This window comes from Onychostoma macrolepis, chromosome 03 (assembly GCF_012432095.1).
Source record: "Onychostoma macrolepis isolate SWU-2019 chromosome 03, ASM1243209v1, whole genome shotgun sequence".
NCBI lineage: Eukaryota > Metazoa > Chordata > Actinopteri > Cypriniformes > Cyprinidae > Onychostoma > Onychostoma macrolepis.
The window spans coordinates 39,110,401-39,219,887 of NC_081157.1; the positions used below are offsets into that span (position 1 = coordinate 39,110,401).

Here is a 109,487-nt window from a genome sequence, read left to right on the forward strand (position 1 = left end):
AGGTAAAATGAGTGTTTTCTTACAATACTAATGAGAATTTTTAATTAAAGTATATTACAAACTTTCAATTTAGACCCTAAAGAATCATATTAGCTTGTACAAAAATGGCATTATATGACCCCTTTAAGATTTTCTCCTAAATCGTAAAGTAGGCTTTTCTAAGAGTAGGAGACTTTTATAAAGAAGCTAAAAGCAACTTTCAGTAAAGTCTAAGACTGATTCTTAAGTTTTGACTGTGATACTAAGTGTTGTGAACTAAGAACTACAATGAATGACGTCAACACAAAATGGCTGACCTCAACCTCTGAATCAGCCAATAGTGAGCCTGCTCATGTAAAGACACAGCAGCACAACACCAATAATTTAATTAAGACACTGACATATTTTTACATTAAAATGTATTTTTTTTTTAATGCTTTGCATTGTGCAAAATTATCACAAATTATCACTGATGCTTTGTTTTCTATTGGTATGTCTCCTTGTTTACAGTTGGAGCAATGATGTGAACATGAGTTCCATCAGTGGCTCCAACAACTCCCAGAAAGCCCACAATCCTCATAAAAGTGGCTTGTTTTTGCAATATGGTTTGGCGGTAAGTTGGAAAGTCAATAAACTGCCATATAGTAGTGGCCAAGGTAATGTCATCCTAGACATTCCTAGATGTCTAGGAAATTTGAAATCTTCACCCTTAATAAAAAAATAAAATAATAATGTGCAAGATTTTGAAAGCATATTGCATAGTTGCTTAGAGTCAGTTGTTTTATTTGTGACATTAATGCAATGAAATATGCCAAATTGTGCGGTCATAATTTTTGGCCATGCTATCATAAGAAATCAAAAGAAACACATGCAAAAACAAGAGGACCAATGAAATATAAATAACTTTTGTAGTCAGTGTGCCAATGTTGCCAATTTAGTGATTTGTCACTAGATTTAGTGACTTCTTCATCCCTTTAGAGACTTTTTTTCAAAAGCCTAGCAACAAAATCAGTTTCTTGGACAAACCTTATCTACATTCCGAGACTCTCCCATGCCATGATGTCATAAAGGCGACTGATCTACAGTATATAAATATAAATATAGATTATTGAACTCCCCTTTATGAGGTCATCTAGTACATCTACTTTTGACCACTGTTGTGTTTGGTGGGGTTAGTGCCACAATATGTAACACCCTGCTTACAGTGTCATTGCTGCATTTTTCCAATTTTCCAGACAAAAAAAAATTTATTAATTAATTACTACTTTCATTTCTGCAGTTAGAGCATTAACTTATTGAGTGGAAGAGATTATTAAATTTCTTACTTTGTCAGTTACAAAAAAAAAAAAAGATGATCTTTTTGATCTTAACAATCAAGTTTGTATCGTTTTATCAACTCCATATTAACATATCAGTCCAATATGTCATATTTATGCTAGAAAGTGTTTGTCCCCTCCTCTTTGCGGCCATCTTGTTACTCCTAACTAGGTTAGGAGACCTCTTCAGCTCTCTTAAATAATTTAGGAGCTGAGACCTAGTCTTAACACTTAGGAACCTTTATTAATCACTCTTATTCTTAAGTCTAGGAATAAGAGTAAAATTACATCATTCTTAGAATTTTGACACATTTAGGACTAAAATTTTACTCTTGAGCGGTGTAGCATTTGGATCAATCAGACACACAATTTTTCATTTGATTTAACAAATCAATTAGTTATTAGATTAACAAATAATCACAGATCCCTCACCCAGTATGTCTGTGAATGACTCCAGGCCCCCGGTTCCATGGCAACCGATCTGATAACACTAGTTTTATTGCTCAAAGGAATGCGGGCAGAGCAACACATTATGCCATAAAAATGGACTCTTCTCTAATTAATTCATTGAAAAACCTTTCTTTGAATGAAAACACATATCTTCAGGTCATTGTGTATATTATTACTGTTCTTGCATATGTTCTGTGTATTGTATACTGTTTTATGCATGCTTATTTATGATAGATCACTAGTTAATATCACCTCACTTAAACCATGTCTGGTCTCTATGAATTCGTCTTCAGATGATCTAATTGAGAGTGTATATTACATGTTGATACCTATGCAACATTCGTGTCCTAAGAATCTTTAGTAGATTGTGCATTAACCCCAGGCGAATTACCTATGCAAATTACCATGTTCAGAGACAAAGAGTTGTAAACTTTCCCTCCAAAAGTTCAAGACACCATTGGCTCTTTGACACCCCAGAGGTGTGACCAGGGCCGCATTAAGACCTCACTGGGCCCCGGGGCTATGACTTACTGCAAGGCCCCCCTTCACAAAAATTATATATATAGCTTTAAATAGGATTTTTATCCTATCAACATTTTTGATGCACTGCAATTTCAGAATTCTTGTTACTAATTACAATATCACAAAAAAATAATACTAGCCTAAGTAAAACCAAGCTTACTTAAGACAAGTAAACAGTCATGAATGACAAGAGAACAAAGATACATAAATCGACCTACTTGAAAAACTTAAAACACTGAATAAAAAACATTGTATTAAGTAAATATACAAATAGACTGAATAGTCTTTTAATCACTGTATAAATTCAATATAGATTAATTCTTATTTTACAAAAGTGATTCAGTCAAGGACATGGAGTGATTTTCTTTCTGATGTTTGATTCACATTATTGACACAAATGGCAACAGCAGCTATATCAGGCTGCTTTTGAATAGTTCACCCAAAAATGAAAATTCTGTTGTTTTTCTTAACCTGTATGAGTTTCCTTCTGCTGTTGAACGCAAAAGAATATATTGGGAACAATGCTGGTAACCAAACAGCTGCTGCATGACTTTCATAGTATGAAAAAAATAAAAAAATAAATAAAAATGCACTATTGGAGTCAATGGGGCCCAGAAACCTTCTTGTTATGAACATTCTTCAAAATATTTTCATTTATGTTGAGGTGAACAAAGAAATTCATACAGGTTCAGAATAACTCGAGGCTGAGTAAATGATGACAGTATTTAAATTTTTGGGTGATCTATCCCTTTAAAATCTCATCATACAATGCCAGGAACTCATAGAGCCTACTACACTTCACATGCATGCTTTATCTTTAACTATAATGTTCATGTAAGACACAAATGACTGTTTACGAGGATACTCGCAAGGACGGGCATTTTGACACATAACTATATGTATTTGAACGTTTAAGCTCAAGGCGCGAAAAATAACTCAAGTTTATGCAGTGCTTTACGCGCAGGTGCGCGCTGTTTTTAGGCTGTAACGCTGCATTTGCCAAAATAAATTCTGCCCCGCTTCTTAATGTCCCTAAACAGTTACATTTGTTTTTACACCACAATGTTTAAAATGAGTTTAAATGATAAGCGCAAAACGATTGACATTTCTACCTGATTATTTCTCAACCCAAAAGCGAATATAGTAATTTCATACACATTAAGGATTATTTGCGTCAGTTTAATAAATTTAATGTGATTGCTGTGTCAGAGTGTCACGAATCTGGTCTGCACTTCCGTTCATTCACCACCAGAGGTCACTCGCTCACCACATTGACTTTCACACCACACATCACAATGGACTGCGTTTCCCGTCAGCCATCTCACCAATCACACGCTCACCTGATCACACGCACACAGCTGTAACCAATCACACTCTCTATTTAAGCCATGGACTTTCTCTCCCACACTGCCGAGTATTGTATGCATTATCGCTGCACTACCTTGCCTTGCCTTGCCTTGCCTTGCCTTGCCCTTGCCTTTGTCAGATTGTGTTTCCCCCTGCCTGGACTACCGCTCACATTGTTGGATTATCTCTCCTGTCTCGCCCCTTTGGATTCTATTCGCCGATCGTCGACCCACGCTTGTCTTTGTTTACTCTTTGTCTCGCCCATGTTATACCTGTTTGCCACTGTTTGACCCTGCCTGTTACGACCACGTCTCTGCTAAATAAAAGTCTGAAAATGGATCCACACGTCTCATGTCTCGTCAGCCCCGTAACACAGAGACTTGGCTTGATAATGAGAAAATACATAAAGTTGAATTGGAAGGGTATAATTTGTTTACGGTAAACAGAGTTAATAAGAAAGGAGGAGGAGTTGCTTTGTATGCTGACACAGCGTTAAGATGTAAGGTGATTAAAAGTATGTCAGTGACTATAGAAAATCTTTTGGAATGTGTAACCATAGAAATCGATATTGAAAGAGCTAAAAATATAATTATCAGTTGTGTGTATAGATCACCAGGAACTTGTACGGATACCTTTATGAATAAATTATTTGGTATGCTCGATAAATGGAATGAGAACAAGGTACAATTTATATGTGGAGATTTCAATATTAATTTGTTGAATCTAAATGGTAATAAGAGAATTATAGATTTTACTGACACATTATATAGTAAAGGTCTATTTCTTGTGATTACAAAACCTAGTAGAGTAACTAAAAATACTGCTACATTAATAGATAATATATACACAAATGAAATTGGAGGAAAAATAGTATGAGGATTACTTATAAATGATATGACTGATCATTTTCCAGTTTTTGCAATCCTTCAAAGATTATTTGACAAAACAATAGGTAGTAGGATGAATAGTTTTAAATTAATTCGATATAGAACACCAAAAATTATTGCTGCTCTCAGTGAGGACTTAAAGAATCAAAATTGGAGTGAGGTTTATGCAAGTAAAGATCCAAATAGTGCTTATGATGCTTTTTTGTCCATATTAATTGAAAAATATGAAAAATATTGTTTAAGACTGTAAAGAAGAAAAAAAATGAGGATAAACAATGGATTACTAAGGGAACAGAGAAAGCATGCAAAAAGAAAAATGCATTATACAGGAAATTTATAGCGACTAGAACTATACAACATCCACATTGGACTCACACCAGTTTGCCTACCGTAGCAATAGGAGCACAGAGGATGCAGTTTCCATGGCACTGCACTCTGTGCTCACTCACCTGGACAATAAGAACACTTATGCACGTATGCTGTTTGTTGACTTCAGCTCAGCATTCAACACTGTCATCCCAACCAAGTTAATAGCCAAACTTGGAGACCTGGGCATCAATACCTCAATGTGCAACTGGATTTTGGACTTCCTGACCAACAGACCCCAGAATGTTCGATCAGGATTCACCTGCTCCACATCCATCACACTTAACACTGGTGTACCACAGGGCTGTGTGCTAAGCCCGTTTCTCTACTCCCTCTTCACCTCCGACTGCAAGCCTGTGTATGGATCTAATTCCATCGTCAAGTTTGCAGACGACACCACGGTGATTGGCCTGGTATGGGAGCTGCTGCTCTGTTGCGGAGCGCAAGGCACTGCAGCGGGTGGTGAAAACTGCCCAGCGCATCACAGGGACTCCACTACCTGCCATCGAACACATCCAGAGGAAACGCTGTCTGCATCGAGCTCGCAGCATCCTTAAGGACCTCTCACCCAGCCCACAGACTGTTTTCTCTCCTGCCTCCGGCAGGCGTTTCAGGTGCCTCCGGACCAGGACCAGCAGATTAAAGAACAGTTTCTTCCCCAGAGCTGTCTCTTTACTGAACTCTAACCCCCGTTGATCCACTTCCTCATATATTGTTAACTCTTCTCTCCTACCTCACATCGGCCTTATTTGCACTACTGAATGTAAATTTCTATTACAGTAACAACTGTTTACTTTTGTATCTTGCACTACCATACCTAAATTGGATTATGCTCATTTGCACTGCCGACTGTTGTTTACATTATCAATGTTTACATTAGCATTTTGCACCGTACGTCTAATTGTAATATGCAATCACTTCCACTGCACTTTTACACCTTGTTTATAGTAATAGCCATCTGTATATATATATTATATTGATAGTACATATCACCTGTAAATTCTGTTTATAGTAATAGACATCTGTATATTTATTCACTATACATATTCACCTGTAAATTCTGTTTATAGTAATAACCATCTTTCTATATATATTTATACATATATTCAGTACATATCCTTGTCCTGCACTTATTCAACCATTGTATATCCTGCACTTGCTGCTATTGCACTTCTGGTTAGACCTAAACTGCATTTCGTTGCCCTGTACCTGTACTTGTGTAATGACAATAAAGTTGAATCTAATCTAATCTAATCTAATCTACAAGCGGAAAATAAAGATAAATAAAGATATATAAAAATAAATTAATAAGTCTAATAAGATTTAGTAAAAAGGACTATTATAAGTTATTGGACAAGCATAAGAATAATATACAAACAACATGGAAAGTACTTAATAGTATAATTAAAAAGAATACTGGAAAAGTTGATTATCCAAATTATTTTGTTAATGATGAAAAATTAAGTATAAATAAAATGAATGACAATGTCAATGAATTTAATGAGTATTTTGTAAATATTGGGAGCAATTTAGCAAAAGTGATCGCGGAGCAAAGAACTGGGGATAGGATAGAGGAAATGAATATCTCCAGTAATGATTTTTCAATGTTTATAAGGGGAGTTGATGAAAAGGAAATACTAGACATTGTTAATAATTGTAAGAAAAAATATTCCACCGATTGTAATGATATTGACATGTTGTTAATAAAAAATATTATAGAACATATAGTAAAACGATTTACACACATTTGTAATCAGTCCTTTTTAACAGGAATATTTCCAAGTAATATGAAAACTTGGAAATTATTCCTATTTTTAAAAAGTTATTCCTATTTTTAAAAATGGAGATCGTCAATGTTTTTCTAACTACAGACCAATTTCTCTTCTTTCCCAGTTCTCGAAGATTTTAGAGAAAATATTTGTGTGCAGGCTAGATGATTTTATAGATAAACACAAATTATTGAGTGATCAACAGTATGGTTTTAGAACAAACAGGTCGACCTCAATGGCTGTGATGGAACTGGTAGAAGAGATTTCCTCTTCAATGGATAATAATGAATATACTGTGGGGGTGTTCTTAGACTTAAAAAAAGCTTTTGACACTATTGATTATGGATTATTAATTATGAAATTGGAGAGATATGGTATAAGAGGAAAAGCTTTTGCTTGGATAAAAAGTTACCTCAATGACAGATATCAATTTGTACAAATTAATAATGTTAAATCAGATTTATTGAAAGTTACTTGTGGTGTTCCGCAAGGTTCGGTCTTAGGCCCTAAGTTGTTTATACTGTACATAAATGATATTTGTAAAGTGTCTAAAGTATTAAAAATGGTTTTGTTTGCTGATGATACTAATTTATATTGTTCTGGGAAAATTTTGGAACAGCTTCTGAATACAGTGGAAATCAAATTGAGGGTTTAAAAAAAATGGTTTGATGATAACAGACTCTCACTGAATTTAAGTAAAACAAAGTTTATAATATTCAGTAATCGACAAAGTAACAACAAAGTGAAATTAATGATTGATAACGAGGAAATAGAAAGAGTGTATGAAAATTGTTTTTGGGGTGTTATAATCGATCATAAATTATGTTGGAAATCACACATTAATTATGTAAAAACAAAGATGTCCAAATCTATTGCAATATTAAATAGAACAAAACATATTTTGAATGAAAAAACTTTATATATATTGTATTGTGCGCTCATAGTTCCATACATTATTTACTGTGTGGAGGTGTGGGGTCACACTTATAAATCCAATTTAAAATCAATACACATGTTGCAAAAGAAAGCTATTAGAATTGTTAAAAGGGTTGATTATTACGAACCAACAAATAAATTGTTTATTGATTTACATGCATTAAAATTTGTCGATTTAGTTCAATTATATACTTTACAGTTAATATATAAAGTTTATAATAATTTACTTCCAAATTGTATTCAGAGGCTGTTCAAAATCAGAGAAAGTCAGTATAATTTAAGAGGACTGTATATGTTTAAGAAAGTAAGGGCAAGAACTAATGCAAAAAATAGGTGCTTATCTGTTATAGGGGTAAATTTATGGAATAAATATGATAAGGAACTAAAAGTATGTAAGTCACTTTGTCAATTTAAGAAAATGTATAAAAATAAGGTGATAAATAATTATATGACTCAGTATTAACAAACTGTGGTTGTACTGTTAAAGAATCGAAGTAATAGTTGGATTGTGTATTTATGTTAGGTTTGTTGTGAATTATGTTTGTACATTTTGGGAAATGTTTTTGTAATATTGTTTACTTTGTATTATTTAACTTAGTGAAAAGTGTCGCCCATTCAGTTAACTATGTATAAAGGGTAGGCATAATAAGCAAGGCTTCTGCCTACACCTTTTTCGGTAACTATGTATTTTTATTTACTTTGTGAAAAGCTGTCTGTGAGGACCAGAATAAATTATTATTGATTGATTGATGTGAGCTAGAACTCTTCTGGACTGATAAGTTTTTGTGCCAGGCCTTCCGGCCTTGACTTTCCATTCAACCAAGGATCCTCGGATCTCAGCAGATCTCTTTCTTAGCTCTTTTTCACTTTCTACCTGGGAAGAAACTCCCAATCACCACCGAGCCAGAATAACGTCTTTTGGAGTTCATCACCCTTCAAACCCGGAAAAATTGGAAGAACTCCAACACCACCAAACCTTCAAACCATCAGAACTTTCATCCTGCATCCGGACACTTGTCAATGACCAAGGCAATGCAAGTATCGTACACTTAACTAAACGAAACGGAGGCTTAGTATAAGCTATAGACCCCGTTATAAATGGCGCTGATGGTTTTACTCAGGTGGTTAACTGACTCATTTCATAACTGCATTCTCTGTTTTCTCTAATGGCTTCATTCACCCACTTTAACTCCCCTTTGTATGTACGCGTGAGTATATGTTTATTTGTTTGTTTGTTTAGATTAGTTATGTGTGTTAGCGTTTAGTTAATAAAAGTTGTGTGCACAAATTACATGAGTCTCTGGTTCTGCCTTGCAAATTAATGTCCCTTTACGATTTTGACCCTCGCTACATGCTCTAATGCATTAATAGGAAAGTATTTTCTGTGGCAACGGAAATATCCTTTCTTAGAGTTGATATGAACTTACACTGAACAGATCAGTTGATGGCAATTTAATTCTGCTACAGTTATTACTGGCAGCTGATATAAATAATTGTAATTAATCATAATTAATTGTAATTATTTATATACATTTCCCTTTTGAGCTGATTTGCTACAGCGGCTTTATACATACGGCCCCTGATCTTAAGATGTGCTCCCTACACAGAGAGTGCGTGATCGCCAAAGTGAAAGTGAACAGCGAGTGCTCATTCATAAGAGATTTAAATACTCAGCATATTGTTAGTGGCTCACTGATGCACAAAAAATGATATGCAATATTAGAATGTTTGTGTGAGCAGGCGGTAATGGTCAGAAATTTAGCAGGAGGGGGATTAATAAAACAGTCCTGCGCAGGACTTTAATACAAAAATGCACACAATGAATGGCAAAAAGCAAAAGCCAAATCCCGGACATTTTGGGTGATTTAAAAAACATTTTTATTCATTTTATAGCATATGAATAATTGAACCCTTCTCTGTGGACACACTTGTAAGAATTACAGAACCTCAGACATTTTGAACTTCTGAGATGGACAACACAAACACGGTGTATTAACATACAGACATCTATTTCGACATCCCACTGAGAGAAAATGTGGGAAAACGCCTCTCTCACATATGCATCAGTGTTCACACACTTCATACTATGAGGGTTTGAGACTGTGGGGTACATGTACATTCATAATGAACGAGTAATAAAGTAAAGAGTTAACTAGAATAATCAATTGTCAGAAGAAGAAGAATTAGAAACAGACGAACCAATTTGCATTTCGACCTAAATTCGAGGTCATAATAAAATGGAGTCAGATTAGAATTTAACCTAAATTTAATAACTTTGCGTGCTGAAAGGGGATATAAGGGATAATCGTGTTAAATACATTCTATTATTAATCCCCATAACATTTACAATGGAAAACATTTTTATTATTAGTTACCGGACATGTTTTACCTATGCAAATTACCATGTTCAGAGACAAAGAGTTATAAACTTTCCCTCCAAAAGTTCAAGACACCATTGGCTCTTTGAAGAATTACTTAATTGTTAGTTACTCTTTTCTATCCCTTTGTTAATAAAACCCCATTTATTACACTTGTGTCTTCCTTGCGTTGATAATACAGTAAGACAGCTCTACAAATTAACAATATCTCACAAATCCTTCAGACTGGTCAGAGTACAACTTCTTATCATTTATTTTTATTATTATTTATTCAACAATCTTTCGTGATTGTTCTTTACTGTCAAGGTGAAATTCCTGGCAGGTGTCCCATAAAATAGTATGGCCAAAACTAAATATTAATATTGATGTTAACATTGAAGCCCAAAGCCTTTACACTAGTTGTGCTACTTAAATCTAAAATCACTATATTAAGTAGTGTCCCATGTGAGGCTATCCAACGCTGATTTCAATACAAGTACATTACATTTTACTTGATGAACACATGCCAAACGATTCACTGAACTGAAATCTTTCATAAAAATGGGATAAAGGTTTTTCAAAACCATAAGAAACTAACAGAATTATAAATTGAACATTTCTAAGAAACCAACATGCGTTTAATTTAAACTAGATGTTGGTTGCTGACCTTTATCTTTTTGGCAAACAATTGTGATTTCACAGTCAGTTGTTGTGGTAGAAGTCAGATGTTACACACGAAGGCACCGGATATTTGAAAGTCAAAAATGACACCATGGCAACACAAAGTGAAAGTAATCATTTATTAAATATATATTGAGTGGATAAACGAACCTCAGTCAAATATATCATTCTCAGACGTTCACAAATATGCGGTTCCTAAGTGAGACTTTTAGAAAAAACCCAGAACACTGATTCAGACACCCTGTTTGTCTCATGACGTATTGCTCATTTAAATGGTATTAAAGGGAACGAAAACATGCCGAGGCCGACCGCGTATAAGGGTTCCGCCTACAGAGTAATAACAAGCCCTTGCAGGGCTGACACAGAATCCTGCATGAGTGCTGAACGCCAAACTAAAAATAAATAGGCTAATGTAATATTTATATCCACAGTAGTGGTTAGTGCCTTAATTTGATATCTGAAGAGACACTGGCTGGCTGGCTCTCCCATGGAAAACCACACGGTCCATTTGGCTTATCTGTTCCAGGTAAATATTCCATGTGGCACGATGGCTTGCTTGCTTGCAGGTCAGTCCTCTGAGCCTGGACGGCCTGTGGAGACACGACACTTAATGCGCATATATTCTTTGAGTATGAATCATCATTTAAGAACTGACTACTTACTTATTCATGAAAGTCACTTTTGTATAAGGTGACCTTTGCAGCATCTTTTTATGTCTGCAGAGATCATATGTAGTCCCCTTTGACAATGGTTCTCCAGTAACCAAATGAATCAGCCAAAAGACACCTTCCCCGCGAAAGCTTCGGCTGAAAGTGTCAATCATGGTTTGTTTATTCCAGATATCCCTCAAAAACATCCAGCTCCGTGTCTGTGTCGTATGGAATTGAGGCTGGGTCAGAAAGTACACCCAAATCCACCAGTGCCTGGTCCATATCCTCTGGCAGGAATACTATCCCTACATTTAGGACTATGTATTCCATTAAAAAGGCATAGTAGAGTATTAAGACATTGACAAAAAACAGGCCGAGATAAAACATATATGGAAGCTCGTTGATTAGCGATTCCACTGAATCTAAGCGATAGTAAACGGAGTGGGTCATAGACTCCAAAACATATGTTTCAGTCTCATTGAGCAGACTGGGCGAATTAAAAGCATTTAACCACACTTTAAATGAGACAGGTTAGTTTGGAAGCGTCAATCCATCCATTTCACGCAAACACGCGGTGAAGAAACTCCCTTCTCAGCAGTATTTCCCCTGCAATCCGTTCAACGTAACGTATGTTTCCACTATACAGCAAACAAGTTAATGAAGAAAAGCATGTCTGAATGTTCCAAGGCCAAGCGCTGCTATTTGACATTAGGACTATCCCGTGTCCCTCTTAAAAGACCGGCGATGGAAAAAAAGGCATAAATAAAAATCATCCAAAGGGTCGGCGGAGCTTTATAACGCGTGAAAAACAAAAACAAACGGCGCTTTCTCATGACCTCACCAAAACCGTTGCAATCGCACGGAACTCTGGGAAATTGAGTCCGTAAAGGTCGGGTGACTTGGTTCGAAAGCACTGTAATGACTTCCACAATAAACTACAAATCCCATAATGGCTTAGAGCTGAGGTTTGGGCTGTCATGAGCGATAGGACTACAGGTATGTTTTCATGTGAGGATTCTGGGCCTTCACTGCGGCGGATATGGATCCATTCGCCTAGCAAATTGTGTTAAAAATATACATATTGCGAAACAGAACAACCGAAAAATGTTCGGCCGTTCAAGGAGCTGGGTCGGAGGGCAGGGGAAGTCCAAAAACATTCATTCTTTGGACCATTTGAAGTAAGCTTTTATAGACCTTTTGCGGCTAATTCGCTAGCCAGCTCAGCTCGTGCAGTTCAAGCTTTTTAAACTCAGTCAGTGTTTGTCATTAATGTGGAAAGTCACCAATAGTCAGTTTAGAAATGTTAACGTTTATATTACTCACGGCGGGATTTATTTGCGATGTAAAACTGAAAACATAGGAGCTAAACTGTATGTGAAGCATTAGGCTGGGTGTCAAAACCTAGTGAGCTGCCTACCAAGACAGCATTTTTGTGGACACATACATGATACATTCGGACATATGATGCCCAAAAATGGTGCCTAGGTAGTCAGTTCACTATGTTTTTAGCCACGTTAACATACAGTTGTATGAAATGCTGGGTTAGTATCTTAAAAGCAGCTACAGTGTCTTATTAAATATGTCACTTACATTATTTTCTAATAAGCAGTAAGCGTTTATTGTCGTTACGATCGCAAATAGGATCGCGTAGCATTTCTTTTATTATCACTACTATTATTTTGTTTAGGTACATGTACCACGTCCTAACAAAAAACACAACAGTGACTGATCACAACAGAAATCTGCTGGTGGAAACTATCCGTTCCATTACTGAGATTCTCATCTGGGGTGATCAGAATGACAGCTCTGTCTTTGAGTGAGTTTCACCTTCAGTTTTGACAGTGTTTCCGCATGTAAAATTTGCAATAAAATATGCAAAACCAAAATATTGCTCTCTTTTTGTAGCTTCTTTTTGGAAAAGAACATGTTTGCATTTTTCCTCAACATACTACGGCAGAAATCCGGACGGTATGTGTGTGTCCAACTTCTGCAAACGCTCAACATCCTTTTTGAAAACATCAGTCATGAGACTTCTCTTTGTGAGTACACCCCTGGACAAAGTTTAAATTTTATGCTTTTTTTAATTTTATGTTTATGTCCTGAACATGTAATATGTTGTCTTTCCTTTTCTAGATTATTTGCTCTCCAATAATCATGTTAATTCCATCATTGTGCATAAATTTGACTTCTCTGATGAAGAAATTATGGCCTACTATATCTCCTTTTTGAAAACTTTGTCTCTGAAACTCAACAACCATACAGTGCACTTCTTCTACAACGAGGTAAGGTGCATTAACTAGGGCAACTGTCATTTTTCAAATGACAGTTTATAGACTGAAAGCAGAAGGGGGCTTTTATTTGTGGGCTCGCATGCATTCTGTGTGTAACAGACCGTAGTGCACTTCCAGGAAGAGCTAACAGCTCACTGTGACTTTGTAAAACCATGTTTCCTGTGTGTTCATGCAACCTGAGCAGTTATTTTCTTTCATTTTGGACAAATGCAGTCCAGCTGTAAGTTTACAACTGTTTTACGTGAATTGGACGTTGACTGAAATGTTTGGGGGCTCCTTTGTATAGGGGGAAGTTATTGGTGTACTGTAAATGGTTGTATTTAACCGTCATGTGTTCTTTATTCTGTGGCACCTTTGATACCAGTAATCATTGGTGTCAGGAATAGAGAGGGCCTGCATGGAAGGATTTGCTCTATGAGAGATCTGATGCTGCACTGATTGACTTTCACTTAATGTAAAATGTAAACCAGTGCATATTAAGATGAGCCTTTTACAGAAACATACTAAAACTGCTTTTTAATCTGTTAAAGACTTATGAAGCTTATGAAATCAGCTTTTGCATTTACAATATAAACCAAGGTCAGTGTAATATAACTGAATGAGATAAATTAGTTTTATAGACACATTAACAAAGTGAAGTTTTGGGAGTGACAACCGCATTGCTTAAGTAGTCATATGAGTCTCATATGAACTTATTATAATTGTTATACCATAGCAACATTTTGTCATTTCTGACCAAACTAATATTAGCAAATGTAGACATAGACTTAGTAAATGAATGATCTAAATCTTATATCACAGCATAAAAAATGAAGGGGCGAAATGCATTTCAGGCATCATTATTAAAATAGCTACATATTATGTAAAACTTGGGTTAAACATTATAAAATAATATTTAAATATTATAAAAAATATTTCCAACTCTAAATTATTATTGGATGAGCCACATTGAAAATTGTTCTGCAAACACAGACAAAAGAAATGTAATACCATTTAATAGTTATTTTGTATTTTGTCTGTATTTTCATGTTGCTCCATATTTCTTCTTCTTCTTTATTCTTATGTTTAACATAAGGAGCCCTGCCACTGATAGCTATGAATATATTTTTACTACAGCATAATAACAAAATGTATACACTGCCGCTCAAAAGTTTGGGATCAGTAAAATAAATACATTTTCAAAAATAAAAATAAATGTTAAAAAAAACTGTAATATTGCAAAATGTTATTACAATGTAAAATAATGGTTTTTATTTTAATATACTTTAAAATATAATTTATTCCTGTGATGCAAAGCTGAATTTTCCACAGCTGTTACTCCAATCTTAAGTGTCACATGATCCTTCAGAATTCTTTCTAATATGCTGATTTATTATTAGAATTATCAATGTTGGAAACAGTTGTGCTGCCAAATATTTTTTTGGAACCTTGAATAACAAGTTAAAAAGAACAGCATTTATTCAAAATATAAATCATTTATAACAATGTAAATCTATGCTATCACTTTTTATTAATTTATCACACCCTTTGTGAATAAAAGTATTAATTTCTTTCAAAAAAAAGAAATAATAAAAATTTACTGACCCCAAACTTTTGAACAGTAGTGTATATTCTTAGAAAACCTTTCTATTTTTAATAAATGCTGTTCTTTTTAACCTTTTATTGAACAAAGAATCCTGAAAAAAAAAGTATCACAACTGTTTTCAACATTGATAATAAATCAGATTTCTGAAGGATCATGTGACACTGGAGTAATGATTCTGAAAATTTAGCTTCACTTCCTTCTAGCAAAGAATTACAATTTTAAAAATATATTAAAGTAAATGATAGATATTTTAAATTGTAATATATTTCAAGATATAGATATTATATATAGATATTTCACAATATTACTGTTTGTGTTTTTGATCAAATACAGCCAATTTAATACCCAGTAGCATTGCATTCAGCACACTTTTCAGTGTCAGTGATGTTATGTGCCTATTTCTTCTGCTCTGTAGACATACTGGGTTCACATAAGAGAATAAAAGTGCAGGGATTATTTTGCATCACCAGTTGCAGTTCTCCTCTCTCTGAGCTAATCCTCCTCGCTGACGGCCTCACTCTCTGTCTCCCATGCTTCTAGCACACTAATGATTTTGCCCTGTACACGGAGGCCATTAAGTTTTTCAACCACCCAGAGAGCATGGTCAGGATCGCGGTCAGGACTATCACACTCAATGTGTACAAAGGTGAGTAGAGCCCTGACTCAGCTGCTGCTGCCGCCCGATCCTCCTCTCTTCTGTCAATTGCTCTGTCATGCCTCTGATGCATGGGCATGCTGACGCTGCTCTCTGCCATCTGTGAGTAACACACACTTACATTCAGTGATCGCTGCTGACTCCACACGCATGCACGGGCACACTGGGGTTTCACTTGGGTATGGTCACGTGCTGAAGACTGAAGGGCTTTCACTGATCTGTTTCTCTGGCTTGAGCTTGTGTGTAAATCCTTCTTCCCTTCTTGAATAACTGACTTAACCTTTCTTACTATCTGCTTGGCACATGCCCTTGAATTGCGGTCCGTCTTATTGCTAATCAGTCGTTCCCTACGGAGATCGTTAATCGTTGAAGTCAAACTGCCATCGGTGCATGTTTTGGACGTTAATGTGCATTCGGTGTCCCTAAATAATATTTGGAGATGCAAACAACACTTAAAAGTTTTTAAATGTCATTGCATTGAATAAACAAACTTTTACAAGTCTTTTTTTTTAATACAAGCCAGTTGGTGTAATATTTTATAGGGATGCTCCTACATGGATAATATGTCTACGTATAAAAATTCAATTAATAATATTTTCAATAACCGATATGATTAGATATCAATCTACATTTTGTCAGACTGATTACAAAAAAAGTAGTCATGTTAAAAGTTCAGATCTCTATGTTCTTCAGATGACACCAAAAACCATGTGCAGTGGGACACTTCATCATTTAACTAATACAGGCTTGTTATGGATCATTAGAACATTAGATTATTACAACAATACAGTACAAATTTTATTTCTGTAGCACATTTAAAGTGCTTTCCAGCATAAAGGCAATAGACAGTTACATACATTCACCCAAACGCAAAAAAAAAAAAAAAACATTGTTTACTTTTGTCAATTTTAAAAGGAAAATATAACTTCTAAAATAATGATAAAAATAAGAAAGTGTCTTAATCTTGAAGTAACATCCAAACTATCTATTTTATTTTATATTATTTTGAATAATATGTAGGCCAAATAGAAATAATGTGGTCACCCATGATCACTTTATTGTCTTAAATGTCAGCCTGATTTTTATTTATTGGATCAATAACCATAACATGAAAAACTCATGTCTGAGTCCGCTGAAACCTTCATGACTGCAGTGCACCATGTGTCTTCAAGATTTTATGTGATGCAATAACATTCATACATTTTTAAGTGTTGCTTAAATGTACTATCTGTGGCTTTCTTGATATACGCACTACCAGCACAAACGGGAACTTAACTGTCAATTTCGTTACCGCCCCTTTTTGGGGGAAAACAAACAAGACTTCCCATAGGCTTCAATACAAAATAGCGGCAAAAAGCAAAGTCCATACACAGTCGACAGACGTGAATAACTTAAGTAAGCACTAGGATTAATCATGTCAAGTAATTATATGTCCACCCTGCCTGCCATAGAGCGTGAAAGATACATCCATAAACTTAATTTGGTCAATTTAAAAACTCATTATCCCAGCGTCAAATTGGTGTAACAACCCCACCCAGTGGCCAGAGGTGTCTTGCCGGACATTTACTCATACCTAATCTAATCACCAGGTAAACCAGTGAATGATTTTACTTCATTTGAAAGTAAACATCTTTAAATGTATATATTATGTCCTTATATTTAGAGTACTGAGTGCACTTTCTGTCCAGCTATACAACTAGCCTGGCTTCGCTTTCGATAGCATCATCCGTAATACATAATATTTCCATAACAGCAAGATATGGATGATGGTGGCAGGTAGCCTGGGCTAAATTTGGGTTTTTACAAACATTATTGGTGCACCCAACCACACAACAACTCTTTGGCATGTTGTAAGGTTAGTCCACTTCCTCGATCCGATGCTGTATGGCGGTTTGTTTTCCCCCAAAAGTGGGCGTGAACCTGTTCAGAGACATTCTATGACGTTGCGCCGGTTGTGAGTATGGCAGATCACATGGCTAATTCCAATATAAATGCACTGAATTAACTGCAAAAATGCAGTTAAAATCCCTGATTATCAGAAAAAGTAGTTGGGTGGTATGCTTTGCTTTTTAGCATGTCCTGGCAGCTTCATGGATCTGGTCGATATGTCTGGTGTTTTTAGGCTGTTCTTGGTTCCAGATGCTCTTTTGTGCAGGTTAGGTACCAGCCACTAGGTGGTGTGATGGTTTCATCTTTTAGCTTCTAGGGCCCAGAGCTCCACTAGCTCAGTCCCTTCATCCTGTTTAACCCTTTGTCTGTTCTTCCCCTCTCCCTCTATGGTGACTCCTGTGTGCCTTATTCCAGTGTCATGTAAGTTGGTTAAATTCAGAAATTTCTTCTGCCACTTGTATTGCATGTTCTCTTGAACTGTTTTTTGTTGCTTCTTTTTTGTTTGTGTGTACACAGATTTACAATTCACACACTGATAGTAGTTAAAAATACACTTGTTTGCACTGTCACACATTGGTGCCTTTATTTAAACCCTGTTTTTTGGCTTTGATGGTGATTTTTGGCAATATCAGTTGTGTTTGTGTGTTTTAATTTCTAATTGAAAAAGATGCTGGAGGTTCATTGAGCATTGATTATTATAATATCTACAATACTAGATACAGATCAACCTACATTATAATCCATCCGTCTACTCCAAAATTATTCCTTACCTGACAAGACAAACATAAACAGGCCCATTTTTTTCCATATTCAGTTTATTAGTGGCACTTGCAAAGGTTAGACCCCTATTTATTTGTTACTATTTATTACATAGTGAAGTTTAGATACATTTCACAACATCTAATTCTCTCATGCTAAGTAAGGGACTTGTTTATTGCTTAGTTAGGATCAAATATAGTGCAGCTTAGCTTCGTTTAGCGACTCTGCTTAGGGAATGTCATTTAACATAACCCTCCAACATCTGACCAATCACATTGCACATTGCTCTGTAATTAACCCCTATTGCTTTTTAAAGACCACTTGCTGTCAGTAAGTCTGGCACTGTTATGTTATTAGTTACACTAAGCCTAACAGTTCTTTTCCCACATCACTGTGGCTGTTTCCTGTTTCTCTGCCTGTTCGTGAGTAATCGTGTTTCCTTTTGGTCCTGCTCCGCAGTGGACAACCAGCACATGCTACACTACATCCGGGACAAAACAGCCGTGCCATATTTCTCCAATTTGGTCTGGTTCATAGGCAGCCATGTCATCGAGCTGGACAAGTGTGTGCAGACTGATGAAGAGTAAGGTTTTCGTAACACCTTTTTATGTGCGATTCACCTCCACACCACTAGGTGTCACTACAGACCACATTTGATCACTGAAAATCTGAATTCACAACAAAGCCTGCTCATTAATTTTTGTGATTAAAATATTGCACTTTTTCCTATCTTTACCCATTCTCATCAGACATAAAAACAGAGGAAAACTCAGCGATCTGGTAGCTGAGCACCTGGACCATCTTCACTATCTGAACGACATCCTCATCATCAACTGTGAATTTCTCAATGACGTGCTGACCGACCACCTGCTCAACCGCCTCTTCCTTCCCCTATACGTGTACTCTCTGGTCAGTCAAGAGCAGGTGAGGACACAACTGCACATGTCTGAAAAACAACTAGCATACATCTAGTAGGCTAGTGTTTATTCCAGGCTAACTTTGCATAACCATTGGAGGTGAGGGAATAAAGTCTATACGCTACATTATTGCAAAACCCTTTCAATATAAATTCACTGTTTTGACTTGAGTTATTCTTTTACTTACTCCTGTTCTGCATTTATGACTCTTTTTATACCAACATGGTATATAAGTAATGGCTTCCAAAGTATGTTGAGTAGAAAAATAAACTTAACGCATTCTTCAGTGTCACATGATCCTTCAGAAATCATTCTAATATGCTGATTTGCTTCTCAAGAAAAAATTCTCATTATTATCAATGTTTAAAACAGTTTTTGTGGAAACCATGAAACGATTAAAAGAAAGTTCAAAGTAACAGCATTTATTTGAAATAGAAGTTTTGGTAAAAATGTAATTCTTTACTGTGACTTCCGATCAGTTTGACGCACCTTTGCTGAATAACATACTAATTTCTTAATATTTTATTTCTTAAAAAAAAGAAATCATATATATATATTTTACTGACCCCAAACTTTTGAATGGTAGTGTATGCATATACAGTGGGTACGGAAAGTATTCAGACCCCCTTAAATGTTTCACTCTTTGTTATATTGCAGCCATTTGCTAAAATCATTTAAGTTAATTTTTTTCCCTCATTAATGTACACACAGCACCCCATATTGACAGAAAAACATAGAATTGTTGACATTTATGCAGATTTATTAAAAAAGAAAAACTGAAATATCACATGGTCCTAAGTATTCAGACCCTTTGCTCAGTATTTAGTAGAAGCACCCTTTTGATCTAATACAGCCATGAGTCTTTTTGGGAAAGATGCAACAAGTTTTTCACACCTGGATTTGGGGATCCTCTGCCATTCCTCCTTGCAGATCCTCTCCAGTTCTGTCAGTTCTGTCAGGTTGGATGGTAAACATTGGTGGACAGCCATTTTTAGGTCTCTCCAGAGATGCTCAATTAGGTTTAAGTCAGGGCTCTGGCTGGGCCATTCAAGAACAGTCACAGAGTTTTTGTGAAGCCACTCCTTTGTTATTTTAGCTGTGTGCTTAGGGTCATTGTCTTGTTGGAAGGTAAACCTTCGGCCCAGTCTGAGGTCCTGAGCACTCTGGAGAAGGTTTTCGTCCAGAATATCCCTGTACTTGGCCGCATTCATCTTTCCCTCGATTGCAACCAGTCGTCCTGTCCCTGCAGCTGAAAAACACCCCACAGCATGATGCTGCCACCACCATGCTTCACTGTTGGGACTGTATTGGACAGGTGATGAGCAGTGCCTGGTTTTCTCCACACATACCGCTTAGAATTAAGGCCAAAAAGTTCTATCTTGGTCTCATCAGACCAGAGAGTCCTTCAGGTGTTTTTTAGCAAACTCCATGCGGGCTTTCATGTGTCTTGCACTGAGGAGAGGCTTCCGTCGGGCCACTCTGCCATAAAGCCCCGACTGGTGGAGGGCTGCAGTGATGGTTGACTTTCTACAACTTTCTCCCATCTCCCGACTGCATCTCTGGAGCTCAGCCACAGTGATCTTTGGGTTCTTCTTTACTTCTCTCACCAAGGCTCTTCTCCCCCGATAGCTCAGTTTGGCCGGACGGCCAGCTCTAGGAAGGGTTCTGGTCGTCCCAAACGTCTTCCATTTAAGGATTATGGAGGCCACTGTGCTCTTAGGAACCTTAAGTGCAGCAGAATTTTTTTTGTAACCTTGGCCAGATCTGTGCCTTGCCACAATTCTGTCTCTGAGCTCTTCAGGCAGTTCCTTTGACCTCATGATTCTCATTTGCTCTGACATGCACTGTGAGCTGTAAGGTCTTATATAGACAGGTGTGTGGCTTTCCTAATCAAGTCCAATCAGTATAATCAAACACAGCTGGACTCAAATGAAGGTGTAGAACCATCTCAAGGATGATCAGAAGAAATGGACAGCACCTGAGTTAAATATATGAGTGTCACAGCAAAGGGTCTGAATACTTAGGACCATGTGATATTTCAGTTTTTCTTTTTTAATAAATCTGCAAAAATGTCAACAATTCTGTGTTTTTCTGTCAATATGGGGTGCTGTGTGTACATTAATGAAAAAAAAAATAATGATTTTAGCAAATGGCTACAATATAACAAAGAGTGAAAAATTTAAGGGGGTCTGAATACTTTCCGTACCCACTGTAATAGTGATCCAAGCATGTAACTATCTAGTTTTCATGCCACGTGATGATTTTTTTTTTCCAGTCTGAAGAGCGCAAGATCAACCCTCAGGTGTCTCTCTACCTGCTGTCACAGGTACAGTGCTTCAGTTTTGTTAAAACTTGAAACTAGAATAGCCACCATACTCATGACGTGAGCTGTGGTCAGGTGACAACATATGATGTCCCGCTGTCTCTAGGTGTTCCTAATCATCCACTACCAGCCGCTTGTCCACTCCCTGGCTGATGTTGTTCTGAACGGAGACCTGTCAGTGTTCACCCTGCAGCCTGAACAGAGCGCTCACAAGAGTTCAGTGAGTACATTCACCAGTTGACCTCTTCATTTGGATGTGCATGCAATAGGTAACCAGAAGGATGCTGTATTGATCCCCACTAGGAGCCATGAACCATTTCTTAGGTTTTATGGGAACAAGTGGCTCCTAGTCGATAAAAATGTTGTTCTAAATGCCCTTTCACATGACCTTGACACTGTGTGGTGACGTCATGCTTAAAGTTATATCAAACTAAAGTAATATCACTGTGTTTGCAGTTGCTATTTTTACCAATAATTTTGCACACTTTCTGTTTTCTTGTGTACTAGCAACCTTGTTTGCTATCACGTAAAAAAAGTGTGGTTAAGTCCTTATGTGAAAGGTTATTTAGTTTAAAGGGCATTTATTTCTGTCCCACAGTTACAGATACTTGGTAGATTTCTCTCTCTCTTTCATAAGCAGTTTGAGGTTTATTGGCCTCTATCTGATATTTACTTGATGTCAAAGGAGTTGTCATGGCTACATCAAACTGACCAAACTTTCCCCTACCTCAAGGAAAAATCTATCAATGGGTCAGTTTTACAGTGAAGCATGTGTCCAATTAGCTTGCTAAATGTTATCACTTCTGTTGATCACTTAAAAGATGTCATTCGAGCGCTACAGTCTCACCGTGCCCTTTTTTTAAAATATAAGATGCATATCGGCCACAAATAAATTTCTCAGAAAAGAGGTAGTTACGAAACGCCACTGCTCCAGTCTGTGGATGAGATGGTTGAAGAGGAGAATACTTCTTTGTGGTTCGCCTATGCCCTTGTTATTTTCATGAGGGTATTTACACTGAGGTAAGGGAGACAGATAAGAGCGCTGCGATATCACTGGTGTTAATAGGCTGCTTTGATGTTTTCTCAACAGCAGACAGCACTGCAGCGTGTAGGTGGATGTGAGACTGATTGTGTAGAGCAGCAATGTAGCGCATAACTTGTTTTTGCTTTTTTTTATTGTCTGGATATCAGAATCCGGGCCAGGCCGTGCATATGCACATATGCAAATATTTTGCAATGAAAGCGTCCCGAATGTTTGGCTGGTTGAGTTGTTAGCTTGCACCTGGCAAAAACAAAATCACTTAAATGTCAGATTTGTTTCTGTGAGAGGAGAATGTCATGCATGCTTGAACTAGGTTTCCACTCTTTTGAGACTGTTATCATGTGAGAAGCATCTCAGTTAGTAGTGTTTATGTTTATGCAATGATATTAAGTTGCAACATGAATTAGGCAATGCCAGCAGATAGTTGGCAGATTCATTTTTGCCATTGCTCATACTTTAATGTGTAATACTCTAAAAACCTATCAACACATGCACTCTGAACATCTTAGCAACAACCTGGCAACAATCTATGACGTCATTTCCTAAGTAAAATAATTAGAATATATTTGTTTTGGACTTATCACCAGTGATCCTTGGTTATTTGAAATTATACTGTTTTGGCTGATTCAAAACAACACAGTTTGAAATGAAATCAACAACAGTCGACATGAAAATCCGTTTCACTATAATTTACATCACAATATAGAAGAAAAGATGTTGCTACTTCCACTTCATTGTGACTTTAATGTACATTTACATTTATGTGTTTGGCAGACACTTTTATCTATTGATGGCATGTATTGTACCAGTTCATGGCTTGGTGTTGCTTGCGTTATGCATATATATTAGGGATGCTCCGATCAGGATTTTTGCAGCCGATACCGAGTACCGATTTCTTGTCATGGTGATCGGCCAATACCGACGCCGATTCTGATGCTTCAAGCTTTATATAACATGTAATAATGTTATATAAATATTCACAAAAAATATTCCTTATACAGTGAACATTTTAATATTCCTTTAAAATGGTGTTTATGCATAACATATTATGTATATCAGGATACTTAATATAAGACAAAAATAAATGCAAACAAAATGTGTCTGATGCAAAAGTCCTAGTTAGTGACTAGGACTCGAGTCGCATTTTTATAGCCTTCAGACTTGACTTGACTTGAAATGACTCCAGACTTTACTCGACTCGAGGAAAAGGACTTGTGAATATTTTAAAAGAAATTCAAGGCTCAGGGTCGTTTATGGTAAATGTCTCTCAGCGCCATATCCTCGTATTTTTTTCTAAACGGGCGCTGTTGATTATCCATGCACGGGTCGGGTAATAAAAAAAAAATGCATTTTGATTATTTGCGGGTGGGTCGTGGGTGGATAAAATAAATCATAAATGATGCAATATTAAAATTTTTTAAATACATTTTTTCATTAGGCAGACGATTTCATTTGTGTGTGTGTGTGTGTTTGTTCGCTTGATTGGGAAGTTGCAATGACAGAAACGCTGACATTCCAGATAAAGTTTAAAAGGAGTAAAGCCTCTGTTAATGCTATTGAGTAGGCTAATATGGCCAAAGAAGATAATTTGTTTTATAAATAAATGTTTGTAGAGCAGTCGCGATCAGCTGCTGTGCCCGTGGACCCGTAAAGCCTGCGCAGCTGCAGACGTGTGCAGTGATGCGCAGATCAGCTCTAATGTCACTGAATCTGCTGTTAAAAATGAACCATCCATTCATCATATTATCATGCAAAACATACACAACATATAGCGAATAGGGATGTACCGATACCACTTTTTCCAGTACTCGCCCGATACCGATACTTTTATTTTTGGTACTTGTCGATACCGAGTACAGATACCGATATTTTCATTGCATTTGTACATTTTTTAAATATTGGGTACAGAAACCAACAGAGTATGTATAATGTTAGTTGGTTAACTTAATTTACCAAATAGATACAGTCAAACCAAAATTTATTCAGACACCTTCAACATTTCTCACATTATCACAGTTTATTCGCTATAGTTTATGGTAGTAAAATATGACAAGAACTCAGAGTTAAACTGTGTCAGAACAAATTCAGCTCGATAATATCAGATAACTTTGATAGAAAGGTATGTGATGCATTACAATCAACCAAAATTATTCAGACAGCTGTTAGTATGACAATATTTACACAACTATCAATACTTTGTCAGGCAACCCTTAGCCTTAATGACAGCCTGTAGTCTCCTGGGCATGCTGTCGACCAGGTTCATGCAAACCTGAACTTCAGTTTTTTTCCCAGACTCGGTCTGAATAATTTTTGGTCCCAAATTTGTATCAATTTTATTGGTAGTCCACTGTATGAAGAATTTTTGGATATAATATGTCACAGTTTACTTTATTTTGCTATCCTCACTTACATAAATGAACTATAGTGTCCTGCACCCACTAGTAAAAAATATCAAAAATTATATTTGGTCTCTGAATAATTTTTGGTTTGACTGTATATCCTTCGGTTATTTTCACACTTAATTATGCACATTAAAATGTATTTTACAAGTTTTTGTTACTCTCACTGTTCATTTTTTTTTTTTTGCTCTATGCAGGGTTCCCACGGGTCCTTGAAATCCTTGAAAGTTTGTGAATCTGATTAAAAATTTTCAAAGCCCTGGAAAGTTTTTGAAAATAAACAAACATGGATACAGGTCCTTGAAAATTCCATATGGTTCCCTCCGGTCCGCTAATGTGTTATTTCGCCAACACTTTGTGCATACTAGCTTGCTTGATTTACGTTGCACATTAATGCGTTACGTTGTTTCCCACGTGAGGTACTTTGTGTTGTTCGTTGCCATGACGTTCACACGCACACAAAACTACTAAGATGGTACCTCAACGTTTCACAGACACACCGTGAAACATTGCAAAAATAGGCTGAAACTGCTGAAATGTGATGCCTGGAAAATGCAAGTTTCAAGATATTTGGCTCACCAAAGAAGATTACAAAGAATGGCTTGCCAGAGATCCAAAGGATGTAATGTTGAATTGCTTTGCTTGTTAAGATAATGTAAAGCCATGAGGCAAGAAAAACTTAGAAGCATATTCATATATCTTAAAACTTCTGATTACATGAGCCTAAGCTCTTTTCAATAAAATCCATGCAAAAGTTAATATCAGATCATTTTAGAATACGGTATAGTATGTACCAAATATTATTCAATTTTACTGAAAAAGAGAAATACGACAAATATCAGATTTCTGTCATATGGCCAAAAATAAATGCAAAAAAAAAAAAAAATTGCTTTTTTGCATAGTTGTGTTTGACACATGAAAACTGTAACAATGTATCTTACAAGGTGACACGGTGTAACCTTTGCTCTCACTTGAAATGTGTCCCCACATTAATTCCTTGAATTTGAGGGTATTGGACCTGGAAAGTCCTTGAAAGGTACTTGAATTTGAAGTTAACCAAGGTGTGGGAACCCTGTCTATGGTACATCATCTTTAATTCAGTTGCATTAGAGCTGCTAAAATCACGTGTTTTGCTGTAATAATGCAGGGAACCACTCGTTATAAATCTCCTAACTGTGATATTTTCAGAAATAGAAGTCGCCTTTTTCTTTGCTTTTCTTTCTAATGCAGAAACACTCATGAAGCAAGCAAAACATGCACAACGTGCGCACGTATTTGTACTGGTGCAGAATGAGAGGGACAGTACAGCCTAGCGCATTTCACACAGGCTGCTAGTTTCACTTTCGCCAGAAAGTCGTGTTTGCTTAAGGTTGAAAATAAATTATTTATTTTATAGTGAATGCCCCTATAAATTGTCTTATATTTACGATTCAGTTTTAATCCAAGTGATGCATGCTATGTGAGCGAACATCAACAAAGATCAAAGAAGTGCACGCGCGCTCTCTCTCCCTCCCTCCCTACCATTAAGTAACTTGTGCATTGTTTTGCTTACTTGTTTTTGACATATCCGACCGAACTACAAACGTTCCAGTGACGTCTGTGAGAAAAGTATATTCACTCGACAAGCTCGCGCATCTGCGCCGCCGCGCGCTCAATCTACTCAGCGCTTTGCTTTTCAGTTCGCGCACATCAGCTATAAAGGCATTAATACTGAATGTTTAACATTATTCATTGCATACATCTGCTTCGTAGACGTCCTTAATCTCTAATAACTCCATTCTGCTGCATGTTGTCCTGTTTCTTTGTCGGAATATGACACTTATCACATGCTGTGAGGTATCGGCGCTTGGTATCGGGGCATTTTAACGAGTACGAGTACATGAGCTCAGTATCGGTATCGGTGCATCCCTAATAGCGAATTGGACATTGTTTCTCGAAACGTCATAGCATTTCCACACCAGCGATGACTTGCAGCTAGTGCTGTCAGTCGATTAAAAAATTTAATCGCATTAATCACAGTCATGGATGGATAATCATGTTTAATCACAAATTTAAAATACTAGGATTTACCTGTAAATGTGTTGAAATAAAGAAATGCATGACAAACTAGTTTAAGGAAACAGAACCTTTCACACTTCCGCCAGGTATGAGACAATCCTTATTCTTTTGTTTTTATTCAGCCATTATCAGCCTTTATACTGGCAATAAAACGTTTACCAAGTCACATTGCTTCAATCCCAGTATACATTTACCCAACTATTATCAAAAGTATTTTTAAATAAATACAACAAAACATTTTCTTGCGACCTTACGTGAAGTGTTATGACAAAATGCATTATGAAGAAGAATTGGACCTGTTCTGCAGCTGCATTAGAGCTAATATTAGCATTATGCTTCATAAGACAATTTATGAGATTAATAGTAGTCTTTTACTCAGAACTCACTTCAAACCACCATCGAGTGTTTGTAATAACTTCCTTTTGCGATCACATGTGGAATTTGGTCATTTACTGTTGTTAAAATATGCTATTTATATCCTTTTATATCGCTGCACAAATGAGCATTTCAGATGTACACATTCTTCTCAAGAAAATCACATACAAATATCCTATCGTAATCGCGTGTTTATTATCTTATATAATCTATAGTGGCTGTTGTCATGTTTATTTCTGCTGTGTAAAAGCCTGAACATGTATGCTCTGCTGAAACTCACATTGTTTGTGATGTTATAACCGCCTCTCCGTTCTTAAGTTGCCAGGGATACATTCCAAGTATAATACACATTAGTAAAAGGAACTATTTTATCGCAACTGTATTTTCAAAATAGCCCACTTAGCACTTCACTGTCTTCACTGATTCTCACATCTTTATATAGCCTAGTGTTGAGTGCAGTATATCAGCAAAGAGTGAACAAAATTAAGTGAGGATCCGTTTGCAGTGCAGTCCGTGAGCAGTGCAGAAGCAGCACGGGCTCATTGTGCTTTCACACAAGATGCATTTGAGTGCGCTATGATTCGCGGCTGTTTGAAATGGGACATGTACGCGTGCGTCGGACAGCTGGAGTTGTCGCAGAAACGACTTTTCCCCATACTTTTATCCTATGTGAAGGTTACTTTAGAAATAAATAACTGTCATCGTAAATTTAGTTTGTAACATGCTTCTGTGACAGCTTTGTAGTTTAATCGATGTTGTTTTGCGATGTTAAGTTTAATGCAATAAAATTTGGTTTTCCATGGTTAACCTAGGCTATTTGTGTTCAATCATTAACCTTAAATAATTAAAAACTCACATAATAAACAAGAATAAACAAATCAATAATTTTGCATTCGTATGCATTTACTCATTTACTAACTGCTTGTTTTCTAAAAAAAAAAAAAAAAAAAAAAACACTAACTAGCTTTATGTATTCTGTCTTGTTTTCTTTTTATTTATTATACAACTAACAAAAGCAAAAAAAGGCCTCTAACACTAGCTTGCTCTATTCTTTTTCTATTCTACGCTGTTAGACATTTCAAAGGGTTTTTACAGTAACTTACTGGCAACACTGTTAAAACAGACACAATAATTAAAAAATATCAAATTCTTTATTTAAAACATTGCATGGAACACTTCCAATGCTGGAACAGTGCATCTTTACCATTTCTCCTGTCTTAGGACGTTTTGCAGTGCATTATGTTGTGTTCTCTGGATTCATCCTCACAAAGAATCTTTAGGCAACAGAAACATAATGAGGAAAAAAGACAAACAGCCAAAGACAAACATCTGCAATACCCAGGTGCTGCTCCAAAACGTGGCCACCACCGTTGCTCACCATCCACTTTGTTAGTGACAGAAATGTCTTCTCTGAAAAACAAGAAGTAGAAATGGCACACTTTTAAAAGGCAAACTCCATATAGAATACACAAATCTCTCAAAACCATAGTTGTTCTCTTACCATGAATTATCAGTCTCAGGGTGGCTGGCCTGCTCGTGTCTTTCTTGATGCTTCATTGCAGTTGCCTTTAAAACACAAATACAAAAAAAAAATCTTAAATTCCATTAAAAACTATAACAAACTAATTCTAAAACTATAAAAGGCAGCTAGCCATAAAACTTGTTTAACCAAGCTAAAATACGATTTTATTTTCTCAGGCTACTGGCCAACATTAACTACTAACACCTGAACTAAATTTCACATTAGTTAAGCTAATGTTAATATAAGATAAGCGTTGCTTGTTAAAAATAATTTTAATTCGGTAACTTAATTCAATAAGCTGACAAAAGTCGTTTGAAACGACAGCGCAGTTTACCATAGTTTACCAAGTTTGTTACCGCCATGTTGACGGGGTAAATGTTACTAACGTTAGGTAAACTAGTGTGCAAAAATATGACACAAACACACAGACAAATGTACATATATTTTTACCTTGCTTGCTGGTCTTATTTTCTCGTAAGGTGCATCGACACACAGCGCAGATGTTCTCCGGAGCTCTTCCACTCATCCCTGGGCAAAACCCACGGTGCTGCCCCTCAGACTCGAAAAGACAATATAGAACCCATTATACTATCTACAGTGGATGCGGACAGTAACGTGATGCCCCGGTATATTTCTGCCATACAGATGTACTCCAAGCTCTCATGCTGTTTCTGACAGGAAGTACGAACGGATTTTCCAATCATTAAAGTGATGTAACACGTCCAGTGTAGTCAGTCCCAAGCTGTTGCAGCGTTGTAGACACGATGCAGAGCAAATCATGTTAATCCAAATGTAAGAAATGAGGAAAATAAAACAACCTCAATGGCGCCAAAGAAGCCGTTACAGCAAATACAGTAGTGTACACCAATTAAAAAAAATACAGTAAGTCTTTGTATGTGGGGTCTGACGTCACAGAAAATTCCCATGATGCAAAGGGTATTACAGTTATTTACTGGAAAGGGAATTTGAAGTATTATACTGGGTGATATACAGTAAATAACTGCAGAAATTACAGAAATGTAATTGTGTAACAGTAACAGTGTGTAACAGTGTATCTGTTTTCTTTTTATTTATTATATAAGCTAATTAAAAAACTGTGTTACGCTAACTGAGGCTTGTTATAGCACTTGCATATCATTGCTCTTTTGTTGATTTTGATTGCTTCCATTGTCCTCATTTGTAAGTCACTTTGGATAAAAGCGTCTGCTAAATGACTAAATGTAAATGTATTTTTAATATCAATGCTGTTTAAGACAATAGCACCATCCCCTGCCCATTATAATGTGACAAATTCATAGCTAATTTAAAGGTAATGTCACCTCCAAATTAGAGTAATTTGGACAGTCACGCTAAATGGAGTCGAGGAGTTGATTCCATCGACTCCTATGGTGGGAGTTGGAGTCGACTTCGATATTAAATAAAGATAATGTTCCATGAAGATATTTTGTACATTTCCTACTGTAAATATATCAAAACTTACTTTTTGATTAGTAATATGCATTGCTAAGGACTTAACTTGGACAACTGTAAAGGCGATTTTCTCAATATTTTGATTTTTTTTGCACCCTTTTTGCATTTTTTTTTGTTTGCTTTAAAAACAATACAGATAATTAAAATTTGAAAAGTTGATGATGTTATCACAAATATATTCTTAGAATAGTTATTAATTAGTGCTCTGGTAATAGTAGACCAGCTTCAGTACACCATCCTGTACTATTCTGGTAAATGTTTGTTTATCATCAGCAAAAAAAAAAATAATAATAATGATACAAGCAGCCTTTTCAGGGAAATGGTCTGTGTTCTCATATGTGTCAGTATTATCAAAAGCCATTTCCTCTTTCCCATTCTCTGGCTCTTTCTGTGGTCTGTTTCTGTGTCTCACCTCTCAGGCTTAACCACAGCTTGCTCTACTAGACCCTTTTTTACAAGCTGACAGTAATCTGTCAAACCCAGCTTCCCTAAACCAGTGCGACTTGTGTGACTGCAATTTCAGATCAGTTTAAGAAAAGGGGATATTTAAACAAAAATGCTTTGTTCAAGACAACAACACAAATTGCAGATCTTTAAGTCCAAAATGAAGATGTAAACACGTACTGTAGATCATATAAACTGCACTGTGTTGAAAGTAAATAGACCATAACAGCAACATTAAGTTTGTATTCAGTGCTGTGATATGAAGTCATTTTGCTGACTGCTACATTTTTGGTTTGCACGAAACTGTTGACTGCATGCATATCCTTGCAGCCATATACTGTAAACAAAACTCTGTCTGCCTCTGCAAAACTCAACACATCATTATGCTGTAAGGTCCTAGTTTGTATTGAATTTCATGGGAGAAAATGTTGTTTATAGCATATGATGACTGTAATGAGAAATATGTGTGTATCTATGGATATGCATAAGCGTGTGGATTAAATAGTTAGCTTCAAATGGTTAAATGTAGGGTTATGCAACATCATGATCATTTTTCAGATTTCAGTACAAATACCCCAAAAAATACCCAAGCGACAATAAAGACGCTATTCAAAATTAATTGGCTAATTGTTTAAAGGGGTCATGAACTGCCTTTTTATTATTATTTTGTACTGTTCTCTGAGGTCCCCTTATAATGTTATCAAGATTTTACATCAAAAAACATAAAAATTTTGAAGTTATAGCCTATTTCCTGTCCTGTTTTGACCCTGTTTTCAGAATGTTCTGTTTGAATTGGCATAGCGGATTGTAGACTTGTAAGTTGGCATGTCCAATGTCAATGATCGGGATCGAGGCCGATCAAGCATTTTTTTTAACTGATTGTATCGGCTCTGCTAAGCCCAATCCTTATTTTATTAGAGATGTTCCGATACCCTTTTTCCCTTCCCGATACCGATTCCGATACCTAGGCTCAGGGTATCGGCTGATACCGAGTACTGATCCGATACCCGGGTGTGTATCTGGTTATACAGTTGTATGTACTACTAGCCCTGTATGAATTAATACAATTATTTTAGGGTGTGCTTCACCATATATAGATAGATAGATAGTCTGGCGAGTAATTTTAACTGAATTTAGGACCGGTGGTGGTGCTTTTTTGGTCATTCAGTGTTTCTGTAAAAATGGGGAAAAACTATCAATAATACTGATAAGATAATCATACTATGAATTATACTAAGAACAATATAAAACGCACTAATGATTAACGAGCTGCTGGATTCATGAATATTAATCACGTTGTCTGCATTGGCTCGAACGGATTTGCTGAAATCAAAACAGGGACGATAATAGGTGAGCGCCAGCCAATGAGATTGTTGTTTGCGCATTAGCTCCGCCTACGACCGGAGAACCCGGCAGTTAAGCTGAAGAATTCCAAAGGAACTCCGTTATTTTGACAGAAAAATACAACAAAGAATAACGTTTACATACCATGCAGAATTGACGCGCTACATGTAAGACTCCCTCGCTCGCTCTCCCTCTCCCTCTCCCTCTCTCTCTCTGCGTGTGAGGAAAAAAGCAAAGCGAGTCGTGCGCTTCACACTAGAGCTTACGTACGTCAAATACAGCTGCGCTGCGCATTCATTCAGATGAACTGAAAAATAGATCGCTTGATGGAGAGAGAAACTCTGAAGCGCTCAGAGTGTTCAGCGAGTGACAATATGTCTGTGCTAAACTTATACATAGCCTCCCAGTAAAATCTGATCATTTATTAGCCAGTGGCTAATATTAGACATCATTTAGTTGCCCAGGGTGAAGATTTAGTCGCATATGCGAGTGATTTAACTTTTGGCAATGTGCTATCACGTTTGTATTTCTTCTTCGCTGCTCTAAATAGTGGTTGCTTGTGTGGCAACACAGCACAACTTCCTGTGTTTGCATTCTGAGCAGCGAAGAAGAACTGATTTCCGATTTGCAGCGTTAAGCAAAGCTAGCGCGCATAACTATAGGTCTTGTTTAAAAATGGTATCGGATCGGTACATGGGTTCAAGTACTCGCCGATACCGATGCCAGAATTTTTTGTGGTATCGGTGGAATTTCCGATACTAGTATCGGAATCGGAACAACCCTATATTTTATGTCAGCTGTCATGCTGTCAGTGGCAGTATTCACCTTCCAGTAGATTTGCTAACCGCCATTAAATGAAAACAAGACGCTCAAATGTGAATGTGCGTGTTCAGCTGCGATTAAAAACAACAACATAAGAAATGTGCGTGCGTGATGCACGAGAACCAGCGAGGTCTGTTCTAGCGCTTCACACACGTTTGAGCTTCCGCGTTCAGTGCACACTTTTGTAATGATCGTTCAGTCATTTATCGGTTACTTTTATCTGCCGTCAGACTATCTTGGGACGTCATTGCCATAACGCACTGCTATGGGTTGCATTCTTGCTTCAGATTTGACTGACAGACTGGCATTCTGACACTGTGAGCTTCATGCTTTCTAATAGGGATGCACGTTATTGGATTTTTGCCAATTCAAGTTTATTTGTATAGCTTTTTACGATACAAATTGTTGCAAAGCAGCTTTACAGAAAATGAAGTTTCTACAATATATTTATATATTGTAGAAACTTAAAATATTTAACTTATGACAGAATTACCAAATTTTGCCATATGTTGTCTGAGGGTTGGCATCCTCTGAGGGGTTGGCATCATCCCTTCTCAGGTGTTTGGTCATCTCAGATCATTTAAGGGTTGGATCCAGACCCGAAGCTTCTGTAATTCCTAGTTACCAGAAACAGAGAAACAAATAGAGACATAATTAGCGTAGCTGTTGTTCCATCCAAGCAAAAATGATTTGTTCAACCCAAGCTAAATAATAATGTGCGTTTGATCAGATATAACTGCAGTACAAGATTATATGATGCATTATGTGAATGCCTGGCTAAAGAGATGTGTTTTTAATCTAGATTTAAACTGAGAGAGTGTGTCTGAACCCTGAACGTTATCAGGAAGGCTATTCCAGAGTTTGGGAGCCAAATGTAAAAAAACGTTTTGCGACCTTAGGGAGCGAGTTGGATTGTAGCGTGGTAGAAGGTGCGCAGGAGCTAAACCATTTAGGGCCTTATAGGCAAGTAATAATATTTTGTATCTGATACGGAACTTAAAGGGATAATTTCAAGAGGTCTTACAGTTGGGGATGGAAAGACAAGAACCGCGATACAGCTGGTTTAAACTTCAAAAGGCAATGATGTCATTGAATAAATATGAGTTTGGTGTAGGGAATATCAACAAGTCTTAGTGCTCCTAGTGCTTTACACTGACAAATAACAGTTTGAAAATGTGTTGTTCACTTTTTATTTTAAGTTGGACCAACTTAAATTTATTAAATTGCAATTACTTAAAAGTTCTTATGGTCCATGATATTAGTACAGATTCTGTGTAATAAACAAAATGTAAAAAACAAATAAATAAAACACGTTTATTCTGTGGCACCTAAAAAAATAATTTGGCGCCTAAGTTTTTTCTTATAGGAGCCAGTGGCTCCTTGCTCGATTTTTTTGTCTGGAGCCCTGATATATAAAATTACTTAATTTGCAAGTGTCATGTTTGTGATTTTATTATTATTATTTATTTTTATTTATTTTTTCATTAAACAGGGCTTGCAAAATTTCAAAATTCCTGGTAGCCCTTCGGGCAGGTAGTCTTCAGATTTTGGTAGCCCGAAAATTAATTGAACTAGCCCAAATTAAAAATATAGAAAATCAGATAGGAGTATAAAATGTCAATCAAAAATATTTTCAATACACAAATATCAACAAATATGAAGGAAGGAATCTTATTTCACTATTTACAGGGTATCTGCAGAATTTTTAAAAATAAATTTAAGGCAATTTATGACCCATTTTAAGAGCTTTTAATTTTTTAATTTTTAATTACTTTTAATTTAATTAGAAGTAGGCCAGCAGCACCCCCTCCAGATTAAATCTCCTTACCGAACGGGCGTTAGGACCGGGGGAGGCTGCCACTGCACGTGCTATTACTGTTTATACACAGAATGTGTCGTTCTGTAAGTGCTTTCACAGATTAAGTGCAGCAATCTAAATCAGTGAATCTAATCGTCATTCAGACAAAACTTTGCTTTAAAAATGAGCCACACTGCTGACATGATCTAATCACTAGCACACCCTGAGCACGTTAGTTAATGTATTCCTCTTATCGGCAAGACATATCAGCAGAATTTCTCATATCAGGCCGATGCCAATATTTACATTTAAAATCATTATCGACTGATTCCGATATCAGTCCGATAATATCGTGCATCTCTACTTTCTAACTATATCTCCACTTTTTTACCTTTATGTTGCAATTATTTTCCTAATTTTATTTTTAAAATACAAGAAGTGTACGTAGTCGGCACTGCATCATCTTTTAGTTTCAATCTTTCTGAAAATCCTGCGTCGAATTGTGCTTTGTTTGTAAACAAATTCTCGGTAAAATTAAGTGAACAAAGGACCAAGTTCTTACTGACAAGGTCTGGAACTTCATTAAAAATAAAGTTCATTCACTCTTTCCTAACATTGGGATCAGAGGGAAGGCAATGCAAAGACTTTTCACAGCCTGGCACTGCACAGCGTCTTGTTGTCTTTGGAGCCAACTTTTATCATTTGGTTTCTGCGTAGACCTGCATTTGCCTCTCTCATTATTTACACAACATGTATGAATCGGTGGGCGGGGCTAAACAGGCAGCGATGCAGAAGCAGGCGTTGATCTTCTTCTGCAGAGGCGGAGTTTAGCCACACTATTACATCATAAATTAGAACATTCCATAAGCTGTCGTTTTGGCTTTAATATAAACTGTTTTTAGACTAATGAGAGAGTTTTGAGTTCTGAAACTTACAGGATGTTTTTATAGTACAATGATCACTTATATGCCAAAAGATCAAAGGACTTTTGTTTTCTCAGTTCATGACCCCTTTAAATATGTTGTTAAATACATTACATTTGCTAGTGTTACTGATTCATTCTGTAATTTATCAATAAATCAAATCCAGATAGGTAGTGTTTAGCAAAAGTAAAGTCATTTACACTATTTGAATTGCAGAAGTCTGTTATTAAAGCTCAATAAATACAAAAAAAGCGGCAAACACATCTAACAAAAGCTCTCCCACTGCAAAGACTGCACTGTTTAAGAAACACTGATATGCAATATCAAGATTTCAAATTGAAGCTCTTTACTGACTTTGTACTGGTATGACAAGTTTTTTTGCACACATTTCACTATGCAAGCCTTTTTTCCCCCCGATGAACTGAATGCATCAGCTACAAAATATTTATGAGATTAATCACAAATTATTAATATTAAATTATTGAAACTGCACGAGTTTCATGTTTATCTTTCCAATTCTTGCAAAAGTTCTGAATTTATGCCAAAGCTGAGGTTAGCCAAAGTTTGGTTATTGAACAAACCATCAACATTTCAATTTATAGTAAGCACGCAGTCTGTTGTAGGACTGTGTTGTTTTGTGAAGAGCTCGGTTGAGGAAGCCAGTGGAAATCCTTATGTAAATGCAAAGTTCTGGTCTATCTTTTGTTGTGGCTCTCATTGCTCTGATGTTCAGCGATTTGCCTTACACCATCACCGCACTGCCTCTAACCTACTTTCCCTTTCCCGTAAAGCCTGTGAAATAGATGCTAGTACCTGTGTTACCAGCAAGCCTCTCACCCAAACACACACATACACGCACATCACATGACCTTCCTTCACCACAAGCCACAGGTAGAGGATGAGCACAGAAGGGACCAGGCAGAGACGGCGGGTGCGTAGATCAGGATTTCAAACAGGTCCTTGCGCAGATGACAGGAAGTATGAAGTTTATGTAGTGCAGAGATGAAGGGTGAAACCGCCACCGTATTAGAAGCTTCCCCTGTTTTCTCATTATACATTTACATAGTGCAGAACGAGCAGGGTGCATGTGTTAACAGACGCACACCTGCTACGCAGTTTGCTGGAAATGCACCTGTAGCCTGGTGGCACGCTTTAACGACCCCGTTTCAGGAGATTAAACGAGCACAATGCAGTGTTTCGGCGAATGCAACTTGGTCATTTGGGTGGGCTGAGGTGACTGAGACTCTCAGATCAGTGCAACATACATCAGCCTGATATCACAAATCTGTTGTTTTGATTCATGAATTGATGTCACACATGTATGAGGGGATGCAATGCATTTCAGACAACCACACTTTAGCCTTTAGTAAACCTCTAGATTTTGTTTTTAATATATATATATATATATATATATATATATTAAAAAAAATCTAGAGGTTTACAAGATAAGCTAAATATATATATATATATATATATATATATTAAAAAAAATCTAGAGGTTTACAAGATAAGCCAAATATATATATATATATATATATTTGGCTTATCTTGACAGCAGAGGCAGTGAGTGAGGTCATCACAAAGGCTGATCAGCTGCCTTTTATCTCTTTGGTTCTTTCTCGTAAATAGCTCAGTCTTGACGATATACTTTGCACTTTGAATAGAATTCACTCATTAAGCCTGTGACCACAAGCAAGACCACAGATAGCTGTTTTTTTGCAAGTTTGGCGTCCTACTGAGTGCTCCACTTTTCAGCTGCGAGTGCATGTTCTTCACACCGTGTCACTGTGACCTGTTGTGGTCCTGTTTTTTGTTGAGAGCGGTTTTTAACTCTTGTGCTACCTTAGGTTCCTTAAAGCTGTTTTCTGAACTTAAAGAGAAACTGTAGATGGAGAACATCATTTCACGTATCGAAACAGTAGAGGTGGGTTCTTTGAATCCTTGCAGGCGTTCTTTGAAAAGCAGACCGAGTGGTTCAGAGTGCAATAGTGCAACTGTGAGACCACGAGCAGGTGATTGTTCACAGTGTTTTCCTGCTGTTCTAAGAATGAACATCTTATCTGTTGTGCGGTTGTCGTAAATGAGGCTAAGGGTCCTTTAGTGTTATGCCCAAAAGCACTACCTAGTGCTTGTCACGTCGTGTGAGTTATTGGAGCTCCTTGCAAACATCACCTCTGTCCGTGCTGCACTTACCATGTGTGTCCTTGACTGTTTGGCAGCTGTTTCCTGTCTTAGTGGGTTCTTGTTTCTGAGAAGCCAGAGACTGTTTTCCTTTCACTGCTTTTTTAAGTTCTGCAGACGCTGTTAAAGCTGCTATTGCTGTTATCCAAGATGGTTTATGTGTGAATATGTTGCGCCAAGACCAAGCAGCAATAGGTTTATTATATTTATTTGTTTTATAGGGAGATGTTTGAAAACATTTATAGAATTTTTTAAATAGAAAAAGTTTTTAAATAGAAAATAGATTGTTTTATTCATATTTAAATATATATTAAAGCTTATGTTTGAAAGACAGTAAGTTTCTGTTGTTCTCCAAATTGTGCATTTGCATTTGATGTACTTTCTCCAGTTGGTCTTGAAAAAGGAAAAATATAAACAATTCTGTATAAAATAATACAAATTAAAAAAAAAAAAAAAACGTTCTAAAAAAATAATCATAATTAATAATATAATTGTAATGTAATAATGTTAAAGTGCCCCTATTATGGGTAATGAAAGGTTCATATTTTGGTTTTGGGAGTCCCCAACAACAGGTTGACATGCATGCAAGGTCAAAAAACACTTTCATTGTCTTATAATATGCATTTATTTTTACCTTACTTGCTCAGCGACTTAATTTTTCCAAACCCGTCCTTTGCGTGACGCTAATCTGCGGTGATTGGTCCGGTTGGTCTCATTTTTATCTCATCATGCCTGTAATGCCTGATAAAGAAGCGTTTGTGAGCGCAGTGCTGCTTTGTGTACAGCGTTACCGGGGAAACAGCTATTTTTTCCGCTCCAAAAGCAGCACCTAGTGGCAAAGAATGAATCTGCATTTTCAATGCCAAAGACCAACAAGGAAGCAGGCAATATGCTAATGTTTCATGTTGACATCAACATGAAACGTCTTGGGATTCGTTTTAAAAACGACTCCTTTCAATGATTCAGAGTCAAGTGAAGGTCGACTGAGGTGCCCTTGAGCAAGGCCCGAACCCCCAATTGCTCCCCGGGCAGCATAAATGGCTGCCCACTGCTCCGGGTGTGTGTTCACGGTGTGTGTGTTCACTGCTGTGTGTGTGCACTTTGGATGGGTTTAAATGCAGAGCACAAATTCCGAGTATGGGTCACCATACTTGGCCGTATGTCACGTCACTTTCACTTTTTGTCACTTTCATCGTACGAATGATCGCACGTTGATAAATGTGGCGGCAGAAAACAGTCGTCATTTTAAGATCACGCCCCTAAAAACACCCCGGTTTAGAAGCCTCGCCCCTAGAGTTTACGACACGGAGAAATGAAACCCGGCCAAAAAGAGGAAGTAATCTCATGAAAGAGAAATTGATCTTACTCCAAAAACACCTGTTAACCTTGTAATTGCAAACAATTAGGCTACATTAATTTATGTAATTTATATGTATATTAAAATACTGGTAACGTTAGGCTAAATATAAACATTATAGCCTATTTAGTTCCCCTCACTCTACAACAAATATTTTCAATTTAATGGTATTCAGAACAGAACAAGAATTAAAAATAAGTATAAAATTATATATTAAACTATAAAATAAAACACAAATTAGGCTATATTGGCATTCATTATCAACAGCATACAAATGTCAAGCAAAACTGAAATGGCATTGGGCTCACAAGCCTGTTTCATACTACAAGAATCCAAATGTTTCCATTTTTGCCATATTTGTAACATTTGGCTGCTTAACTATTATTCGTTATGTAGCCTAAACAAGGCTGTATGGGTACTTCACTCATATTCTAATATCTGTGTAAAATCCTTCACATGCACAAAAAATGTTTGTTTGGGTGCTGCACGCCCGATCTTTTAAAATAAACAGTGTAACTTTGTTTGGTTGACTGCATTTTAGTTTGATGATGAATGGCTGAAATGTCAGGCAACGCTAGAACTAATGATCTGCGATCAGATAGATTAAATTAGGGGTGTGCGATATGACGATTTTTGATCGTGGACGATAAAAATGTCTCCACGATCTGCTTTTGAAGAAATACGGTAGTATCGTGCTACAGAGCACATTCTATCAGCTGCAGTTCTTATTCCTCCGTCTCAATATACTGTACATTATTCGGATCTGCTTTAAAGCCTTGCCGGTTAAATGTTTTATTCACGCGTCGGTCTGACGCGCGTCCTAAAGCCTGTCAAAAAGCGCCTGATTACTGAACTAAGTTATCTTGTGCACTAATACTGTCAAACCACACAAGGTTTATGTATAGACTCCGTTGCTTATGTCTAAAATGAGTAAGTAAACAGCTGAGAGAAAACGGATGCGTGCCTCTGTATATTAGATGTGTGCATGTCTTAAAGGGGCAGTACTGAACATGCTGCCGACTGTCATTAAAGGGATAGTTCACCTTAAAATTTAATTTCTGTCATTATTTACTAACTCGCATGTTGTCCCAAACCTGTATTACCGTATTGTCCCGAATATAAGACGATGTTTTTTTCTTGGAAATACAACTGAAAAAACGCGGTCGTCTTATATTCGGGGTCTAGACTTTGACATGTCAGTAATACACCCACAACAATAGGTGGCGCCAAAAACGCATATAACGAGTGAGCCATGAAATATGTAATGTAATGTGTGTTGTAAAGTCGTGACTGTCATGTTAGCCTGATGGACCAAACTTCCTCTGTAAGTGATTTTAAAACATAAGACTATACCCACATTTGAAGACTACAATAAGATTTCACTTCTACTGATAATACAATTTTGGTTGGCTACTATGAGTTGGATAGCCTAAATGTTATATAATTCAGATGGGCTACCTGTCATTTCAATGATATATCAAAAAGTGTATATTTTTCAATGTCATTGTTGGTACATTTTACCAGTATTTACCATACTTTCAAAACAAAAATTAAAATAGGAAAAATATGCAATTTGAAAATAATTTAAGAAAAAAATGTGTTTTACAGAGGGAAAAACAAACAAACAAAAATACAAGATTTGGTTTTCAAAAAGCCTTTTTCCAAAAGGTACATCTGGAAAAAGGGGGGTCGTCTTATAATCAGGGTCGTCTTATATTCGGGACAATACGGTAATTTCTTTCTTGTGCTGAACACAAAAGAAGATATTTTGAAGAATGTGGGTAACCAAATAGTATCTGGTCCACATTGACTTTTGATAGAAGGAAAAAAAAAACATACTATGGAATAAGTCACTGGGGACCAGCAACTGTTTGGTTTTCCACGTTCCTCAAAATAGCATTTATGTTTAGCAGAAGAAACTCATTCAGGTTTAAAGAAACTTTTGAGTGAGTAAATGATGGTATAAATATAAAACACTTTTTATTTTGGGGTTAATTATTCCTTCAATGTTAATAAAACACCAAAACACAGAGAAAAATCACTCACTACTCTTGACTGAAAAACGTTAATACAGTTGATTTAATAGGAATCAATCTATATAGTGTTTTATTTTTATAGTTGTTGATTCAATTTATTGAATGCTCCTGCTAAATACACCTATTGTACCTGAAAATAAAACACTGTTTTATTTGTATAGTATGTGTATTTGTAATGTGTATCTTTGTTCTCATTTTTTAATAACAAAGATAAAATAATGACATTTATTTTATAAAATAATAAGATTTTTATCTTTGCTCACTTTGGCTTATATATCCACCATTCTTTTTTTAATATTTTTGTTATCTTGAAAGGTTTTGTCTTTATAATAGGGAAATTAGTTTGGCTGTAATGCTCAGACAACTTGCAAAATAGTAAAACCAACATGCCAAAGAATCGTGATAAAATCGTGAATCGTGATTTTTCTTAAAAATATTGTGATATTATATTTTTGCCATATCGCCCACCCCTAGATTAAATCAAATAAAGATATAAAGAAACGAAAAGAAATCAAATGCATTAAGAGTGTCACAAATAAAATGCATTGTCATTGTCAAAGAGTGTCACAAAAACGAGCATAGCCTATACTTGTTGCACAGTTTTTTTTCCCTTTTTTTTAATCTACTAATTATATTATAGCCTATTATATATTTTGTGTTGTCCTATTTATTTTATTCCTTTTATAGACTTAATTTCTGTTTTTCTCCGTTCACAGAAGCGCTACAGGTGTGTGATGCGAGGTTCTTTGAATCGTGGTCTGTTGTTTACGCTGCTATTCGCGCATATAAAGCTAAAGCCCTGTATAAAACAAAAAACAACAAAAAAAGACATTCTAATCTTACTGGTTAACGATCGACTAATGAACAACTACTTAATCAGCTGAACAACTGCTTAAACTCAAATGGATACCTGGACAATTTTCAATCTGGTTTCCGGGCACATCATAGCACAGAGACCACGCTTATTAAGATAATAAATGAAATTCGCTTCAATTCTGATTCAGGCAAAATATCAGTTCTGGTACTACTAGATCTTAGTGCTGCGTTTGACACTGTTGATCATAACATACATCTAGAGAGACTGGAAAACTGGGTCGGGCTTCCTGGGATGGTACTCAAATGGTTCAGGTCATACTTAGAAGGGAGAGGTCATTATGTGAGTAGAGTTAGAGTTATACTTTATTGTCCTTTACAGGAAATTTGTCTTGGACTCAAAGCTGCAGCAATACACACAACAACCACACAAAAACAACAACAACACTTGTTAATTAACACAGTGACTACAATTTACCATTTAAAATCCTAATGGATACCGGTATAAAAGAATTCTTATAGCGATTACTTCTACATAATGGAACTCTATAACGCCTCCCTGATGGCAGTAATTGATATGTTGAAAATAAAACCTGGCTTGAATCACTTACTATTGCTTGCGCGTTCTTAAAAACCAACGACTCATAAATGGACTGAAGTGATGTATACTCTCTTACACCTATGACTTTCATGGCAACTTTAACAAGACGTACAAGCTGCGATTTTGATTGAACTGTAAGGTTGCCGTACCAAGCCGGCATTCCATAGTTTAATAAACTTCCCAAAACTGCTTGATAAAACAGCAACATGATTTCTTTACTTACTCCGACCAACCTAAGTCTTCTTAAAAAATATAGTCTTTGCTGGAATCTTGAGCAGAGATAATCAATGTGGGCATTCCAAGTCAATGAACGGTCAATGACCACCCCAAGATACTTGAATGTATCCACTTGTTCAATAGCGTTACCTTGAATAATTACTGGACTGTAATCACCCAAACTTTTTGGGTCCACTATCATTTCCTTAGTTTTTCCAACATTGACAATAAGATGATTTACATTACACCACTGCACAAAGTTCCTAATTTCAGACTGATATTCTATTGTATCCTGATTCTTTCCTAAAAGACTTAGTATTACAGTGTCATCAGAGTACTTTATAAAATAGTTGTTCTTATTTCTACTAAAACAATCATTTGTATATAAAGTGAACAGAATGGGGGAGCATACGCAACCTTGAGGAGCACCTATACTAATTGATTTAACATCAGATAATGTATCGTTTACTTTAACACATTGAGTACGATTTGTTAAGAAGGAAAAAAGCCACTTAATAATAAAAGAATTAACGTTAATTTTTACAAGCTTGTCCAAGAGTATCTCTGGCTGAAGCGTTTTAAAAGCTGAACTGAAGTCCACAAAAAGTAACCGTGCATAAGCATTAACGTTCTCTAAATGTTGTAAAGTCAAGTGAACAACAGTATTGACAGCATCAACAGTCCCTCTTCTCTCATAAGCAAACTGGAAAGGATCCAACAATAAATTTACATTGCTTTTCAGTCTGGACACAACATATTTCTCCAAGCATTTCATAACTACAGATGTTATAGCAACTGGTCTAAAATCATTATTATCGGAAGCACCAGATTTTTTGGGAACAGGTGTTACAATAGACTTTTTCCATAACAGTGGAACCATATGATTATCAAGTGATTGCTGAAAAATCGGACACCATGCCAGGGTTAACGATTTTTTCAGCAATCACTTGATAATCATATGGTTCCACTGTTATGGAAAAAGTCTATTGTAACACCTGTTCCCAAAAAAAAAATCTGGTGCTTCCGATAATAATGATTTTATAGGAGTATAGGAGATCATAAGTCTAAGTGGACATCCATGACATGCGGAGTCCCACAAGTCTCAATTCTTGCACCACTCTTGTTTAGCCTTTATATGCTCCCACTAAGTCAAATAATTAGAAAGAACCAAATTGCCTATCACAGCTATGCTGATGATACCCAGATTTACCTAGCCTTATCTCCAAATGACTACAGCCCCACTGACTTCCTCTGCCAATGCATTGATGAAATAAACTGTTGGATGTGCCAGAACTTTCTTCAGTTAAACGAGGAGAAAACTGAAGTCATTGCATTTGGAAACAAAGATGAAGTTCTCAAGGTGAATGCATACCTTGACTCTAGGGGTCAATCAACTAAAAACCAAGTCAAAAATCTTGGTGTGTTTCTGGAGACAGACCTTAGTTTTAGTAGTCATGTCAAAGCAGTAACTAAATCAGCATACTATCATCTCAAAAACATTGCAAGAATTAGATGTTTTGTTTCCAGTCAACACTTGGAGAAACTTGTTCATGCCTTTATCACCAGCAGGGTGGTTATTGTCCATTGGATTATTGGATGTAAGGTCCAAGATGGCGGCGCGCTCAGACGCAGCGGCTTCTCCGGGTCCCAAAGACGGTGTTTTTATGTCTTTTAATGTCGTCTGTTCGTCTCCAAACAATGTCAGTTTACCGCTAATTCATCAGGAGATCACTCCGGGATACATCTATGATCGCCAAAGCCTTTTGGATATCGACAACATATACAAACACAAACTCTCGCCGGCGGCTTCTGAGAAGCTACGAGGCCTTTGTTTACTGCTGGAGTCGGACCTCGAGACCGCGGCCTCGCCTACTGACGCTACCCGCAGAAGGCGGCGTCGCAAGCGGTGTGAGAGAAGACGTAAGCGCGGAGGTATACGAGCCAGGCTAAGGGCTAACCCCACAAGACCGGCTCTTCCAACACTCATGCTCTCAAACGTTCGCTCTCTGGAAAACAAACTGGACTTAATTCAACTCAGTCAGTCTACACAGCATGAGGCAAGGGATTGTTGTGTGTCTGTTTTCACTGAAACATGGCTAAACGACAACATCCCGGACTCCGCCATTCAGCTGCACGGGCTAACCTGCTACCGAGCGGACAGAGATTCATCACTGTCTGGTAAGACTCACGGGGGTGGCTTGTGTGTGTACGTCAACAAAAAATGGTGTAACAATGCTGTGGAAGTGACAAAACACTGTTCATCACTGGTGGAGTTTATGTTTGTGAAGTGTCGACCGTTCTATCTGCCGCGGGAGTTCACGGCCACTGTTATTGTCGCGGTTTACATCCCCCCCGTGTGCAAATGCTAAGGACACGCTTCGTGAACTGTACAGCACCATCAGCGAACAACAAACAAATAACCCTGATGGTTAAACTTTTTCATCATAGCCGGTGACTTCAACCACGCAAATTTAAAGACAGTTTTGCCAAAGTTCTACCAACATGTGAACTTTGCAACAAGGGGAAATAACACACTGGACTTTGTTTACACTAACAACCTGTCCCTCAATGTGAGTAAGACAAAGGAGGTTGTGATGGACTTCAGAAGAAACTCCGGTGATCACCCCCCACTGACCATCGACAGCTCGCCTGTGGAGAGAGTCAGCAGCACTAAATTCCTGGGGGTGCACATCACAGAGGATCTCACCTGGTCCACCAACACCATGTCACTCTCCAAGAAGGCACAACAGCGCCTACACTTCCTCTGCCAGCTGAAAAGAGCAAGTCTCCCTCCACCCATCCTCACCACTTTCTACAGGGGCACCATTGAGAGTGTGCTGACCAGCTGCATCACTGTCTGGTACGGGAACTGTATCGCAGCAGACCGCAAGACCCTCCAGCGGACAGTGAACACAGCTGCAAAGATCATCGGTGCCCCTCTTCCCTCCATCCTGGACATTTTCCTCACACGATGCTCCTGCAAAGCCAACTGTATCATGAAGGACTCCACACACCCCTCCCACAGTCTCTTCCAGCTTCTACCATCAGGAAGACGGTACCGGAGCATCAGAGCCCGCTCTGCCAGACTGCTCAACAGCTTTTTCCCCCAGGCTGTGAGAGCCCTGAACTCAAATCACCCCGCCCCTCTCTGAAACTCCATACAAACCCCCTACCTCCTGAAACATGGACCATCTGAAACTTATGGAACTGTTTTTTTTTTTTGTGCAATCGAAGTGTGCTACACGCAGGTGAGTGGGCCTGTACAAACCACCTGTAGTAGCACACTCTCCTCCTCTATGCGCACTAGTCACTTTTCACACACACTGCTGTGTGTATACAAATCCCACAAAAAGACTCAGTAATATATGTATGTTTACATGCTCATGCACTACAAATCATCCTGCACTGTTCCCCAGCCAGCTGCTGACTCACAATGTTTCTCTTCGCACATGTACAGTATTTATCTGAAGCACTCGTATAGGTTGTATAGTTTGTATTTTTTAGTTTATGTATAGGTAAAAAAAATTTTTTTATATATAGTATATTTATAGTCAAAATCTATCAGTAGGATAGTTGTGTATAGGTTTATATTGTTTTACTTCATTGCTGTATGCCTGTATTTATGTAGCACCGTGGTCCTGTGAGGCACGACATTTCGTTCCACTGTATGCCCCCGCATGTAGCGGAATTACAATAAAGCTCAACTTGACTTGACTTATTGTAATGGTCTCCTCACCGGCCTTCCAAAGAAGACCATTAGACAGCTGCAGCTCATCCAGAACGCTGCTGCCAGGATTCTGACTAGAACCAGAAAATTTGAGCATATCACACCAGTCCTCAGGTCCTTACACTGGCTTCCAGTTACGTTTAGGATTGATTTTAAAGTACTTTTACTTGTTTATAAATCTCTAAATGGCCTAGGACCTAAATACATTGGAGATATGCTCACTGAATATAAGCCTAACAGACCACTCATATCATTAGGATCGAGTCAGTTAGAAATACCAAGGGTTCACACAAAACAAGGGGAGTCTGCTTTTAGCTATTATGCCGCCCGCAGTTGGACCCAGCTTCCAGAAGAGATCAGATGTGCTAAAACATTAGCCACATTTAAATCCAGACTCAAAACTCATCTGTTTAGCTGTGCATTTGTTTAATGAGCACTGTGCTACGTCCGAACTGATTGCACTATGTATAATCACTTTCTATTCTTAAATGTTTTAAATTCTTTTTAAATAATTTTTTTTTGTTTTTATTGTTGTGATTATTATGTTTAATTTCTTGCTATTATTATTATTATTTTTAATGACTATTTCACTTCCTTTTATGTAAAGCACTTTGAATTACCACTGTGTATGAAATGTGCTTTATAAATAAACTTGTCTTGCCTTGCCTAATGAGCTTCATTTGACAGTCAGGAAAATAACCTAAAAGAAACAAAATGATGTCATTCTACAATTCTCCACGATATTTATATGCTGCGCGCAAGTTCAGGTAACTCAAAAACGTGCGTACACGAGCTGAGACCAGATGTGAGATTTAGTCGTAGCCACCGCTCACGGCCATATTGATAAATTCCAAGTTTTGCGTTGAAACGACCGTATGCCCAATTTTCTGTCGTACGTTCGTTTCGTAAATGAGGCCCAATAACTTTATACACGGTGCACTTTTAGATTTAAAACTTTGCAGGATGTTTTCATTCACTTAGAGCTGTGTTACACACTGCATGAAAGGTAATTTTCAAAAACCCATAATAGGGGCACTTTAACAAATAAGATTAAAAATCATGATAATAATAGTAATGTTATTATTGGTGGTGGTGTTGTTGGTGTTGTTGTTGTTGTTATTGTTATTATTATTACCAAGAAGATACCTTTTTATGAGCCTCAAAAAGTGTCAATGCCCCTCATCCATTGATCATTTCATTTCAGAGCAATGCTGGTGTTCGTCGCTTCACCAAGCCTCTAGAAAGTCTGGAACGCTCCCTGGAGATGAGTCGTCACCGTGGGAGGAAGAGAACCCAGAAAAGACCCAACTATAAGAACGTGGGCGAGGAAGAGGAGGAAGAGCGGGGATCAGAGGAAGGCCCGGAAGAAGAGAAGGAAAAGGCTAAAGGTACAGAGGCTAGTTCAAAGGCCAGCAGGACAAGTGGGGACAAGGAAGGTGAGTAGCACTAGATGAATGTCCCAGCATGACTGACTGACTGACCCTCCATTCTTTGGATCACACCACACTTCGGCTGTGGCTCTGCTCTCAAAACTGACCGAACAGCTGCGCCCATTTGAGTTTGTAGAAAGTCTCGCATTAGCGCTCTGTACAAATCTATGATGAGGTTTACAGGGAAATTTCACCTGAAAATGAGAACCGTCTCATCATGTGCTGGCCCTCATGTTGTTTCAAACCCATATGGTGGATGAGGAGATACCCCCTGACAATGTAGAGCGCATTGAGTGCTTAGAAAAGCAGAAAAGCGCTATATAAATGTGATGAATTATTATTATTACATGACTGACTTCTTTCCGTGGAATACAAATGAATACATTTTATTGTGATTTACCCAAGTAGGATATATGGATTGGAGCAATAATCCCATCAACCAATCAGATTTTATGTTTAGACTGGGGTTAATGATTTGAACAATGTTCTAATAATTTTAGGGATGGGTTTGGTCTTTTGATTGTTTCTTAGCATTGTTGTTCTAGGACCAATAATGATGACAGAGTTGACCTAGCAATATGTCCTACTTGGCTAAATCATGTTTTGCCAGTTGCGAGAGCACTCCACCTTCTCACGTCATTTCTGTGTTTTGACACGGTCACTTTGGTCCACATTCATTCTGTGCTCCCCACCTCTCCAATTGGGCAAAACCTCACCCCCACCCTCTCCCTCTCCTACCTTGGGAGACATTTTTGTGTCTCCTTAATCTTGCTGGGAGTTGTCAGACTTGAGAGGGAAAGTGAGCTAAGCCCTGTCTCCTGTCGTGTTCACTCCTCTGTGTGATTCATTCTTTCAGTCGTCTTTCCCCACGTCTGACACACAGACAGTTATATGATGTTCATCTAAGTAACTTTTAAACTTTTGCAGGTTTGCAAGTTCATAAGGCGTTCAGGCATTAGAATAGTTTCATTTTTTACAATTATTTTTTTTCCACCTTGTGGTCTCTCAACCTACCAACCAGTTGTGTAAACAGCTGTATAAATATTTATTTACTTAATCTATATATAATCTGTTCTGCAGAACTGTCCGCTTACAATCACTGCCAAATACGTTTTTAAAAGATTCAATCCAGCGGTCACTACAATAAAATTCTAGAAAACATTCCCTTGTCGCTTGGGTAGTTGGGTTCAATTCTGAAAGTTATTAAATGCAACCAAGTGGTTTCCCTTTTTGAAATAAATGTCCACTGGCATATAATCATTTCAAGGGAAATCCATTAGTGTAACTTTAGACAGCTTAGATCAGTTTGATGCAGGGATCTTCCACGGCTGACACCTAACATAGACACTGCCAAAATCCAGCTTTGCTGTTATACTCTTGGTGTTGTGTTTGTGTTTTGCAGAAATTGAGATGGTGGTGATGGAAAAATGTAGGATCTCTGAAGTGTCCTCGTTGACGGAACAGAACATTACAGATGAGGAGAAGAGCGCGGCTGCGGCACGATCTGAAGGACAGAAGAGCAGGTACACAAGCAACCACAACCTTAACCACAGACCTAGAAGAAAACATGTAGCTCTTTTTAGGCTTAGAAAACACATTTACAAACAATTTTGCAATTTCAAGAATCTCCACAAATCATTTTTGTCAGATTAAAGCTAACCTCCTGTGTAGCGATGGGCGATAAGAACGAAATCTTATATTTTGATATGAGGAATTTTATTTCAAGGTAACAATATATATCACAATATAGTTATTTTTGCTTTAAATAAGGTGTTTACGATATCAACATTTATAAATAAAGTAGAAATTTTATTACTCTTGTCACCAGTGTCAATTTCACAAAAAACTAATACTAGCCTAAATAAAAAAATTTAAAAAAACCTCAAGCTCACTGAAGACAAGTGAACAGTCTGAGATTAAATAATAATAAGAAACTAATTACAAGCAATAGGACAAAAAACTACAGTAAAACAAATTAATTAGAAATACTGCATGCATTGTACAAAGTAGTCAAATGTATTAAACATTGCATATTCTTTACTGTGTGTGTGTGTGTGTGTGTGTTGTCAAACGATTAATTGCATCCAAAATAAGTTTTTGTTTACATAACATGTGTGTACTGTGTATATTATTATAATGAATATATAAATACACACACATACAGTATATATTTTGAAAATATTTACATGTGTATATAATTATATTTATGTTATTTATATTACAGATATATATATTTAATATATAAACATAACATTTTTCTTAAATATATACATGCATTTGTGTATTCATATAGACATAAAAATATACACAGTACACACATATATTATGTGAACAAAACTTTTATTTTGGATGCGATTAATCGTTTGACAGCATTAATGTGTGTGTGTATATATATATATATATATATATATATATATATATATATATGTGTGTGTATATAAATGTGTGTGTGTGTATATATATATATATATATATATATATATATATATATATATATATATATATTAGTAGGGCTGGGCGATAATGATAATTATCGCGATATAATTTTCCTCAATAAAACGTTATGAAGAGTTCGATATGCCAAAAGCAGAACAAAACAGCGCAACTCATTCGAATCGCGCCACACAGACTGTTTATCCACTCAGATCAAAGTATAAACTGCCACACGGCGTGAGCTCGGAGCTCACTAGAGCAGATGCATTTAATCAGTCACGTGAGCACAAAGCAGCGCAGTGAGATCCAGTGTGAATCGCTTGAATTCAGCGAAGAACACAAATGGCTCTGTTTAAAGTCAAACAGGAGAAACACTGTGTGCAACGAGACAATCAGAAGGCTTTTCAATCTACACATCGCCATTATTTGCCATGGATTTACTGTAGAAACACTCACGGCACCATGGTATTGTGGCAGAAATGTGGGATATTCACATTGAATTTTATTACAGGAGTAATGGTATATATAATTATAGTATGTATGTGTGGTTAAGCTATAGCATATGTGCATTTAAACTGAATGTTTTTAGGCTACTGTTTTTCATACAAATAGGCTACCTAAAAACCATATAGTTATATTTTTACCATGGTATTGATGGTTTGAATTAAAATGATTTAAAATGTTTGCTACCATGGGAGACCAATGTTTAATTAAAAACTTGGGTCAGAATAAAATTTACCATATAAAACTGAGGTTGCTACAATGTTTACAGATTTTACTGATTTTGATAATTAACAAAAGTTTACCTCTGCATCCTAACTCAATCTACTATCAAATGTGTATTTCTAAGAGACAAAAAAGTGATATTATTATTATTATTAATATTATCCGGCAACCCAAACCTGTTTCTTGATTTGAAACAATATCACTCATCAGAACATGCAGAAACTAAGAAATACATTTTTCTATTTAGATATTTATTTTGTTAAGGAAAGTTAATGGTCTGGTTTCTACAACTTTCACTTTGGAGCAAAAATCTGGCTTTAAACTTGAAAGAAATAAAGATTTGACATTTATCGTGATAATTATCGATATCGATTGATATGGAAAAGATTATTGTGATAATTTCTATATATATATATATATATATATATATATATATATATATATATATATAATTTACACTGTAAAGAATAGACAGCAGGAATATTAGACTGCTATCACTTTAAGAGCTTTCCAGATCCAATATACTGTTACACATGTTTTCTTTCTCAGCTGTTTGCTTTAACTTAAGGCCTCAATTACTGGGTTTATGAGGATTCTTGCAAAGACGGCCATTTTTACACATTACAAGTGTGTGTATTTAACCATTCAAGGCCTATAATTCTGCAAAAAATAACTTGGTTTCATACTCCCGCGCTCTATGAGCAGCGTCTTCAGACTCTGCTCTCAGACAAGTGCACACATATAGTGAATTGAGTTCTCTTCCTTTGATGATTGCGTTTCAGTGGCTTAAAATCACTTGTTATAAACTGCAGTGCTTAAAAATGTGTGCAAACAATATGTTTTCATGACCACATAGCACAGCAATGTCACTTGAGTGTGTAACTGCGATAGAGATGAAACTCTAAAATCTTTACCAGTTGACAAATTTCTAAAGGTTAATTGCGTCGACCAGTGAATCAACCACCCCTACTCCTGTGACATTTTCATTAAGGGTCAGATGCATCTATATGGCTCCACCTTTTAGTTTAGAATCAACAGTTCAGTACATCCATTAAAACTGTATTGTAGTCCAAAATTATGCCTTATGAGCCATTGTATTGTCAGCATTGTTAAAGGATGTTAACGTTGAACCGATGACCATGCAATTGGCTTGTTTTGCTCCGTTCATTGAAGTGTAAAACTCCCCTATTTAGATTGGCTTGCTCCAGGGAAAAAGGGCCCAGGACGTGTTCAGACTGTTCCCCAAGCCTTTCAAAAGTAATATTTATGTGTTTTCGTTATCCCAAGAAGTACATGACATGCCTGTGAAAAAGCAGTGTTCTTAGGAATACTCTGCATGGACATGATTTGATACTTTGATACTAAGAAGAGTTTACATCTGTGGAGAATATTTTTAGTTTGAGAGGGAGGGAGGTAACTAGCATATGAGTGCTTCTCGAAGCCATTCTAAGTTCGGCATGATTTATAGACAATAACTCACGTAGTAAATGCCTTTCACATGTGCAACACAAACAATGCAGTATGTCCTCACAAACTGCACAATGCGTATTGCACACATTGTTCTGTTGTTCATGTTTTTGCATGATTTCCAGAGAGTAGAATAAAAGAATAGCTGTTATCTTCTTGTTTGTTGTTCTAGGCCCTTCCTGGACATGTTGTATAACGCAATGGACTGTGACACAGAGGATTACCAGGCTCTGTTTGTGCTTTGTCTCCTGTATGCCGTGTCTCACAGTAAAGGTATCTGCACTGTCTCTTCAGGAATAACAGTCTCGAACAAAGCATTTCAAATAAATGGATAATTATGGTAATAGGTGTGAAAGGGTTTCTATATCAAATATTTAAAATAATATTAAATAAATTGTAAATAAATATTACAAAAGAAACTTAATGTAGACACTAACAAGACTGACAATAATCAGAAATGTTTCTTGAGCACCAAATTATCATATTAGAATGATTTCCGAAGGATCATGTGACACTGAAGACTGAAATTATGATGCTGAAAATTCAGCTTTGCCATCAAATTTATCTAAAAAGAGAGCAGAAATTTTATAATTTTTACTATATTTTAAAAACATGATGTCCAACCATTCAAAATGCTTACATATAACATGTTTGCTTACTTGATAAGGTAATACAGTACTTAATACTGTATTAAGTACGTAATACAATAGTTATATGGTTACATGATTTAAAAAATTTCAACATCATGCTCCAGCATTCTGTTTCTTTATCCCTTGTTGATTTATGTGTGCGTGTTCATGTGCAGGTATAAACCCGGAGCTCTTAGAGAGGATCCAGCTACCTGTGCCAAATCAAGAAAGGAGCTCTTACAGTCAGGTGTTGGTGGAAAGAGTAATCCGAATCATGAGCCAGGCTGCTCAGCCAGGTACACACACACACACACACTGCACGTTCTCACTGTACTGTATTTTACAGACAGATTCCAAATATAATCCTTCACCTGCTTAGACATGCTCATTAAATATTACATGCTGCAAATTCCGTTGGTGTGCCTGAACTTGACCTTATAGACCAAAGCACTCACTGTTTATTCAGGGTAGTCATTTACTCGTATTTTAATACAGTGATTGTGCAACATATTTATGTGCACACACACTTTCTTTTTTGATGTCCTTAATAAATATATCTGATTTCAATGTGTGTGATTCATCAGTGCAAAGTATTCTAGACAGTTTCTTTTCATAATCAAATAATAACTTTCTCTGACTCTGAACCAGTGTAATTTTAGTATTATTTGGTGTTATTTAGTTTTTTGTTTTTTTTTAATGAGGTTTTGTTTAGATTTTTCATGTTTCATTTTAACTTTAGTTTGCTTTGTGCTTTTGGTAACACTTTAGAATAGGGAATATTTCCTGAAAAAAACCTCCTAATTTGCTGCTTATTAATGGTTAATAAGGTAGCTGTTAAAGTCCTCATGAAATCAAAGTTGACTTCATTTACTATGTTAGCGCTTAATGCTAGTCTTGAGGTGAACAGTTAACCCGTGCACATTAATCCCCTGAAAAATATTCTTTGTCGGAATCTGAACATTTACTTCTCTGGAATGGCATTCCTTCTCTGATGAGGTCAGTTTGACGGCTTGGACAGAAATGCTTAACCACGTCCCTCCAACCATGCGTGAGAGATGGAGAGGAGGAGTGCTAAGATAAAACTCCCCCCTCTATTCAATATTCTGTTTCAGTTGGAAATATGTCACCATACTGAAATGCAGTCGGCAGCAACTTCCGGTTCACGTGGACTTTAAGTTTAGGTATAGGGTAGGATTAAGGGATCTAAAATATGATCATGCAGAATAAGGCATTAATATGTGCTTTATAAATACTAACAAACAGCCAATATGTTAGTAATGTGCATGCTAATAAGCAGCTAGTTAATAGTGAGAATAGGTCCTTAAAATAAAGTTTTGCCATGCTTTTTTGTTTTAATTTTCTTAGTAATTTGAGTTATTTTATCTCAGTTATTTGCCAATGTAAAATTTTAATTTTTCCTTATAAAATATTTATATATTTTGTTGGTGCTGTCAAACGATTGCTCGCGATTAATCGCATCCAAAATAAAAGTTTTTGTTTACATAATATGTGTGTGTGTACTGTGTATATTTATTATGTATATATAAATACACGCACATACAGTATAGTTTTGAAAATATTTACATGTATATATTTATATACATATAATTTATTTATATATATATATATATATATATATATATATATATATATATATATATATATATATATATATATATATATATATATATATATATATATATATATATATATATATATATATATATATATATATTCCTTCAATATATACATGCATGTGTGTGTATTTATATGTACATAATTAATATACACAGTACTCACACATATATTATGTAAACAAAAACTTTTATTTTGGATGCGATTAATCGTTTGACAGCACTAATTTTATTTCATTTCAGCTTTTGATTAAAGTTAAAATTAAAAAAATAATTACTTTTAATTGTTTTAAATTTAACAATAACGGCGCTTCTCTTAAATGACTTTTCTTTCTGCTGAAAATAATATTAACTAATCATTTCAAGAAAAATGCAACATTTTTTTTTCCAGCTCATGTCAGAATAACATCCCTTGAATTTTTACCACTTTTTTTGAGCACATTTTACTAAAAATCTTGCTGTTCATAGAAATCTCCAGTTTTTTTTCTAAGGGATGTTTTGACAGGCTTTAGCAACAGTTATTGTGAGTAACCAAGGGGGCTAAAGCGCAGTGAAGTGTCACTTGTTATTGATGCAGCTTTAGCTCTGTACCCTTTACCACAGCCTTGAGTAACACAAATTGCAACCAATTTCCTCTGACCGTTGATTTCTTTCACCTTTGTTTAGAGGAATTGTAGCAGATTTCTTCTTTCGGGGCTGCTGTAATTGTTGTGACATTTGAATGCTGGCTTGCTTCACATACTCTCTATACTTAGGATTAAAATGTAGAACTGATTGAGTCCACAATATACACGAGCTGTTATCCTCATGTTTTATGATTCATTCTCCATTGTGACACTAGCATGACAAAAAGCGAAACTCCTCTTTCCCTAAGATCCACAGATTTTCCTCTTCATCTGTGACATTTTTGTTTGCTAACATAGTTGTTTGGCTGCTGCCGTGATTACACATGTCACATCTGAGCTATTCTAATGTCACACACTTCCCTTTGTAGGTCATGTTTGCATTTTTCTCGTCTTGAGAGTCCGAAATTAATTGCGTAATATGAACTGTCACGTGTTTGGTCTACTTTAATGTAATACCACTTTGATTCAGTTTTAAAATTAGAACAATTGCACCTAATGTGTTTGATCTACTACATCATCACAACTTAGTGTGTGTGTTTCAGATGGAAAGGTGCGTCTTGCCACCTTGGAGTTAAGCTGTCTGCTTCTGAAACAGTCTGTGCTGTCGGGCTCTCAATGCATTATAAAGGACATTCATTTAGCTTGTTTGGAGGTAAGAGTCTTAACACAGTACATCTCCTACTTCCAAAGCACTTCACTTTACTATTACTAGGGTTGGGTACCGAACTCGGTACTTGTACAAATTTCGGTACCTGATAACGCATTTGGGCGCATACGAGAGAGAGACCCTGTGACTTGTCACCCCTGCAACTCTTTAAAACACAACACACAGTGCAAATCGAAATGAAGTGCGCTTACATTTGTAGGGTCATGTGGTTTCCACGAAAATGCAGACAGGATGGCAGAGTCCATTCATATATATATATATATATATATATATATATATATATATATATATATATATATATATATATATATATATATATATATATATATATATATATATATATATATATATATATATATATATACATATATACAGTCATGGCCAAAAATATCGGCACCCTTGGTAAATATGATCAAAGAAGGCTGTGAAAATTAATCTGCATTGTTAATCCTTTTGATCTTTTATTAAAAAAATTCACAAAAATCTAACCTTTCATTGGATAATAAGAATTTAAAATGGGGGCAAATATCATTATGAAATAAATGTTTTTTCTCAAATACACGTTGGACACAATTATTGGCACCCCTTGAAATTCTTATGAGTAAAATATCTCTGAAGTATATTCCCATTCATATTCACAATTTTAAGCACTCCAGGGTGATTATGAACATGAAATTATCCAGCCATGGCTTCCTGTTTCACAGAAATATAAATAGGAGGGAAAACAAAGCCCAAATTCCCTTAGAATATATTTCTGATGTGCAGCAAAAGATAACTGAGCTTCACAAAATAGTGAAGTGGCTTTAAGAAAAGAGCTAGAGCAGTGAAAATTCCCATTTCCACCGTCAGGGTAATAATTAATAATTTCCAATCAACAGAAAATGTTACAAAACTGCCTGGAAGAGGACGTGTGTCTATATCGTCCTAATGCTCGGTGAGAAGGAGAGTTTGAGTGGCTAAAGACTCTCCAAGGACCACAGCTGGAGAATTACAGAAAATAGTTGAGTCTCGGGGTCAGAAAACCTTAAAAAAAATTGTCAAACAGCACATAAATCACTACATGTTGTTTGGGAGAGTTTCAAGAAAAATTCTCCTAGCTCATCCTAAAACAAACTCCAGCGTATTCAGTTATCAGACACAACTGGAACTTCAAATGGGACTGGCTTCTATGGTCAGATGAAACTAAAAAATGAACTTTTTAGCAGCAAACACTCAAGATGGTTTTGGTGAACACAGGGATAAAAAGTACCCCATGTGTACAATGAAATATACTGCTGTATTTTTGATGTTGTGGGCCTATATTTCTGCTGGAGGTCCTGGACATCTTGTTTAGACACACGGCATCATGGATTCTATCAAATACCAACAGATAGAAAAAACAAGAAGTGACTGACTCTGTTAGAAATCTTATAATGGGCCATGTTTGGATCTTCCAACCGTACAATAATCCAAACACAAACCTCAAAAACAACACAAAAATGGGTCACTGAGCACAAAACCAAGCTTCTGCTGGCCATTCCAGTCCTCTGACCTGAACCCTATAGAAAATGAGTGGTGAACTGAAGAGAAGAAGCACCAACATGGAGCTGGGAATCTAAAGGGTCTGGAGTGATTCTGGATGAAGGAATGGTCTCTGATCTCTTGTCAGGTGTTCTCTAACCTCATCAGGCATTATAGGAGAACATTTAGAGCTGTTAAACTGGCAAATGGAGGTTTCAAAAAGTATTGTATAAAAGGGTACCGTTAATTGTGTCCAATGCGTATTTGAGAAAAACATTTATTTCATAATGATATTTCCCCCCATTGTAAATTCTTATTATCCAATGAAAGGTTAGATTTTTGTGCATTTTTTAAATAAAAGATCAAAAGGATTAACAATGCAGATTAATTTTCACAGCCTTCTTTGATCACATTTACCAAGGGTTCTGATATTTTTGGCCATGACTGTATAATGTTAGGAAAAAAATTGAAGAGAAAAATGAAGAGAACAGGAATAAGGTGATACAATTATTTACATAAATTATGATCAAAGACATTTATTGACATCAAAGAATATAAATCATTTATTTGTGTAAATGAAAATATTAATCAAATTTACTTCCATAAATATGAATATTAAATTATGATAGACGATGTTTGCGAACTTATGAGACATTAAGTCATTCAGAATCTCGTTGGTTTTATTGCCAAATCCATGGTAGCATTCTATTGTGGTGACTGTTTTAGCAATGGATATACATATTGCTTATGGCCTGCTTAGTCACTGAAGATAAAGGCTTGGAAATTTGGCATTTATTATTTTTCACAATAATCGACAAGGATGGCTTTTGACACCAAGTTAAAAAACATGATTCATGCTGATTTGCTTATCAACCATTGCATATTAGATTATTTAAGAACGGTTGCAACATATTTCTAATTAATCAGTTCTTTCTTAACACATGCAATATGCACATTTCGGTTTTTCCCAGTATTTTTTCTTACATTGGGAAACAGTACCTTTCATTCTTATTTTGAAACTAGACAGATTTACAAGAAGTAGGATATTTTACTTGTTTATATGGTTCAACGATGATATTTTCTTTTTATAGGGTGCCCGAGAAGAGAGTCTTCACCTTCTGAGGCGGTTTTATAAGGTAAGATGGTCTTTTATTTTATTTCGGTTCAAATAAAAGTCACCAGTTGTTTCAGGTACTTACTGGAACCCAGAGTTCAAGGCAGCAGACCTTCGTACTAATAATTCTCATAATTATCACCTAGTCAACCCACTTGTATTTGATTTCCTTTAAAGTCTGAGGAAGAATTAAGCTCAGACAGCTCATCCTAAAGACTTTGTTGTTTTGATATTTGGGAAAATCCCAACAGCTTCCTGTTGAAACTTGTTAGCACTCTTGGTAGCTCATTCGCATTGAAACATTTCAGCAAACTACAATTAAACAAAATAGAGTACTCATATTCCAGCAAGATAACAAAGTACAGCAGTGAGTTCAACTTTTGTTTTGACCACTCTGCCATTTGTCTCAACATTGAAAGACATGTTTTCCAGCTTTTACTGCAGCCTGCAGCACTTTTTTTTTTTTCTTTGTTTGTTTTCCCTGAAGTCATTTCACTCATGGAATTTGAGTGCTCTGGCGTGATTCTGTTTAACGTACGTGAGAACAACAGCCAGTTTTGCTTTCACAATTCAAAGAAAGATCTCTTTCGGAATGCATTATGCAGGCCAAACATGATCCAAAACCTCTGTTTCTGTGAGTGAGGACTGTATGTAAATAATTACTGAATGTACTGAATGTTCTATCCTGGGATTATGGAGGGCCCTGGCAGGACCCATGATTTGGTATCTCATCTGCATTTCTTGTGTGCATAATTGATCAGTGTGTCCCAGCTCTTCCAAGAAACTGGGCAGACATGTACAGCAGCAGTCACGGGTTTAGACGCACCTACTGTTTCTTTATCGTTTCTGTTGTCTACACTATAGCATAATAGTGAAGTCAAAACTATGAAATAACAGAAGTGAAAGCTTGGGAATTATGCAGTGACCAAAAATGACTTGTACTGTATGTGAAAGAGTCAGACTGTTCTGAATAATTTAACTCTTACTAATTTTCTCTTTTATTCTGTATATTACCACCTTTTCTCATAATGTCCCTCCCTTCATCCTTCCCATGGGGATTTTCATGGAGTGTTTACAATGATTCATGTTAACAGTTGATCTTTCTACTGTACCGGCATCAGATGATAACACAAGTCGAATAACTTATTAATGATAATTCATTTTTAAGAATGTGATGTCGTTATTTAAATAGTTTTTTAGCTTTTCCTGAGGGACAGTGGGATTAAGTTTTGACTGTCTTTTTTTCCTTTTATTTTAATATACACTAACGTTCAATTTTTAAATGTTCATGAAATAAGTCACTTGTGCTTACCAAGGCTGCATTTATTTAGTCAAAAATCCAGTAAAAACAGTAATATTGTGAAATGTTAGTATGATTTAAAATGTTTTCTATTTCAGTACATTTTTCAAATGTAATTTGTTCTTGTGATGAAGTTGAATTTTCAGCAGCCATTACTTCAGTCTTCAGTGTCACATGATCCTTCAGAAATCATGCTAATATGCTGATTTGCTGCTTAAGAAAAATGTCTTCATATCATTGATGTTGAAAACAGTTGTACTGCTTAATATTTTAGTTTGAATTTGTTTCAGAATTCTTTGATGAATAGACAATTCTAAATTTAAATAAACAGCATTTATTTGAAATTCTTAATCTTTTGTAACATTGTAAATGTCTTTGTGGTCACTTTTGATAAATTTAATATGTCCTTACATACTTAATTAAAAGTATTAATTTCTTTTAAGCCAATTTTTACCTTTTATTCCAAATCTTACTGGCCCCAATCTTTTGAAGAGCAGTGTATCATGTATCTTTTTTTTTTTTTAATGGTATTTTTTTTCCTTGTAATGTTCCTCTTCCTGCAGGGGGAGGAGATTTTCCTGGACATGTTTGAGGATGAATATAGGAGCATGATGGTAAGCTGCCTTACTAAACATACAAATGTTGTCTTTTTTGCAACCTCACTGTTATTGTCTGTTATAACCTGATGATACAGCAACACATCCTGCTTCTCAGTGAGAGGAAATCTCTCTTATCTATCAGACGTTTACTGGATAAGGAGTGGCTAATGCACCCTACGTTTATACTACTTCCTCTTACAAAACATTGTTTCCTGGGAGTATTGCTTTTCTTAAAGTATTAAGAATTAGAAAATAGAATGAAAATATTGCCATTTACTCATGCTCATTTCATCCTTCCATGGAACACAGGAATAATAAAAAAAAATGTAAAAAAAAAATGCAGTTGCTCACTCATTTTCCTGCTTATATTGAAAAGAGTGGCCAGGATATTCTTTAAAAGTGAACCTTTCAGTGTTTTTACAGAAAAAAAGATAGTCGTTTGAGTTTGGAATGACATGAGAATGATTAAATGAATCATGGCTGTTGGATTTAAAATGTTGTGAAACTTAACTGTCATGTTCCCACTGAACCAACAACAAACGCCAAGATGGTGTTTGTCCAGCAAAATAAATGTTTGTGTTTGAACCAGGATCAACAGACTCATAGAGTGATTAATGTTTTTGCATTTTTTCTTTGTTTATGTGCACTGTGTGTATAGAATAAGCCCCTAAACGTGGAATATCTTATGATGGATGCATCCATTTTACTTCCTCCCACTGGAACCCCCCTTACCGGCATTGATTTTGTGAAGCGATTGCCCTGTGGAGATGTCGAGAGGACACGCAGGGTCAGTGATCAAGCGCATACACTCATGCTGAAAGAGCTCAGATTATATTATATGTGAGGATCTTTTGGCCTCTTTTTGTCCAACGTTCTCCCCGAACCTTTTCTAGAAAGCATTTGTTTCTTGACCAGTGTGTGCACTGTTTGTCTTCTGGGAAACCATCCAGAGCTTTTTAGAAATGGATTTCATGTGTTTCAGAAACATAACAATGCCAGGCTTTCTACCATATTGATAATATAGATTATCAACTTAATTTGGTCTGAATGATTCTGAATAGACAAATGCTTATTTGGTGATGCAGAGCCAATTCTCAGTAAAACTATAATCTGTGTCTGGTGCTGTAGCCTCATGCTTAGTTCATTGGCATTCACAGCATAACTGCCCTCAGGGTGACCCGAGTTCAATTCCCATCTCGAGGTCCTTTGCCAATCCCGCTCCCCTCTCTTTCCAGTGCTTTCCTGTCGTCTCTCTACTGTCCTATCTCAATAAAAGGCATAAAAAGCCCATAAAAATAACTTTAAACTATATGTCAATCATTCAGTGAAGACTGTTGCGGCGCTTCAAGTAGTGTTATTTTATCTTTGATATGTACATAGAAAACCTAAAGCACTGTTTACTTAAGTGAGCAGTTGTTTTGCTATTTTATTTTTCATTAATATTTAACTTTCTACATAAAGGATTGTTTAATATTGTATTAGTTTTGAAAGTGGTGCCAAGAGTTGTAAAATTTCACAGGTGTCAGTACTGAAACTATGATATCATGACAACTCTGGGTTGTCACTCAAAATACTCAAATTACATTGATAATTTTTTGAATATTTGAGATACATTGAAAATATTTTAAAGAATATTTAAAACACTCATGTACTCATGTAGGACATAAATTCCAGGAAGATTCATTGATGCTGCATGTTCATGATTCATTATTTGATATAGCAGCTTTAATTGTGTGTGTGTGTCCCTGCAGGCTATCCGTGTGTTCTTCATGCTGCGCTCGCTGTCCCTACAGCTGCAGGGAGAACCAGAAACTCAACTTCCTCTCACCCGACCAGAAGATCTCATCAAGACCGATGATGTGCTTGACCTCAGTAAGACCTTTACAGTCTCACAAACCTGATGCTGAATGAGTTGGTTTTGCAGTTCAAACATTTTCCAGTTTTCAGATCTCAATTGTAAGGATTTTTTTTCTGCTTGTCCAGTTTTTTATTTGCTTTGCCAACGTTTTTTTTTTTTCTCACCATCAAGTTGTTTCAATCCTGTATAAATTTCTTTCTTCTGATCAACACAAAAGAAGATATTTTGAAGAATGTTGGTGACCAAACAGTTTCTGGTCCCCACTGACTTCCGTAGTATTTTTCTTTCCATTCTATGGAAGTCGGTGGTTACCAACAACTGTTGGTTACCAACATTCTTCAAAATATTTTGTTCAACATCAGAAAGAAGGATTTGGAACAATTTGAGGGAGAGGAAATGACAACAGTTTTTTTCATTTTTGAGTGAACTCACAACAAAAAATGATACATTTAAAGTTCACCCAAAAATGAAAATTCTATCATTATTTATTAGGGGTGCCCTGATCCGATATTCATTATCGGTATCGCTCCAATACTGGCATTTTCTGCCGGATCGGGTATCGCTCAGACGAGACTGATCCAAATCCGATATTGTGCTTATACTATTGTGTTATTGTTAAGCCCCACAAAAGCCACAAACACATTATAAAACACCATAAAGTTTTCGTGCATTATATTTCAAGTGTTCTGAAGCTGTTCCATAGTTTAATGTGAGGTACAGATGAATATTTAAGTCAAGTTGACGTAAACTCTTCTCTCCGCGGTGGCTGTCATCCTCCATTCAGCATTTAAACTGCGTGCTGCATTCAGTTACTAGAGTCAAGACAATGAAACTCTCTGTAAGATTATTAATTGTTTCTAATATTACACTTGATCTGTAAATAAGAAAAATGGTTTTGCATAAAAGGACTTTATCTTCGTGCTGTTTTCCAAATCGTGTTGGTGTCTGTTAGATCACAACACTGTTCTTAACGAGCACAGTAACTGAAATTTAAAACCTTTAAAAGAAAAGGCTCAATAAACTATCGCACAGATTTAATACACTACACATTAATATCTCTTCACTTTGTGCTTTGAACCTTCCTATGCGGAGCGCTGTGCGCTGAGACTCAATCATTCTGTGCACGGGATGCGCATAAGCGCTTTGTGCTGCTCTGTATTTGGAGCCTTTTGTATCATAATACTTTTGCACAATGAAAGATTATTAATAGCCTTTCTTGTTCGTTTTATCTATCATATGTTTCTGCCTCATTACTGAGCTATACATTTAAAAGAAATTAACTTTTAATTTATATATTTATAAATAAATATTACTTGTTTTTCATGAATGTATTTTGCATCAATACAAAGAGCAATGTATATCATTTTACATAATCATTTTATATTTAGTCCTACACTTATTCACTTTTATTTGTTCCCCACTAAAAAAGTTTTTTTCCCCCCGCTAATTTTAGATTTTATAAAATTGTGCACTCATGATTTTTCTAGAGTAACCTTTGCTACTGAATTATCCACTAACCTAGTTTATAATAGTATTTTTGTCATATTTTGTCTATATTTAGTAGATTGTGTGTAACAAAAAAAGTCATGATCAGGTCAACGTACATTGAGCTATAAAAATTCAACACTGATTAAAAAAAAAAACTGCCCAGGTATCGGATCAATATCGGTATCGGCAGATACTCAGAATTTTTGTTATTGGATTGGGATCGGTTCTGAAAAAGTGTATTGAGCCACCCCTATTATTTACCATGTCTTTCAAACCAATAAGACCTTCGTTCATCTTTGGAACACAAATTAAGATATTTTTGATGAATTCTGAAAGCTCTCTGACCCTCCATAGACAGCAAGGATACTACCACGGTCAAGGTCCAGAAACATAGCAAGGACATCGTTAAAATAGTCAATGTGACATCAGTGGTTCAACCGTAATTTTACGAAGCTACGAGAATACTTTTTGTGTGCAAAGAAAACAAAATAACGACTTTATTCAACAATTCGTCTCCTTGACACCCTGGCGCCATTTTTGAGATTATCCACTGAATGTAAACAGCGTATGCTGCGCCACACGGAAATGTTGTTTTCGTTCAGATCAAAGCGTAAGCAACGAAGAAAACTTATTCGCGTGACACAGCTGACACAGAACAGCATACGTTATTTACGTTCAGTGGATAATCTCAAAAATAAAAGAGATGGCAAATGATTTTCCAATGATTTTTACGACAACAATGTTCAATTTAGCACAGAAAACCAAATGTTTAGGCCTACAAGGATTAAAAGGGTCCTATTATATCCTTTTACAAAGTCTTGATTTAGTTTTTAGGGTGTACTAGAGTTCCTTTTCGTCCTTGAACGTATTATTTTTCACATATTTTACATTGATGCAACACCTCAGTTCCCAGTCTTCTCAAATGCACTGTTAGTTCCTGTTTCAATGAAACCCCTCCTTCCGAAATACGAAAAGTGCTCTGATTGGTTAGATGGCCAGTGCTTTGTGATTGGAGAACCGCTGAGAGCGTGTTCTTGAAAAGTCATGCCCCTTACCATAACTGTGAGTTTCCATCTGCTCAGCTGTAAATATGAATGATGGTGTTGTTTTTTTCCAACTTTGCCATACCAATTCAATTTTTTTTTTTGAGTCTATGGTCTAGCGAACCAGCCAACCAGGCGTCACCTCCTTTTTTGCATATTCCGTGGGCAGGAGTTATTTAAAAGTTATGAAAAGTGTTTTCTGTAAAGAGAATACCTCCCTTTGGACCTTGCAGGTCTTTTTTTATATTTAAACAGCAATATTACACTTTAACTAAAGCTGAAAAAGTAAAATAGGACCACTTTATAAACATTTACATGTCCAATAAATCTAAGATTCAGTGACCTCACATCCCCCAACATGACCCGATGACGTTGTTGTTGATTCGTGGTTTTCTTGGCATTTATGCTCTCTTAAATCCCCTTTACAAAAATTGGTTTTTGTTACTTTTTATGATTTTATAGCTGAAATCTTATCAATCCTACCTTGCTCATAACATCCTGCCTTATCATCACAAGGATTACTACTCAGTTTCATGTGAATCTTTGCGATAACTTGATACAGACATCTACAGCTGAATTGTGTGCTAGCTCTTGTTTCTGTGGTATCAGATAAAGTGCAGTTAGATAAAGATGAAACTGCTGCCCTTCGGTTGAGTTTTAAAAGAAAAAGAACGTAGAATCGATATATTTCTCATGAACTGCGACCATCACCTTGGTTTTGAGTTCCATGTTAAGACCTTCCTCGTATCTCACACTCAGTCGCAAAGTGTTTACCACACATGATGAAATCGCACTCTTGTCGCCTATGCAGCTCTTTCATGCAATCTGTGGGTTTGCACTGTTAACCGATTCTCACTTTACCCCTGATGTGTTGCATGGAGGCCCTTGGTCTCAGTACCTCCAGCTCAGTTCTTGTGTCCAGGTGTCCTGGTTAACTCGGGTCATCTCACTTTGACAGGTAAGAGAGGGGGTGTGTGCAAAGGCAACTGACTCAGACCTTCCACTGTCACCGAGGCCTTTGCTAAAGCTGGTGCAGCTGTTGTGGGCAGCAGCCTTGAGCTCTTCCAGTATATCTCATGTCTAACAGTAAGGCTGCTTGAGAAGCACCTACAGATTGGGTCAGAGAGTGGGCAGAACGAGCCCTGGAAGTGTGAGCAGGTGGGAGGAAGCTCCGATTTTTGCTGCCAAAATCAACGCTGCAGCTTCCTGTCTCACAGCCGTTTGTGCATAAAAGGGTTAATGCACAAGGCATGACATCGGCTGACTGTTTTCGCTCTGGGTTTGAACCGGTTTCATTTGTGAAGAGCAATATTAGGTCAAGTAGATGAAGATTTAAGTCTGTTTGTCTGGCATTAAACTTGGTTTTACAAGATTACATTATAAGTACAGTAGGGTCCAAATGTTTAAGAATCGAATTTATATGTAAAATGGAAAAAGTTCTTTGTTTTGATAATGTCGAAATCCTAAAAATTAATCATGAATTGTCCAGACAAATTTGTGAGACATTTATTCATTTAGATTATTTCAAAAACCTTAAAATGAATAATTGTGAACCATTTCTGTGTTTTGAAAATTTCTAAATCCAAAAAAATTAACCATTTTGGTTCTGAACAAATCCAATGAATCATTCAGATAAATTTGTGAACCATTTCTTTGTCTTGAAATTTTCAAAATCCTAAAAATGTTATGACATAAGATTAATTCTTGCTGGGTAACATGCTCATCAGATTTTATACAATTTGTGGAGTTCATGGAGCTCAGATCCTACCGTAAATAAAGCAAAATGGGGAGAAACCAAATATAAAAATTCATTATTTTCTTAAGTTAACTTTTCACCCAAATTATTGTGCTGATAATATAATTTACAATGAAAAAGTGTATTAATAAAAAATGCTAATGATTTTCTCTAGTGGTTTCAGACTTTTGGACCCCACTATATGTCTGCAAAGCATTTTAACACACAAAATCATCTCCAATTGCCATATCTGGAAAATCTTTTGTACATCCCCCAGCTTCACAGTAACTACAGCTGGTTCATCTTGTACCATCATGATTTGTGATAACATTTGCCTTTTATGTTCTTCTTTATTGTGCATCCTGGAATGGCTCATCAGTGAGTTGATGGAACAAGCACCTCGCTATCAAATGACGAGAGAGACAGTCAGACAGATAGACAGACAGACAGACAGACCTGAGAACCTGACGTGCCACTGATCTGTGTTATTTTTAGATGTGCAGGAAATGATGCATGCGCACAACAGAGTAGACGCATCACAGTGCATTGAGTGAACATGAATTCTTGCAGAATATTTTCCACTCTTTGCTGTCATTTTTTTTTTCAGAACACATTAACTGAAATATTGAACTGAGTTGCAGCTACAGTACATGTTCAAATGTGTTTTGTGCCCTTCTTGTTTCCTTTTTTGCATGCATATACATAATTGTTGCACATGACGTGAACACTTTCTGAGGAAGTTCTCAGAAAAAGTTTCTCACCTTAAACACTTAGTCACATGGTACTTTTGCATGTAACACCCCACCCCCTCTTTGGTTGAGAGCTTAAATCTCTTCTATTAATTGGGGTTTGTTAAAATAGACATGCACATTACATTTTCTCATGAAATTACACAGGATGTAACTGTATATTGATTTAGCTGGTGGTGTCTGGAAGGTTTGATTCAGTTGCTCATCCAGGGTTAGAGTGAGCGATTTGTCCTGCAGTAAACTACATTTATTGTGTGCCGAAGGTTATTTTCACGTTTTCTAAGTTATTGCATGAAGACTGATTTTGTATAGGCTTTATGGACAGATAAGTTGAGAGTGACTCTTGAAGGACCAGCATCACATCCTCTGGGCCACAGTTTGAAAAATGTATCTTCCAGAATCTGGCAGTAAGTTTTAGGAGCTCATTGTTAATCAATCCTGCAAGACAGACTTTTCAGGATAGGAGATGAACTAAAATGAGCTCCCAAAACATACTGCCAGATTCTGGAAGATAAATTCTTCAAACAGTGGTACAAGAGGATGTGATGCTGGTCCTTCAAGAGTCACTCACAACTTATCTGTCCATAAATCCTATACAAAATCAGTCTTCATGTATTTCACAACACTTCAGCATGTTATTCTTATTAAGTGAGGGCCATTTTAAAGAATTTTTTACCCAAGCAAAGTCTCTGAGAACCTGACACCTTGTAATTCTGGAGACTCCAGGAAGGTTTCAGTTCTGGAAAATGATGGTGCTGGAGACTAAATGGTTACTGATGGTTTCTCACCTAATTCTTCACCTTAATTCCTAATTCTTTTGCAGTTAACGTGTCTTTTCTTCTCCACCTGTTTTTTCTGACCGTGCTGACCCAACGAGCATTTCGCTGCCCAATGGTCATGCCTTAACTTTGCTAATTCTATTATTGCATTAGTATTGCATCCTTCTCATGGGCATTTAATAAATTTTTTTACTTTTATTCTTGAGTTCAATCTCTTTTTTGGCTCATTTTATCTGTAAAGGAAAACCTGCCTAATAATTCTGCACACCTGAAATAAGATGTTTCTGACTATCAGCCTTCATGGACAATTATATATCACTTATAAATTATTAAATACAAAATCAATAGTAGTTATTAAGATTGATGTGGTTTGGAATTGGTAAAATGTTCTTGGAAATAAAATATGACCAGAATATCAACTTGCCTAATAATTCTGCACACAGTGTATATATTATTTAGATTTAGATTTTCCCCCACTTTCACTTTCATTACATTTTTAAATGAAAGATCAAATGGATAAACAATGCAGACTTATTTTCACAGCCTTCTTTGATCATATTTACCAAGGGTATGAATAATTTTGAGCGCAACTGTATGTTCACAAAAACTTGAAAGATGTTTGCGCCGGTCCATATGTGAACAGTGATGTGAACAGTGATCCGCACAGCAAGTGTTGTTGCAGAAACTGCTCTCTCATGCGCGCTGTACGTGTTGTTACATATTAAATATTGTTACGGTTATGTTTACGAGGTAAACTGACAGCGCAGAAGCTCTTTAATGAGATTTAAATTCTCCACTGTAACATAACCTCATGCATAATACTGCGCAGTGATTGGATCATAAGAGTTCATTCTCATGAATAATACTGAGAAAAGCTCAGAAAACTGATGGCATAGGTGCGTACTCTCCAGCCCAGCCAATCGCCACTCCAAATGAACGCATATACGTCACTTTTCGTCACTTTGCTTTTTGAACCAGAAGACCGACATGGCTCCAAAAAATGAAATGAATTACCACTTTTTCCTTAAAAATAGACATAACGATAATGTTAATTAAAAAAATAATAATGTGTTTTAGGGTTTCATGACCCTTTAACTATTGCTTAGTGATGCTGATTACTAAAGATCCCTTTTCCTGAAGTGATCAAAATGGTTCACAAGTATGAATGATTCATTATATTCTTTCGAATGAAGTCACCCAGCTTCCACATAAACCCATTGCCATTTATAGACACTGAAGTGAAGGCTCTTTGTTCTGTTTCCTTTTTTTGAGTACAACTTCATCATGAATCAACCAGCATAACCACATGCTACCACCCTGAAGTGTATCCTGATTGCCCTTAGGATACGAGATTCCACAGAGCTGGTGTGCATCATGGTATTTGTGGCTTTAAAAATGGAGAACTACTGTGCCTCAGCTGTTAACTAGTCAGACAGTGTGTATTCTATGGTATAAGAGCAGATCATTTTCCCCAGAGGCAACACAATTCTCTGTCATCACTGTTGGTTGCGAGTTAAAAGGAAGAGCAGCGCTTACTCTTTCAGTTCTGAATTAATTCCTCAACCCATCAGTGTGACTTCTTTGGAAGTTCAGAGAGAAACTGGTACAAAGTCATAGTACACTCAGTTGTGACGATGCTGTTTCAGTTATTAGTTTAGTAGGTCTACCTGAAACCAACTTCAAACGTTCATGACCTACCTCTCTTATTTACCCCTCCCCTTCTTCCCCCACCCCCCTCTCCACCCACCACGGAGTAGCTGCGATGCACTGTGTAGCTCATGACTCACTGGAGTGTTTTTGAAAACTCCCGCATGTCTGAGTACAATCTGATTTCATGCTAGTTTAACACTTACTCAGTTACTGAGTCTTTAATGTGATTGAATTCACGCTGCACTGACATTTTCTCAACACTTTATAATAGGAAGTGCATGGCTATATTTAGTTGTGCAAGGCCTACTGTTTCTTTGGAAATAGATTAGGTGGTTGAATTGAAATTATTTTTGCTTAATTTCCTAACGCATGTTATTAGAGGCTGCTAATGCAATGGGCAGATCTGGACTTGCATATTTGTACAAATTTTTCATTGGGTTTGTTTTGAATGCATGAAGTTGTTACACAGTGTTCCCATCCACAGTCTGAACTTTGACCTTTATGGCTTGTTTTTTACTGATTTATGTAAGTTTGTTGAAGGACCCTTGGAATTAACTGATAATCACTGATTCTACTTATTCTTCCCTTGTAGATAACAGTGATCTTATTGCTTGCATGGTGGTGAGTAAAGACGGGGTTCAAGCTCAGCGCTTCCTGGCTGTGGATGTGTACCAGATGAGTCTTGTGGAACCGGATTCAAAACGTCTCGGCTGGGGTGTTGTCAAGTTTGCTGGCCTTTTACAGGTCTGCTTCATTCCCACTCCTACACTGCAAACATGACACTCAAACAAAAAAAAAAGTACCTTTTGGCCACATTCTTGTCAGGACTGTGATCTTCAGCTGAAAATCTGGTTTTGGTTGTTTTTGGGTGTTGCAGTTTTGCGTTAATATTGTTTCTAACAAAGTGTCTCAGTTTAAAAAAAGAGATCAGTTAAATCCTGTACCTTGCTTTGCAGTGCAAACAAATGAATAAACTTGTGTAAATATGGATATGATGTGTGACTTGTATGCAAGTTGCTGCATTTTTTAATTTTTTTTTACTTTTCATCCAATTATGTTACACAACGCAAAATTAAGGTTTAATGCATACTGTAAATATTTGGTAACTATGTTCCCTCTAATTTTTTTTCTTGCGGAGCAAAACATTCTTTTTACCAGACCTGTACAGTGCACAGAAAAAAGTGTGTAACTTTTAACTTTAATGTGCTCTTTACAGTATATTTGATTTGATCCTTGATATAACAAAATGATGCACATTTTAGGTTACCTGAGAAAACATTTTTACAGTGCTTTGTTGCCAAGAAAGTCTATTAAAAAATCATTTAAAAAAATCTCACGCAGAACAGTTCACTTCTTTATTATAATATAATATAGCTGATATGAAAAAAATGAAGCCGTTGTTGCACATGAATTCCCTGAGGTCAATTATGCATTAGGCTTATAATATAATATTAAAAATATATATTTTCAATAAACATTTAAAAAAAAAAAGTCAACATGGGAATTCTTTTACAGTTATCTAAACATCCCTATGTAGTAGAGTTTGCACACTACTACACCTGTCTTGGCTCTCGTGTTGAGCTGTTTCGTCCCCAGCAGGCTAAGTTTTCTATTTCTACAGCGACTCATTTGGCGCACATCATTCTCTTTCTATGAGATCTGTACACCGCAATCACCGGTTCTAACTCTAGAGTGACACCAACTCTATAGCAGTTTGCCCGAGCATTGCAATTATTTCGCGTTTACTAGAATTTCAATCAAATGTCGTTCCAAACTCATTTTTGCGTGTGTCCTGTTTGTGGCATATTATTTCTTCTTCACGCCTGCGTACGCGCGCAGCTTAGAGGTAACATTGTTTGGTAATGTGTTGCTTCGAAACCCTCTGTGAGCATCCTGGCAACTTACGATTCATGAGCAAAACCTAATAGTGTATTTAAATTACCACATGGAAATGTGTTTGGTTACATATTACACAAAATTAATCATAGTTAGGCATTTTACAAATCATTCTCTTTAGCTAAACTTGTTCTTAAGTGATTCCTTTCAGCTTCTTGTCAGCACAGCAATTAAGTCATTAGGTGCAGCTATTTGATAACAGGAGTAATTATTATTATTATTATTATTATGGGGATTGATTTTTCAGAAGACATCTCCCCAAAGGCACTGGAAGTGTTATAGCAAAGCCCCCCCCCAAAAAAATAATAATAATAATACAAAATTAATTCTTAAAAAATTAATTCTGAAAACAAACAGACCAAAAAATGAATAAACTAATTATTTTCAAAAAATTGTTGTCTGAAAAACCAGCATTCAAATTTCCAGATTTTAATCTAATGCTTATGTTCACAGGACATGCAGGTTTCAGGTGTAGAAGATGACAGCAGGGCTCTGAACATCATCATACACAAGCCCACGTCTAACCCTCATGCCAAGCCTGTGCCCATCCTGCAGGCTAATTTCATTTTTGCAGACCATATTCGCTGCATCATCGCCAAACAGCGACTAGCCAAGGGCCGCATCCAGGCCAGACGCATGAAAATGCAGCGGATAGCAGGTCAGGTCTTGGCGGCTTACCAGTTGTAAATTGCCTTGAAGCCAAAGCCATAAACTGTGTTTTTACAGCAGCTTGTTTCTTGTGTTTATAAATTATACTTTCTCAAACCTTCCAGCTATTGTGCAACATGGGGGGGTTGAATGGGGTCATTTGAGTTGGACTTTAGTTATACTTTAACTGCCCAGAATAACATTCTGAATTAATGGATGCCAAGTGCAATAAGTTTAATTGTACTGATTCCCAGAGACATGGAATTTCCCTTTAGCTTGGATTTTTATCCCTTTACGGTTTAGTTTTAATGTGTAGCTAGAAAAATGAATTCATATTTCTGTCACGGTTTTTTTTTTTTTTTTGCTCATGTTATCTTTTTCCCTTCTTTTCATAAATACTCATCTTGCAGCTCTATTGGACCTTCCTGTTCAGCCTTCCACAGAGGTGCTGGGCTTCAGCCAACCATCTGTTGCTTCATCTCTGCCTTTTCGCTTCTATGACCAGTCTAGACGCGGCCCAGCCTTCGCCTCTGTAGATAAAGTTCCAGGTAAATGTGTGAACGATTGAGGAGAAAATCACAGAAGGTTAAGGAGCCAGGTGTTTTTTTAAATGCTTCTTGCTTTTTTAATTTTAAGCTTTTCAAGGTTGCATTAAATTAATTAAAAATAGCATTAAATTATAGTAAAAATTTAATTGTTACAAAAAGATTTCGGTCAAATAAATTCTGTTCTTTTGAACTGTCTGTTCATCAGAAAATTGTGGAAAAAAATTGTTGCGTTTTCCATAAAAATTATCAGAATATTATTAATGATTTCTGAAGGATCATGTGACACTGAAGACTAGAGTAATGGCTGATGAAAATCAGATTTGCATCACAGGAATAAATTGCATTTTAAAATATATTAAACCCTAACTTTTTAACAGTGGTTTAGTTTATAATTTCACACTTTTATTAATCAAAATTGAGAACAAAAATGAATGTCTAGTCTGTCTTCAGTTGCCGTTTTTTGAGCAAGCTGCTGCATACATTCTTATGGATGATTTGGTGGTAGATGAGTTCTGTGGCACAGTCTTAATGTAAGATTTCTATTTTATAGAAAAGTGCTCACAACATTAGAGGTTCCTGTTTCTGTTGCAGTATAAGATATATTTAATATGTTGTGAAACATTTACCTCTTTTGCATTTTTTTTATTTCTGAAAGGGACTTGCTCATGCACTCACTCTCTGTGGAGAGAAGCACAGAAATTAGACTAATACTCAACTATTGCACATCCTAATTTTGTTTTCCCCAGAATTTCTCTAGTGCTCTTCTAAGTTACAGTTCTGTTTTGTCTGAAAAAGGTTTCTAGGTAATGCTTCCTCTCTACCAGCTGTGCATTCTGCTCATTCTGAGCAGTCATGGTATACAACCCTTATTTAGACTTTTGGTTCCAGACCAGTGGATCATTTACAAAGTAACGTGGTTTAATGTGCATTTAAGTGATGACTGTATACAGTCATGGCCAAAAATATTGGTAATATATGGTAAAATATATGGTAAATATGATCAAAGAAGGCTGTGAAAATTAATCTACATTGTTAATCCTTTTGATCTTTTATTTAAAAAAATCACAAAAATGTAACCTTTCATTGGATAATAAGAATTTAAAATGGGGGGAAATGTTTTTCTCTAATACACATTAGCCACAATTAACCGGCACCCTTTTATTCAATACTTTTTGAAACCTCCATTTGCCAGTTTAACAGCTGTAAATGAATGAATGAATGAATGAATGAATGAATGAATGAATGAATGAATGAATGAATGAATGAAATGTTCTCCTATAATGCCTGATGAGGTTAGAGACCACCTGACAAGAGATCAGAGACCATTCCTTCATCCAGAATCACTCCAGACCCTTTAGATTCCCAGCTCCATGTTGGTGCTTCTTCTCTTCAGTTCACCACTCATTTTCTACAGGGTTCAGGTCAGAGGACTGGAATGGCCAGCAGAAGCTTGGTTTTGTGCTCAGTGACCCATTTTTGTGTTGTTTTTGAGGTTTGTGTTTGGATTATTGTACGGTTGGAAGATCCAAACATGGCCCATTATAAGATTTCTAATAGAGTCAGTCACTTCTTGATTTTTTTATCTGTTGGTATTTGATAGAATCCATGATGCCATGTGTCTAAACAAGATGTCCAAGACCTCCAGCAGAAATATAGGCCCACAACATCAAAAATACAGCAGTATATTTCATTGTACACATGGGGTACTTTATATCCCTGTGTTCACCAAAACCATCTTGAGTGTTTGCTGCTAAAAAGTTCATTTTTTAGTTTCATCTGACCATAGAAGCCAGTCCCATTTGAAGTTCCAGTCGTGTCTGATAACTGAATACGCTGGAGTTTGTTTTTGGATGAGCTAGGAGAATTTTTCTTGAAACCCTCCCAAACAACATGTGGTGATGAAGGTGCTGTTTGACTATTTTATTTTCTTTAAGGTTTTGTGACCCTTACTTTTTCTGCAATTCTCCAGCTGTGGTCTTTGGAGAGTCTTTGGCCACTCAAACTCTTCTCACCGTACATTAGGATGATATAGACAAACGTCCTCTTCCAGACAGTTTCGTAACATTTTATGTTGATTGGAAATTCTTAATTATTGCCCTGATGGTGGAAATGGGAATTTTCACTGCTCTAGCTCTTTTCTTAAAGCCACTTCACTAATTTGTGAATCTCAATTATCTTTTGCTGCACATCAGAAATATATTCTAAGGGAATTTGGGCTTTGTTTTCCCTCCTATTTATATTTCTGTGAAACAGGAAGCCATGGCTGGATAATTTCATGTTCATTATCACCCTGGAGTGCTCAAAATTGTGAATATGAATAGGAATATACTTCAGAGATATTTTACTCATAAGAATTTCTAGGGGTGCCAATAATTGTCCAACGTGCATTTGAGAAAAACATTTATTTCATAATGATATTTCCCCACATTTTAAATTCTTATTATCCAATGAAAGGTTAGATTTTTGTGAATTTTTTAAATAAAAGATCAAAAGGATTAACAATGCAGATTAATTTTCACAGCCTCCATTGGTCATATTTACCAAGGGTGCTGATATTTTTGGCCATGACTTTGTGTGTGTGTGTATATATATATATATATATATATATATATATATATATGTATATATGTGTATGTATGTGTGTGTGTGTGTGTACATATATGTATATCAAACCACCTAAACCACTGCTCAGCCAAATACAGCAAAATCTAACAAGCCCCCTCATCACAAAAAAAAAAATTCTGCCAAATCTCTCAATATTTACAAAATGTATCAAGACTTTCAGATTTGGGTAGGATTGCGGTGGTTTTTAATTTCGCAAAAGTGAGTTCTCTGTATAGGGAAATGGATGACTAATAGCTGTCTCTCAGTCCCTTTTGATGACGTGGTGTTGGTTCAGGTAAAAGAGATTGTGGTTCCCAGAACTCTTGGTTTGATGCCAAGTCTGTTCATTGCCTGCCATTGGATCACATTAAAGTCATTTGGATAATTAAGATTATTTGTACCAAAATGTAGGAATGAGATGAATTAGTGTTTCAATAATCGGCAGGTAAGGGTATGTATTTGTGAGTGTATATGGGACCTCTTTATTTTTATTATTTTCTAATTGGATGGAGACAGGTCATTATTTATTAGAGAGGAATAATGTCCAGACTCAAATCTTCACTTTAAGCCGCAGTTCTAGCTTGTTTTTGTTAGTAATTAAGTTTGGTACCGAAAGTACTGTGGGGAAAAAGATTATTTGATCCCCTGCTGATTTTGTGCGTTTGTCCACTGACAAAGAAATGACCAGTCTGTAATTTTAATGGTAGGTTTATTTGAACAGTGAGAGACAGAATAACAAAATAAAATCCAGAAAAACGCATTTCAAAAAAAGTTATAAATTGATTTGCATTTTAATGAGTCAAATAAATATTTGACCCCTTCGCAAAACATGACTTAGTACTTGGTGGCAAAACCCTTGTTGGCAATCGCAGAGGTCAGACATTTTTTGTAGTTGGCCACCAGGTTTGCACACATCTCAGGAGGGATTTTGTCCCACTCCTCTTTGCAGATCCTCTCCAAGTCATTAAGGTTTCGAGGCTGACGTTTGGCAACTCTCACCTTCAGCCCCCTCCACAGATTTTCTATGGGATTAAGGTCTGGAGACTGGCTAGGCCACTCCAGGACCTTAATGTGTTTCTTCTTGAGCCACTCCTTTGTTGCCTTGGCCGTGTGTTTGGGTCATTGTCATGGTGGAATACCCATTCACGACCCATTTTCAATGCCCTGGCCCTGACAGTACATGGCCCCGTCCATCGTCCCTTTGATGCGGTGCAGTTGTCCTGTCCCCTTAGCAGAAAAACATCCCCAAAGCATAATGTTTCCACCTCCATGTTTGACGGTGGGGATGGTGTTCTTGGGATCATAGGCAGCATTCCTCCTCCTCCAAACACGGCGAGTTGAGCTGGATTTTGTTCTCATCTGACCACAACACTTTTACCCAGTTCTCCTCTGAATCATTGGCAAACTTCAGACGGGCCTGTACATGTGCTTTCCGGAGTAGGGGGACCTTGCGGGCACTGCTGGATTTCAGTCCTTCACGGCGTAGTGTGTTACCAATTGTTTTCTTGGTGACTATGGTCCCATCTGCCTTGAGATCTTTGACAAGATCCTCCCGTGTAGTTCTGGGCTGATTCCTCACCGTTCTCATGATCATTGAAACTCCACAAGGTGAGATCTTGCATGGAGCCCCAGACCGAGGGAGATTGACAGCTATTTTATGTTTCTTCCATTTGCGAATAATCGCACCAACTGTTGTCACCTTCTCACCAAGCTGCTTGGAGATGGTCTTGTAGCCCATTCCATCCTTGGACAGCTCTTTGGTCTTGTCCATGGTGGAGAGCTTGGAATATGATTGATTGATTGCTTCTGTGCACAGGTTATCGTTTATACAGGTAACAAGCTGAGAATATAGCTGCAAGCAGCGATGGCGGGCCCAAGCCGTCAGTGCAACCGCCACCCCGGTGGCATCAAGAAAAAGGGGCACAGCGGGCACATGCATTTACAGTAACCCTCTGGCAGTCTGGTTTTAAGGGATACAGCAATTAAAGGGTTATTCCAAACCATCAAGACTGTGAAAGACTGTTACTTTAATAAATCGCCACGGCAACACCGTTGAAGATATCCAAAATCCATTCGCAATTTAAGTTCCTCAATGTTTTGGCATCATGTAGACAAAGTTTGGTGTGTATTGTATAATTCTCCATTCAAAGCATTTTGAAAATGACACACTTCCTGCTGCCAGTTGGTGGCACTATAACTTTGACTCCTAATAGTCACATTTATGCGATCGGCATAATACAACAAACAAACCCCTGAAGTATGATCAAAGTCAGACAATGCATGTGGATGTTATTAGACACTTCCTGTCTCTCATTTCTTGCCATAAATTCATCGCCACGCCACGGGCAAACCGTTCGAGATATCAAAAATCTCTTCGCAATTTAGCATCCCCAATGTCTTGAGATCATGTTCACCAAGTTTGGTAGCAATTGTTTGGAAATTCTCAGGAGTATATCAAATTCCAGAGCATGCACTTTTTAAACAGCCCTAATTAGCTGACTTCCTGTTGGGCGGCGCAAAAATTGTTCGGCTCAATGAGATTTATACTTGTACTGAGTTTCATATGAATACGTGAAAGTATGTGTGAGATATACATCAAGTTTTCTGACTGTGTTCCAGGGGGCGCCGTAGAGCCCCTATGCCACGCCTGGGTCCCAGCCTCTGCGGCGTCCTAATGGGCGCGGATTCCAACGTGTTTGCCAATTTTCAAGAGTTTTTGAGCATATTAAGCCCCCCAAAAACCCCCGGATTTTGAAAAAAAAAAATTAAATCCTTAGAAGAACAAGAGGGCCCTGCGCCTTAGTGGCTTGGGCCCTAATTAGGCCCTTTAAGAGACTGCTCCTAATCTCAGATCCTTACCTGTATAAAAGAAAAATCTTGCTGATTGATAGGGGATCAAATACTTATTTGACTCAGTAAAATTCAAATCAATTTATAACTTTTTTGAAATGCATATTTCTGATTTTATTGTTGTTATTCTGTCTCTCACTGATCAAATAAACCTACCATTAAAATTATAGACTGATAATTTCTTTGTCAGTGGGCAAACATACAAAATTAGCAGGGGATCAAATAATTTTTTTCCCCACTGTATGCCAGGACATTCAGTGATACCAGGTCTATCAGTGTCTAAGTGATTTGCGTGTGCCGTGTGTTTGCTTTCCAGGTTTTGCAGTTGCTCACATTGCTCAGCACAACCCCTCATCAGCCTCCTCCACCTCACTCCCTTCTAGTGGCTCCACCGGCCCTGCTGACTCTGTCACAGCTAGCAGCACATCCACACACACCGTCATACAGAGTCAAACAGGTAACAAACACACTCACATATGCAACTCCCTTCTCTACTTTAGCTTAACCACCCTATTTTACTACCAACTGAAACACCAAAAGCCTTCATACGCGCTGCTACACCCTCTTTGCAAAGAAGCAGATTGCGTTATCCTTTTGTTTCTCTCACAGTAAATCAGACTATGTGATATCCAGGGTCCAAGATTAATTTGTTTGCCACACTTGTCAATGACAAATAGATGTTTTACTCATTTTCTTCAATGAAAATAGTTTTTCTCATGAAAAACATTTCTTGTCATTTTCCTTTGTATATTTGCAGCAAACAGTGCAGGTCATTGTCTCTTGCATCATTGTGTGTCTGTCAGTTGCCAAAGAGTGATTTTGTTCCTTGTATTTTTCTATCTGTTTTTATATGCATTTCCATAGATCTGGAATCAGATCAGACATTTTATGAATAATTGCATTGTGACTTACATTTATACGTTTGGCATATGCTTTTATCTGGAAGGACTTTCATTTAGCGCTTGGCAAGTGTTCATTTTGGATCCTGCCGATATCACAGTCCCACTTTTACAGTGTCAATTGTATTGTCGCAGCCATATAAATGCAGATTATGAACTGCTGCTGCAGCGTTAAAGCAATAGTACATGATTATATGTAGATTAAAGACCCATACACACCAGGGATGTTAACTATTGCAATAACTATAAATATAACATTTTAACAATCCTTCTAATTCTAGAGAATAGGGCAGTCGACTCCACAGCTATAACCGTAATGATACAGAGAAACAATATCGTTTGAATTACTTTCAGAACGCTTTTTTCCAGCTGATGAACAATTAAAAAAATGGCAGCTAGTCAGAGTTTACTCGCATTTAAAGCAGCAGATAACGTTACTGTGGTGTTTACTTAACATAATGTTATCGTCTGTTGGTGTGGACACTAATATAGTTATCATTCTTGTTGTGTTTCTTTTATTATAAGCTTAAAGCCTCACAGCTCATACTCTCTAGTTCTTTTTTTAATCTTCAAGTGCATGTAAACGTCATTGAATGTGTGATTTCATGTTGACGTCATCCTTTTGAGCACTTGTCAGGCAGTCAGTTTTATCAAAATTAGCAAGACACGAATTCCCTGGTAAGCTTTGGTCAAGTACTTGTTTAAATGGAAGACTATTTTATGACTACCAGCTAAATGTTCCTCCAAAGGGCCTCTTAAGAATTGATGCTGGGTTGAACAAGTCTCTGAGGGACTTCACTTCTAAAGGCCTGTATAGCATCTTGCTGCTCTTTCTTTCTCTGCCTCCTACACTGCATCTGTCAGCAGATCGCTGGTGGTCAGATGTGGTTTTGGAAGAACCTGAAAACTCAGGTATTCGCACCACACGAACCCAGGAGCCAATCTGGTGGCTGATTCTCTGAATAGTGCAGTGGAGTCTTGTGGCCTCTGAAGTCTCCTACAGATTTCTGTTTTGTGGCGGGGGTGTTTAACTAATACTGTCATGGACTTTTTTCATTTCTTTCATTATGTATCTCAGTTCCTTCTATTCTCTGAATCACTATGATGATCTATTTTGAAGTACAGTGACCTTTTGGGGTTGTCTGAGGTGAAACTGTCCATTTCATTTGATAATTGTTTTTATTATAATAATTTTTTTTGGAGTCTTCTGAAGTCACTCAAGTTGTTTGAATAAGGACACTGTCACAAACACCCGAGTGCAGCAGTGTGAGCTGACCACATTCATTGTTAGTTAATGCATTGTGGGGCAGCACATCTTTGTGGAGGAGTTCTTAGAAAAAGCAGCGGTAGTAGCAGATGACGTATTGTTTTGAAGGTGTGGATTTGTGGTGAGACATCCATTTCTCCCTCGGTCTCTGTCATAACAGACATGTACTGCATAGTGGTATTCAACCTGCATAGTGTTAAAGTCAACAGGAAATCCATCTGACCCTTTTTATCTTCTTAAAGCACATTACTAATCTTATAAAGTGCAACAGTAGGGTTCCAGTAGTAAAAGCCTTTAAAGACAGACCTAGTTGTTAATTGATGGTACATGCTTTTGTTGAAGCTACCTGTTTGCATTTTCAACTTATTTTTAAAATAACTGTTTAACAGTTGAATTTGTGGTTAAAAACGACATTACCCATTATTATGCAAATAAAATTCCATCTATCAGAGAGTCTCACTTATATTTCTACATAGTTTTTAATTAGATTGTCATTCACAGTGCTTCATGGGCTTGTAGCTCTTTGCTTCAAATTCAAGTTTTTAATGTTGTAACTCACGTCGTAGATGGTTGGTTTGGTTCATGGCTTATAACACTTTAACAAAAATTAATCTTGAATCAGTGATGCTGAAAAAGTAAAAATAATAAACATGCTCCGCCTCTCAAACATCTTGTCCCACCTTGCTTTATGTCCCATTACAGAAGTAAAATATGTTGAGGAATAGGAGGAATAAGATCAAGACATTTTGCAGTCTAGACTTGAACCCAGATCACTGGCATAAGCATCAGTGCTCAAGACAAGCCAGTGCACTTCAGTGAATCCTGCTTTGTTGTTGTTCTATGTAGATATAAAAGTGTGCTTTGCATGTTAAGCTAATTGATAATATCCTTTGGCTGTAGGTTTTGCTCCATGTTTGCTTCAGATTAGATGCTAAATGTATTTGTCAGTAGGATGCGTTCTTATCTGTCCCTCTGTTCTCTAGTCAGGTCTGGCAGGGAAGGCCGAAGGTGCGTGTTTTCTCTGTCAGAGGATGACAGGCACGGTGGAGAGTGGGTTTAGAGCTCCATGCACACGTAACAGGCATGTCCGTGTGATGTTTTTACATAGATTGACTATATAGAGTGGCCCCCCCTAGTTTCCAGTGACTTGCATTGTGCTACTAAAAACTAAAGCTGTGTGTGTGTGTGTGTGTGTGTGTGTGTGTGTGTGTGTGCTCATTTTTGTGACACATGAGGACACAAATTTGTATAATGATATGGGTATGACATAGGTATTACAAGGAGAAGGTGACTCATGAGGACATTTCCCCATGTCCCCATTTTTGAAAAGACTTATAAATCATACAGAGTGAGTTTTTTTGAGAAAGTAAAAATGCACAAAGTTTCCCGTTAGGTGTAGGGTTGGTGTAGGGCAATAGCACATACAGTTTGTACAGTATAAAAATCCTGCAATTCACAAAAACGTATGTGTGTGTGTGTGTGTGTGTACGCACTTGGTAATATAATATAATGCAACTGCTCAGGAAATGATTGAAATCAGTTAACCCTAACAAAAATAGCTGATTTATTCATTTCATGTCTGTATGAGTCAGTGTTGCAAATAAAGAGCAATAAATTAGCAAAATTTAAGCTTTGGAATGCATTTATCTGAAGTGACTAGTGAAGTGATGGGTATTTATAAATATATACATCATTGTAGAAACTGTGAAACCTCACCCTAAAAGTGCATGGTATTAGCAAGCGTGACTTAGCTGATGAAATCCAAAGGCTCTGTGAATTAATGCCACCCCAAAATGAGAAAGCGCTGTATCCTGTTTTTCTGCTTCACCCTTTTTTATCTTCATCCTTTCACTTCCATGGCTCTCTGCCATACTGGTTCCTCCATTTACATTCATCCATTTACACCTCTCTGACTCACTGTCTGATGCCCCTCCCACTTCCTTCCTAGGCTTAATCCAGAAGCATTTCTTAATTTGTAGCATGAATTCAGTTATCTACACACCTCACATTGTAATTTATTATTACCTTATCTATTATCTTACCTTATATATATATATTTGTTTACATAATATGAGTGTGTATTGTGTATATTTATTATGCAAATATAAAAGCACACACATACAGTATATATTTTAAAATATTTACATGTATATATTTAGATTCATATAATTTATATTATTTATAAATATATTTATTATATAAACATAATATATTTTTCTTGAATATATACATGCATGTGTTTGTATTTATATATACATAATAAATATACACAGCACACACACACATCTTATGTGAACAAAAACTTTTATTTTGGATGACAGCACTAATATATTTTCAGATTAAAAATTTTGCAGGATGTTTTCATTCACTTAGAGCTGTGTTACACACTGCATGAAAGGTAATTTTCAAAAACCCATAATTGGGGCACTTTAAATTTAGAAATTATACAATCTAATTTACATTAAAAACTGCTCACACTATCTACCTTTTTCTTCCCGTAAGAGCGGGCTTGGCCATTTGTTAATTCTATGGGTCTAGCTTCCTGTCTTATCTGTTCAAAACAGCTCATTTTGCTGCTTGATATTGAAAATTGGTGTGTATTACCATATTATTTTAATGCATTATCTTAATTATGAACACACTGGTTTGTAGTGCAAACAGTTTTATCGTTTACTGCACGTTGTTATTCTTCTCGTTACTTCCCTTATAGCGGCTAATGAACCGGAAGTCTCACCCATAGGCTTACTTCCGTGTTGAAGAAAAAGGTAGATACTGTAGAATGTTTGTTTGGATTGTGATTAAAATGCAGTGGTTCTGCAACTGTTTCATGCAGTCTGATTCATGTAAAGGCACAGTCAGGGAAAAAAACATGCTAAATCGTGAAACCGCCAGAATCATAAAAAAACGTGATGCAGATTTTTGGTTAAACTGCCCAGCACTAGCATCTAACCTCCGCAAAACTAATAAACTCTCACGTTTATGTGTCACAAGCACACACACGTGACAAAGCTGCGTGCAGCAGTCTCCCTTTGTCTGGTTTGTATGTTCAGTATGAATAGATGTTTCTGCATGTGTAATTCCCACCCCCTTATCCATAAGTCATGTGCAGAACTCACTGACCCTGCTCTCCCTGTTTCAGGACTCGCCCTGGCACCTAGCCTCACCCCTGCACCGCAACCCACCATCTCCCTCCTGTCTGACAATGATGCCGAAACGCTGAGCGTGGACTCCCTGACCCTGTTGCCCCCCGCCGACCCGCCTCGCCTGCGCTCCTTCAGCACCCAGTCCTCCGTCCAGGATGACGTCTGTGCAGACGGAGAAGAGACGGCGGTCGCCGGCCGAAAGGAAGACTACAACACGGGGGCGAGGGATGCACAGTCTCAAGACGACAGGGAGGATATTTCAATTATTCCAGAGGAAGATGAGCCATCTTCTGAGTCTGGGCCGTTGCTTAATGCAGAAACTGAGGATTTGATGCAAATTCAGAGGGAGGAACCTGTGACTCAGCTCGAGACAGACTCTATGGGCGACCAAGAGGACAACCCAGACCTGGAGGAGGAAACCACGATAGACTGATACAGCTAAACTAAAATGTACCAAGAAAATTAGGGCCAGGTTACTAAAGCAAGAACGCATGTTAATGTTGATTACTCAATGTGAGCATGACCGATTCTGGTTTTGCGCAAGCTACTTAAGCTAGTCGGCACATGCTTTCAGCTTTAGTGATTCAGGCCCTCAGTTGTATCCATGTGTATTTGCTGGCCGTGTCAACACAGCGGTTACCAGTACTTTTCCTTATATCAAGACCATGATGCATTTCAGAGGAAAACAGCACTCTTAGAACAATGACATTATTGTTTGTCACGAGTGAGTGCTGCTTAAAGCACAGTCTTTTTTCTGTGTTGTGTGCGAGTTGATCCAGCTGTTTCTCTGCATGTGTGACTGTTTTGTGATTGTGTGCGACTGCGACTGGGAGTGTGTGCACGAATGGTTTTATGATACCGAGCAGATGGAGAGGAGAGGGCGTGTTTGTATAAATCTGTATCTGAGTGGGTTAGTGGGGAAAGCCCGCTTGATTTTACCAGTCTTAACACTGAAGAATGTACAAAGACTTCTGGGTCTATCCAGCGGTGCTCTTTTCTGAAGGTATATTTAGTTTTGGCTGAACATTCGTTTTCACTTCATCGTTTTGAAAAAAAAGCCCTTTTGTGTCATTCTTTGGAGATTGTAAGGAACCGATATGAGCTTGAAGTAACCCGTTTTAATTCGGCGCAGCATTTAAGATCATTCAACCCATGAACTCTTGCACCATCAAGCCTTTTTGTACCAAATCCGCTGACTCGCTTATATCAGTCACGTTATTTCATCAGGTGAACAAACCTGATGTCATAGAGTTTCATTCCTAAGCGTTTGTCACTGCCGTACGTGCATTTTTTCTTCTTTTTTTTTCTTTCTAAAACACTTTGAAATCTGGATGAATTTACCTGTTTCCGTTCATGTAGTTACTGCTTTAAGTACCACTTAAGTGGTCTCTTCCCTTTTTAAAGCTGAGGCAACTTATCTGTATTTTTAGGTGCGTTTTAATGTTCTTTAACACTTAATATTCTAGAGGTCATCAAGAGCTTGTGCTGGACACACGTAATCAAAGCTGGGTGTGATGTATTTGTGGTTTCGTTTTACTTTGGTGTGCAATAACAGTAATTCAAGACTCGTTTATTTCACTTACAGATTCAAGTAGTTGGACTACCATCACTAATGGACTGAAATGGAAAATTAATTTTCGGTTTATAGACTGCAGCACATAGAAGGGATCCACACACTCTTGCGGTGTGACACAGATGCAAATGTGTGGCAACCGTGACTGGACGCTTTTCTTTCCAAAGAAAAGCACTCCTACTTAAGCTTTATCGGCAGAGTTTGTAAAATATTACCTTTAAAGCAATACAATTAATTCTGCGTATATCAGTATTTTGAGTTAAGTTCATTGTCGAGAAGGGGGGCATCATAGTTTGTACACAGTGTAAAGATTTGTTTTGATCTAATGTTATAATTAATTTACCAACTGGAGCTATCAAAGTCATGCAATAAATTATTCTGATGTACATTTTGGTCGTCTTACCGTTGTTGTTTTTTTTTTTTTTTTAATGAAGCGGCATTAAACATTGTTCTGTTATAAAATGTTTTCTCTCACACTGTTTATATGTAGTCATTCTGTGAAAATACATTTGCAAGTTTCCTGTTCTTGTGAAATATCAACAAGCCTATTTAATTCCTGATAGTCATAGTTTCCTAGAATAGGTGGGTTTCTTAGTGTTTGGGTCTCTTGAAAATTAAGGGGAACGCTGGCTTGAGTCCAGTTCTGCTTGTTGTGATTGGTTAAAACCTTGTTTTCAATTAAAAACAAACTATATAATATCATTTTTCTCACTAACACATGCATATTTTATTACTGTGATGACAAAGTCACATTCCTGTGGGAGGGGAGATTGCAAATATAAAAATTACATTTTGAGGTGATTTCCTTTTCTTTCATTCTGTGTAAAGTGGGCTGCTTTTTCAGAAGTTATTTTTCTTAATCCATTTTCCATGTGTTAAACGCCCATAATATGGAAGGGTTTTTTTTAATTGCTTATCCAGAAAGCAGTGATGGATCTGTGAGATACTGAGAAAAAATGTGATTTCTGTTTATTTTCTCTGCGTTTTTCCAGAAACCTGAACATTAAATTGACCCCCACCGGAACTTCCTACATTTGAAGAGGTTTTCAAGCAAGGAAATTCACAATAAGCGAACAAAAAGCAACAATCTACATAATTCAAGGGTCCCACTTCTGCTTACCAGCAGATTCTCCTCGACTGAAAATGAATGTCATGCAGTAGTATGGCACAAACTGCTTTCAATTCACTATAAATAAGCTTTTCTGCGAAAAATTAGGCTGTGAGGTCAATCTCAAGTATGTCGGTTTGGATAAAAGCATCTGTTAAATGAACAAACGCGACCTTTATCTTCAGTGTGGTTCCTCTGGTCTGAGAAATGGGTTGATACGAAGCTTATTAAGAGCGACTATAAATGGATGCCTGCAGACGGTCTCATGAGAGAATCATTGGCATGTTCCCTAGAGGTCTCGTTCCAGGAGCCCATGCTGATAGTCTCATGCCTTCTGCTGAAAGATGCATCACAAGGGTATTTCTGAAGAACACACTCACTAGCTTGTGGTTTGCATTATACGGCGTTTACCTGAGAAGAGCCATATGACTTGCCACAATACAGCACCCTGAATTTCACTGTAAATAGATGAGATGGCAAGATTGTTGCAAGCGCTATGTTGCGAAGCCTTTAAAAGGATCCTTGTTGATGAGCTGTATACTTGAATATTTTAATTTTAACTACTAAATTTGAACGTTGCATGAAACAATAAAACATTTATATTTGGTTGAAGTTGACTTAATTTTTGTTTAATTCACTTCTTTTATCCAAAATCTGGTCAAAAAGGTGTTATTGGACCCCCTGCAGTACCTCCACAGAGCCCCTAGGGGTGCAAACCCCTCATAGAGACTTTACGTGTGAAATTACAAATAAAATAAAAAATTTCTAATACTCAAACCATCTAAACCCCACCTGTTTGTGTATGGAAAAGGGATGACGGAATGGTGGTCTTTGTGTTCTGTTAGCGTGAAACATGTTTATCTTTGTGAATCAGTGATTTGGAAGTATTGCCCACGTATTCTCAGTGGAGGTCATGGGGACCTTTTACCTTGATGTGGGATGGCAAGAGATGAGTGTTGTCATAGTAACCATTATGTGGGTAGCCCTATCACTTGCCTTCCTGGAATATAGCTTTGTGGTTTGAAACATTGTCAATTTACAAAAACCACTCCCAGGGGGCTTCAGCATCATAACTATTAATAGATTTTAAAAATTACAGTTTGATCACGGCTAATGAATTTCCCGACCAACATCTAGTTAGTCAATGAGTAGGTTACAAAGATAGCTACTTGCCTTTTCATTTAGAAATCAGTTACACCAAAAATAAATTTTATTTTCCAAAAAATGTATTATTTGTCACAAATGATTTGTTTTATTTTTTCCCCCCATTTTATTTCAGTTTATTTAAAAACCTATATTATTTTCCACAAATATGAACTTATTTTAAAAAAAAAATGTTATTTGCCACAAATATGAACTTTTTATTTTATTTACAAAAAATAATAATAATTGTATTATTTACCACAACTATGCCACATATATATAACTTTTTATTATTACCAAAAGACTTTTATTTGCTGCAAATATGAACTCTATTATTGTTTTATTTTATTTTTTAAAAACTATTATTTGCCACAAATGTAAACTCTCTTTAAAATGTATTTTATTTTAGTCTTTGAAAGTCAGCTCAGCTCAGCTTTTCTGCATGGATGGATTGAGGTTGAGCACTCAAAGCACAAACCAGGGCCGTTTCTATGAACAGATTACCCACACAGGCATGTGTGTGTGCATATCTATCATTTTGGAAGGAAGCGTTGTGGTTCCAAAAGGAAATGCATGGCTCAGGAGTGTGTACACATGTATGTTTGTGTAAGTTGAGACCAGATGCAGTGGAGATTAGGGGCTCTTCAGGGAAACACAACTGTCTCTTTTCCTAGAAGTGACTATGCGCTTTCAAGTGTATTAATCACTACAGGCGAGCGAGGGAAAATAGACCGATCAACCCTCTACCACATCGACCAGTTCATGCAGTCAACCTCAGCGACCTAACCTTATCAAACGAGGCTTCTCCGTTCGATTTTCTGAGTAAATAGTTTCCTATTTGTGTCAGATTCGCATGTGAATTAAATGTACAAAGTTAATCGATAATCTGCGTTGAGAGCGGTGAAGGGAAATCCCTTGATAAATAAGCCAGCCGGGCGCATCGAATGATTTCCCCCTCACTTCCACATTATGATAACATGAATTCATTAGAATCAGGAAGGTTTTTTTTTTTTCTCCCCCAAAGATAAGTTTACTTGTAACAAAGCTTTTGACCTTTGACATGTTTATATCCACTGTTTGGCTAATGATTGATTCGAATCTCTACATGTAGCCAGGGAAAAGCTCGTTCCCATTGTTCTATCGGGGAGGATCGTTCAGAACGGGGTCTGACACAGAATAAAACACAATCTGAGTGTTTCAACATCTCGTCACAGTCTTATACGATGACTGAGCAGCGCAGATCACCTCCTTCAGCCTCGAATGGAATTCCAAGCAGTGATCTAAAGTTTACGCGAACCCCTGATGCCGGGTATTGTTTTGTTCTTAGTCATTTTTCTGCGTAAGCCTGTCAGATGTGTCGCAAAAGTTTATTGATACTGTTCAAGCGTCTCTGGAGATCACAGGCTCCTCCCCGTCACACTCCATCGGTCCACACAACCCACTTCATTTCTTGTAAATGTCTGTCTGAGCCATAAGCTGTTTACGGTCACCACAGCTCCGCCCCTCAACCACGCTACTACCTAGATTAATCAACCTGGTTCAGTGCAGAACGTCTGGCCTGAATTTACTATAAGTCCCTGTCTATATGTCATTTCAGGAATGCAGGTACGCAAAGCCTGTAATCTAGTAAAATACGCCATATCTTAAACCTGTCCTGTCAGATTCTAAGAAAAAGGACAAGGATTAAGCAAAGATATGAATCTTGAATCTTGTTAGACAAGGGTGAGGCTCAACGTGGAAATTTCTCACCTATATAGTCTATTTAAGCACTTATATCATTTGAAATGTCATCTGGCCATTATTAAATGTATTTGTTTGTTTAATTTCTGTTTTGTTGTATGTTGTTTGGTCTAGGTTGATTAGATAAAAACTAATTACAATATTGAAAGAAAAGTTCTTGCCTACATAGTTTAATTGTATTGCTATTTTTATTTGAATATAATTTGTAAAAATTTTATTTAAATAGGACTAGTATAATAAGTATTTTTAATTTGTGTTCACTAAGCCTTTCACTGAAATGTAATCATTGAAAACAGCTCCATTTGATGACTAAAGTAGATCTGATTTTTGGTGAATGCATTAAAAAAAAACAGTAATCAAGCATTTCCATTCACGTCTCCGAGTGCATGAATCCCCCAACAAATAAAGTAAAAAATTGAGATGTTTTAAGTTGTTTACAAATATATTTATTATTTTTATAAAAAGTATTATCTTGAAATAAATCTTTCTGCATAGCAGAAATATAATCAAAGGAACACAATATTCCCGTATAGTGTAAACATTCACAAACAATGTAAACTTTCATTGTGCAGTGTTCAAGTCTGATATTCCAAAATGTGCTACAGTATGATTCCTGCGTCCTGAAACAGAGCAGGACCACGAGGAGTCCATCAAGTATCTCCAGAATATTCCAGCAGCGCTTTAATGCAACAAGTCTCGTCTTCATAGCGGATGAGGGAAGGCATGGAGGAAGTCTTTGAGGATCGGGTGCACAGGAATGCGGTCGATGTCTTTTCCGCCGCATGTTTCGATAATCCGTCTGCGGCACAGCTGCTGCAGGGACTGCACTGGTTCTTTCCTGTAGGGCCTGACGAGACCCTTCTTTGGGGAACTGATGTAGTGCTCCAGCAGTTTGAAAATACAGTCAAAAGATTGCTTGCTGCCGGTCAGACTGAATTTGGAATTCTTGAAGTTAATCCGGACACTGATGGGACCGTTGTGTGCAGTGTAACTCAGTGTAAAGAAAACATCACTCTGACTACTGTCCCGGATCAGAAATGTTCCCACTGGCTCCTTCTTCAACTTCTGATGCGCTTCCTCTACAGTCATGGGACCCCAATAGAAGCCACTCTCCTCTAGCATTGAGGTGGTCTTCGCGATGGTCTTGAAGTCCCTGGCATAGTTGAAGGGCCTGAAATGTGTCTGGATAACCGCTGCCAGTTGGCTGGGCCTCGGCCTTTGGGATTGGGATTGGGAGACCTCTGGGGAGGCTTCTGTCCTCGCTTGGGGTTCTTCTGTGCCTTGATTCCCTTCCACTGAACTGTGCGCCACCATCCTACAGGAAAGACCAACCGGTGTGGTCTTCCATGCCGTACCACAGGAAGGTCATCTAGATGAGACACATCTGTCTGTTGAAGAGCAAGTGAAGAACACAGTTAATCAGTGGCCTTTCCAAATCTACTCCAAGCCAATCACACAGTGTACTGATAAACGCCACACAGGCTGCAATAAACTTGCTTGTTTCATGGAAACATAGATAGTGAGCAATCAGGATTCACTCATCTGGATCTGTAAAAATGACTAATCCTATTCACTTCATTATCAAGGCATTAGGTGTTTAAGTTTATTTAGTAAAACTTTTGGTAACACTTTATTTTAGGGTCTCTTAACTAGTTGCTTATTAGCATGCATATTACTAGAATATTAACCATTTATTAGTAGTAATTAAGCACATATTAATGCCTTATTCTACATCCCTAATCCTACCCAATTCCTAAATTTAACAACTACCGCACTAACTATTAATAAGCAGCAAATTAAGAATTGATTGAGGGAAAAGTCGTAGTTAATAGTGAATAAGTGTTGCCTATTCTAAAGTGATACCAAACTTTTATTTAAAAGAATGTGTAAAAAGAATTTTTTTTTTTTTTTTAAGTTTAAGTCTTTTTATTGTAACATTGCTACAGTAGGCTACACAAAATATTTTTAAATTCTAAAGTTTACTTGATAAGTGTTATTATAAGCGTTGCATTAGGCTATAACGCAAATAAAACAAAACGTTCCTAAATTCGCTCATTTATGCATTTCGATCGAACACAGTTTAAATTTAGTTCAACTAAAAAAGTTTAGTTGCGCGTGAAACTAGAATCTTACCGTTTTAGCAAATGTGAACTCCAAGAGCAGTCAGTACAACTTTGCCTTTGACAAACTCTCGTCGCCGTTTCCAAAATCAGTTGTTTTTGAACTCCCATTGATTTATTCCACCGTTATATCTCGATAGAAATTTCCTCAGCGCACGAGACAAACTGTGCGCTTGCGTTCCGCTCGTTCTAATGTCAGAATGAACTGACAGCGCTTTGAAACCACCACATATAACGTGAACAGCTCCGCCCATTTCCCGGAATCCTTTCACTTTCAGGTTTTCTCTGAAATCAATTCAGGATTAGTCACTCCTACCCCATCAAGCTCATAGTAACGCGTCTTCTTTCACTTCTCTTTTAAACATTTATATATTTCCAAATAAAGTTCCAAATTTATTTTTTTGTTACCAAAGAATACCAAGAAAATTATCTGAATGAACAATGATCAACTAAGGCTAAGGGCCAAGTGAATATCCTAATGTCATTGTGTGTTTCTAGTCTGATTCAGTGTTGGAGTCATATCAGTATTAGTAAGCCTACACACACACACACACTATATATATATGTATGTGCGTGTGTGTGTGTTTTCTTTATGATAAATTCAACATTTTGTGATTGCAATTGGCAGATTCAGAACTTTTTTTTTTTTTTTTTTAATAAAGAGTTTTTTTTTATAGCTATATATAAAAGTTCATGCATGGGGTTAAACATGCTTATCTTACTTTTTACGGTTGTTGTGAATTCTGCATGTCTGCATTTGTCCTGTTAATGTGTTATAGCTGACAGATCAGTTCAGATCCATAGTTAGCCGTAGCCGTAAATGAAACTCACTTTTAAGCCAGTAAATCCACATCTGCGGACTATGCAAACATGTATCTATGAGTTTCATTTCTTACAAACGGTCATAGATTTTAAGTTGCATGACAGCATGCATCACATGCAAACAGACACTCAGACATGCACTTCACAAAAATCATAGCATTTGTGCCAAAGTTATTATAAAAAAAAAAACTGAGTCTCCAGAATGTTTAAAAGTTTTGCATGCAATTTCAGGTGACTCAAAACTATGTATTGTCTGCATGAGCTTTTAGTCTTTATGGCCCAGTCAATGAGATTTACATGTGAATAAGCCATATACTGAAAGCCCATTTAACAAGAAGAATGACATCAGCCTACAACAAAATACCTTTTGAGTGAAATGAACTTTTCTGATTCTGAGATTCGTTTAAATGATATCATTGTGAAACTGAAATTCCAGTCATGCAAATTAGAGGGTGTATTTTCTTTACAATGAGATGATTGCTTTTCAGTTACTGGTTATACTTTCGTTTCTCTTGTATTTCTCAGAAAGGCACATATTTACAGAAGGAGGACCACTAGTGGAGAATAACATGCTTGCACTTCCACACATAAGGAAGGGGATCTAAACAAACAGGCGTGTGCCGAACATTAGAGCTTTTCCCTGAAACAATCCTCTTTATTAGATGGCTTGAACATGTTAGGCGCATTTTGGTACATCATCTGTCTGAGTTCATGCCTTCTCTAGATTTCTCTGCAGATATTTACAGTGGTGAATATGTGATGACAGGTCTACACACACACACACACACACACACACACACACACACACATATATTATTATTAATTTCATCATACACACAAATGCATAATTCCAAATGCGGACTGTGTTGCGGATGCAGCCACCAGAAATCAATTGCATATTTTTGCATTTCTGTTTCATCCACAAAGCCATACGCTGCAGATTTTTAAAATCTGACTCGATCAGTTCCCTCTTTCTTGTAGTCTACGGCAAAGTCACAGAGTACAAGGAGAAATCTATAAAATGCATGCATCATTACTATCCGTTTACATAATTACGTAGGCCTACATGAAAATGATCCTTACCTTGTTCCTTCACGGTTGAAATGCGTTATTTGCTATTCAAACATATCTGTCTGTTTTATCTTTGCTGCATACCCCAGTGCTTTACGGGAAAACGAAAGTGAAAGCAAGCTGCTCCCATAATTTCCTATAGATGGTGCTGTTTCTCCTAAACTGCAATTTCTAGAGTCGCCTTATGCTATTTATGGAAAATAGGGAATAGGCCTAGTTCTTGAAATAGACTAGTAAATCCAAAAATACAATCACCTAATTCTAAAACATCTAGAAACTATGTTAAGATGAGCTGAACCTCACTTTCTCATTCTTAAATGTTACCTCCTTAGAACTGTATCTGTCCTCCTGTCTCGGAAAGTACGTACGTTATCACAAAAGCTATGCGGTCGTGATTTAGACGTCAGATAAAGAAAATAAACTCTGGTCACTTTCATTTTGAACTTTTTTTTATTTTTTTTTTAAGTCATGTGATCCAGAGGCCACATCACTGAATTCCAAACCACATAAACAGAGTCTCATGCGGTTTCCTTGAATAGTAGCCAATGTTTAGAAACGCTTCTTCCCTTGCGTTTTACATGAAACCATTTGTTATCGTGAACCCATTTCAATATCACGCTCTGCATCTATATATTTTAGCAGGTTGATTTTTTTTGCACCCAGTTTACATAGCGTCTTACAAATGAACTAAAAAAAATCAGCTACTTCTAAATCTTCAGTGCTTTTTTATATATATATAAATAATAACTAGATAATAAAGTTTGGATACAAACTTTAAGTTGGCTTGAAAATGCCTAGCCAGAAAGTTTGTAAAAGTTTTAAAAGCTTAATGTTTGAAGGTTTTCAGTTTGAAGTAGTTTGAAATACGTAAAATAGTTTTAAAGATTAAAGTTTTAATGTTTTATAGGCAATACAGTCTATTAGAAGAACAGACACAGAAAAACTGTGCTAATGGGCTTCAGTGTGTTTACATTTGAATGTTTGGCAGTTGGAGCTTGCAAGGTCTTGGCTCATTTGCACATTCGATTAGCAAGTTACCAGCAGGTCTCTAGCATGATTACCATGTTACTAGCATGTTGCTAGCATGATTAGCAAGTTACTAGCATGATGTTAGCATGTTTCAAGCATGATTAGCATGTTGCTAGTATGATTTAGATAGATTAGAAATAGTATTAGATAGAGTGGAAGCTTAAATTAGTTTTTATGGGTTTGAAATAGTACATAGAAGGGAAACTTAATTGAGTCTAATGGGCTTCAGTGTGTTTACATTTGAATGTTTGTCAGTTGGAGCTTGCAAGGTCTTGGCTCATTCCGTCAATGTAAGTCTATGGGATTTTTGGTGGTTTTGATAGTCTGGTTTTCAAAAACCGTAAGCCGGATCAGTCTGAAAAGATATAGCAACCCGAGTCAGGCTAGTCTGAAGGTCTGGGCCAACTTTGGTGGTTCTAGCTTGAAAGCTCTAGGAGGTGATTAAATAGTAGATCAGTAAATTGGCTTTTTTCAAGCCAACTTAACAATAAACCTTATAAATAACAAAAACAACAATAATGATGTTAATAATAAGGATGATGATGATGATGATGATCCGTGTAATGGGAATGAATCATTATGAAATTATTAAGAATTCATGAAAACTAGACAAAAAATCCCTTGCATTCAGAAGTGTCACGTGACTGGCTCCAGCTATTAGGCCTGTCTTTACATGAAAACAGTGTCTTTTCTGTAAGTGCTGTTCACTGAAGAGGCGTGTATAGGGCACAGGTTTACTGTTACACCTATAATCAGGAGGAGCCAGATTTTTGGACAGGTGCTACCGGATTACTCTTAACTGAAATAATATAAATGTATTTAGGGAACATTTGTGGAAGTGCTTTAATCAAATTTTGAAAACAGTTGTTATTCTATATTTGAACAAGACGGAATACACATTGTGGTACTGTATGGCATAATTAAACAGTTTCGGTTCCTATTGACTGTATTTATTTATTTGTCCATACAGTGGCAGTCAATATTTAATATATTCTCTTATGTTCTGCAGATGAAATTTATTTATTTATTTATGTTGACTATCCCTTCAAAAAGCTGCTGGCTAAGGTTAACTCTATTAAACATCTCCTAAACATCTGATTTACAGTACAGCTATAGGAAATAAAGGAACAGTCTTCCTGTAATTCCTTTCCTCCTCCACGGAAGTAACTTGTTCCTTGATAAGGAAATAGTGATTACTCATGTGAGTAGGCTGTTTTGTCTTAAAGCTTTTGTGTGTCTGTATTGAATTTCCTTTTATTGCAGTTTAGCAAACTCCTCCTGTTATTCCCATTTAAGTTCCATTTCAACATCCTGAATATTGAAGTTGAATATGTCATGCATTTTCATGACTTCATCATTGTTATTCTAACTCTAGCGCCATCTTCTGGAAACTATACTATGTCCACCTCTATCGGGCTCCTTACTCCAAAATGTAATATATACTCATTACTAGTTACTCTTTTCAAAAGTAGGATATTATTACTTTATTTAAAATCAAATATAATGGCAAAATCAATATAATGGCAATATTTTCATCCGCTGAATATAAGCTTTTCCATATTCCAAGCTTGCTTGATGCACTGCTTACTTCATGTGAATTCTGAAAATAAATCTAGGAATTATTGTATTGTTGGATTTCAAATCAGCAGGGGTTGAGGCATCAAAAGTAACCAACGAGCTGTTTTATGGATGGTAACTGTAATATTATTACAAAAAAATCTTAGTAATTAGTTACACTACTAGTTACTGTAAAAAGTAATATTATTAGTTGCTAGAAACTAGTTACTGCCCAACACTGTTTAACACATGCTAATAAAATGTTGCTAATAATGTCTAGTGTCCAGTGTAGACAGATTCGGGCTGTTTTATTTAAAAAATTTTTTTCCAACATTCCTTTCTCATTTTTGTCAAGGATCATTAAACATTTTAGTGCATATGGTATTATATGAAGTTTAAAAAGTTCTGCACACCTTTGAAAAAATAAAAACGACAATTTACATTTGCAGAGTGACTTAAATAAACGTTCATCCACAGCTCTTGTTCATACCCAGCAAACACAGAACGTTCCCCTAACGTTAGTTTTTGGTTCCCGTTTGGTTATTTTTTTGGGAACCAAATACTAACGTTATTTTTAGGTTTTTTTTTTTTTTTTTGTAACCATAAAATAACGTTCCCAGAACGTTGCAGGGTGGTTATTTTTAAAATAACCTAAAAAAAATTTTTTTTTAAACTTATAGAGATCAATGGTTAGTTTTAGGTTATTTTTATAACCCTGTAAAACTATCTTTCCAATGAAAACGTTTCAGATGTTTTTTGTGTAATGACCTATACAGAGCCCTGAAATTCGTTTAATGCAGCATTTATTAAAATACAGAAATTATATCAATTAAAACAAGTTTTAATTTACAATATTAAGCCAGGATTAAGCAGGGAGTGATAACAGAAATCCAAACTTCGTTTGTTTCATCTTCATATACTACGTGCGCGCCTCTGATCCGCACGCGGCCACGCGCTGCTTCATGACGAGCTTTCAGCTGAAGAGACCCGCGCGTTCGCGTAATTTAAAAAATTAACGGTCATTTCGTTTTACTTGTTTACTCGTACTCGCTCGATTATCGATCTATTTATTGAATGATTACTTAAAATGAATATAGTTATGACAGTAAATATGATTTCGGAGGGATTTGACATGCCTAACGGAAGAGAACATGATGTTAAGCGAGAATGTTTTTGTTTATGGATCAAAAGAGGAGTGTACCGCTGTACAAACTGTAAGTTACACTTCAGTGGTAAGAAATGAATGTACTGATATCCTACTTTAAGTCAAGTAATTTTTATTATTATTTTTTAATATCTGTGAATAAACGTCATATTTTATAAACCATACATTGTGTGAAGTAATTTTTATTTGGTGCTGAAGAAATAAAATATTGGTAACTTTTATTATATAGCTACCCCGTAATGGACAGATTTAATCTTACATATGATAGTTGATGTGCTCAGGTTATTTTTATAACCCTGTAAAACTATCTTTCCAATGAAAACGTTTCAGATGTTTTTGTGTAATGACCTATACAGAGCCCTGAAATTCGTTTAATGCAGCATTTATTAAAATACAGAAATTATATCAATTAAAACAAGTTTTAATTTACAATATTAAGCCAGGATTAAGCAGGGAGTGATAACAGAAATCCAAACTTCGTTTGTTTCATCTTCATATACTACGTGCGCGCCTCTGATCCGCACGCGGCCACGCGCTGCTTCATGACGAGCTTTCAGCTGAAGAGACCCGCGCGTTCGCGTAATTTAAAAAATTAACGGTCATTTCGTTTTACTTGTTTACTCGTACTCGCTCGATTATCGATCTATTCATTGAATGATTACTTAAAATGAATATAGTTATGACCGTAAATATGATTTCGGAGGGATTTGACATGCCTAACGGAAGAGAACATGATGTTAAGCGAGAATGTTTTTGTTTATGGATCAAAAGAGGAGTGTACCGCTGTACAAACTGTAAGTTACACTTCAGTGGTAAGAAATGAATGTACTGATATCCTACTTTAAGTCAAGTAATTTTTTATTATTATTTTTTTAATATCTGTGAATACACGTCATATTTTATAAACCATACATTGTGTGAAGTAATTTTTATTTGGTGCTGAAGAAATAAAATATTGGTAACTTTTATTATATAGCTACCCCGTAATGGACAGATTTAATCTTACATATGATAGTTGATGTGCTCAGATTATTTTTTATTAATTAAACAATGGATAAAAACAAGATATGGTTTTATAATACTGATTAGACGTCCATACGGATAATTCCCATGCCGTTTATACTACACTGGGTCTTGTGTGCTGAATGTAGAGCTGGGAATCGATTCCAAAAAGAATCGATTCCGAGGCGTTGGGAATCGAGAGTTGATTCCAAAGGTTGGAATCGATCCCATCAAGAGGAATCGACTCCTCATTCAGAGCTTTTTTTCAGTTCAACAAGGCTTATCTATGGGTACCTCTCAAATGGAAGGCTGCATCCTACGAAGGCTGCACACATTTAAATTCACGAAAATAAACCGAAAGGAAACGAGTCGGTACTGCATTATCATAATTTGAGGATGCAGCCTTCCGTTTGAGAAGCACCATTCGCCTCATGCTCGATAAAAGCCGTTATTACGAGAGTTGTGAGATAAAGATTTATATATATATATATATATATATATATATATATATATATATAAGATTTATTTCATTTTTATATTTACCCTTCGCCTCATGATCGCTAAAAGTGATTAGAAGTCTGATTCGTTTCCACGAAAAGTTTCTTTCGGATAGTTTTAATGAACCAGTTTAAAAAATTAATTATTCAGGGGTTATTTTACGGTGGAACTGGCTTATGTTCTCCACAATTTTGAGCGCTGCACGACAGAATAGATCATGACGTGATTGAGGATCTTATTTCCATCTAAAATACTATTTTTTATTTCTATCAGCCAAAGATAATTCTAAAAGAAAACGTCACGAGCATAGATCAGTGGCCGAGCATCTGATTGACAGATAAACCACGAGCTCTATCAGTGTTATTGTTAATGTTCTGGTTATTTTGTTTCAATGTACAGTTTAATTTTATCCAAAGCATACAGTCAAAGTAAACTTCATCATTCAGCTGAACTGTGCACATTTATTTTAGACACTTCATGTCTTGTTCAATTCATGCGATTAATGCATGTCCCTGCTGAGCAGTGAGCTATGACTAATTTCACGGGCAAAAGCAGACAAAATTACAATTTAAAAATCAATCGCTATAGAAATTTATTGTCATTTTTTACAAATAAAGCTTCATATTATGAGAAGGATACTATCTACGACCTTTATATCCTGCAGTCATGGCGAGATTAGGTTCCTTCGATCTAAAAAAAAAAAACAAGAATCGAAAACAACAGAGGAATCGACTCCCATCGATTCCAGAACCAGGAATCGGAATCGGACTCGATTCTAAAAATTTCGGAATCTTACAGCCCTAGCTGAATGATTATTGACCTACAGTGGAGTGATCATACTGGAGTAAATAGGTTAGGGAAACGTTAGAATAACATTCTAAAAACCAAAAACTAACGTTCTGGGAACATTGGAATAACGTTATGGGAACGTTCTATTTCCGTTAAGAAAACTCCTGGCTAACCAAAAACAAACCATAAAAAATAACGTTCTGGGAACCAAAAACTAACGTTCCCAGCTTCAGTTCCCTCTTGAAATTCAAGTCTTATCTTGTGTGAAGCTGTTATCAGGAAAGAAAGGCTGGTTGTTTAGAGGACCCTTTTGTCTTGAATGTTAAGATAGCTAACGTTTCATTCAGAAACATTCACCGGTCGGCAGTTCATGTGACTCTTCTGGCTTTTAAACAAGGCAAGTTTATTTAGCACATTTCATAATGGTAATAAGTGCTTTAAATGAAACATTTTTAAGTAATCATAACAGATGTCTAAGAAAAAAATATTAAAAACGGGGAAAAAAGAGATAAGAATAGCTACATACAGAGCAATCAGAAGTACTAAGCGCTCAGTAAACAGATGTGTTTTTAGTCTGGATTTACTCGGAAGTCTGTACATCTGATCTCTTCTGGAAGCTGCTTTCTTCCAGCTGATTTGTTTTGAGTGAAACCTTGGTGGTATTTCTAACTGACTTGGTCCTAATGATCCTAATGGTCAGTTAGGTTTACATAGGCCTATAAAACAAAGACGATAGCATGCAAAGGAAAACTTGAGTTTGAGTACGAGATCAACACAAAATTACAATGGTTTGTATAAAGAAAAAGATCACACTAAATGCTATGATTGTTATTAATGATTTATTCGCCTTTGCTACAAAATTGGTCATATAAGCATTGAGCAATATTGATCTCTTCATATAATATACGAATACATTCTATTTACTTCTGGGTTAAACCTGCTGTTGTGAAATAAAGTCATTTATGCCATGGTCTGTCTGAATACTGGATTCTGATTGGCTGGCAGGTGTTGATTAAATTCGTTGAACTGCAGGTAGTTCCAGGTCAGCTTAATCTCGTTCTATATTAATGCGCTTCCTATAAACATTGGTAACCATAGTAACATACAGTTACAGTTGAATGGTAATACAGACGACAATAACCGTCATTTTTATCGTTCCGGTCAAATATTGCAGCGCAAATATTATTAACATCTTTAAAATGTGAATGCTGGGAAATGACCATGGCATCCGCTGCGCGTCGGGTGGTTCTTCGCCTCCACGTTGTGCATTCAAATCGTTTAATGCACAGCTAGCCGTTGATTATCCCTTACATAAAGCAAACGCTACTTGATTATTATTTGGGTCGGAACTGAAAATGTCCCTTGAGTTCACCCGACGGAATTTCACTGACGGACTGTCAACAATACGAAAGGTTATGGTCTGTCTACTACTGTGATAAACCAATTTTCAGTTAGTTTAGCAAGAGTCACGACTGGACTATTATCTCGGCTGCTATTTTCTCATGATTTAGTGCAAAACATTTTCAATTTTTTGGGAGCATGCCAGCGTTGGTTATCGCACATAGTAGAGTTAACTTGCACGTTGTCGGTTACAAGATAAGAGCAACTTCTCGGAAGTCCTTGCCCTTTAAATCCTACAAGGTAACTTTGTGAGTACTTAACTACTAATTACAACATAGAGTAGCATGTCCCTGCATTTGGTCACGGTAAAAGTGCGAATTAAATCGATATGAGTTTTGCCCGGAGCGCGTGGTTTCCATAGAAACGACCCAAATTCATGTTCAATTCATTTGAAGGGCGCGAGTACAACAGAACTGTTCTCGCTAAGTTAGATCCGTGGATGCTTCTAAGCAAACTGCATGTTTATTTTTGACTTGACAATTTAAAACGTTGTACTATACAGGCATATGCATATTAAAATGCAAGTATTCTTGTTTCCAGCCTTTTAATAGTGCTTTTTGCCCATACAGGAGTGTATCTTTCGGACTTTATAGCACACCATCATGGTGCTGAAGATCTTCTTTCCCCAGTGCTGTAACACTGCCGACAGCGGCCTGCTAGTGGGGCGCTGGATCCCAGGTCACAATTCTGCTGTGGTGCTGGCTGTCATTCACTACCCCTTCATACCGGGCCAGGTGAAGAAGTACTTGAGTGAGCTGCAGAGCCAGACTCAGGTGGATCTGACCGTCCTGGGCTCCTGGAGTATGCCCAAAGAAGGCCAAGAAGGAATGGACAGCTTCCTAAAAGACCTGAGTACCATCTTTCCTCAGAAATCTTGGATCCAGTTGAGCCGTGAGATTGGCAAAACAGGCTTTACTTGTCAGGTGGTCCAAAACAACGGGAAACTTCTGCAGGACCAGGAGCAGAAGAACGGCGATGATAAGATCATCCTCATTCACTACGACCAGAGGAAGGTTATGCTGTCCCAGCTTCACCCGGTACAGGATGTTGGCCAGAAGTCTGATGTTGAGCCCTCAGAGCTGCGCTTGGTCTTCCAGACAGCTGCTCAAAGTCAGCCTCTCTTTTTCCTGGACAAATATGACGACGGGCCTCTCAAGCTCACCCATTGGCAGTCTGAAGGGAGGGAGGCTAGTATTATTGCAGAGCTTCTGAAACAAGCATCAGTTCCGGTCTGCATCTTCCTAACATGGCTGCTGTCTCTGTGGCACTGGTTGTGCAGCTTCAGGTGAGTTGATGTGTCTCCGCTTGAACCTGTTGTCGAGACTGAAGAGTAATGGTGAAAATTCATATTCAGATCTTTTGGTATTTTACAGGATTTTGTATTTGCGTCCAGTGCTGTTCATCTCAAGCAAGCTGTCCACCTGTGTTCAGTCGGGATACAGAGCAGTTCATTTCCAGACTGTTTTCTCTCCCAAAAAAGCTACCACACACATGGATTTCATGAGGTACAGTACTTGGGTTAGTGACATACAAGAGCATCATTGATAACAAAAAGAAAAAAAATCAGGTTTAAAATACATGTGCCAACTTCTTGGAAATGTGCTCTTTGAGTTCATGTTGGTTTCATATGGTTTGAAAAACATTTCACTAATTTTGAGAAAAGTTAAAATTTTTATGACATTTGTAGTGTAACATTAAGTAAAAATGTATGTTTTTCTTATACCTTAAATACTTTTGACTGTATATAATATGAGTTTTTACATCTCTCTCTCTCTCTCTCTCTCTCTCTCTCTATATATATATATATATATAGGTATATATATATATATATTTTTTTTGAACAAATGAGTTATTAATTGCTAAATATCATTACACTAACCTTGCCTTGTCATAAAAAGGGGGGAAAAATCTGATATTAATTTTTTAAAGACTGTCCTTATTAGTTTACAGTTTATATTTACACAGTAAGCATTTTACTTATTATTATTTTTAAAAACTGAGCATTGTGTGTATCATGTTGCTCCTGTGTTATTTAATAAATCATATTCTCAAACCCTTCTTTTTTTGATCCTCTGCAGAAAAGCAAACACTTTTGTGTCCTTTCTTGTGGACATGGCCCTTGGTTTGCTGCTTATCTCATGGCTTTACAGGGAGAATCGTATCAGCAAATTAGCAGATACTTTGGTACCTGTGGCTGATGTAAGTATGACACATATCATATCACATCACATCACATTTGCGGAAAACTTTGGAATCAGTAAGATTTTTTAAATGTTGATATATTTGAAAGTCTCGTATGCTTGACAAAGCTGCATTTATTTGATGAACGATACAGTAAAACATATGGTGAAATATTATTACAAAAAATATGGTGGAATATTATTACAATAACTGTTTTCTATTTTAATATAAAATAAAAAGTTTATAACATTGAAAACAGTTGTGCTGCATATATTTATGGAAACCACAATACATGTTTAACAGGATTCTTTGATGAAAAGAAAGTTCGAAAGCACTGCATTTATTTGGAATAGAAATTACAATGTCTTTACTGTCAATTTAGAATTTTTTTTTTTCACTTGTGGAATAAAAATATTAATTTATTTCGTTTCTAAACATCTTACTAACCCCAAAGATCTAAAGGGTAGTGTGTGTGTGTATATATAATCTCTCTTGGGTTATTTTACAGCGTGTGGCTAAAGAGCTGCAGGAGCTGTTAGAATGGCTGATGGGAGCTCCTGCTGGACTGAAGATGAACAGAGCTCTCGACCAGGTGCTGGGGAGATTCTTTCTCTACCACATTCATCTGTGGATCAGTAAGTAGATCTTCAGTTCAAGCATTCTCATAGTGCTCCATGCTTATTAATGGAACACATCTGTGTTTTGTGATTGCATCCGCAGGTTACATCCACCTGATGTCTCCTTTTATTGAGAGGATCCTGTGGTATGTTGGACTCTCAGCCTGCTTGGGATTGACGTTCGCTCTTTCCATATTGTCCGACATTGTGGCCCTCCTCACTTTTCACATCTACTGTTTTTATGTGTATGGGGCAAGGTGAGGTTTGGTTTTGTTGTGACTTACTGTCATGTTTGTGCTTTTCCAGTAGAGGGCAGTGTCAACCTTTTATATTTGCGCTTCCTAAAGCTATAGTTCACCCAGAAAAAAATATTCTGTACTCATTCACTTTCCTTTGTCATTCCAAACCAATGTCCAGGCTGCTGTTTAACGTATTATAAAAGTGGATAGGAACCATAGACCACTAAAGTCACCATTCTCTTTCACTGTATGAAATAAAAGTGTATTTTAGCTTCCATTCTAGAAAGAACATTACACAGGTTGGGAAAGTCATGAGAGAACATAAAACATGATAACATTTTAGTTGTACTATCTCTTTAAGGTTCTATCTCAGATCTGTGTGGGCAGTTACTTGTCATTTATATTTACTGTCTGGCATCTTTTACTTACATATTAACCTTAATCCTTTCTAAGAATTGCAGTACAGTTTCTTTGTTTGTGAAGTGTACTTTCCTATCTCTGCTGTCAGACTCTACTGTCTGAAGATCTATGGTCTCTCCTCCCTGTGGCGGCTCTTCAGGGGAAAGAAATGGAATGTACTGAGGCAGAGGGTTGACTCGTGCTCATACGACCTGGACCAGGTACATTTCCTGCAACACTATTTAGCACATCCCTACAGAACACATTTGACACTGCTCTGTTTCCTTTGCAGTTGTTCATTGGCACTTTGCTATTTACGATTCTGCTGTTCCTGCTTCCCACCACTGCCCTGTATTACCTCGTCTTTACCCTGGTGAGTCTATTTTCACACTTTTTCCATCTCACATTTTTTTAAATGTTACATCAGGCCAGAAGTCAGCTGCAATTCTTCGTCTCTATATGTGACCCTGGACCACAAAACCAGTCATAAGGGTCAATTTGAAATTGGAAAGCTGAGTAAAAGAAAGCTGGAAGCTGAATAAATAAGCTTTCCATTGATGTATGGTTTGTTATGATAGGACAATATTTGGCCTTGATACAGCTATTTGAAAATCTGGAATCTTGAGGGTGCAAAAAAAAATCTAAATATTGAGAAAATCATCTTTAAAGTTGTCCAAAGCAATGCATATTACTAATCAAAATTAAGTTTTGATATATTTATGGTAGGGAATTTACAAAATATCTTGGAACATGGAACATGATCTTTACTTATTATTCTAATTATCTTTGGCATAAAAGAAAAATCGGTAATTTTGTCCAGGGTCACATATGATTGTTTGAATTTGGTCTCACATTTTAGTTCTTGACCTTTGATGATTTTATTGCTTGCAATTTTTTTATTATTATTATTATTCTTTTAATAGTTAAGTATATAAAAGTTTTTATTATTTACCATCATTGCATTTATTGGATCAAAAATGCAATAAAAACAGGAATATCGCAAAATATTATTACAATTTAAAATAACTGTTTTCTAATGTAATATATTTTATTTTAACATGTACTGTAATATATTCCTGTGATGGTAAAGCTGAATTTTCAGCAGTCATTACAGTGTCACATGATCCTTTAGAAATCATTCTAATATGCTGATTTGCAAGAAACGTTTCTTATTATCAATGTTGAAAAGAGTTGTGCTGCTTAATACTGTTGTGGAAATCATAATGCAGCTTTTTCATTCAAGATTCATAAAATCATATAGAATTTATATATCGATAACAAGTATCTTGTTTCTCTGTTTCTAGCTGCGGCTGGTGGTGGTGCTGTTTCAGGGAGTGATTCATCTTAGTGTGGACTTCATCAACTCCTTCCCCCTGTTTGCCATCGGCCTACGTATCTGCAGACCATACAGACTGGCAGGTGAGCCATACTGTATCACATTAAAGAAATCAATAAAAAAAAAGTCATACATTTAACTTTCTCTTCTTACGTAACACTTGATGATAGAGGTGAGACTATGAATGTACTTCTAGGCCATGTACTGCAGTCATATACCGACCTTCTGTGAAAACCACTTGCTTAATTATGTTTATACAACTGATAAGTACTTTATGACTCTCTTTGTATTCCAGAGGGTGTTAAATTCAAGGTTCTTTGTCAGGAGCCGGGATCTCCTCTTCACCTGATGATGGAGGTAGGTTGATTGTTGCTAAAACAACTTGTCATCCCATAGTTTATTTATGCTTGGCTGTCATTTGTGGTTTGGGTTTGACCTGTTGATTTTGTGGGCGGATATGAGGGTTATTGAATAGCTTTGTTTGGCTCACTGTGCAGTGCAAACACTGGACATCCTTTACTTGTCTCTGTACCAGATGAGCAAATATGAATGAAAAATGTTGTTTCTTTTCTCCACCTTCAGATCAACCCACTGAAATGTAGCGCTGTACTGCAGTGTTACCGGACGCCCACTTATAGCTGTTACCCTAAGGATTCCTGGGCCGCTTTGTGCAAGAAGCTGTTTGTAGGAGAACTAATTTACCCCTGGAAGCAGAAGACTACCAAGACCGACTAACTCTGGGACCTGCAGCCAAGACACATGAACACTGGGAGAAAGTTACACTATTGGTCAGACTCCACTGACGCTCTAAATAGTCTTACTTAGGTTTTTAACAGAAGTTGATATTCCTTCATTGTAGATTTAAATCATGATCTTTCCTTTTCCAAACATTGATTAGAATCTTTGATTGAAACTGTGATTGTTTTTTGTATTTATTTTAACACTTCTAATTTTATAACACTGAAGATGTACCATTTAAAAAAAAAAGAGTATTACTTATATTATAACTTTGATATTTAAAACTTGTTGCTCGGTCACAACCATAATGAAGATCATTTGAACTGTTAGTGACACTGTTGACGTCGTCTCAGTTTTGTTTTTGCTGTTTCTCACGATGGGCAGATAGAAAGGGAATGACTGGTAAACGTGAGCTAATCTCTCTGACTAATGCGTACTGGCTCTGAATGTTGAATTTAATACAGATTAGTGTAAATTATTTGACCATGAACCACTTATGTCAGTGTTGCCAAATTGTTGTTTTGTAGCTATTATTATTAATGTAAATGATTGAATAAAATCAAGATTTTTATAAATGCAGATGATAGTGATCAAAATATGCATTTGTGCTGTTGATTTTCAAACTCTAAATGTACCTCAATAAAGATTATTTAATACCTTTTTATAGATTGCAGTATCCATTTGCATCTTGGATCGTATGATTCATGTTTGGACTATAAACAGTTGCTATTTCAAGTTTACCCGTTTTCTGAAACGTGCTAGGATAACTAGTCTTGCATATTTTGTTTGGGAGAACAGCCTGTGAAGAATGTGCTCAGACTGGACTGAGAGCACAACACAGCAATGACAGGCTTCTGACTATTCAATGAAAATACAAAACACATGACAAACACCTGAGCTGGGGATTCACCTTCATGTTTTATAAGGGCAAAATACCCTTGTGTATATCTGACACAAAGATGGGTAGTCGAAAATGGAAGTAAATATGTTATTCCTAGTATAGCTATAACTCCAACTCTCTTTCTGTCTCTATATATGACAGTAAAGACTTATATAGTGTTACAAGATATTTATATTTCAAGTAAATGCTGTTCTTTTATTAATCAAAGAATCATGAAAACAAATGCATCATTGTTTCAACACAATTATTAAGCAGCACAACGGTATTCAACATTAAAAATAATATGAAATGTTTCTTGAGCAGCAAATCATGATATTAGAATGATTTCTGAAGGATCATGTTTGTCATCACTATTGTATAATATATAATTTATTATTAGTAGGTCTGTGTTTTACAGTGTATATAGTCATAGTTTATAGTAATTTATTATAAGTTCTCTATACATGACCGTAAAAATGGAAATTGACAGAATTCTATTCAAAACAGCTGTCTCATATCTCATCCTAGGAGAACAAGCGCTATTATGCATGTGTTGGGGGAGAGTGTTTATGTTTTTTAATGGCTAGTATAGAACTTGAAGCAGGGTCCAGATGTCCCCTTGTCTCCCTTGAGACCCTCGTGTAGCTGTAATCTCGATGGGCAGACACAAAGACTTCATACAACAATTTGCATTTTAATCTATTCAGGGGGAGGGGGATTATCTTCTTTTGATCTCTGAAAGTGCAGAGACCTCTGGCTTGTTCCCAACACATTAACCCTCCTGCATCTGCCACAAAACCAGCAACCTGTAATATAAGTACTGGAAACAGAAGGTGAAAACAATACATTTAGATTTTTTTAAAGATAGATTTAAAGGGATAGTTCACCTAAAACTCATTATTTACTCACCTTATGTATTCAGGATATTGGGTACTGACAGCCTCAGTCACCATTCACTTTCACAGCATAAAAATATTCCATACGGTGAAAGTGAAGGATGACTGAAGCTGTCATTCAGCCTAGCATTTTCTTTTGTGTTCCACGGAAGAAAGAATGTCATACAGGTTTGGAACAACATGAATGTTTCTCATACAAAATATTTAACAATAGACAGACAAAAAGAAATAGAATTACTGTTCCAAACTGTTCCTCAGTTTGAAAAGTTACATAATTATAAAAGAAAGATTGTTGGACATATGCATCACTTGTCTTTATACACACACTGAGAGCAAATCATAATTTCTTCTAAACAATTTATCCTTAGAAGGTTTGTGGGTATTTATTTATTTATTTAACTTATGTTCATTTTGTCAAAATATTTTAATTATGCTTTATATTAAATTATTAACATTGTTTATTAATTAATTAATTATGTAATTTACTGTATAGCACAATATTTTAATTATACTTATATTATACTGTATCCATTTATTTATTATAATTTAAGTATTAGTTTATATTACTTTTATATTCATATTTAAAATATTCTTTATATTAAATTATTAACATTGTTTATTTATTTATTTATTTTAATTATGCTTATATTATACTGTATTTATTTATATATTATAATTTAAGTATAGTATAGTATAGTATAGTATAGTTTATATTATGTTTATATAAATATTTTAATTATTCTTTCAAAATAGTTTAAATCAAAATATTTTAATTATGCTTTATATTAAATTATTAACATTATTTATTTATTTAGTTAGTTAGTTAATTAATTTACTGTATATCACAATCTTTTAATTATACTTATATTATACTGTTTATTTATTTATTATAATTTAAATGTATTAGTTTATATTAATTTTATATAAATAATTAAATTATGATTTATATTAAATTAGTAAAATTATTTATTTAGTTAGTTAATTTACTGTATATCACAATATTTTAATTATACTTATATTATACTGTGTTTATTTATTTATTATAATTTAAGTGTATTAGTTTATATTACTTCTATATAAATGATTAAATTAT

General features: G+C 36.5%; 4 protein-coding genes across 12 annotated transcripts; 2 read left to right on the forward strand and 2 right to left on the reverse strand.

Annotated features, from left to right (window-relative positions):
• Window positions 1–10,710: 10,710 nt before the first annotated feature.
• Window positions 10,711–12,123, reverse strand: dexi (Dexi homolog (mouse)). Its single transcript, XM_058768457.1, has 2 exons — window positions 11,273–12,123; window positions 10,711–11,200 (listed from the first exon to the last, which is right to left on the reverse strand). Exon 1 carries the CDS (start codon window positions 11,708–11,710, stop codon window positions 11,441–11,443), a length of 270 nt encoding a protein of 89 aa, XP_058624440.1. The 5' UTR covers window positions 11,711–12,123; the 3' UTR covers window positions 10,711–11,200; window positions 11,273–11,440.
• Window positions 12,124–12,250: 127 nt separating this feature from the next.
• clec16a (C-type lectin domain containing 16A) lies at window positions 12,251–86,054 on the forward strand. Of its 3 annotated transcripts, none has more exons than XM_058768454.1 (23): window positions 12,251–12,438; window positions 12,948–13,076; window positions 13,166–13,299; window positions 13,394–13,542; window positions 15,677–15,782; window positions 18,900–19,023; window positions 19,190–19,364; window positions 21,633–21,683; window positions 21,787–21,900; window positions 48,013–48,244; window positions 49,641–49,761; window positions 53,037–53,137; window positions 53,670–53,789; window positions 56,296–56,405; window positions 59,012–59,056; window positions 60,898–60,948; window positions 61,592–61,720; window positions 62,685–62,805; window positions 70,828–70,979; window positions 72,585–72,789; window positions 73,190–73,327; window positions 79,098–79,238; window positions 84,087–86,054. In XM_058768454.1, the coding sequence occupies exons 1-23, from the start codon at window positions 12,365–12,367 to the stop codon at window positions 84,521–84,523; spliced, it is 3,159 nt and encodes a 1,052-aa protein (XP_058624437.1). In that variant the 5' UTR covers window positions 12,251–12,364; the 3' UTR covers window positions 84,524–86,054. The 3 variants fall into 3 exon arrangements, with proteins under 3 accessions (XP_058624437.1, XP_058624438.1, XP_058624439.1); XM_058768455.1 differs by having other exon boundaries at window positions 48,013–48,196; XM_058768456.1 differs by lacking the exons at window positions 12,251–12,438; window positions 12,948–13,076; window positions 13,166–13,299; window positions 13,394–13,542; window positions 15,677–15,782 and adding an exon at window positions 15,789–18,101.
• A 4,023-nt stretch (window positions 86,055–90,077) lies between these two features.
• Window positions 90,078–93,809, reverse strand: socs1a (suppressor of cytokine signaling 1a). 2 transcript variants are annotated; one of them, XM_058770548.1, is made up of 2 exons: window positions 93,680–93,809; window positions 90,078–91,042 (listed from the first exon to the last, which is right to left on the reverse strand). In XM_058770548.1, the coding sequence occupies exon 2, from the start codon at window positions 90,966–90,968 to the stop codon at window positions 90,357–90,359; it is 612 nt and encodes a 203-aa protein (XP_058626531.1). In that variant the 5' UTR covers window positions 90,969–91,042; window positions 93,680–93,809; the 3' UTR covers window positions 90,078–90,356. The 2 variants fall into 2 exon arrangements, with proteins under 2 accessions (XP_058626531.1, XP_058626530.1); XM_058770547.1 differs by lacking the exon at window positions 93,680–93,809 and adding an exon at window positions 91,788–92,809.
• Window positions 93,810–97,991: 4,182 nt separating this feature from the next.
• Window positions 97,992–107,282, forward strand: pigq (phosphatidylinositol glycan anchor biosynthesis, class Q). 6 transcript variants are annotated; one of them, XM_058770040.1, is made up of 11 exons: window positions 97,992–98,212; window positions 101,678–102,393; window positions 102,482–102,613; window positions 103,187–103,307; window positions 103,798–103,924; window positions 104,010–104,163; window positions 104,654–104,765; window positions 104,837–104,917; window positions 105,849–105,963; window positions 106,176–106,237; window positions 106,463–107,282. In XM_058770040.1, the coding sequence occupies exons 2-11, from the start codon at window positions 101,711–101,713 to the stop codon at window positions 106,613–106,615; spliced, it is 1,740 nt and encodes a 579-aa protein (XP_058626023.1). In that variant the 5' UTR covers window positions 97,992–98,212; window positions 101,678–101,710; the 3' UTR covers window positions 106,616–107,282. The 6 variants fall into 6 exon arrangements, with proteins under 6 accessions (XP_058626023.1, XP_058626026.1, XP_058626022.1 ...); XM_058770043.1 differs by lacking the exon at window positions 97,992–98,212 and adding an exon at window positions 99,979–100,104; XM_058770039.1 differs by lacking the exon at window positions 97,992–98,212 and adding an exon at window positions 100,965–101,119.
• Window positions 107,283–109,487: the final 2,205 nt, after the last annotated feature.

What these genes read in the sequence shown, in the direction of transcription:
- dexi (XM_058768457.1), bottom strand. Translation starts at nt 11,710, where the DNA reads ATGACCCACTCCGTTTACTATCGCTTAGATTCAGTGGAATCGCTAATC.
- socs1a (XM_058770548.1), bottom strand. Translation starts at nt 90,968, where the DNA reads ATGGTGGCGCACAGTTCAGTGGAAGGGAATCAAGGCACAGAAGAACCC.
- clec16a (XM_058768454.1), top strand. Translation starts at nt 12,365, where the DNA reads ATGTTCGGCCGTTCAAGGAGCTGGGTCGGAGGGCAGGGGAAGTCCAAA. An exon ending in CAGTCATGAGACTTCTCTTT is followed by an intron (nt 13,300 to 13,393) that starts GTGAGTACACCC and finishes TTCCTTTTCTAG; the next exon opens with ATTATTTGCTCTCCAATAAT. An exon ending in AGTTTGCTGGCCTTTTACAG is followed by an intron (nt 70,980 to 72,584) that starts GTCTGCTTCATT and finishes TTATGTTCACAG; the next exon opens with GACATGCAGGTTTCAGGTGT.
- pigq (XM_058770040.1), top strand. Translation starts at nt 101,711, where the DNA reads ATGGTGCTGAAGATCTTCTTTCCCCAGTGCTGTAACACTGCCGACAGC. An exon ending in ACACACATGGATTTCATGAG is followed by an intron (nt 102,614 to 103,186) that starts GTACAGTACTTG and finishes GATCCTCTGCAG; the next exon opens with AAAAGCAAACACTTTTGTGT. An exon ending in GCTCATACGACCTGGACCAG is followed by an intron (nt 104,766 to 104,836) that starts GTACATTTCCTG and finishes TTTCCTTTGCAG; the next exon opens with TTGTTCATTGGCACTTTGCT.